Source organism: Dromiciops gliroides, chromosome 1, assembly GCF_019393635.1.
Source record: "Dromiciops gliroides isolate mDroGli1 chromosome 1, mDroGli1.pri, whole genome shotgun sequence".
In the NCBI taxonomy this organism is placed as follows: Eukaryota; Metazoa; Chordata; class Mammalia; order Microbiotheria; family Microbiotheriidae; genus Dromiciops; species Dromiciops gliroides.
The window spans coordinates 672,356,209-672,500,387 of record NC_057861.1 but is presented as its reverse complement, the minus strand read 5'-3'; the positions used below and the strand labels follow the sequence as shown (position 1 = coordinate 672,500,387).

General features: G+C 43.2%; 1 protein-coding gene across 2 annotated transcripts; it reads left to right on the top strand.

Annotated features, from left to right (window-relative positions):
• The first annotated feature begins 41,482 nt into the window (after positions 1-41,482).
• On the top strand, positions 41,483-130,814 carry VIPR1 (vasoactive intestinal peptide receptor 1). Of its 2 annotated transcripts, none has more exons than XM_043999446.1 (13): positions 41,483-41,750; positions 72,923-73,022; positions 97,743-97,850; positions 108,783-108,889; positions 110,360-110,457; positions 112,024-112,156; positions 114,326-114,479; positions 116,011-116,071; positions 117,262-117,328; positions 118,081-118,172; positions 120,306-120,435; positions 121,866-121,907; positions 123,124-130,814. In XM_043999446.1, the coding sequence occupies exons 1-13, from the start codon at positions 41,700-41,702 to the stop codon at positions 123,313-123,315; spliced, it is 1,335 nt and encodes a 444-aa protein (XP_043855381.1). In that variant the 5' UTR covers positions 41,483-41,699; the 3' UTR covers positions 123,316-130,814. The 2 variants fall into 2 exon arrangements, with proteins under 2 accessions (XP_043855381.1, XP_043855374.1); XM_043999439.1 differs by having other exon boundaries at positions 110,357-110,457.
• Positions 130,815-144,179: the final 13,365 nt, after the last annotated feature.

The window sequence follows — 144,179 nt, the reverse complement described above, 5'->3', positions numbered from 1 at the left end:
ACCCAGGACCTCAGACTTAAAATTCAGTATTTTCCGCCTTACGTCATGCTGTCTCTTCTGAATCCAGAGGTGCCATTTATCTCCCTCATGCGTTCATCCTCCATGGGTACTACACCTGGCGCTCACCATAGCAGTTTAGGGTTGAAGCTGGTGATCAGTGATTGGGGAGGAGTGAGTAGAGTGGGGGTTAAGAATTGGGTTTTGCAGGGCAGGTAGGTGGCGCAGTGGATAGAGCACCGGCCCTGGAGTCAGGAGTACCTGAGTTCAAATCTGACCTCATACACTTAACACTTACTAGCTGTGTGACCCTGGGCAAGTCACTTAACCCCAATTGCCTCACTAAAAAAAAAAAAAAAGAATTGGGTTTTGAGAAGAAATTTCAGAAAAGGATTCTTTACCCTCCACCTCCCTTCTACTCTTCCCTTAAATCTCTCTCTCTCTCTCTCTCTCTCTCTCTCTCTCTCTCTCTCTCACACACACACACACACACGCACACGCACACACACGCATGCGCGCACACACACGCACACACACCCCACTGCTTGCTAGGGGTTAGTAATTGGGGAGCCATTTTGGTAAAGTGAGCTCTACCACTGATTCTCTATGTGAACTTGGGCAAAACATTTCCCCACTATGAGCCTTAGTTTTAAACTCACCTTGTCCCCAGCTGAGCTCATTATCTTTCCCTTAAATCTGTTCTTCCTTCTGTCTTCAGAATTCTTCTCAGGGCACTACTATTCACCCAATGCCCTATATTCATAATATTGGGTTGACCTTTCCATGTAGTGGATAGATGGTGAATTTAGGGTCAAGAAGTTTTGGGTTGGAACCCCATCTCAGGTATGTGCTAGTTGTATGACCCTTTATGTTTTTAAACCTTTCTCTACCTCAGTTTCCCTGTCTATAAAATGAGGATAATAATGGCGCCTCTCTCACAGCATTATTGTGAGGATCGAATGAGAAAATGAATGTAGAGTGCATTGTAAAAATCAAAGTGACATATCAATATGAGTTATTATTATGATTATCTTTGATTTCCCTTGCCATCTTCCCCTACTCCAAATTCACTCAGTTGTCACGTCCTGTTGATTCTTCCTTTGCAACATCTCTTGAAACTATTTCCTCTTCTGCATTCCAACTCTTACCATCCTGGCATAGGCCCTCATTAGCACCTGCCTGAATTAGCACCATAACCTTCTAACAGATCTCTCCACTTCCTCCCTCTTCTAAGCAATCCTTAATACCATTGTCATGTGCATATTTCTTATGTGAGAATCCGGCCATGTTACTCCTCTGCTCAAAAATCTTGAATGGTTCCTTATTGTTTCCTGAGTAAAGTTGAAATTCCTTGTGTAATATTTAAGGCTTACCCTTATCTGGTGCCTCCCTCCTTTCCCAGCCCCATTTTACCCTACTGCCCTCCCTGCACTGACTTATCCAGCCAAATAAACTACTCCGTGCATCTCAAACTCACTGTGTTCCCATTTTCCCATAAGTGTGCTTACAATATGTTTCTGGGTTTTTTTCTTTTTTCCCCTTTTTTAAATCATAAAAGTATTTTTATTATTTTCTAGTTACATGTAGAGATAGTTTTCAATATTTGCTTTCATAAAATCTTCAGTTCCAAATTTTTCTCCTTCCTTTCCTTCCCTCCTGCCTCCCCAAGACAGCAAGCATTCTGATATAGGTTATATATGTACAATCAAATTAAACATGTTTCTACATTAGTCATGTGTAAGAAGAATCAGAACAAAAGGAAAAAACCTCAAAAAAGAAAAAAAAAGTAGAAACAGTATGGTTCAGTCTGCATTCAGAATCCAGTTTGCTTTTTTTCTAGATGTGGAAAATATTTTCCATCATGAGTCCTTTGGAATTGTCTTGGATCATTGTACTGCTGAGAAGAGCCAAGTCTATCACAGTTGATCATCACAGGCTGTTGCTGTTACTGTATACAATGTTCTGGTTCTGCTCACTTCACTCAGCATCAATACACTTAAGTCTTTCCAGGTTTTTCTGAAATCTGCCTGCTCATCATTTCTTACAGCACAATAGTATTCCATTACATTCATATACCACAACTTGTTCAGCCATTCTCTGGGGTTTTTTCCCCCCTGCCTCATCTTTTTTGTTTTTTGTTTTGTTTTGTTTTTCGTGGGGCAATGAGGGTTAAGTGACTTGCCCAGGGTCACACAGCTAGTGTCAAGTGTCTGAGGCTGGATTTGAACTCAGGTCCTCCTGAATCCAGGGCCAGTGCTCTAGCCACTGTGCCACCTAGCTGCCCCTGGGAAGGACTTTAGTGGCTATCTAGTCCCCTCCTTTCATTTTACAGATAAGGAAATGGAAGTTCAGAAAGGGAGGAGGGATTACTCAAGGCCACGTATCTCAGAGACACGTCTCAGAAGAAGGATTCAAATCTACATCCTTGGAGTCCAGCTCCAGGACTCTTTCTTCTGCATCTTGTTGCTTTCCCTGGAAAAGGAAGGGAAAGGAACAAGCATTTATTAAAAGCCTATTGCATGCTGGGCACTGTACTAAGCTCTTTAGAAATAATATTTCATTGGATACAAATAACAGAAACTCCGGCTGACTCTGCTGGTGTTATCAGGCCTCTCTGAGGTTGAGCAAAGGTATTGAAGGTTCTAGGAGAGTGCCAGGAGCTGACCTGGACTTTCACTTTGGCTCCCTTGAGTCACTCACGTGCTTTCATTAATGTTGCTTTCCATCTTCCTAAATGGTTAACAATGGGACAGGTGGGAACCTCACCAGCAATTCCCAGGATAACAGGATTTAGGGTGGAAAAGGTCATCTTCATTTTCATAGGATGCGTGCTGCCCATGTAAAATGTCTATATTCACACTGATGTCTAAATATATAAACCAGAGACTCAGAGGAAGGCATTGATCAATGTATCTGGAACTTTGCCCACCCTTCTCCAAAAAAGACCAATTCCTGTCTTGAGGGGCAGGCCACTGCCCACTCTGTTCTCCTTTACAAAAGGGATACTGGACTAGAAATGTATCTGTCTGTGTCCTTATATATTACCGGTTGAAGGACAAACTTTTGGTTCAAAACAAAATTCTGTTTTCCTGGCCTCTATCTCTTCAGGAGAGAAAGTATCCCAAGATTACACTCACCGGGGGGCGGCTAGGTGGTGAAGTGGATAAAGCACCAGTCCTGGATTCAGGAGTTCCTGAGTTCAAATCTGGCCTCAGACACTTAACACTTACTAGCTGTGTGACCCTGGGCAAGTCATTTAACCCCATTGCCCCGTAAAAAAAAAAAAAAAAAGATTACACTCACCAGCTTGGCCCCTTCCTGCCAAAAAAACTGGTCACACAAAAGACCATCACACAGAGTGAATCATTAGATTAAACCCATTTATCCACGCAGAAAGCAGACAGAAATGGGAGAAGTCCTACTGATTAAAGTATAGTAGAAAACACACAGAATGAATGAAATCTACCTCTGTGCTTGCATTTTCTCAGTTCAAGGAAAAGAGAGGCCCCAATCTCACCCAAGGAGAAATTCCCTGAAATGTGTAGGTAGGTAAGCTGGAAATCAGGGACATGCTGGAGAGCTATATTTTTCTACATCTCTGCAAAAGAGTGTTTCTTTTTTTTCTTCCCTGGAGTGAATCCTGAAGAGATTCTGAAATCTTGAGAAATGAAGAATATCTCACTTCTTCAAAACTCTCACACTCATATTAGCATGCAGAATCATTAGCATTTTTTTTCTCCATCAGTTAGGAGAGCCTCATGCAAAATGCTCCAAACTTGACTGGAAACCTAGGCTATGTTTTTATTTTACTAATTTAGGGTTTTTCTTCTTATATTTTTGTTTTAGTTTTTAGAGTTTGGTTTTTGAAATCACCTTTGTCACCTCAACATGTCCCTTCTCCTTTTCCCATCCACTGAACCATTCTTTGTAATAAAAGAGAAAAAAGGAGCACAGTACTCATAGAACTTTATTATTCATCTATTGTTAGAGCAGAAAAATACCTTAGAGGACATCCAGCCCATTTCCCTCATTTTACAGTTGAGGAAACTAAGGTACTTGTCTGTGGTCACAAGGTGAATTAGTGTCAGGAGGGTCCAGTTCCAAGCTTCTTGACTCCCATTCCAGTCCTTACATATTGACATTCTGCCATCATGTCTCCTGTTTTTAAAGACCTCCTACCATCTCCTGCCAAGCCTGTTCTTTAAATCTTTTGTATACACCTATAAAAATATTTTCACCCCCAATAGAATGTCAAGAACAGGGACTATTTCACTTTTGTTATTATATCCTAAACAATCAGCATGGTGCCTGGCATGTAGAAGGCACTTAATAAGTGCTTGTTGATTAGCTGATTTACTCACCCCACTCCTGCACACCCTCACTCTTTTTTTTTTTTTGCAGGGCAATGAGGGTTAAGTGACTTGCCCAGGGTCACACAGCTAGTAAGTGTCAAGTGTCTGAGGCCGGATTTGAACTCAGGTCTTCCTGAATCCAGGGTCAGTGCTTTATGCACTGTGCCACCTAGCTGCCTCCCCCCACTTTTGGTGACCAACTCTGTATTCCTTCCCAAAGGATCTTGCTGACCATAAGCTATCTAATCCTTGAAAAGGTTAAAAAGCTTAGAAGACCCAAAGGATTGGATGGTATTATTTCAAACATCATAACAAACAGTAGGAGAGATTTGTTCAGCTGTAGTGAGAGAATCTCTTTTTGATTCTTACATAATTCTCTAGAGGAGGCAATATACTTTCCACCAAGAGTTCTTAACCTTTTGCACCCTTTGGCACCCGAGTGCCCCTTTGGCACTCGGACGTGAAACCTATGGACCATATTTTAGAAAAAGGGTTTTTAAAATTTAAAATTTCTATTTTCAGTTCCAAGTTCTCTCCCTCCCTCCTCCCTTCCCCTTTCCACTGAGAAGGCAAGAAATAGGATACCCATTATACATATGAAGTCATGAAAAGACATATGTCCACATTAGCTACATTGAGAAAAAGCAAGAGAAATAAATAAAGAGTAAAAAATACATTTTAATCTCCACTCATTGTCCATCAGTTCTCTCTGGAGGTGGATAACATTTTTTCATCATGAGACTTTTTATCTACCTATTTATTTATTCATTCATTCGTTCATTCATCTATCTATCTATCTTTATTTTTTTGCAGGGCAATGAGGGTTAAGTGACTTGCCCAGGGTCACACAGCTAGTAAGTGTCAAGTGTCTGAGGCCGGATTTGAACTCAGGTCCTCCTGAATCCAGGGCTGGTGCTTTATCCACTATGCTACCTAGCTGCCCCCATTTTTATTTTAATTTTTAAAAATTTTCATCATGAGTCTTTGGGTGTTGTCACGAAACATTGTATTGTTCAGGATAGCTAAGTCTTTCACAGTTTCTCATTACAATGTTGCTGTTTATGTGTACAATATTGTCCTAGTTCTATTAACTTCACTTTGTATTATTAGTTCATGGAAGTCTTTTCAGGTTCTTCCGAAAATACCCCCTTCATCATTTCTTACAGTACAATTATATTTCACAACTTGTTCAACAATTTCCAAGTGATGGGCATCCTCTCAATTTTCAATTCATTGCCTCCACAAAAAAAAAGCTGTACATGTTGTACATGTAGGTCCTTTCGTTTTCTTTTTGATCTCTTGGAGGGGTACGGACCTAGTAGTGGTATTGCTGGGCTAAAGGGTATGCACAGTTTTATAGCCCTTTGGGCATAGTTCCAAATTGTTCTCCGGAATGGTTGGACCAGTTCACAACTCCACCAGCAGTGCATTAGTATCCCAATTTTTCCACATCCTATTTATCATTTATCATTTTATTTTTCTGTCATGTTAGCCAGTCTGATGGGTATGTGGTAGTATCCTGCTTCCCTCCAGTTTCCTGCCTTCTTTCTAATTTTTGGCTGTTTTAGTTTTGTTTGTGCAAAACCTTTTGAATTTAATGTAATCAAAATGTTTGGCCCTTCTCTCTTTCCTTATCTATAGATCAGACAGAGTATTTCTTCTGCGTTCCCTTAATTTGCTTATGATATCCCTCTTTATGTCTAAATTATGTACTCATTTTGAGCTTATTTTTGTATGTGATGTGAGATACTGGTCTATGCCTAATATCTACCAGACTGCTTTCCAGTTTGCCCAGCAGTTTTTGTCAAATAGTGAGGCAAAAATTATTTTGCCCCAATAGCTGAACTCTGTGTTTATCAAATACTAAGTTATTGTGGTCATTTACTTCTATATATTGTATACTTAAGCTATTCCATTGATCAACCATTCTTTTTCTTATTCATTACCAGGTTGTTTTGATGAATACTATTTTGTAGTATAGCTTGAGACTTGGTACTGCTGGACTGACTTCCTTTACATTTTTTAAAATGTCCTTGATATTCCTGACCTTTTATTCCCCCAAATTAATTTTCTTATCTTTTTTCTAGCTCTATAAAAATTCTTTGCTAGTTTGATTGGCATGACACTAAATAAATAAATTAATTTAGATAGTATGGTCATTTTTATTATATTGGCTTAGCTTAACCATGAACAATTAATATTTCCTTAATTGTTTACATCTGTCCTTATTTGTGTGGAGTGGTTTGTAATCATGTTCATATAGTTCCTGTGTGTGTCTTACCCAATAGACTCCAAAGTAGTTTACACTGTTTGCAGTTATTTTAAGTGGATTTTCTCCTTTTATCCCTTCCTTCTGGGGTTTTTTTTTTTTGGTACAATGTAGAAATGTTGATGATTTATGTAGGTTTATTTTATATCTTGCAACTTTGCTAAAGCTGTGCATTGTTTCAACTAGTTTTTTTAGTTGATTCTCTTGGGTTCTCTAAGTATTATATCACAACATTTTTAAAAAGCAGATTTTGTTTCCACACTGCGTAGTCCTATTCCTTCAGTTTATTTTTTTCTAAAATGTAAAAGATGTTCAAGAGCTTTGACTTCATGCCACATGAGTTAGTGAACAAGTATTTATCAAGCACCTGCTATAAGTCAGGCCCTGTGCTAAGCACTGGAGATACAAAGAAAGAAAGAAAGAAAGAAAGAAAGAAAGAAAGAAAGAAAGAAAGAAAGAAAGAAAGAAAGAAAGAAAGAAAAGCCCATACCCTGCTCTCAAGGAACTCAATCTAATGAGGGAGACACCATGCAAAGAACTATGTACAAACTGTATCCCTGACTATTCCAGCTTCATGAAGCTGACCTCTGAAATTCCTCTCTAATCCCATCCTCCCATCTGCCCCTCTGTTTCACTCCTCTTAAACCTATTCTTCATTCTCCCCTTGACCTCTAGTTACTGAACCTATCCTTGTTCTTCCTAGTCTATCATTACTGTTCTGACCTCGCTTTCTCCCCTTTACAGTCTTTAACCTAAAGTCAATCAATTTGATTATTCCTGTCCCTTGTTCTCTTGCTACGCATGATTTACTAGACTCCATCTCCGGGTTACCCTCACCATTCATCTTCTCCACTCTAAAACTCTTTAGAGTGATGTCTCTCTACCACCTGTCAGTAGGGAGACTTCATCCTACTTTACTGAGGAAAACAAGGTCATCAAAACAGCTTTTCTGCCTTTCCTTCCTTCCTTCTTTCTTTTTTTTTTTTTGGGCAGGGCAATGGGGGTTAAGTGACTTGCCCAGGGTCACACAGCTAGTAAGTGTCAAGTGTCTGAGGCTGGATTTGAACTCAGGTACTCCTGAATCCAGGGCCAGTGCTTTATCCACTTCGCCACCTAGTTGCCCCTTTGCCTTTCCTTCTTAAACTGTAGAGGATAGCAGAGTGCAGTAGACATTCCAGAGAGGTTTCACTTCTCAAATTCCAGGTGGTGCAAAAGGACAATAGCTGACCTGAAAGTTTTAATCCAATGAGCTCCAGTCACTCTTCAACCAATAGGAATCTAGTCACGGAAGTCTTCTGTCTGCTAGCTTTTCTACCTCCAGATGAGTTTTCTTGTCCATTGCTGACCACTTCAGTTAGGCTTTCAATGGCTCAAATCTGCCCCCTGGTACTCAGTGATTCACTTTTCACTTCAGAGGTAAAACTCACAAAAATCGGCAACCCCCCCCCCCAAGTCAATAATCCTTATATAAACAAACATTCCATAGTCTCCAAACAGTTAAATGATTTAAAATCACAAGTTGTACTCTTGTAAATCTTAAAATAGTTACATGCAATTGAATCAAGAAACCACTGTGTTCTATAGCTACAGACATTCATCAGCTCCTAAAGCAGCCTATGTCTTTGAAAACTATTTCTTCATATTTACATTTTATAAGTTTTAAATAAGTAAAAAAAAATTTAGGTCCTTTAAACCAGGGGTATTAAAATCCCTGGGACTGCATGTTCATTTAGAAATGACAAGTTTACATTATCTTTTTTAATGTATTTTTATTTATTTTGTTCAACATTTCCCAATTACATATTAATCTAGTTCCAATAGAGTTTTGCAGGCTGTTTACAGCCTATGGCTTTGAGTTTGACACGTCTGCTTTAAACATTCAAACCATTTACATTCTTCTTTTAGGCACCAAATTATTCACTTATAAACTTTACATCCTGTATTTTATATCCTTTACCATTTGATTTAATTATTTTTCTTTACGCAAAATTGTTCTGCTCTCCTCAGCACCAGAATGCTCCAAATGAAAGTCAGTACCTTTAAGACTAGAGTATGCTCCACCCTATTCAGAAATTAGTAAATGCTGCAATCACAGTTTGTTTTATTGCTTTGCTGATTGCCTAGATTTAAGAAAGTGAGGGATAAAATGTTAATAATGCAGATTAAACTTAAAAGCATTTCATACATTTTAAAAGCACTAGTTGTTAAACATTTACCAGTAAATCCCGGCTTAAAGGGAGTGTATTTGAATGCATGAATGGGATTCTACATTGACCAAATTAAAATTTTGAACATTTCAGTCACTGTAGTGATAGAAGACAAATGAAAAACACTGATTATTTTACAAACTCAGTTTTACCTCCTCAGTGCACACAATGATCTCCTGAGGCAGACTTTCTAAGTATTATTATATCCATTTTATAGATAAGGAAACTGAGGTTCAAAGTGGATTTGTCTTTACACAGTAAAGATAAAATATCTGAGGCTACAAATTATCCAGAGAATCCCTTCCTCCCTTTGTTATGCTCCCTCTCTGCCCCTAGGCGTATTATTGTTATTGTTGTTGTTAATATTATTATTATCATTGCCATGACTCACAGAACTAACCTGGGTGGGGCACAGACAAAAATACTGGAGAGACTCAGGGTTTGATCCTCCACCTCTGTTCTCTCTACCACTCAATTTTTTTCTTATCAGGTCTCTCTGCCTTATTTCTAGTTAGTTCTATTCTAGGTACCAACTCTTCTACTAGCTCCTATAGTGCTTCCTTTACTACTCCTACTGATGTAGGAGACAAAAAGTGGTTAATAAAGCAGACCAAGCTCTAATTCAGATATGAGACCTAAGAGGGATTCAGACCCCAGTTAATGGATAATTTACAAGTCAATATGCTAAGTTCTCTTATCCACAGTAATCAGTACCCATAACAGGAACAGAGGGAGCTAGGCCATGAAGATCTTAAATAAAATGACAGGCTATAGAAACTCAAACTAGGAATAAATGATAAATGAAGATGTTTTGAAACTAGCCATGGGAATCAGAAAGAGACATGTGCAGAAAAGGTCAAATTTGTCCCCAGATTCACCTTATGACGTGTAAACCCCCAAAACACACCTTCACAGGAAAAGGTACCCGCCTCGGGGGTTGGCTTAGGACCCCAGGAATTCCAATTTAGGATAAGCCCTCCCTGTACCTCCCAAAGGTGGAAATTATTATAATGAGAAGGACAGGCCCTCCCCTGTACCTCCCTAAGGTGGAGATTATTATAATAAGACTGATAATCAATTTATCCACACTATAAATATAACTGTCTTTTCTTTCCCTATTCAAGAGATACCTTTCCACTATTCTGGTTCTCTCCCTGTGGTCACCCACGGTATTGCAATAAAACTTGGGAAACTGAGTCACTAAGTCTTGTAATTCTTTTGGGACGACTCACTATCAATTTGACTCTAATTCCATCCCATATCACTACTGGGCTCTTTTCCCTCTCTATGTTGAATGATATCCATCTCTGTATAGGTTACACCCTCTTTCTCACCATCCTCACCCCCTAAAAAATTTCTTGAGGTCTAGCACCTTGCTCAATACCTTGATCAATCACAGTAGGTGCTCAGTAAATGGCTGTTTACTTTGAAAGGCCGGGATACACTCCTCTGTCCCCCCAAACTGTGGGCTCCCTGACATCAGAATCTGAGCCCTCTTTCTGCATCTCCCAGATTGTGAACTTCCAAAGGGCAGGGCCTTCTCCTCTGCCTTGCCAGTCTGCGAACTCCCTGAAGTTTGTGTTGTAGTCTTTTCCTTCTAGGGAATCCCAGCACTGAGTTCAGGCACCAAGGGACACAGAAAGAAGTAGCTCACTGTGAATAGCCTGCACACATGTGAGAAGGTGAGGCTTCATTGACCTCTGAACCTTGCCCTCCTCAGCTGAGAGTAGGGGACAGTCACAAACAGTATCCAAGGCCAAGGCCAAGTTCTAAGACTGGAAGAATCACCACTCATGGTGAACCTTGGCTCACTTCGCTGGTTTGGTTGGGACTGGGGTGTTTATCTGTATCTTTCTCTTTAGGCACAGGGCAGATAAAAAGATGTTTATCTCTCTCACTAGATATCACTTATTCTTTCAAGAGTCTCCTGTCACTGGGGAAGCTAGGTGGTGCAGTGGATAGAGCACCGGCCCTGGATTCAGGAGGACCTGAGTTCAAATCCAGCCTCAGACACTTGACACTTACTAGCTCTGTCACCCTGGGCAAGTCACTTAACCCCAATTGCTCTGCAAAAGAAAATAAAAAAGAAAAGAAAGTCACCTGTCACACAGAGATGCACACACACATTCTTTTTTTTTTTTTTCCCCAGCAATCAAGCCACTAAATTTATTAAAGAATCAGGGTGGCCAACCATGGTGCTGCTCCCTCGGTAACCCAGGATATTTTGCTTGCTCAGCACTTCCCCATTTTTTGTATCTGGACATGAGTTCCTTTTACTTCATTTTCAAAGCACAGCAGACATTCATTGCTATAGGTCTTTCCATCAGTGCCACAGACAGGAACCAAATTTTGGGGGCATTTAACTGGATTCTCATCACAGTCAGCCTGGATAACACCACCACTCAGGAATCAGTTGAGAATCGTACACACACATTCTACAAAGACAGAAATTGGAATCTGAGATGCCTTGGGCCATAGATCAGACTCCAGAGTCCTTAGATCAATGCCTTCTGGGTCTATACTTGTACCCTTGCCTTCTTGGGCGAGCTGGACCTACCAGGACATTATACATACCTTTGTACACGATGTGTATCAAGGGATGGAACTGATCTTGGTGGGGGGAAGGGGAAGGCCTTCTCATAGAGTTCTTGCTTATCAACAGGACACATGTTCTGAGATACATCCTTAGCAACATGAAGAGGTTGCACAGAGCCACCCAATGTTGACCTGGGTTTGGGGTCCCTGGGTCACTGACTAGGGGACCAGGTGTCCTCTAAGTGTGCCTGGAATTATGGGGATCAGCCTATGAGTGGAATTAGGCCTCAGTCTTTGATGAGAGTTTGAGCTCAGACAAGGACTGTAGCTCCATCACCCAGATGGGGATTGAGTCTGAGAGATCATGGAGTCCAATACATACAATTCAATAGAGTCCATTTCCTAGGTGAGGAAATGCAGAAGAAGAAAGGTAACTTGCCAAAGGTAATAACCAGTGGATGGCAGAGAAGAAGTTGAACCCAGCTCTCCACTCAACCCAAGGCCCTTTCAACTCATTAAGGATTGGAGAAATACTGGGTGAAGGATGGATCAGTATAGAGTGGAGGTGTGACCCTGGGCAAGTCACAAACCCAATTGCCCTGCAAAAAAAAAAATGTAATAGAGTGGAGGCATTTTAGAAGGGCTTCTTCGAGGGAATTGTGTTTGTGTTTTACTCCCTTATTCCCAGAACTACTTGCTGCACTTTGATGGGACAACTCTGATAGAGTGACAGGTCCCCAGTGCATCACTCAGACAAATATTTGAAAACCATCAGGTTCAAAGCAGAGCCATTGAATTTAGAGCTGCTCAGAGATGGAGTAGTTATAGTTCCTTGTTTTAAGGTTGAGGGCTCTGAGAAGAGAAGGGACTTGTGCAAGGTCACAAAGATGGCCAACACAACAACGCACAAGTTGGTAATATGCTGATGACCAAGGATACTCCTCAGAAATAATTCTTCATCTTCAATGTTAATTTAGGATCACTGAGTCCAACCTTTTCATTTTTTTTTTAGTGAGGCAATTGGGGTTAAGTGACTTGCCCAGGGTCACACAGCTAGTAAGTGTTAAGTGTCTGAGGCCAGATTTGAACTCAGGACCTCCTGAATCCAGGGCCAGTGCTCTAACTACTGTGCCACCTAGCTGCCCCCAACCTTTTCATTTTTACAACTGAGGAAACAGGCCCCAAGAGAGGAAGGGACTTCTCTAAGATCACACAGCTAGGAAGGGGGAAGAGTTGAGATTCGAACCCAGGTCCTTTGAGTCTGTATCCAGCATTCTTTCCATTGTACTGCAGTTTCATAGGCCATAGAGCACCAGGGCTGGGAGGTATCTTAAAGATCATTTAATCAAAGGACCTTTGAATTTAAATTCTGCCTCAGATGCTTAATGGCTGTGTGACAATGGGCAAATCACTTAACCTCTCTGGGTCTCACTTTCCTTACCTGTAAAATGAGGGGGGCTGGACTGGTCGACCGCTTAAAAGTCCCTTCTGGATTGAAAGCTATGATCTACAATCCTAGTCTGCTTCCCTTACTTTAGAGATGGAGAAACTGAGAGTGTGAGGGACTTGACCAAAGTCACACAGGAAATTAAGGCTAAAAATCTGGGTCTCCTGCTTCTCAGGCATTTTCAGTTCCACTGTAGGAGGAAAAACTGAGATCACCAGATCTGTCAAGAGCCAGGATGGTAGAGTGGAAAGAAAGGGGGATTTAGAGTCAGGGAACCTTGGTCTGAATCCCAGCCTAGGCAAAAACTTGGACAAATCTCCCCCTCTCAGCCTCATTTTGTTCTTCTGTAAAATAAAAGGATCGGGCTAAACCACTGATTCTCAAAGTTCAGTGCAGGGACCTCTGAGGGTCCCTGAGAATCATCCCAGGGGGTCTTTGAGGTCAAAATCATTTTCATAATAACACTAAGATATTTCCATTTCCAGTATGGTAAACGTTGCTAGCTTTAACCTGGGTGTGTTAGAACCAGCCTACTCCTAAGAGGAGATTGTTTAATTTTCAGTGTAAGCATTTACAGCTTTGAAACGGGTAAATGCCACAAATCTGGGCTTGTTTTCTTTTTGTTGTTGATTTCTAAACTTAAGAAAGTGATGGAAATGGGGCAGCTAGGTGGTGCACTGGATAGAGCACTGGCCTTGGAGTCAGGAGTACCTGAGTTCAAATCCGGCCTCAGACACTTAACACTTACTAGCTGTGTGACCCTGGGCAAGTCACTTAACCCCAATAGCCTCACTAAAAAAAAAAAGTGATGGAAAAAATGCAGATTAAACTTAAATGTATGGCATGGATACATTTTATTTTTCTCTCAGAGAGCTGGATGTTAAACATTTACCAGCTTACTACTAGATATAACTCACATAAACACAAGCTCTTGGGGGGGGTGTCTTTAATAATTTTAAGAGTACAAAGGGGTCCTGAGACCAAAAATATTTGAGAACTGGTAGATCACATGATACCCTTTAAACTCCCTACCAGGGCTAAGTCCTGTAAATTTTACAATTGCTAATATGTCAGGCTGTTCGGTCGGCCTCACCCAGGGTCCTGGAAGATGCTTCTGAATACTTCCTCCTGCCTGCAGACGAACAGATTCTCTCTCAGTTTAGCTCCCCTGACCTGGCTCCAGCTTTAACAAGCACCACTACTTGTTGGCAATTTGCCTGAACATATGGATGCTGACCCAAGTGTGTGCCGGGCTCCAGAGCCCCTCTGTCCCCCTCCCCCCCCATGTTGGCCTGATGGTAGGTGACATCTGTGCACTGAGAAACCAGGCCACGCGAGGACCACTGAAGGTTATTGGGAGGCTTAGCCAGGATAAGGAAAGACTTGGGCCAGAGTGATCACTGCCTTCAAGCATCTGCAGGGCTGTCATGTGGAAAAGAGATTCTGTGTGCTGGTTTGGCCCTGGAGGGTCAAACTAGGAGGAATTGGGGCAGAGTTAAGACCTTGAGGGCTCTGAAAAGAGGAAGGTCATCCCTTATATGAGCTACCTCAGGGGAACCAGGCCACTATCTCCATGGACCAGGAATAGGTTCTCTGCCTCCTTCTTCTACCTTCAACCTACTCACCTGGAGTCTGCTGCTATTTCTCCAGTGCTCTGGGAGGAGCTCAATAATTGCTTATTGACTTGTCCTTCCCCTATACACCAACGCAACAGACATTGAACTGAGACTAGACAAGTCTGCCTTTGCCGTCCTAGACAAAGCCCTGGGACCAGGGCCTCAGAAAGCGGGCCTCTCACCTCCAGGACTAGGGCCTCAGACACCAAAACCCTTGCCTTGGCCTCTGACAGCAGCCCCGATTTCTCCTCTTCATTGGTGCTTGAGTGAGAACGGTCCTTGATCCAACCATTCTGGAGAGCAATCTAGAACTATGTCCATAGGGCTATCAAACTGTGCATACCCTTTGATCCAACAATACCACTGCTAGACCTGTATCCCAAAGAGCTCAAAGAAAAGGGAACAGGACCTATTCGTACAAAAGTATTTATAGCTCCTCTTTTTGTGGTGACAAAAAATTGGAAATTGAGGGATGCCCATCAATCAGGGAATGGCCAAACAAGATATGGTATATTATTGTAATGAAATAATATTGTGCTATAAGAAATGATGAGCAGCAGCCATACAATGATCCAAGACAATGCCAAAAGACTCATGATAGAAAATGTTACCCACATCTGGAAAAAGAACTATGGAATCTGAAAGCAGTATATACTGAAGTATATACCATTTTCACTTTTGTTGTAGTTGTTGTTTGTTTGTTTGTTGTGGTTTTCCCCTTTTGTTCTGATTATTCTTTCACAACACGACTAATGTAGAAATTTGTTGAACATGATTATACTGTATAACCTATATCAGATTGCTTGCTGTCTTGGGGCGGGGAAGGGAAGGGAGGGAGGAAGAAAAATTTGGAACTCAAAATCTTACAAAAATGACTGTTGAAAACTATCTTTACATGTAATTGAAAAAAATACTATTGAGGAAAATAAATAATGTCTGGAAGCTAAAAAAATAAATAAAAGGTGTCTTGGAAAAAAAAGAAATGATGAGCAGCATGATTTCAGAAAAACATGGAAAGACTTACATGAACTAATGCAAAGTGAAATGAACAGAACCAGGAAAACATTGTACACTAATAACAGCATATTATTTTTCATTTTCTTCTTTTGAGTTTTTTTTGTCTGTGTCTTCTTTCACTACATGACTAATATGGAAATATGTTGTACATGATTTCAATGTATAACCTATATCAAATTGCTTACCTTCTCAGGGAGGGGCTAAGGGAGAGCAATTGGAACTCAAAGTTTTAAAAATGGAATGTTAAGGGGCAGGTAGGTGGTGCAGTGGATAAAGCACTGGCCCCAGAGTCAGGAGGACCTGAGTTCAAATTCAGTCTCAGTCACTTCCTAGCTCTGTGACTCAGGGCAAGTAACTTAACCCCAACTGTTTCAAAGAATGTTAAAAATTGTCTTTATATGTAATTGGGGAAAATATTATTAAATGACATAAGGCCTTGAGCAAGTTACTTAATCATTCGTTACCTCCAAGCAGCTCTCTTAAAACTGAAAATTGAAGAGTGGTTGCCAATCATCATGGGTAGAAGGGATTTCCTTACTGGGAGGTCCCTACACCAATAAAATCACAGGTCTAGTCCCCCAAAAAGTCAAGAAAGAAAGAAAGAAAGAAAGAATTGACACCACTCTCTACCATCATGGCATCTTTAAAGAGTGGAGGAGGGGCAGCTAGGTGGCGCAGTGGATAAAGAAACTGCACTGGATGCAGGAGGACCTGAGTTCAGATTTGGCCTCAGACACTTGAGACTTACTGTGTGACCCTGGGCAAGTCACTTAACCCCAATTGCCTCACAAAAAAAAAAAAAGAGTGGAGGAGAGAGTCCCAGTTAAAACATACTTTCTCCCTTGTCTTATGACCAGCAGACTTCAACTTCAACTCCTAAGCTCAGTGATATAGGAGGGAAAAACCCTCCCTTCTCTCTCCTCCCCATCCACCTCAGCCCTCCCCTCCTAATTCCCTATCCCGATCTGTCCCTCCCCTTCCATTGTTCCTTCTAAAAATCCCATTTTATTATCAACAAACTTCTTTTTATCTTAGTACTTTCCCCCTAGAACTCCTCCTTAAGCTTACAGATACTTGGCATGGTCCAGAAGACAATACAGCTCTGGCTACTCTCTCCAGTACTACATGTACCCTTGCTTCTACCTCCCCTGACACACTGAGTCAGGGGAAAGATTAAGCAGGCTGTTTTTCTTCTCTCACTCTCAGACCCTCCCTCTACCAACCGTCACTCAGCAAACTCTTCTCTTTTGAGATTTATGCCATCCAGATATATCAGCCTATCCAGTCCCTGATGGCAGCTATCCACCAGACTCTAGTCCCTTTCTCTATCCTTTCTAGAGGTGTTCAGTACTTTATTTGAAGTCTTCCTCTCCCCTCCAATCTCTTGCCTAATATGGGTGACTTTTGTCTATACATTGATGTCAGCTCAAACACACTGCCCTCCTCCTTCATTAACCTCCTTAACTGCCATGAACCACCCCCTGACTCTTTCAGGGATAACTGTTCTTAGATCTCACCATCACCTATTACTGTACTGCCTCCAAGATCTGGACTGGAAGCCCTTTCCACACTCTTACAAACTGTCCCCCTGGAAGATGACTTTGCCTTATCTTTTACTAAGATGATAGAGGCCATCCATGATGAGATTCACCTCCTTCTATGCTTCTAAATCCCTTGTAGCATCCCCAGTGTTCTCCCTTTTCACGCATCTCTGACAACGAAGTGGTCCTTCTCTTAATCTAGACCAATTCCTTTATTTGCATCTTTGATCTCATCCCCACCTATCTCCTCCAGCAGCTTATCCCTTCAGTCATTCCTACCTCTTTTCTCTGGTCTTCAGTCTTTTTCCTGGCTTCTTTCCTACACAGGTCACTCAACATTGCCAACCCCTTATGCTATCATCCTATATCTTCCCTCCCTTTCACAGCCAAACTTCCAGAAGGTGTCTATACTAACTCCAATTCCAGAGGACTGATATGGAAGCATGCTATCCACCTCCTGCCAAAGAGGTGGTGAACTGAAGGGGCAGAAAGTGACAGTTTTTGGACAAAGCAGATGTGGGAATTCATTTTACTTGACTATGCATGCTTGTTCCAAGGGCTTTTTCTTTTCTTTTCTTTTATTGATGGGTGGAGAGGTGGGAGGAAGAGAAAATAGATTTTTATTAATTAAAAAAAGGAAGTGCCTATAATTGTTGGCACCACTACATCACCTCCCATTCAATTATCAACCTATTCTCAGAACCCACTGACTTCTGACCTCACCACTCAACGGAAGCTGCTCTCCAAGGTTACCAATGATTTCTTAATTGTTCAATCTGATTACCTTTTCTCTCTCCTCATCTTTTTTAGCTTCTTTTCAGCATTTGACTCTGTATTTCTCCTTCTCTGGGTTTTCATCGAACTGTTTTCTTCTGGTTCTCTTACCTATTTGGCTACTCCTCAATATCCTTCAATGAATCATTATCATGACATTCCCTCCCCCAAATAACCCATAAGTATCCTTCAAAGCTTTGTCTTGGACCCTCTTCTTTTTTTCTGTCTATATTCCTCATACTTTATGCCACAGCAATAATAATAATAATAATAACAGCTCATTTCTCTAGAATATAAAAAATCCAAAGCACTTTTCTCATAACAGCCTTGGGAGGTAGAGAGGGAAAATAGATGAAGAAACTGAGGCTAAGAAAAAGGAAGTGATTTTCCTGTAGTGAGAGTCAGCCAGCAGGTGTCTGAGCTAGGACATGAGCCCAGGCCTTCTGCCCCCAAGCCATGGGATTTTCCTTTGTTTTTATAAGGAGAGTGGAGTGAGGCACCTGGAAGAAAAGGCAGAAAGTAAGGAGGGGGAGTACAGGCTAGATGATAATACAGTGTAAGAGTTTGATTAATGGGTTGATGTTTCAATGTCTAATCTCTCTGTGGCATATAAAAAGTTCAAGAGACATAGTTTCTGGGTAATTTAATCATTTTATTAATAATGCCAGCATGTTTATTAATAAAATCATGGCCATTTGACTGACTCTCTTAGATTAAAGACCCCTAATGGCGGTGGGCTTACAATTTATATACCCTTGGCAGAGCAGGTGTTCCTGAGGGTGGCAATCAACTCTGATTGGTTAACAATTTAATGAGAAAATGAATATTACAATGAGGGTTTTGGGGTATGTGACTTAGATCACCCAAATAATGGTCTAAGAGACATCAATTTTCCTATCATCTGTCTGACAAAAGGGAGGATCCACATTTTCACTGACCTGTCTGAGCAAATGGGCAGGAATGCACCCATTAGCCCAAATTTAGAATTTCTTTTACTGTCTTTGATTAGATCTCAGCCATCCTGGCTGGGTAAATCTTTGAGAAAGATTTCCCACACTGGTTGATTTCTGGATGAGGAAGTAGAAAAGAGGAAAAACCTTGGTCATAATACAATTAGTTATTAATAAAAGAGAGAAATAATCATTCCTCTCATCTCACTACAGCCACTGTTCTCTGACCTTTGTCTAGTTTTACCAAGACAATCTGCCTAGCCTTTTAAATGGCTTCCCTGCTTCTACTATCTCTCCCCTGTCATCTACCCATCACATAATGCCTGAGTAACCTTCCTAATGGACCTTTCTGATCATACCACTCTACTCAAAAAACCTTCCATGGCTCTCCACTGCCTACCAAATAAGGTATGACCTCAACCTAATATTCAATGTCCTCCATAGCCTATCTCTCCAGACTTCTATTACCTGTCCCCCCACCCCAGGTACTCTACATTCCAGAGAAACTGGAAAATAGCAAACACAAAACAGAAAACTCTCTGAGGAGCTTTCTCTCCCCCCCCCAACACCCCCCCCCCCCGCATTGTTTTCTTTGGCCTAGTTCAGAGGAGGTGTTTAATAAATGTTTGTTGCTTTTCTGTCCTCATTATCTCCTGCTATTTCCCAGTCCCATACCTTTGCACATTTCCCCATGTCTGGACTCAATCTCTCTCTAGCCTTCTCCTCCTCTACCCCCCTCTCTTCCTTCAAAGTCCAGTCAAAATGCCCATGAAGTTTTCCCTCACACTGACCACTCCTAGGTAGGTAAGTTCTCTTCCCATTTCCCCTAGCATTTGTCTGGACCCTCAATTTTTAAATTTTCCTTTCTGCCTTGTGCACTTGTCTTTACCCCCATTTATGCTCCCCCCCATGCACCCACATTAGCTTGTGGGTCCATTGAGGGTAGGATTTGTGAGTATATCTGTCTTGTATTCCCAGCACCATGCACAGGGACTTGTACATAGTAAGCACTTAATAAATATTTGTGAATCAAATTCTTTGAAGTCAATTGAGGTCTCCAATGGCATGTACCAAAGCTGTATCCATGATCTTGTTCCACTTAGCATTTCTATCTACACAATCAATCAATAAACTTATTAAATGCCCACTATATGCCAGGTACTGTGCTAAGGGCTGGGGATACAAAAAGAGGCAAAAGATAGGCCCTGCCCTCAAGTAGCGTTCAATTTAATGGGTGATGGCATAGATGCCAGACTCATCTTATGCATAGATGATATACAGCTGGGAGGTACTGATAACACATTGGTTGATAAGAGCAGGATCCAAAGAGTTCTCAGCACCTGCGTTAATGGCTTGAAGCTAATAAGATGGTCTTTTCTTCTTCAAAAATCTAGAAGTGCCTTGTATTTTGATTCAGTATTCACCATTTTTATCTTATGTTAGTTATCCATATGTTATCTTTTTAGTTGGATCTGAGCCAAAAATGGTATTTTGTTCATCTCCTTCAGTGCCCTTGCAGATAGTAAGTGATATGATGGGTCTGGTTGAAGTAGACTGAAAAAAATGAAGTTTGATAGAGATACATATCATGAGAAAGGTGATATGGTATAGTGAATGGACAAACAGGCTTGGAGTCAGGAAAGCCCAAGGTCAAATCCTATCTCTGATACATATTGGGTGTGTGACCCTCTCCCTCCCCCTTCACCCCCCCCCACCCAGTCACTTAACTTGAAGTGGCTCTGGCAGCTCCCTAGGACTTTTAAGTTGCAAAGCAGGTGCATATTTGTGGTGGTTGGGGTAGTTTCCGGACTGGACATCCCCTATAGCAATGAAAGAACTTGTTCTGAATTCCTCGCCCCCACCCCCCACAAAAGTCAACCATGGAGATCTACTTCAGGGTTACAAGAGAAGCGAATAAGGAAACCAATGGAAAGTATTTATAGCATCACTTTTTGTGGTAGCAAAAAACCCAAAGTAGATGCCTATTGATTCGGGAAGAGCTAAATGGAATGGAATATTGTGCCATGAGACATGATAAACATAATGAATTCAGAGAGGCATGAAAAGACTTACATGAACTGATGCAAAGCAAAGTAAGCAGAACCAGGAAAAAGATATGCACAATGATTGGGGAATTTTTAAAAAAGGCAAAATATAGTCCCTGTCCTCAAGGAACTCATAATCCAATGGGGGAGTCAACATGTAAACAAATGCATGCAAGCTATATACAGGATAAACAGGAAGTCATTGAAAAGGAAGGCACCAGAATTAAGAGGAGTTGGGAAAGGCTTCCTGTAAAAGATGCTATTTAGTTGAGACAGCAATATAAATGGAAATTACAAAAGCAAAACCATAGAACAATCAAAATGGAATGTTGTAAAATGAAAAAGGACCCTCATGGCCACAGAGATGAATTATGATGTTTGCCTTTTTTTTTAATGGGGCAATGAGGGTTAAGTGACTTGCCCAGGGTCACATAGCTAGTAAATGCCAAGTGTCTGAAGCCAGATTTGAACTCAGGTCCTCCTGAATCCAGGGCTGGTGCTTTATTCACTGTGCCACCTAGCTGCCCCCAGAGATGAGATATGAAAAGACACATCTCTCCATTCTTTTGTAGCACTTGGGATCTACAGGGGTGAATACTGCATAAAACATCAGTTTTTTAATGTGTTGGTCAGTTTTACTGAATTATTTTTCTCTTCTTTCTCTTTTTCTTTAAAAAAATTCTTTATAATAAGGCATGACTCGCTGGGAGGAGGGAAGAAGTATGTGGGAAATTTTAGGTGATGTAAAAATAAAACATGAATAGACATCTATTTATTTTTTTTGTGGGGCAATGAAGGTTAAGTGACTTGCCCAGGGTCACACAGCTAGTAAGTGTCAAGTATCTGAGACCGGATTTGAACTCAGGTCCTCCTGAATCCAGGGCCAGTGCTCTCAGTGCCAATGCCACTGTGCCACCTGGCTGCCCTAGAGGTCTATTTTTTTTAAAAGGGGACACTGTCTTTGGATCTCTGTTTTTGTTCTGAACAACTAGATGCAAAGGTAAGGGAAGAATTCAGGTCCAGTCTGGGGTCAAACTGGGGACTATTGTCCCCTGGCCAGTCCACATATGGAATATTGTGCCCAATTCTAGTCTGATCTTGCTGAAATATGTTAGGGGCCACCTTTTAGGAAAGCCATTGAACAGCTAGAGTGAGTCCAGAAGACAACTAAGGTGGTAAAGAGATTGGAAACCATGTCCTACATTGTTGTTGTTGTTGTTAGTATAGCAGATGGTGGCTGGTCTTAGAGTTCAGATGCTCTGAACTTAAGATCTGCTCCACACAGATACTAGCTGTGTGACCATAGGCAAGTCATTTAAATTCTCAATGTCTCATGCAACTCTCTAAAATTACAAATTACAAAAGAGTTGCCAACATGTATAGATGACTGAGCTTTCACACGGGGAGCTCCCTATGGGATGTACACAGAGAGACATAGACAGAGACAGAGACAAAGAAACGGTCACATACATACATACACAGAGACAGCCCCAAATGGACTTCATCTCATGTTTCTTTTATTTGTCTGGTTTTGTTTTTTTAATCATAAAAGTATTTTATTATTTTCCAGTTTCATGTAAAGATAGTTTTCAACATTTATTTTCATAAGATTTTTAGTTCCAAATTTTTCTCCCTCCCTCCCTTCTCTCCCCCCTCCCCAAGACAGAAAGCAATCTGATATAGGTTATATATGTACAATCACATTAAACATATTTCTGCATTAGTCATGCTGTAAAAGAAGAATCAGAACAAAAAGGAAAAAAACCTCAAAAAAAGAAAAAAACAACAACCAAAAAGTAGAAACAATATGGTTCAATCTGCATTCAGAATCCACAGTTCTTTTTTCTGGATGTGGAGAGCATTTTCCATCATGAGTTCTTTGGAATTGTCTGCATCCCATGTTTCAAAAAAGATACCCTTAGAGAATGAGGAAGAAGGTTAGGGACATGTGCTTACCAAAGGCCTTTTCCTGAAAGCCACCCATGGCTACTGACTCTTGACTCTTCCTCAGCTCTGAATCCCTGCCCAGCCCTGGAAAGTGGGAAGTAGAAGAATATATGTGGGACTTTGGGAATGAAATCACTTTTCTTCCCTCTAGCACCGGGTCCTATAGCCTATACACCTGAGTGACAACACACTTATATAACTGTCTTCCCCCTTTCCTTGTACCCTGGTGCATAGCCCAGTTGACTTGGTACATAATAGGAGCTGAATAAGAGTTTATTGACTGACTGATTGAAGTACCTTCCAACTCTGAGATTGTATGAGAAAAGGAGAGGTAGGATACTCCCTTCCCTACAAGCTCAGACTTAAGGCTACTTGAGGGCAGAGGCTCTGTCTTCCCCTTTTGACCCAGGACTCCCTTAGGGCAGAGAGAGGACAAGACTTTGCTGGCAGGGAGAACAACACTAAGTTCCCTGGGCAGGCATATAACTACATTAAAATTTTTTTTAATGGGGCGATGAGAGTTAAGTGACTTGCCTAAGGTCACACAGCTAGTGTCAAGTGTCTGATGCCAGATTTGAACTCAGGTCCTCCTGAATCCAGGGCTTGTGCTCTATCCACTGTGCCACCTAGCTGCCCCTATATAACTACATTTTTAACTCCCCACCTCCCACCTCTGAAATCCCAGAGGCTGTGAGAGAAGAAGGGAGGGAACAAAGAAGGGAGAGAGTCTGGAAACACCAGAAGGCATGAGCGGAAGCCTAAATTGTAAATGAGCTAGTTCTAGCTTCTCCATGTGTGTTCAATGCTAACCAGGCAGACAAATGGCATTTGGGCTGTGCTCCTGCAAACACAGTCTGAACAAAGAGGCCCAATGGCAAACAATTACGCAATTTTCAATCCATTTGGAGGTGATTTGTTAAACAGAGATGAGTCAGAGTTAGCCTGGGGAGCCATGCATTTGAGGGGGCCCCCTCCTACACTTCCTCTCTTTCTCTCCCCTGGAAGGAGAGAGGCCAGGGAGCCTAGTACCCCAGGAGGGTAAACCAGATTATCCAATTCAATAGGCCTTTCTCAGCCCTTCAGTTGTGCAGCCCTTCCTGTGCGCTCAGCCTTGTCTACCCTGGGTGAGGGGAACAGGAGATAGAAAACATAGAGTGAAAAATTAGGAAAAATTGAGAAGGAGGAGAGAAGCTATAGAGAGGGAGATTTCTACTTTGTTTATGGGAAAACTTCCTTAAAATGAGATCTGTCCAAAATTAGAATAATTAGCAAGTCTGCCTTGTTTTAGGCATTTTTTTCATTCATGTCCAACTCTTCGTGACCCCATTTGGGGGTTTTCTTGGCAAAGATATTGGAAAGGTTTGCCATTTCCTTCTCCAGCTTGTTTGACAGATGAGGAAACTGAGGCAAATGGAGTTAAGTGATCTGTCCAGGGTCACACAGCTAGTATCTGAGGCTAGATTTGAACTCAGGAAGATGAGTCTTCCTGATTTCAAGTTTCCAATGACTAAAAGTATTCAAGTGGAGCATGGATGACCACTTATCAGGGACACTATGGGGGACACTATCTAGTTTCAGCTAGATGACCTTTCAGGTCTAAGATTTCATGATTTGATAGGAGAGAATAGCCTAGAAGACAAGAATCGAAGAATCCCGGAATCCTTGAACCTGACAACAGAAACTTTTTTAAACAAATTATTATTATTATTATTATTATTTTGGTAAGGCAATTGGAGTTAAGTGACTTGCCCAGGGAAGTGTTAAGTAGTGTTAAGTGTTTGAGGCGGGATTTGAACTCAGGTACTCCTGAATCCAGGGCCAGTGCTTTATCCACTGTGCCACCTAGCAGCCCCAACTTTTTTTTTTTTTTTAACATAACAGAGAATGTTAGTGGTAGAAGAGACTTGAAATGGAGCAATTCTGTGAATATGGACTAGCAGAGCTTTAGACTAGAACACAGGATACAGAATGGATGAGGAAGTATTTATTAAGCATTTGCTATATGTCGGGCACCAAGCTAAGCTAGGGGTACAAATGCAAGCAAGATCATCCCTGCCCTCAAGGAGTTTATATCTGATGGGACAAACAATGTATAAAAGGAAGCTAGGAGTGGGGCAGAGCGGGGAAGGGAGGTTAGATGATGTGCTTTGGAAATGGTCCAGAGGCCTGGTTGCAGGCAAGATAATATGAAAGCTCACCCATAAGGGCCCAGGGTCCCAGGGTACCAGGGTCCAGAGTCCAAATTCTGGAGGGAGGGGGACAAGTAGAATGACCAGAGTCCAGGTGGTGGAAAGCTCCATAGAGGCCCTTCAAACATAAATCAAAAAGTCAGAGGTGGAAGTTCCCTCAAATGTAGAATGGTGGAGCTGGAAGGGACCTTGGACCTCCTGAGTCACCTTACCCTCTTTCCACTTCTCCATGACTGAGGCAGGGCTCTCTACTGACAGAGCAATAGGATGAAGTCCAAGCTGCTACAAGAAGCTGCTCTCAACACCCCTTGTTGAATGAATGGGCTCTTTAGGGACTGTTATTCCTGCACTCCTCTCCTTGGACGGTTGGTATTTGGCTTGCCTAGCCTCCCAGTACCTTCTTGGGGTGGCGGGCGGGGGATAGGTAGTTCAGGACTATGCATGGAAGTAAGAAAGAGAAAGAATGGAGCCGGTTGGGTGGCAAAGTGTATTAGAGGCCTGGAGTCACGAAGATCTGAGTTCAAGCCTATCCTCAGATACTTCCTAGCTGTGTGAACCTGGGCAGGTCATTCCACCTCTGGTTTCCTCAGCTATAAAATGTAGATAATAATAGCACCTACCTCCCAGGATTGCAGTGGGGATCAAATGAGATAATATTTGTAAAGTGCTTATCAATATTTATACTTCCTCTACTGATACACCATGCCTGGTGTACAATAAGCACTGTGTTGTTGTTGTTGTTGAGTTGTCTCAGTTGAGTCTAACTCTTTGTGACCCCATTTGGGGTATTCTCGGCAAAAATACTGGAGCGGTTTGCCATTTCCTTCTCCAACTCATTTTACAGATGAGGAAACTGAGGCAAGCAGGGGTCAGTGACTTGCCCAAAGTTACACAGTTCGTGTCTGATGCCAGATTTGAAATTAGGAATATGAGTCTTTCTGACTCCAGACCCCATGCCTTATCCATTTTTCCACCTAGCTTCCCCCCAAACAATGCAAATGCTAGTTATTATTATTGTGGTTGTTGTTATGTTAGAGGTGGAATTAGAAATTAAATTTAGCCAACCTTTATAAAGTGCCTACTATTTGTTTTTGTTTTTTTGTTTTGTTTTTTTTTTTTTTGCGGGGCAATGAAGGTTAAGTGACTTGCCCAGAGTCACATAGCTAGTAAGTGTTAAGTGTCTGAGGCCGGATTTGAACTCAGGTCCTCCTGAATCCAGGGCCAGTGCTTTATCCACTGCACCACCTAGCTGCCCCAAGTGCCTACTATTTGAAGCTCTCTATTCTAGATGCTTAAGGAGTTGCCACCTGTGTGACTTTGGACAAGTCATTCCTGGGCCTCAGTTCTTTATTTCTAAAAATGAGTGGAGGCAGCTAGGTGGCACAGTGGATAGAGCACCGGCCCTGGATTCAGGAGGACCTGAGTTCAAATCCGACCTCAGACACTTAAGCCTGGGCAAGTCAGTTAACCCCAATTGCCTCACCAAAAAAAAATTCAACCAAAATAAAGAGCAAGTTCTTAAAAAAAAATGAGTGGGTTGACTAGAATCCTTCTAAGGTCCTCTCCAGATCTACAATCTATGATCCTATGTACACTTCAGGGTCTCTGCTCTCATGAAGCTCAGAATCTGGGAGGGAGACAGAACAGAAGTACAGGTAACGATAATCCACGACATTGCACAAGAAGTGCATCAGAGCGAGACAATGTGCCATGTGAAGGCTGAGGGGAAAGGTTATTGCCAATGTCTGGGTGCAAGGGAAGATGGCCATGACAAGGTGGTACTTCGATCAAACTGTTGTTTCTTATCCACCTCATCCAAAAAAGCTTCATGAAGGAGATTGGAATTCATGAGCTGTTGAATAATGGGGATGAGGGAAGGGGTTTGTTGGGAAGGGTCTGACCCTTGACTCTTACCCTGTCTCCAAAAGGCTTCCCAATGGCCATCCTAGAGCTGTAACAAGATGACCTTTCTAGGGTGGTCTGGTGGTGGGCAATGGATGTAATTGTTGTGTATGGATTGTACATGCCCTCTTGCAAAACTACCTATGCAACCCTAGGTAATACTTTATCCAACTTCCTTAGGTCTCTGTTTCATCTATAAAATGAAAGAGCTGGATTTGATGTCTCCTAAGGTTCCCACCTGCGATCTTAGGATCTGTGTTTCTGTGATTCTCAAAGAGCTTACATGCTAATGGAGGAGACTACATGTACACTAAGAAGTACATACTGAATACAAAGGAAATGAATACAAGGTAGTTTTGAAAGAGGGAAGCTTGGGGGTGGGGATGAAGACAGGTTTCATGTAGGAGGTGCAACCTGAGCTGAATCTTGAAGGATGTCAGGGATACCAAGGGGCAGAGATGAAGAGAATGGTACATTCCAGGCAAGGGGGACAGTTGGTGCAAGAGTACAGAGTGCCTTGTAGCCAAGTGGTGCAGTGAGTAGAGCAGTGACCTGAAGTCAGAGTTCACATCCTGCCTCACACACTTACTAGCTATGTAATCCAAGGCAAGTCATTTAACTGCTGTCTGCCTCAGTTTCCTCATCTGTAAAATGAACTGGAGAAGGAAGTGGCAAACCACTCCAGTACCTTTGTCAAGAAAAACCCAAATGGGGTCATGGAGAGTTGGACACAACTGAAACAACTGAATGACATCAAATCACATTATTGACGTATGGAAGTTGCAGGCCACTAAAATGACCAGATCTCTTTCAGAACTGCTGTCTAACCACCTTGATCTTGGCTGTGTGAAGATGGTTTTTTAAACCAGTGTAGGACTTTACATTTGGCCCTATTAAACTTCATTATATTAGATTTGGTCCAACACTCTAACCTGTTGGCAACTGGATGATACAGTGGGTAAAGCACTGGGCTTGGTGTCGGGATAATTAACGAGAGTTCAAAACCAGTTTTAGACACTTACTAGTTGTGTGATCCTGGGTAAGTCCCTTCATTTCCACCTTCCTCAGTTTCCTCAGCTGAAAAATGGAGATTATAGCACTTATCTCAAAGGGTCGCTGTGAGGATCAAAGGATATTTGAAAAGCATTTAGCACAGTGCCTGTATATAGTAGGTAAATAAATGTTTATTCCCTTTCTCCCCAGCCTTGAGATTTTTTGAATCTTGATTCTACTGTTCAACATCATAGCTACTCATCCTTTTTTCAAATTCTTTGTAAATGTTATAAGCATGCCATCTATGCCTTTTTCCAACTCACTAATAAAATTGTTGAATAGAACAGGGTTAAACACAGATCGCTGCAGCATTGCACTGAAGATCTTTTTCTAAGTCGCTGTCAAGCCATTCATGAGTATTCTTTGGGTCTAGCCATTCAATCATTCTTTTTTAAAATTTCATTTCATTTCATTTTTTTGTGGGGCAATGAGGGTTAAGTGACTTGCCCAGGGTCACACAGCTAGTAAGTATCAAGTATCTGAGGCCAGATTTGAACTTAGGTCCTCCTGAATCCAGGGCCAGTACTTTATCCACTTCGCCACCTAGCTGCACCCCCCATTCAATCATTCTTAAATCCTCCTGATTATGCCAGCACCTGTCCTATCTCTCTCCAACTTATTCACAAGAATAATAGTGAAGATTTTGTCAACTGTTTTCCCAAAATCTAGGTAAATAATCTCTATAATATTCCCTTAAACTGTCTAGCAACCCTATCAAAATAGAAAATGAGATTAATTTAGCATAATCAACCAACAAACATTTATTAAGTACCTACTATGTGTTGGCACCTACTGTGCTACTCACTGAAGATAGAAAGATAATAAATGAAGCAATCCCTTCTTGAAAGAAGCTTTTGTTGTTGTTCTTGATGGATGAATTTTTATTGGTCATTTATGGCTAGTTTCCTTTTCATTAGCCTTTAATAATAGTAGTTCTATAATTTTATGTAATAAAGTCTTTAATAAGAATTTCTTTATTAATAATGAGTTCTATAATTTTATCGAGAGTCAGTCAATTTCACTGGAAGAACAAATATAACAAGATAATTTAATTCAAACTAGACAATTAGGATTCAAAAGAAAGTGAGAAAAGGGAAGAAGAGGGATCGCAGAGAAATGCTATGAGAAATTTGTGGAGGGAGGGACTATTTTGACCTTGAAGGATCAGAGAAGACTTCCTATAGGAGGAGGCATCTGACCTAGGTCTTAAAGGAAGGATGGGACTTCAACAGATGAAGATGGGATAGAAGGGAATCCATTCCACCTAGTACACAATAAAAGCAAAGGCTCTGAGGTTGGAGAAAGCAGGATGAAGGACAGGGTGAATTCAATTTGAGTGGAACATAGAGTATATATAAAGAAGACTGGCACGAGGTAAGGTTGGGGACCTAAATTGGGGCTAGATTGCCAGATTTAAAAGTTTTTACTTTATTTGGTAGACAATGGGGAGCCACTGAAGGCTTTTGAGTAGAGGGGGTATAAAATCATAGTGGTGCCTTATAAAGATGACTGAGACCAAGTAGAAGACCATCATGATAGAGGAGAGGGAGGACAACTGGGGGCCTAAGAGGAGAAAGTTTGAAGCTGCTCTTGTCGGGATTGTGACAGTCAGTGAAAGATGAAGAGAGTTGTTGTACGTAGTAGGAAGGGACCAGATGTGGGGAGATGGCATGATTTTGTAGTGGGCTGAATAAGAATGATTTAAACAGTGGGAGATGAGGAGGTTATTGGTCAGCATTAGCCAGGGAAGAAAATTAGTTGGGTGGGAATTGCAGAGAATTCAGAAGACAAGGGAGCTATAGATGGGTTCAGATCCCAGTGTTGACAATAGACATAGGACTCTTCAAACTGCTGTTTTCTCATCTGTAGAACAGGGATAATAATTATTGTACTAGCTATCTTACAATCTTGTTAAGGGGAAACTGCTTTATGAACCTTAAAGGGCTGTAGAAATGGGGGCTGTTATTGTTTCAATCACTTCATTATTATTATTTCAATTCCTCTTCAAATTAGTCCCCCGCCCCTTGCTAAATACCCCAACTGGTTTAAGGAATAGAGCATCCTCACAGCCTGGGTATGGGGTGTGATATTAAAGGAGGGTGCTAAAGTACCTTCAGGTGTTACTGATAAAATAATTGAGTTTGTAATGACTTAGAGAGTTTACAGAATCCTTCTGAAACAGAGCTGATGGCCTGGAGGGTTTAACCCTTTCAGCCCCAGCCTCCTCCCTCTGCTCTGCTCCCCAAGCCCCAGCCATGATGAGTGCTTCACATGGCTATGAGATCTAGGCATCTCCAGCCATTCTCCCCATCCATCTTCTATCTTCTCACCAGCCATATTGCCCTAACTCATCTATCCCTGCTTCCCTCAACTCTCCCCACTCTTCAAGTTCTAGAACCAAAATCCAATCAATACTACCACTGCCACTGGAGAAGATGTGTCAGTCGACTACCACTTGTATGCCTCCACTTGCCATTTCTGTCATTTTCTAACCCAAGCCCTCTCTCCCTGGTCACTGCTCTTATATGTGTATTGTCTCTATTAGATCATAAGCTCTTTTAGCCCGGCAGTTGTCTCTGCTTCTACATTTGTATACTCAGCACTTGGCGCACAGAAAATAGGGAATAAATGTTTGGGGTTTTCTTCATTTACAGCCATAAGGGTCCCAAAAGATCATCTGGCCCAGCAGCTCTCAAGGTGTGGTTCGGGGATGCTAAACTAACTGAACTAAGATGTTTTCATTTCATTTCAAATATGGTAATATTATTAGCTATAACTCATATAAACAAAACTCTTGGGGAGAGGGAGGGAGCCTCAATAATTTTTTTTTTTGGTGAGGCAATTGAGGTTAAGTGACCTGCCCAGGGTCACACAGCTAGTAAGTGTCAAGGGTCTGAGTCCGGATTTGAACTCAGGTCCTCCTGAATCCAGGGCCGGTGCTCTATCCACTGTGCCACCTAGCTGCCCCTCAATAATTTTTAAGAGTGTAAAAGTGGGGGCAGCTAGGTGGCACAGTGGATAGAGCACCGGCCCTGGATTCAGGAGGACCTGAGTTCAAATCCGGACTCAGACCCTTGACACTTACTAGCTGTGTGACCCTGGGCAGGTCACTTAACCTCAATTGCCTCACAAACAAACAAACAAAAGAATGTAAAAGGGTCCTGAAACCAAGAAGTGTGAAAACTACTCATCTAGCCAAAACTCCTAATTTTATAGATGAGAAAGTTGAGACCAGAGTGGGAAACAGACTTGCCCAAGGACATACAAGTGCTAAGTGGCAGAGGGAGATAGGCTCCTCAGAGCAAGGCTTGAAGTTTTGGCTTCTTCCCAAGATCTCCAGACAGGTTCTTTTGATATCTTAGCCATGGAACTCTCCTCCCCTCCTCCATGACGCATTATCCAAATTGTTGAGAATGACCCCTGCTGGTATCTGGGCTGGGCCCACCTGCAATAATCCATTAGCAAGCTCCTTGAGATGCTCACGATAACACATCTCTGCCAACAAGCAGCTGGCAAGATCACCCTGGCTGCCCAGCTCTTCTGCACTAAATCCAACCTCCTCTTCAAAATGTCTCAGATCCTCCAGAAAGCTTTTCTCAGCTGCACCGAGTCCAAAAGAATCTTTTTCCTCTAAGCAAATTGTGTACACCATAAAATCGACCACCTGAGTACCTGGAGCACAGAATGTCACAGCTGGGAGCAGCCTTAGAACAGAGAACATGGAATGTCAGGACTGGTGGGGTGGGGCTTTGGTGGAAAACCTTAGAAAAGAGAACATAGGGGGCAGAGCCAAGGTGGTGGAGAAAAGGCAGGGACTTACCTGAGTTCTCCCTCAAGCCCCTCCAAACAACCTTATTTTTTATTTTATTAGTGAGGCAATTGGGGTTAAGTGACTTGCCCAGAGTCACACAGCTAGTAAGTGTTAAGTGTCTGAGGTCAGATTTGAACTCAGGTCCTCCTGACTCCAGGGCCCATGCTCTATCCACTGTGCCACCTAGCTGCCCCTCAAACAACTTTAAATAATGCCTCAAAACAAATTCTGGAGCAGAACCCACAAAAGGAGGGGGCGAAATAATTTTCCAGCCCAAGACAACTTAGAAGGTCAGCAGGAAAGGTCAGTGACACCAGGGTGAGAGGAGCACGCAAGCCACATATTAGAAAACCAGCAGCAGGCCTGGGGGGCAACTGAATCAGTGATGGCAGTGGCAGTTTCCAGAGCTCTCAGCCCACAGATATTAAGGGGGTCAGAAAACTGGTCATAGGGAGATTACAGAGCTCCTTTTGCTGACACCCGGGATAGGACTCTATTCCATTGTCCATACTTGAATTTGAATTGTAGTCCCGGGTCTCAGTCCCAGGGTGAGGAAGAACTTGTGGCCACTTGGGAGCTGGGACTGTGGTCACAGTTCCAGGAAGGAAAAGAATGCTTGTGGTCACTCATAGACCAGAGCACAGGCCAGGAGAGTAGTAAATACTCACTAGATCATAGCACCTTAGAAGAACCAAAAAACTTACAGGTCCCCAGAATTATTTCTTAAAACAGCTACACAAAAAACCTGAAGTTTGAAACAGTGCCCACTCCACTCCGGAAGAAGAGCCTTACTTTAGCAGAAAGTTAAAAGTCAAGAAATAGGAAATGGAAAAATGAACAAACAGCAGGGAAAAAAATCCTGAATATAGAAAGTTACTGTGGTGACAGGAAAAATCAAAACACAAACTCAGAAGAAGATAACAAAGTTAAGACCTCATACATCCAAAGACTCAAAGAGAATTATGAATTGGTCTCAGGCAATGGAAGAACTGAAAAAAGAATTTTAAAAATCAAATGAGGGCAGATAGGTGGCATAGTGGATAGAGCATCGGCCCTGGATTCAGGAGAACCTGAGTTCGAATCCAGCCTCAGACACTTGACACACTTACTAGCTGTGTGACCCTGGGCAAGTCACTTAACCCCAATTGCCTCATCGAAAAAATCAAATGAGAGAGGTAGAGAAAAAATTGGGAAGAGAAATGAAAGTGATACAAGAAAATCATGAAAAAAGAGTCAACAATTTGGTAAAGGACACATAAGAATACTGAAGAAAACAAGACCTTTAAAAAGAAAATAGGCCAAATGGTAAAAGAGGAATAAAAATCCAATGAAGAGAAGAATGCCTTGAAAAGTAGAATTGGCTAAATGGAAAAAAAGATGATGAAAATTCACTGAAGAGAACTCCTTAAAAAGCAGAATTGGCCTAATGGAAAAAAAAGATACAAAATCTCACTGAAGAAAATATTTCCTTAAAAATTAAAATTGACCAACTAGAAGCTTGGACTCCATGATACACCAAAAAACAATAAAACAAAATAAAAAGAATGAAAAATTAGAAGAAAAAGTGAAATATCTTTTTTGGAAAAACAATTGACCTGGAAAATAGATCCAGGAGAGATATATAAGAATTATTGGGCTATCTGAAAGCCATGATCAAAAAAGAGCCCAGACATCATCTTTCAAGAAGTTAACAAAGAAAACTGCCCTGATATTCTAGAAACAAAGGGTAAAATAGAAATGGAAAGAATCCACTGATTACCTCCTTGAAAGAGATTCCAAAATCAAAACTCCCAGGAATATTACAGCCAAATTCTAGAGCTCCTGGGTCAAGGAGAAAATATTGTAAGCAGTTGAAAAGGAAAAATTCAAATATTGTGGAACCACAGTCAGGATAACACAAGATTTAGCCATTTCTACATTAAAAGATTGGAGGGCTTGGAATATGAGACTCTGGAGGGCAAAAGAGCTAGGATTACTACCAAGAATCACATACCCCCAAAAAACTGAGCATAACCTTTCTGGAGAAAAATGGATATTCAATGAAATAAAGGACTTACAAGTATTCCTAATGAAAATACCAAAGCTGAATAGAAAATTTGATTTTTCAAATACAAGACTTAAGAGAAGCATAAAAAGGTAAACAGGAAAGAAACATCATAAGGGATTCAATAAGGTTGGACTATTTACATTCTTATATTGTTAGTGAAGTTGTATACTAATTCAACCATTCTGTAGGGCAATTTGGAACTATGCCCAAAGGGCTATAAAATCATGTATTTGACCAAGGAACTATATGTACAAAAAATTTTATAGTAGCTCTTTTAGTGGTGGCAAAGAATTAGAAACTGAGGGGATGCCCATCAATTGGGGAGTGGCTGAACAAGTTGTGCCATATGATCATGGTGGAATACTATTGTTCTATAAAAAATGATGAGCTGGATGCTCTCAGAAAAACCTGGAAATACATAAACTGATGCCAAGTGAAATGAATAGAACTAGGAGCACACTGTATACAGTAACAGCAATATTGTAGGATGATCAACTGTGAATGACTTCCTATTCTCAGCAATACAATTCCATCTCCAGAGAACTGATGGAGTCTGAATGCAGATCAAAGAATATTTTTTCTTTACTTTATTTTTCTTGGGTTTTTTGTGCTTTCTTTCACACTATGACTAACATGGAAATATGCTTTGTATGACTGCAAATTTACAAACAAGGTGGGCCAAAAGTTATGAAGAGGTTTCAGTATTTAATAACTCCTTTATTTTTTCTTTTTAATTGACAATACCATATCATCACATATGGTATATATAGGGAATGAATTTACATTATGTGTGAAAAATAAAATCTCATAAATGGCAAACAATAAAGAAAAAATAATTTCAAAAAGTTACTAAAACATCATGACTTTTGGTCCACCCTGTATAACATATCAAATTGCTTGCCTTCTCAATTAAGGGGATAGAAGAGGGGGTGGGGGAGGCAGAGAATTTGAAATTCAAACATTTAAAAAAAACATGTTAAAATGGTTTTTACACATAATTGGGGGAAATAAGATTCATAAAATTTTTAAAAGAAAGAAAATAGAACATAGACTATGAGAGCTGAAAGCCACATTAGAACATAGAACATAGGCGATCAGAGCTGGGAAAGACAGAACAGAGATCATTGCCCATCAGGGCTAAAAAGAGCCTTAGACCATAGAACACAGCACATCAAAGCTGGAGGAGTTTCGGGACAGAGGGCCCTTCATTCATTCATTTAATCATTTAATAAGGCCCACTGTTTAAGGTCTCAAGGAACTCTAGGGAGACTGATTTGCCTTCAATTTCCCTACCTTCCTAAATAAGGCCATTGATTTAGAGCTGGGAAGAATGTCCAAAGTCATCTGTCCTAACTTCTTTATCCTTACAGATAAAGCAAAGTGAACCCCCCTCCCCCACAGGAAACACAGAACCTAGACTATGAAACCCTTAGAACATAGACCACAGAATACCAGAGCCTCGAGTGATCTTAGAATAGAGAGCCTAAAACCTCAGAGCTGGGGGGTCCTTTAGGCCACAGAATGTCAAATATTAAGAGGAAGAAAAACCCTTTAGAATATAGATCAGAGATTGTTTGAGGTAAAAGGAACTTTAGTGAACAGTTGGTTTAAATCTCATTTTATAGATGAGGAAATTGAGGCCCAGAAAGTGGAAGCAAACTTTCCAAGGTTACACATTGTGGCAGAGTCAGAACTCAAATAAAGCTCTTCCCACCACAGCAGGGTTGCTTCTTGCCATTGATCAGATGAAGGAGAGACCTGGGGGCTCTTAAGCAAGGAATTGAGATGATCCAAGTTGTGTTTTAGGAACATCACTCTTAGACCAGGTCACAGGGCTTGGTGCAGGGGTGACTCAGGAAAAACACGAGGGATTGAACTTAAATCTAGTGGTGGTGGTGGGGGGGTTCCCTTTCCTGAGAATTTCCTTTGTATGTTCACAGTGGCAGGAGTATTGTTTTTAGAGTCAGGGGACCTGAGTTCAAATCTGTATTCTGCCATCATCAAGACCTTTCGTCAACTGTGCCTCGATTTGTTCATCTGTAAATTGGAATATGACCTTTGACATTCCTATGACCTTCTGTAGGAAGTCACAGTAAAGGCTGGTAGGGAAATTAAAAGCAAATCACCCCAGATTTCCCTCAGGTCTTAAATGTTTGAATGAATGAACAAATGTGTAAAACCCGTGTCAATTCAAAGGCATTCTTCTGGTTTAGGACACTGTCTTATTAAGGCCTTGTCCATACATGTACATATACACACATGCACATACATATATAGTGATATACACATGTGCATGCACATATACATATGCATAGACGTGGGCAGCTAGGTGGTGTAGTGGATAGAGTGTGGGGCCTGGAATCCCCCTTAATTCTAATTGCTTCACATTGCCTCCTTCATTAGCCTTGAGCTCCTCAAGTAAAGATTGTCTTTTGCCCCTTTTTATATTCCCAGTGCCCTGAGCATAGCAGGGAATTAAAAAATGTTTGACTGACTAATCTCTCCTAGAGGGGTTAAGGGACTCACCCAGAGTCACAGAGTCAGTGGCAGAGTTGGGAGTAGGGAATATAGGATTGTGGGAAAGGACAAACTGGAGTCCAGTTTAAGAAAGCCCTTGACCTAGCTGAGTTGGAGTTCTGACTCTGCTACTCATTTGCCGTGTGATCTTGGGTAAGTCACTTCCCTTCTTAGCTTCACCTTCCCTACCTATAAAACAGAGATAATGATACACCGTTAAAGTAGTCCCATCTCTGAGCCTTAGTTTCCTCATCCGTCAAATGGGAATAATAATCCCTGTATTATCTACCTCCCAGGGCTCTTGGGATGGTCCAATGAGATCATGTTTATAAAGCATTTTACTGCTTTATAAATGGAAACTCATTATTGAGGACATGAATGCCAAGGTGAAGGCTGAGGCCTCCATCCCCTGAAATAAATGGAAGTCTCCTTCCGGCAAGAGGGAGCCCACAGCTCGGGGGAGAGGCAACTCCCCACCACCACCTTGGAGGCAAAACGAGGTGCAGAATGTTGAAGAGAGCTAGCTGCTTGTTCTCACACCCACTATCTCTCCCCAGCCAGCCAGCTCACTCAAAGCAGAAGTGAGAGGCTGGGAACTGGGGGATGCTAAACTTGGGTTACCATAATAATAGCAGCAGCTGACATTTATATGGTGCTTTACTGCTTGCTTTACATTTATTAACTCAATAGATCTTCATCATATCCCTGTGAAGGAGGCAATGCAAGTATTATTACATATCCACCCCCATTTTACAGAGAAGGAAACTGAGGCTCAGATATTACGTGATTTACCCAAGGCCAAATGGCTGGTGAATATTAAAAGCAGGACTTAAACCCAGGCTGCCTTAATCCTACTATAATTAATACTCCTTTTCCTACACCACACAGATGGAAACAATGAGGTTTTGTTGTTTGCCCACAGCTGGTCACAGGCAAATTTAGGATTTGAATGCAGATCCTTGACCCTGAGGAAGACAATGGAGAAATAGTTCCATCTATTTTAGGGCCAGCCCTAGGCGGAGAAAACAACAGCTACCACTTGCAAGGTGAGATTTCAGGAGATTGGGGAAGACCTCAATTTCTATCTCCCAAACACCTCCTCCACCTGTTGCCTAATGCTGAAATCCCAGGATTATAGAGTCAGTCCTTTGATGAAAGAGTTTGCAACTATAAAGAGGTAGCTAGGTGGGTCAGTGAATAGAGCACCAGCATCAGAAACTCACTTAGCTGTGTGACCCTGGGCAAGTCACTTGACCTCTGTTTGCCTCAATCCACTGGAGAAGGCTACAGGAGTAGGGAGGAACTTATGGGTCATTAATACCTTCAAGTGAATTGTCCTGTGGAGGTAGGCCTAGTGACTGTGAGTCAGGAAAATCCACCTCTTAACTATACCACTGATGTCTGTCCCTGGACAGATCATTTCTTTCTTTCTTTTTTTCTTTCTTTCTTTTTTTTTTTTTTGATGAGGCAATTGGGGTTAAGTGACTTGCCCAGGGTCACACAGCTAGTAAGTGTCAAGTGTCTGGGGCCAGATTTGAACTCGGGTCCTCCTGAATTCAGGGCCGGTGCTTTATCCACTGTGCCACCTAGCCGCCCCTAGATCATTTATTTCTTAGGTAACAAACACCCTAGGACTTATCTCCTAAGTCATAGCGGGGCAGGAGTTCCCACACTTACCAGGGAGCTCACAGATCCATCCAAGGACAGAGAAGAGAAGCGACCTTACAGTAAGCATTCAATTTAGGATTTGACCCCAGTCAGAGCTGAAGCCACCCTGTGCTACAGTGATAGAACTAGAGACTGCCCATCAGGAAGACCTGGGTTTGAATTCTACCACAGATACTGGGTGATGCCGGACAAGTCACTTCGCCTCTGGTCCTCCTCAGTTCCTTCGTCTGTAAAATAAGGGGAACGTAAATGAAAACACTTTGAAAACCTAAAAGTGACATACAAGTTTAAGTTGTGAGGAGGAGACAAGAGCCAGGGCCTGCTTGGCAGATCTGGGGTTAAGTCCTAGCTGTGCTACTGACTTGCTGGGTGACTTTGGGGTCAGCTCTGTCCCCTCTCTGGGCCTCAATGTCCTCCTCTGTAAAACACGGGGGTTTGAACCTGATGTTCTCCACAGTCCCTGGCAGCTACTGACAGTCTGTTCTCTGTTTGGGTCCAGCTTGCTGTCCTCCCCAGCCAGTCCTTCCTGGCTTCGGGCCCTGCCCAATCTATCTCTTAATGTGGCCAATAATATTACAGGGGGCTCCCGAGGGCTGCAGCCAGTGAAAGGCATTGCATTCTATCCGATCAGAGGCAGCAGTAGCCAAAGCTTAATCACAACACGATTTTCTCATCAAGTCTCCTTTTTCCTCATGTTTGTAAAGATTCAAGACCCTTGGTTAAAGAAGTTTTGTCTTCTCTCATCTCTCCACTCACTGTGTTGTTGACTCTCGGGAAAAATGAGGTAGGGCCTATGTTGCCTGGTGGGGGTCCCACCAAGGTGAGGGGATGGCAGTGGCCAGGGCTGACTGGGCAGAATCTGTGACCAAATTTCAGTAGGCATTAAGGAGGAAGAGGAACAAAGGGGTCTGGATTCCCCAGTGGGTCAGTCAACTAACACTTATTAAGCATTAAACAATGTGCCAGGCACTGTTCTAAGCACTGGGAATACAAATACTAGTAGAAAGACAGTCCCTACCCTCAGAGAGTTTACATTCTAATGGAGGAAGTTAAAACCAAAAGGAAGTGGAGAGGGGAGTGGTTGTTGTTGTTTTTCAGTTGTGTCTGACTCTTTCTGACCCCATTTAGGGTTTTCTTTGTAAAGATACTGCAGTGGAAAAAATTAAATTAAAAAAAAGATACTGGAGTGGTTTGCCATTTCCTTCTCTAACTCATCTTTTTTTCTTCCTCCATATAAATATTTTATTATTTTCCAGTTACATTTAGAGATAGTTTTCAACATTTGTTTTTATAAGATTTCTAGTTTAAAATTTTTCTCCCTCCCTCTCCCCCCTCCCCAAGACAGCAAGTAATCTGATATAGGTTATGTATGTATAATCACATTAAACATATTTCTGCATTAGTCATGCTATGGCAGAAGAATCAGAGCAAAAAGGAAAAACCTCAAAAAAGAAAAACAACAACAAAAAACAATAGAAATAGTATGGTTCGATCTGCATCTAGATTCCACAGTTCTTTTTTTTTTCTTTTCTGGATTTGGAGAACATTTTCCATGATGAGTCTTTTGGAACTATCTTGGACCATTGTATTTCTGAGAAGAATCAGGTCTATCACAGTTGATCAATACACAATGTTGTTGATACTGTGTACAATATTCTCCTGGTTCTGCTCATCTCACTCATCATCAGTTCATGCAAGTCCTTCCAGGTTTCTCTGAAATCTGCCTGCTCATCGTTTCTTACAGCACAGTAGTATTCCATTATATTCATATACCACAACTTGTTCAGCCATTCCCCAATTGATGGGCAACCCCTCATTTTCTGATTCCTTGCCACCACAAAAAGAGAAGCTATAAATATTTTTGTACATGTGGGTCCTTTTCCCTTTTCCATTATCTCCATGGGAAAAAGAACTAATAGTGGTATTGCTGGGTCAGAGGGTATGTACAGATTTATAACCCTTTGGGCATAGTTCCAAACTGCTCTTCAGAATGGTTGGATCAGTTCACAGCTCCACCAACAATGCATTAGTGTTCCAATTTTCCCACAACTTCTCCAACATTTATTATTTTCCTTTTTTTTGTCATATTAGCCAATCTGATAGGTGTCAGGTGGTACCTCATAGTTGTTTTAATTTGCATTTCTCTAATCAATAGTGATTTAGAGCATTTTTTCATATGGCAATATATAACTTTGATTTCTTCATCAGAAAACTGCCTGTTCATATCCTTTGACCATTTCTCAATTGGGGAATGACTTGGATTCTTATAAAATTGATTTAGTTCCCTGTATATTTTAGAAATGAGGTCTTTATCAGAAGTACTGGCTATAAACATTGTTTCCCAGCTTTCTGTCTCCATTCTAATTTTGGGAAACAATTTTTATAGCCAGTACTTTTTCCAACTCATCTTACAGATGAGGAAACAGAGGCAAACAGGGTTAAGTGACTTGCCCAGGGTCACACAGCTAGTAAGTGTCTGAGGTCAGATTTGAACCAGGAAGATTAATCTTCCTAACCCCAGGCCCAGTGATCTATCTACTTGCTGGGGGAAAGTAATAGGCATTTATTAAGTAACTACAATGTGCCAAGCACTGTGCTAAGTGCTTTACAAATGTTATCTCATAGGAAGTAGAGGAGGAGACAACCTGGAGAGGAATTGGACAAGGCAAGCCTGGGAGCCCTCCTTAAATGAAAGTTCTGGAAGAAGACATTCAACGAGAGAGAGACAGAGACAGTGACAGAGACAGAGAGAGAAAACAAAGAGGCTAGGTCCCCATGTGAGGTATCACAAAATCACACTCTCCACAGAATAAAGAGATGTCCGAGGTAATCTATTCCAACCCTTACTTAAGTAAGAATCTCTTCTACAGTGACTCTCATCAACTGGTCATTCAGCATCCCCTTGAAAACCTTTAGTGATGGGGAGCTCACTACCTTTCTCATTCTGTTTTTGGACATATTTTTCCTATTCCATCCTGAAATTTGCTTCTCTGCCATTCCCATCTAACTCAGGTTAGCTTCCCGGTGACATTTGTGCCGGGTCTTAAAGGACAGGTTTTCTATTTTCCCATCACCCCCGTCCCACGGTTCCTGCAGCAGGTTCCTACTGAAGGAAGAATCCCTTGAAGTCAGCAGACTGGGGTTCAACAAGAAGGACCAGGGTCGGGGTCCAGTCTGGGGTTATCTGGGAACCTCAGCTTGGAGGAGGGTTCTCAATTCTGACAATCTACCGCATGTTCGGAGTTCTGAGGTCCTTTCCAGTGGCCAAGGTGGGTTGGGGAGCAGGAGCGACCCTGCCCTGGGGCAGCTCTTGGGAAGGCAATTGTTCTGGCCCGGGGGGCTGAAGGATGCCTCACTTGGGTGAGAAGCACCCACTGAAGCCTTAGCTCTCCGTCCTCCTTCTCTTGGCCTCTTCGTCTCCCCTTCTCCATCCCGGAGACTCAGTCCCTTCCTTGGCTTAGCAGGAGCCCTGCCCACGCAGCACCTGCCAGAAGGAGACCCCACCCGCTCCCTGGCCATTGGCTGAAGTCCCGCAATTCCGACACTCTATTGGCCGTTCGTCCTGTTCGTCAGGCGAGCCCCCGTTTGGGTCCTCCCACTCTGGAGCGGGGGTGGGGGGGAGCGAGAGTGGAGAAGTCTTAAAGCGCTCGGCGTCCCAGTCCAGCTCACTTCTGCCTCCCCTGGCCAGAGGCGGAGCCCCGGGAGAAGGCGGGGACGCCCGGAGGAACCTCTCGGCTTCATCCGTCCCCGGCGAGCCCAGGTCAGCCTCGCTCCGAAGCCAAGTTGGGTAGAGACGGGCAGGGGCTCCCGGCCCCATGGAGGCGACCCTCAAGTGCCTGTGGGTCTGCGCCCTCCTCAGTCTCGGGGTAAGTGACCCGCGCCGGCGATCCTCATTGCTCCTCCCCGCCTTGGGGCTTCCCCAGCACCCCTCCTCCTGTCACCCGCCAAATTCCCGTCCGCGGCTTATCCCTTATCACTTCCCTGTGTCCGCCGCCCCACTCCACCCCCGTGGGGCTTCCTCTTTGTCCTCCGCATCTGCCGCCGAACCCCACTTTCCTTTCCCGTGTCTACCACCGCTCCTCCCCTTGGGGCTTCCCTTGTATCACCCTCCCCCTTCCGAAGCTCTGCCACTCCACCCCCGTGGGGCTTCCTTCTTGTCCTTCTCCTTATGCCACCGCCCCCCTTCCTTGGACCTTCTATCTGCTTCCCGCTTTGTTTTCCAGTCTCTGCTCCCTGTACCCGAAGGCTTTCGGATGCCCCCGCACCCATCTGTCATTACCCTTGCCCCCCCCCCCCAACCTGTATCTATCTCAGCCTCCTTCTGCCCTTCTCATTCCTTCTTCCCCCACTAGTTCCCTCAACTACGTCCCCCGCCCCCCCCCCCAATCCCTACCTATGCCTCCTACATAACACAAACCCTCTTATCACCCTCAGGCACCTGTATCCTCCCCAGTATTCTCCCCTGTATCTTTGCACAAGTATCTTCAGCCTCCTCTCCAATTTACAAAGATTTAGATCCTTTCTTCCCTCTCCTCCGGTGTCCGGGGGTCTCCCACCCCTTCCTCACACAGAGACCCAACCCCACATTTTCCTATTATTCTTCCCAAATTCAGAGAATACCTTGGAAAGGGTGGTTGGTTAGTGCTTCCCCTCCCTCCCTCCCTAAGGATCTGATAAGGACTTGACCGAGAGACCCTTTAGCCAAATTTAAATGGGTGCTATATCTGTGTTGGAAATCTAACTGGGCTAGGCTGTCTGAGAGGGACAGAAGACAACAGAGTTGGACTGTACTGGGCAGGGCAGGGTTCTGCAGTCTGGGGGAGTTCTGGATTGAATGTTAGGCTGGAAGGGGCTTTGGAATGTCGGACTGTGCCCTGCGTTGTATGTTACTGAGAAAGAACTACTCCCAGACTACTGTCCCGAAACCGGGGGGACATGGCAAGGAGATCCAGAAGCCAGTGATCCCAATCGGGCTCAAGATGTATTCTTTCTATTCCCTCTCACCCCCAAGTGCCAAAAGTTGTTCTCACTTTCTCGGGGCTGGGTTCCCCCTGCCCCTAGGCTTCGGTGACTCCCACTATCGTAGGTCCTCTCTTCATGCCTAACTCGGCAAAGAGTCCATCTCTTTACCGATCTTAAATGCTCTGTTCCCATTCGTCATAGCACAGATTTAGAGTTGAAAGAGACCTTTAGAGATGAGAAACTGAGTCTCATAGGATCACTTGTCCGAAGTCACAGAGAAAATGATCCAGTATTTAAATCCTACTCCCAACTCAAATCCAATGTTCTTCCTGTAGTTTCTTAGTTCAGTGTGTTTGTGTCTGTGTTGGGGGGTGGAGGGGCGGGAGAGGAGGGGGCGGGAAGAATGTAAAGATATGAAGCACCAGCTGAGTTATTTTTTACTGGCTTTTCCCTTCCTCCACTGTCTCCCTTCTAGCTCAGCATCTAATGGGAGTGTGTTGGGGACCAGGCAGGGGGAGCCTCTAGTCCTTATGGAAGAATAAACCATGTTTGAAAATGCTGTCTGTTATTCCTCCCATCAACCCTCTTCCCCTCCAAAAGAGCCCCCTTATTCCCTGCAGATGGTGGGGTAAAGTGAAAAGGGATAGTTGGCAGAGCAGAAGAGAAATGTTGCACTCTCTTTCTGTGTTTCCTTTCCCCCAGACACACAGCTAGGTGCAGTGAAAAGAACACTAGTAGATTAAATCAGGAGATGTGGGTGTGATCCTAGCTCTGCTACTGATGACCATAAGTCACTTCACCATACCATGCCTTCGTTTCCCCAACTGTAAAATAAGAGGGCTAGGCTAGCCCATCTATTCTAACTCTAAATTTTGTAGGTTTGTTTGTTGTGTAGGTGGGGGCCAGGAGGGGCAGAAGGGACTGTGGGGCTTAATTTACACCCTCCTGTTAGGGTAAAGATGGGGCAAGTTTAAGGAGGTCTTGTCATATATACGTCAAGGAAAAAGTCACTGAGTACTTAGTTCCCTTGGAAAGAGGAGGAAATAAAGACAACCTGGCCTTGCTGCCTCTTTCCATGCCTATTCCCTTCCCCAGTCATCAGAAGAGGGATCTTTGAATTTAGAGCTGGAAACCAATGTAGTCCAACACTTTCATCTTTGAGAAGGGGAAACTGACTGGTCAGAAAAGGGAAGTGACTTGCCCAAGTTCACTCCAGTAGTAAGTAGCAGAGTCCCTTATTCAAACGTGGGTCCCCGACTCTAATTGCAGGGCACTTTCCACTATACTAATAACCAGAGGGTAGGCAGCCACTATCTACCTACAGGTCTCCTCTTCCTTATTTCTCTCTCTTCAGTATAGATCTCTGTTCTCAGAAGTATTTGGGGTATGGTAAAAGGAACACACTGAACTTGGAGTTGGAAGAGTGGGTCCAAGTCCTAGATTCAATCAATGAATTGCCCTGATTGCCCTGGTGTGCCCCACCTCCCTTCTGAAGTCCCATTTTCTGATCTATAGAAACCTTGTACTGTGTCCTTGTTGTGAGGAAAATGTGTTTGTCGTTGATAAAGATGATGATAACATCACTAAGACTCAGAGTAGGGAATCTGATGAGTCCCTAAGCTCAAGGGTAGACATTTGGGAAGGGGAGGGTGACTGGTGGCATTGGAAAGGAAGGCAGGCAGAAAGAAGCCCTGGAGCCTCTGGAGAGATCTGGACCCTCCTGGAAGGTACAAGGAATGGAGTCTGTTGGCCTCCTACCAAGAAGGCACGTAGAGCATGTGTCATAGAGTAAGGGAAGGAGGCAAACACAAAGGGAATGTGCATTCATATATCACCTACCAGGCACTGTGCTGAGTGCTTTACGAATATCTCATTTGACCCTTACAATAACCCTGCAAGGTCAGTGCTGTCATAGGAATCGGAGACCATCTAAACCAGGGTCTCAACATCATTTTATATCATGGATCCTTTGATTACTCTGGTAATATGCCTATGAACCTCTTCTCATAATAATTTTTAAAATTCATTAAATAAAGTACAGAAGATAACAAAGGAAAACAATTATGTGAAATATAGATTCCAAGGAGCAGCTAGGTGGCGCTGCAGTGGAGTCAGCAGGATCTGAGTTCAAATCCAGCCTCAGACACTTGCACCTTACTAGCTGTGTGACCTTGGGCAAGTCACTTAACCCTCATTGCCCCACCCCCAAAAGAAATATAGATTTCAGAATATTAAAAAACAAATTCACAGACCCCAAGTTAAGAACCCCTAATTATTCTAGTCTCATAATTTTTTAGAGTTGGAGAAACTGAGGCCCAGAGAAGGGCATAAGTGACTTGCCCGATGTTACATGGGTAGTAAATGTCAGAGGTGGAATTTGAACCCAGGTCCTTCTCATTCTACATCCAAGGTGGAATGTGTAGCTTTAGGAAAGCCTGGCCAGCAGTTCAGAAAGCAAACATCCCTGTTCTGAAAGGCCCGTGGTTTTTTCCTCTTTAACTGGGTTGGCCACTTGCCAGGTGGAGCCAGTGCCTCTGAGAGAGTGATTTCAATTGGCCCTGATCCTGTAGGGTTGGCAATGCATAGGAGGCGGGGTCATGGCGTGTTTATGTGTGTGTTCCCGATGACTGAGGGTGGACAGTTTTGTAAAGGACTGTGGTTCAATGGACAGGAACCCTCTGGGCAGCTCTTGATTTTATTGTGGTGAAGGTTGACAATCCAGTTTGTACCTTGTTTATAGAATGTATGCCTAGAAAAGACTTGTGAGTTCACTGAGTCTGACTGCTCATGTTGAAACTAAAGATCAGAACAAAATAATAACTTGCTCTGGTCTATGTAGGTGGTAAGACATAGACCTAGAATCTGGGTCCTCCGACTTCAAATCCAGTACCCTTTACTCTACTGCAAAAACTCCTAAACCCAAGACCCTTCCTCCCCCATCCCACATTTTGTGGAAAAATTGATGTTGAGGGCAGCTAGGTGGCACAGTGGATAAAGCACCTGCTGTGGATTTGAGAGGATATGAGTTCAAATTTGGCCTCAGACACTTGACACTTATTAGCTGTGTGACCCTGGGCAAGTCACTTAACCCTCATTGCCTCGCTCAAAAAAAAGAAAAGAAAAATTGACAGAAGGTTAAAACCTGTAGCAGTGTAGCAGCATTGAGGATTTGGAACAATCTGTGTTCAATCTGTTTTCAATGTATCTCCGGAGCTTACTGGGTGATTCCCTTTGTCTCCGCCAATTTTCTCCCCAACAATTATCCCTTTCAACAGCTCCAAAAAAGTCAAAAGGTGGCTATAGCCAATGGCAAAATCACACCAGCAAGTGACTGGGGGAGGTGGGGTGAGACCTGATCTCCCCAGGGGTCTGGTGAATCTCCAAATTGCTCTTCCTTGCTTCAGATCCCACATCTTTGGGCTCCAGGCCAGCCCTCCCCAAGACACATTGAGTGAAGACCTAGTGGCCTGTACTGAGGGAGTTTGGAGGTGGGGCAGGCTTTCTTTAGTTTGACCTAATTACCCTCCAAGGAGGAGATAAGACCCCTTTCAAAGTCTCCAAGTCAGAGGGAACAGTTTGGCTCCTAAAAGGGGTTTTACTCTCTACTTTTTTTTTAAGTGAGGCAATTGGGGTTAAGTGACTGGCCCAGGGTCACACAGCTAGTTAAGTATTAAGTGTCTGAGGCCGGATTTGAACTCAGGTACTCCTGACTCCAGGGCCGGTGCTCTATCCACTGCGCCATCTAGCTGCCCCTACTCTCTACTTTCAAACATACTTTGCACTAGGGAAGCCACCTACCACATTGGAAGGCAAGGTAGCTTTGGAGACCAAGAGCCTAGGTTGAAATCCCTGGGTGACCTTGGATTTTGTTGTTCTGTCATTTTTCAGCTGTGTCTGACTCTTCTATCTTGGCAAAGATACTGGCATGGTTTGCCATTTTCTTCTCTAGTTCATTTTTACATACAGATGAGGGAACTGAGGCAAATAGGGATAAGTGACTTGCTCAGGATCACACAGCTAGTAAGGGTCTGAGGTCAGACTTGAACTTATGAAGATGAGTCTTCCTGACTCCAGGACTGGCACTCTATCCACTGCAACACTTAGGATGAGTTTGTGAATGTTACTAAGTGTCTATGGACCTCAGTTTCTTCATCTGTAAAAGGTGAGAGCTGGGCGAAATGGCCTCTGAAATACCTTTCAGGTCTAAAGTCTATCATCTTGTGTTCCAGTTGAGTCAGGATCCTTCCCATCTAGGCTTCTGTTTCCCTCTCTAGGGGCTGGGGGTGGGGGGTGGGGAGACAGGACAGTGGAGAGAGGTGTTAATGACCTTGATGACAAGCTCTATTCCATCCTCTCACTTCGAAGCTCTATGTTTTTCTCCTTTCCCGGAATGCCTTTCCCCCTACTTTCTACCTCTCCTATTCTTCCCCACCCCTCAAACCCCAGCTTTTCCAGCAAAATTTTCCCAATGGTCATCCCATCTTTTCTCTATTTGGCCCAGATTTATTGCCTAACAGAGCTAGGAGGGACCTAGGAAATCATTTAGTCCAACCTCGTCCTTTTATAGATGAGGCATGAGATTGTCTCAGGAAAGACTTGAAGTGGCTCATTTGAAAATGGAGGGGGGCACAGGAGTTGACCTGGGGACTGGATGACCCCAAGGGTTTCTTTCAGGTCCAGGAAGGTCAGAAGGTGGTAGAAATGGCCATTTCTTTCTCTTTCTCCCTCTTTTCCATCCCCCCTCAGCCCAACCCTTACAAGGCAAAACCTGTCCTCTCCTAGAGTCTCTCAGGTGCCAATCAGCAAAGTCATAAAGTGTTAGATGCAAAGTTCGGTTTGGGGGCAGGGGCTGGCCTTGCCTGACTCTGTTTACAGCCCCATGACCTTAGTAAGGAAGGGGAAAGTCTCAGAACAGGGAAGGAGGAGGGGGGAAAAGAGGAACAGAATAGCCAGCCTATAGGGAGAGGAAGTCTTGCTAAAATGCATGAGGTTAGACAGCGTCTGTTTTTTCCATTAACTCTCTCCACCCTCTGTTCCCAAGTCTGTCTGCACACCTGTCCCGTTTTTACCTAGCAAAGCACTGAGAGCCCTCGATCAGGCCAGCCAACATTCACTGACAGTTCTACCACATCCATGTGTTTAGGCTAGGAGGCAGATAGAAGAATTTAATTCAACAAATATTTACTAAACCTCCTTATCATAGAAGGCTCTGTGCTCAATCCCGAGGACACCACAGAATCTAGTCTCAAGCAACTTATGCTTTAATATGGGGGTCAGAGTGCAGAGAAGTCATGTACACAAATAACTGATACAAGGGAGAATAAGTGCAGAGGAAAGGTCTAGGTAAGCAGTTCTGAGAAATATAAGAGAGAGAGAACTAGCTTTCGAGTAGACTCAAGGAAGGTTTCTTGGGGGAGGTGGCAACTGAGTTCTGCCTTCAAGGAAGGGAAAGACTTGAACACCTGGAGGAGGGAGAACAGGAGAAGGATTAGGATCAACCTTACCCCTAATTCTGAGTTCAGTTGGGCAATGGAGGGAAAGAATTCATTCCAATCGTAGGGAAGAGTGAACAAAAGCATGGAGATGGGGGAGCACAGGATGGGAACAAGAAATGGAAAGCAGCCTGTTGATTTAGCTGAAACAGAATACAGAAAGGATAGTAGTGTGAGATAAAAATGACTGATAGGGCAGCTAGGTGGTGCAGTGGATAGGTCACCAGCCTTGGAGTCAGGAGGACCTGAGTTCAAATCCAGCCTCAGACACTTGACACTTACTAGCTGTGTGACCCTGGGCAAGTCACTTGACCCCAATTGCCTTACCCCCCTTCTCCCCCAAAATGACCGATAGATTGAAGCCAGAATGTTGAGGACCTCGAATGCCAGGATCAGGAGTTTTATACTTTATTCAACAGGCTATTGGAAGGCACAGAAAACCTCTGAGCCAAGGAGTGAGATGATCATAGAAGGGTATTAAGGAGAATGGACCTGGAGGCAGGAGGATCAGTAAGGAGGTCATTAGGTAGCAATAGTTTAGACAAGAAAAGCTGGTGGCCTGAAGTGGGGAACCGCCACAGGGTCCATAGTTACTTGGGGACACAAGATGACTGATTATATAGTCAGCTAATTGGTTTCCTCCATAATCTTGTGTATTTTATTTTATCCATGTAAAACCATTCTTCTAAGAGGAGATCCATAGACCTCACCAGCCTTTGCCAAGTGGGGTCCAAGACACAGAAAAGGTTAAGAACTCCTGAATTAGAGGCAGGAAGATCAGTTAGGAAGTGATTACACTAGTTCAGGCAGGGGGCATTGACAGTCCCCATCAGGATGGTGGAAGAAGGGAAAAGACTTAAGAGAAATTGCAGAGGGGACAAGACTTGGTGACCACCAACATATGGGATACCAGGGAGAGGGCAAAGATGACCCCCAAGTTTTACCTCTGTGACTGGCAAGATAATAGTGCCATTAACAAGTGACAAGGAAGGAAAAGAGGTGGGCAGAGGTACGGAATGTAAGCTTGGTCCAGGCAGGAGTGGCTTGGAGCCAGCTCCAAGGGATCACTAGCCATTTGTACCTCAGAAGCCAGCAAATGCTAGGAATTGGGGCTTGTTTGAATATCCACACTCAAGAAAGCAATAAAAATAAAATAAATAATAAAATTTTTAAATCATTCAGATTTAACTTAAAAGTGTTCGGTGGGTACAGGTTGTTTTTTTTTCCTTTCTGGAAATCCGGTTGTTAAACATTTAGTAGCATGCCATTGAGTCTAGAGCATGTTGAATTTGAGGTATGAGTTCTTCAAGGGCAGGAACTGCATCTCTTTCCTGAGCCCTAAAGTGTCGTCTAACAAAGCGGTGATCCTAAAAACATGCTCAGTAAAAAACCTGTTGCAGTTAAACAATGTGCCCTGTTTAAGATGGAGGTCGAGATGAGTGGGAATGAGGTCTGAGAAGGGATGTACCTGACTCAGAGTAATGTAGCAAGTCATGGGCAGACCTACCTTGAACTCGCAACTCCAGACTGGTTTGGAGAAAGTGTGGTGCTAATGGGTGCCTGTCTCTGAGGGACGGGAGTGATGTGATTCATACCCAAGGAGCCTGCCCTTTGTAAAAAGGAATTCACTTCTGGGTGGTGCTCCAAACCCTGCTCCCAGCAGTGCTTCCTAAACATTGGCAAGCTGCCAGCCTGTGCTGGGGCCACACCTGTTGGTGGAAGTGAGCCTGGAAGAGGTGTTTCTCTTAGCTTGGGAGGCTCTGGCCCTTGCCTCCTCCCCGCCCCCTGCCCCCATTCTCCTTGACTGCCCAGTGCCATGATTAGTTTGTAAACCTACAAGTTTCATTTATATGCAAAGTCAGTAGTATTAGGTATTCTCTGGATTTTACAATTGAGGAAGCCAAAGCTCAGAGGAATAATAGTAAAAATATCCAATATTGGCCTTTTATGTGCCAGGCACTGTGTTAAGCACTTTACAAATATCATCTCATCTGACCACCCACAACAGCAAGTGCTATTATTATCCTCATTTTACAGATGTGGAAACTGAGGCAAACAGAAGTTAAATCAGTTGTCCAGAGTCATACAGCTAATAAGTGTCTGAAACAGAATTTGAACTCAGGTCTTCCTGACTCCAGACCCAGACTTTTACCCACTGTGCCACCTAGCTAGGAGATAGAACCAGTAAGTGGTAGAAATGGGAGTTTCTACATGATTCTACCTTTCCCTAAATAAGTAAGAGGATTGGGGCTTTAACTGAGGTAGGAAGGATGGAGGTTGGAGCTATGAACAGAGATCAGTGAGTTTCCAGGTTCAGCCATTCTTGTTGTTGTTTGTCCTTCCGTTCTTGAAGAGAATCATAATATCGGGAGGTGATGTCTTGACTTTCAGCGAATTGGATGTAAGTGAGGGAGGGCTATGCAAGGTCACCAACCTCATTCTCCTCCAGAGCCATCTGGGTCCAGTGGCAAGCTATACATCAAGATGACTGGATCTAGCCCCGGATGTTTAAGGCAATTGGGGTTAAGTGACTTGTCCAGGGTCACACAGCTAGTAGTGTCTGAGGTGAGAGTTGAACTCAGGTCCTCTTAACTCTAGGGCTAGTGTTCTATCCACTGCTCTACCTAGCTGCCCACATCACTTCCATTAGTTACTTTCAGAAGGAAGCCTTCCCCCAGACAACTAGCAGCCTGGGGCCCCAAGAGCTACTACTTCAAGACAATGAAGCCCAATTACCTGGGTGGCCCCTTGGGGGAGTGCATATGAGAGTCAGTGATGGCTGCAGGAAGAAATGTGGGCTGTCCTACCAGCAAGTGACCTTAAGAGTCTAGGCTGTGGCACTGAGACTATTACTGTATCCTTCTCCTCCTCTCTTCCTTTAAGAAAGTCCCTTCTGTCCCAATACTTAAACATACCCTTCAGACTAGCTACTGAATCTAGATATATTTTTTCACTCAGGCAATTTGAGGTGTGGAGAACAGGTTTCACTGTAATACCTGTCCTCCTGAACCATACCTGATTCCATACCAGGTACAGTTCAGAAGGAAGCCTGACCACAGAAGGCTATTAGATACTCATTCTCCTTCCCTCTGTATCCCTAAACCTGCCAAACCGGTACATCAAAGAGGAGGCTGGACTACAGCATTCTGCATCAAACCCTCGAATCCTCACTCAAATCTCACAGTCCAAGAATAGAAACTTTAAAATAGAATGCAAGCTGGAATATAAAAAAATTATAGAAAAGAAGCTGAGCTAGAATTGGGGAGCCCTGATGGAGACCGTGTGGCATGATGGGAAGGACGCAGACCTAGGAGTGAGAAAATCTGGGTGCTCTCCCTACTTGGATCCCTGAGTAAGTCACTGAATCACGTTGGGCCTCAGTTTCCTCTTCTGTAAAAATGATGATGGGGCAAGCCTAGGTGATCTCTGAGATCTTTAAGGCTATAAAACTCTCTGGGGCTATGAGAGAAAAGGGTGCTAAGTGGGATAAGACCTAGAACCATCAGAGAACTATATAGTCCACTCTGTATTGTTATGGGAATCAGACTCTAAGTGTTATGGGATGATCCAGGAAAACTTCCTGGAAGAGTTTCTTATTATTGTTTTCCCCTGGAAGGGGTGCTTCCTGTTCCTAAGATCCCACTAAATGGTTTCCTTGCCTCTGTTCTCTTCCCTTTCTTCTTCACTATAATGATGCCCACGACATACAGAGCTGACCATGGTACTCCTGAATCAAAAAGCCTCAGTGACCCCCATTACCTCTATTGCCTCTTAGCCGGGTATTTGAAGCCCTTCATTATTGAGCTCCAACCTATCTTTTCAACCGTATTTCCCTGCCCTCACCTGCTTCTAGGCATTCTCACTGGTCATCTCTCCCATGCCCTCTATTGCAACAAAAACTGCTTTTTCTTGCTATGGCGTCCCATTTGTTCCTCCCCATCCTTCCCAGGCTTCCCTTCCATTGTGTTCTCTGTAATGCCTGCCACTGGCATTAATATCCTCTGATTTTATATCACCTTTCTTCTAAATACATCCCTTCCTTTTCCCCTACCCAAAGATCAACCCCTTGTAACAACAAACAAAAAGGGTAGAAAACAGAAGAGCAGTTTAGCAAAAACAACACATTCACAGAACCCCATATTTGATACTCCACACCCAGAATCCCTCTAGTTCTGTATAAGAGGGAGGGAGGTATTGCTGAGTCAAAGGATATGCATAAGTTAGTGACTTTGAGAGCAGAGTTCCAAATTGCTTTGGCTAATTGCTAGACTAATTAATTCTTGGATCCACTAATAAGGCATTAATGTGCCTGCCTCCCTGCAGTCCTCTAGCATTTCTGATTTTCCTTTTTTGTCATCTGCTCCCTCCTCCCATCCATTCTATACCCCCAAACCTCTCTGCTTCATTCTCCTATCCTGTCTGCCTTTGCTCCAGTCTCTTGAGGAAGAGGAGGTCTTTCCCTTTGTTCAGGACAAAACCTCTACTTGTGCACTTGATCCTATGCCCTCCTGTCTCTTTTAGGAATTTGTCCTGTGCATCATTTCTTTCCTATTTCTCTACAGGCTCCTTCCCTCCTGCCCCTAAATGTGCTTAGGTTTTTCACCTATTTGTTTAAAAGCCTCCATTTAACCTTTCTGTGTCCTCATGCCATTATTCCTGATCTCTTTTTCTTTTCATAGTCAAACTCCTAGAAAAAGACATCTATACTCACTGCCTCCATTTCCTCATACTTACAGGTTTACAATGTTGAAGTCATCCTGGACTCTTTCCTGGCCCCAGATCCAATCAGTTGCCCAAATCTTATAGTCTGCCTCCTTGATAGCCCTAGAATCTGTCACTTTCCACTTATCTTACCTCTCCCCTAGCTCAGGTCCTCATCACCTTCTGATGCCTACTGGCTGTGTGACCCTGGGCAAGTCACTTAACCTCTCAGGACCTCAAACAACTCTCTAAGACTGTTAAGTCACAGAGAAGGGGCCTACCTACACTGGTGGAGGGAATTCCTCTCAGGAAGTTTCCTATATCAATTAAATGGTTTAGTAAAAATAAATAAATAAATAGCCCCCAAATGATCTTTTCCCTCTCAGTCTATCCTCCACACATCTGCCAAAGTAATCTTCTTAAGGTAGAGGTCACTTACTCCTGTGCCTATCACTTCCATTGTCACTCACTTGCTGAAAAATTCTTAGCATCTCCCTATTGCCCTTTAGGACAAAATACAAACTCAGCATGGCATCTAAAGCCCTCTGCAATCTGGGTCCTATAAATCTTTTGGAGATGCACTTATCTTTTCTTACTCAATTTACTCTGGACCTTCTTGGAATATGTTTTTATCTCACTCTGCCTTTGGATTCACAGCTTCCTTCAGCGATCAGCTCAGGTGCTATCCCTTCCATGAAACCTGCCCTGATTTCTCTTCCTTGTATTCCTGGGGTGGGGGTTGTATATGGGGTATTCAGGGAGGACTAGCCCCTCTAATTTAAGGGCTACCAATCCCTTTTCAGGGCTGCTCATCCAGTTTTGGTGTCCACCTGTCCCCCAACTTTCACCTGTGGCTCCAAGAAGCTGTAGCATGTGGAGTGACCATGCCCTGGTAAAACTGTCTCTCAGCAGATGAGCTAAACCAGGTTGAGGGGAATTGACAGACCTAAAATCTGTCAGTGAAGCATGTGAAGACTTCCTTTGGTGGAATGGATGGATGAGAACAATTCATTCCAATGTCCATGAAGGCAGCTAAAGCTGGTGCTGTGGAATGCTTAGAGCTTGGTCAGACATTAGAGATGCTAAGGTCCTCCACTGCATCCTGGGCCATTGCCCGTTGGTCATCTTGACTTTTATGTTGCCACTCAACAACTGTGTTCAATTCCATCTCACTTAAATCCAATTCACATGCAAGTCAAGATATCACCCCGTGATGTCACTGATCCTCTTGGAAAACAGACGATGAACAGCATCCTTACAGGGTTCTGTCATGTAGGAGCAACTTACAAATGTTAATTGGATTAAATTGTTGGTGACTTGCCAAAGATGACATGTTTTAAAGATGGGCTGCAGGGAGAGAGTCCTGACACCTTCCATATGTTCACACTACCCGAATTTAGCACCCAATCCAAATCCTGGTTGTTATTATCTACTAGCCCCCAAGACATTCTCCTTTTCTTAACAAATTCACCGTTTGCTACACAGTCTCTCTTTCTCCACACCAATTTCCGCTCTCATACTAGCGGATTTGGACATGGATGTGAATGCTCCCTCAAATACCCTAACCTCCTAGTTCCTCAGTTTGCTCAAGACCCATGACCTACACTTCCACTTCAGCTCAGTTACACTTAAGGATGGTCATACCCTTGATCTTGCCATCACCTACAAGTGTTCCATAAACAAAAACTCTGAAATTCCTTTCTCTGATCATAATCTTCTATCATTTCATCTCTCCCTATGCCTTACCCCTTCTAAACCAACTGTTCCCCCTTTTCATGACCTCCAGTCCCTCAGTGCTTCCCCAGACCATTAAGCCAACTCTGGCCACACTCTTCTTCTTCCCAATCTTTGCCTCTTAGGGTACCAGTTCACCGGCATTGTTTCTTCTATCCATGAGTACTTTGATCCCTTGTTTAATCATCCTTCACTACCTGCTGATCCCCTACCCTGGAGAATTCTCCTCATCTGCTTCCTTCATTCCCTTTTATGTGCTGCTGTTTAGCTGGAGGAAGTGTAGGATGACTCCCTTACAAATTTATATTATCTAATCTCAATTGGGCACTCACTGCAGAAGGCAATCTAGAATGGATTCTTTATCTTACTCAACAGAGCAGTTGTTCCAACTTTACTCTTCCAAGTATCCCACAGCATCCCCTGCTCTCCACCCTCATGGCTGAGAACTTGTTCTCATAATTTACCAAGAAGATTGGGACCACTTACCATGACTTTCTTTTTCTTCCCTTCTCCTCATCTCACAACCCCTTGACTTCATCACCCATAATCTCCTTGTCTGTTCCTGTATTTGATGAAGATTGCCCTTCTCTTTGTGTACTCTTGATTCCATCCCCTCCCATCTTGTCCAGCAGACTGCTCCCACTATCATCTCCCCTCTCACTAATCCTCAGTCCATCCTTCTATCTGTCCGTCTGTCTGTCTTTCTCTGCTGCCTCTTTCTTCCTTCCCTGATACCTATAAACATGCCCACCATGGCACTGTTAGGGCTCTCCAGACTTCTCATTCCTGGGGCAAAGCTCTGACAGATCTATCCTAGTTAAGGCTCCATCTCCTCCACCCTCAGTCAAGCAGCCTGTGGGCTTTAACTCTCTCTTTGACATCCCCAGATGGATTATTCCCAGATGGGAGAGAGAGGACAAATTCCCCAGGCCTGGGGAGAGAACAAGTTCCCTAGGCCAGGTTCCTGGCCTGGGGTTCTGATGGAACAGAAGGTGCCCAATGGGTTCAGCTGAGTATTTTCCTTTCAGTTTGTTGACTAATGCAATTAATACCCCATGGCCACTCCAGATGTGGGTTTTGTCCCTGGAAATGCTGAGATTTTCCTTTCTGAGGAGTCTATGCCTTCCTTTCTCCAAGGCTCCGTATGGGACTGTATCTCTTTCTGATGTTTCTAGACTTCCAGCAGTAGGAAGAACCCCTGGACTTGTAGCTGAGGGTCAGGTTCCTGTCCCAGTTCTGCCACTGCCTTGCCATGTGACCTTTGGTGAACCCCTTCATTTCTTAGTGTCCTCATCCATAAAATGAGGGCATCAAGGCATTCCCTGACTGATGTGCTGTTTGAAAAGTTTAGCATTGGCATGTAAGCACTTGAGAACTTCTAAAGATCCACGATTTCATCACTGTGGGCCCTCTCTCTTCTGGACCTGGACTGCATTTGTTCTATACTTTATCTTCCATGAACCCTGATGAAGACCTTAATTCTCTTCAACCTGATGCTTGGTTCCCTGGGTTCAGAGAATGGCCTGTGTTCCAATTCCTAATCACTTTTCCTTCCTTCTTCTGCCATGGCTGTCATAACTAGATGCCCAAGTCAGTCAGTCAGTCAGTCAGTCAGCCAGCCAGCCAGCCAGCCAGTCAAAAAGCCTTTATTAAGCACCAATTTTGTTCCAGGAACTGGGGATACAGAGAGAGGTATGTTTCTTGGACTGAAGGAGATGACCTGCTAATGGGAAAGATACTATGCAAATAGCTATGTACATACAAGATCTATATAGGGTTAATGGAAGATAAGTACTCTCAGAGGGAAGGCACTGGAAGCTGGGGGGTAGGGAAAGGCCACATGCAAAAAGTGGAATTTGAAGGAAGCTGGGGAAACTGAAAGATGGAGGTAAGGAGGAAGAACATTCTGGACATGGGAAGAGCCAGTGTAAAAGCATGGAGATGGAGATGGAGAGAGGACGGACATGTGGGGAGAACAGAAAGTAGTTGGATCATAGAGCATGTGGAGGGCAAAGTGTAAGAAGCTGAAAGACGTTGCAAAAGGGGGAAGCTAGGTGGCACAGTGGAGAGAGCACCAGTCCTGGATTCAGGAGGACCTGAGTTCAAATCCAGCCTCAGACACTTTACACTTACTAGCTGTGTGACCCTGGGCAAATCACTTAACCCCAATTGCCTCACAAAAACAAAAACAAAACAAAACAAAACAAAAAAAGCTAGAGAGGGCTTTCTATTTGATCCTGAGGTCATAGAAAGCCATAGTGGTACACAATTAGACTGACTTTTGAGGAAAGCCACTCTGGCCATTGAGTAGAGGATGGTTTGGAATTGGGAGAGCCTTGAGTCATGAGATGACTGATTGGTGTGAGGAGAGAGTCTGCAACAAAGTGTGGGTGGAGAGAAGGGGACACACACAAGAGATACGGTGATGGTGGACAAGACAAGGCATCGACAACAGATTGGATATGGGAGGTGAGTGGGGACGAGAAGTCCAGGATGACCTGGCTGAGAGCCAAGGTAAATGAAAAGATAATGGTGTCCCCGGCACCAATAGGGAAGTTGGGAAGAAGAGATGGTTTTGGAGGATGGGGAAGATAATGAATTCTGTCTGGAACATGTTGACTTTATGGTCCCTAGGGTGAGAAGTCCAATAGTCAGTTAGGAATATGAGACTGGAAGTAAGAGGAGAGGTTAGGGGTAGAATCTGCATAGGGATTATAAGTGAATCCATGATGAAATCATCCAGTGAGACAGTATGGAGGGAGGAGATGGCTCAGACAAAGCCCTGGGTGATACCCAAAACCTGTTGTTAGTGCACATGACCTTGATGAAGATCCAGCAAAGGAAACTGAGAAAGAAGGACAAGAAGAGGGGGCAGCTAGGTGGCACAGTGGATAGAGCACCAGCCCTGGATTCAGGAGGATCTGAGTTCAAATCTGGCCTCAGATACTTGACACTTACTAGCTGTGTGACCCTGGGCAAGTCACTTAACCCTCATTGCCCCCCCCAAAAAAAAGGACAAGAAGAGAAGCAGGAGTGAGCAATGTCATTAGAATGTAAAGAGGACAGAGTATCCAGAAGTCCAAGATGGCGGAGAAGTCCAAAAATATGGGGAACAAAAAATGCTATTGGATTTGGCCTAGATTCACAAGCCTGACACCTGATTCCTCTCACTTTTCAAGCCTTTCACTACATGCTCTATACCACTGAGTCTCGAAGGAAGCTAAGAATTCTAAGAAGCAAAAGTGAGGAGAGAAAGCATTTCAGGGATGGAAGAAAGCCTACATACAAAGGCCTGGAGGTGGGAAATGGAAGAGATCAGGGAACAAGAAGACCAGTTTGCCAAGCTGGGTTACTTGAGCTTGAAGAGACCTTTGAGACCATCTAGTCTAATTTTTAAAACTGCTGCCCACAGAAATTAAAGGACTTGTCCAAGCTCACCAAGGCAGTAAAATCAGAGAAAGAATTTCAACCTAGTTCTTTGGTTTCACAGCCAGTAAGTACTCTTCCAGCTGTACCCGGCTGGCAGTTTTATATACATTGAGCATTTGTAATCAAATCCTTTCCTCCCTATAGCCATCATAGAAGTGGACAGAGGATTTCAACTACTAATTTTAATGGAAATCTCTGCTTTTACTACCCGCACCCCCAGCCTGTTGTCAAGTAGTGATTTGTCCTCCACTTCCATCCTCCCAGAGAATGTTGCCTAGAAAATGCCCGCACTAGCCCTATCCAAAACTCATTCTTGGACTAAAGATGCAGAACAAGACACTCAGTTTTGGACAGGGCCAGTTTGGGAATGTGTTTCTCTGGACTATGCTTATTTGTTATAGAAGTTTTGTTTTGGTGTTTTGTTGTTCCAGTGGGAAAGGGGTGAGAAAATATTCCTCTCTCCCTCCTTCCTCCCCCTCTGTCTCTCTCCCTTTCTTTCCCTTTCTCCTTTGTTAACTGAAAGAAAAATGTATTTGGAACAGTCTTGGGTAAATTCAATGATCATTTATTTGGTGCCTATATGTGCAGACCCCTATGTCTGTTTTTTAGGTAAGATGGAATCCCTGACCTTATAAAATTTGCAGTCTAATAGATTTACATATTAATTAAAGTCCTAAACCAGGTGCATTTGATAAATTGGCACATTCTTCTATAAGATAAAGTGAAACGCCTTTCTGTAAAATGAATATCCCTTCCTTCTCTCCTCCTCATGTGTAAGCAACTGGGTGGTACCATGAATAGAATGTAGGCCTTGGAGTCAGGAAGACCTGGGTTCAAACTTGCCTCAGACACTTAGTAAGAGGTATGACCCTGGACAGGTCATTTAACTTCTACCTCATTTTTCCTATTTGTAAAGTGAAGGTAATAGCTTCTACTTCCCAGGGTTATTGTGGGGAGCAAAAGAGATAACACTTTAGATATTTTTGCAAACCTTAAAGTACTATATAAATGCTAACTTATATGACAATAACAGCTAGCATTTGGTTAAGTGACTTGCCCACAGTCACACTACTAGCTAAGTGTCTGAGGCAGGATTTGAATTTAGGTCTTCTTAATTCCAAGTCCAATCTTCTAGCCTATGTAGGACCTAACTGCCTCCTTATCATATCATTGGAAAGTCTGAATCCCTCTGAATCTGGTAAGGCGTATACCCCAGGACTCTACGAATTTTGAGTTGGAAGGAACCTTAGAGATTGTTCAGTGCAGGGGTTCCTAGTCCTTTGTTATCTCCTGGACCCCTTCTTCTGTCCGATGAAGCCAATGGACCGTTCGCAGGATAATGTTTTGAAGTACCTAAAAAAGAATACTTAGAATTACAAAGGAAGCCAAAAGTAGTGAAAATAAACACGTAATTTTTTCCCATCCACGTTCACAGAACTGCTGAAATCTATCCACTGACCTCTTGGTAGGGGACTGTGGACTTCCAAGTTAAGAACCTCCAGTCTAGTGGAACCTTCTCATTTTATAGATGAGGAAACTGAGGCTCACAGGCATCCGAAGTCATGCAAACAGAAAATGTCAGAGCTGGGACTGGAACCCAGGCTCCCTGCCTCCAAGTACACTGGGGAGTTGGTGGAGGAGGATGGCAGGGAGAACATACAGTTCTCTGTGACCTGAGGGCATCCTGACTTTTGTTCCCGTGGGGTGGAAGAGAAAGCAAACAGAGACAGCTAAAGGCAGAGCCCAGGGCATCACAGCTGCCACAGCTCTCAGGGTGGGGTTGGTTGCTTTAGGGAGGGAAGGTATGGGAAGGAAAAATAACACAGTAATCAAGTCATCCACACTCTGCTCTTCTCATCCCTGGTTAGGGCTGGGAACTTGTCCCATGTCAGACAGGTGGGGAAACCAAGGCCCAGGGAAGGGATGTGACCAGTTTCGATGCTGTATAGACCAGTCCAGGGACCAGACACAGTGTCAGAGGATGCCCAGTGGAATTGATACAGGGCATAGCTTTAGAGTTGGAAGAGATCTTGGAGACCTAGTTCGATTCTGTCATTTGACAGATGAGGAGAGTTAGAGGGAATGTCCCACAGCTTATAAATTGTGGAGCTGGGATCTGAACACAGGTACTCTGAATCAAAATTCAGTGTTCTTTCTATTAACCAATACCGCCTTACCTTTCTCTCTCCCTCCTTCCTCCCCCTCTGTCTCTCCCTCCCCCTTTTCCTTCCTCCTCCCCTCCCCCTTGCCCTCTCTCCCCCTTACCCTCTCCTTCTCCTCTCTCCCTCTCTGCCTTCTCCCTTTCTCTCTCCCTCTCCTACCTTCTTTCCCTCCTCTTCTCCCTCCCCATCTCCCTCTTCATTCTCCCTTCCTCCTTTCTCTCCCTCTATTCCTTCCCCTTCCCCATCTCCCTTCTTCCCCTCCTTTCTCTTCTCTCTCTTTTCCCTCACTCTCTCCCCATCTCTCAAATTCCCCACCCCCTTCCTAAAGACCCTGTAATTCCAGCTCTGCTATGAGAAGCAAAGAAAGCAGTTGGGACTGGCTGCCTATCTCATCTATAATCTTCATCATAACAACTCTCATTTCTATATGATTCATAGAGCCCTTCCCTCACAACAACCCTGTGAGATAGTTAATGCAAGGAAACTGAGGCCCAAGAGAGGAAATAATTTGTCTGAGGTCATAAATCAGGTTGTAAGGACAGGGTATAAAGCCGGGTCTTCTGTTACCAAACCCTATGCTCTCTCCACTGCACCACACTGCCTCCAAGGTTACACAGTGACCCTCATCTCCTTGAATCTCAGTCCTTCCTCCCTACACCCCTTATGGTTTGTTTTTCTTAATTCTATTCCATTGCTTCCCCCCTACACCCCTGCATCCGATGGCTTGAATTGACCCTTCTCTTGGGTTGGAGAACCTCAGAGGTTCTATTGCTGGACCCCCTGTGAAACCATCTCTAACATTAGCAGGTAACCTTCCTTTGAAGAATTCCCAGAGAACCCCCTGCTTTCCAATGTTGCCCAGCCCTTAGAAACAGGAATCTCCTTTAGTTTCCTATAAATTCAGCCTGCTGCACTTTCAGCTCTTTGGCTGTTCAAAGGTTGTTACCAAATCAAGGTAGACCCAGACAGAGCTATTTGGATCAGGTTGTGGTACAGTGGAAAGAGTACTGGATTTGCAATTGGAAGGCCCAGGTTCAAACCCCAGCTCTGATACTTATTTGCTAAATGGACAAGTTGTTCAGCCTCAGTTTTCCACTGTCTCCCTCACTGGACTGTTGTGAAGAAAGTGATTTATAAACTTTAAAGGTCCTACAAGATTGCAGTAATTACTACCATTCCTGGAAGATGAGGGCCCATCTCTTCTTTCCTCTATCTGCATCACTTCCAGAGAACTCCCTTCCCTGGCCCAGGCCACTCCTGAAAATAAGGAAGGAAGAGAGGAGGCAGAAGGGGCATGGGGTCGTGAAGAGGTTTGATTGATGATTAATTCTCCCTCAAGTCAGCAACTACTTCCCCTTTTAGTGCTGTTAACTCTTCAGCCCCTGAAGGCCAGGGTGGGAGGCTTTTTACTGAGCCCACTAGAAATTCAGAGGAGGGGTCAATAGGTGTCCCCCAACTGCTGGAAGGGAAGGGAAAGAGAAGGGAACTGGCATTTATTAAGTGCCTAGTGTGTGCCGTACACATATATTACCTTTACAATATTACCCACATTTGCAAATTTACAAATATGACCTCATTTGACCTATCTCATTTTGTGTCCATGACACAAAGAAAGTTAAGAATCACTGGTTTCTAAAGTCTCTTCTAGCTTTAAATTCTATGACTTTATTCATATTACAGTCACGTTAGTCTAGGCAGGGCCTGGACTTTTGAACTGCAATAGCCAGGTTGTTTTTTTGTTTTTTTGTTTTTTTGTTTTTTCTGTTGCCACTCTCCTCCTAAGTTTCCCATCTATGCTTCTTCACATACTGTTAGAATAAACTTCCTTTTAAACAGACATGCTTGTGGCAAGCACAGCTTAGCTGCAGATAGCCAGCCTCAAAGCAGGAAAGAGCTGGGTTCAAGTGCTGCCTATGGTACACATTGGCTATGTAACTCTAGGCGAGTCATTTAACTGCTTAGAGGTCCAGGCAACTCTCAGAGATTATAAATTGTTTAGAATGGGTTGACCTGCTTTAGAAAAGAGAGGGTTTCCTTCCCCAGGAGTTCATTATGCTAATGAAGGCACAAGTCTACTCAGTATCCTTATCCTAAGCGTGGTGCTTCTCTCTTTGATCTTAGTGGCTCCCTATTGTTTACTGAATAAAGTTTCAACTCTTCTACCAGGAACTCAAGAGCCTGCATTGTGTTGCATCACTTGCTTTTTCTGTCACCTTCTCTTTCTTTCCTTGATTCCTTCTCTGCTTCAGTCAAACTGGACAGCTCATTTCCAGAATACACAGCACTTCCCTGACTCCATGACTTGGCGTTTGCTAATCTGCCCAGCTGAAATTTTTTCTCTTTCCACTGGCTATTTAAAGCTCAACTTAAAGGTTACCTTCTCTGGGAAGCTTTTCCTGCTCCTGCTGTCCCCTTAGCCTTTGCCTTGGGATCTTGAACGGCATTTTGCCCCCTTTCTGATGCATCTATCATAAACTATTGTACATCTTGGTCTTATCTATTTGTATATTCCTTAAAAGCAGTCCCACTCATCACTACCAGCCACGTCTAATCTAAACTTTGTGCTTTTCCTGCAGTATAATCTCAGCACACAGAAGACTCTCTTGTTTGTTTGTTTGCAGGGCAATGAGGGTTAAGTGACTTACCCAAGGTCACACAGCTAGTAAATGTCAAGTATCTGAGGCCGGATTTGAACTCAGGTTCTCCTGAATCCAGGGCTGGTGCTTTATCCACTGCGTCACCTAGCTGCCCCCCCCCGAAGACTCTTAATAAATATTTGTGGTTTTGAATTTTAAGAGGGACCCCCTTCCTCCTGGGACTACCCCAAAAAGGGACACTGTCTTTTCCTTCTTGCATATTCCAGTGCCCAGAATCTGTTTCTTGCAGTTATCATAATCACCTTTGTCTCCTCCTCTCCCTGATAGTCCCGTCTTTAAAGTGGATAGAACACAGGGCTTGGAATCAGGTAGACTCATCTTTATGAATTCAAATCCAACCTCAGACACTTATTAGCTGTGTGACCCTGGGCAAGTCATTTAACCCTGTTTGCCTCAGCTTCCTTATCCATAAAAGGAACTGGAGAAGGAAGTGGCAAACCACTCCAGTATCTCTGCCAAGAAAACCCCAAACAGGGTCACAAACAGTCAGACCTGACTGAAATGACTAAATATCAATGTACCAAGAAGTGCTGTTGCTGAGAGTTGGGGAGAGGAGGGAGAGGGTAGAAAGAAGAGACCCTTCTTGCCTGTTTTCCAAACATTCATGAAGGTAAGGGGTCACAGGAAAAGGCCGACCTGGAGTGAGAAATCATTTCTCTAAAATCAGTGGTGTCAAACTCCAATAGAAATGGGAATCACCCATTATTATGGGCTACATATGGATTTAATTTTACAATGGGATATTATCTATGTTTGATTGTATTTTTATTTTGTGAAATAGCTCCCAATTACATTTTTTTTTTTTTGGTGAGGCAATTGGGGTTAAGTGACTTGCCCAGGGTCACACAGCTAGTAAGTGTCAAGTGTCTGAGACCGGATTTGAACTCAGGTTCTTCTGAATCCAGGGCCGATGCTTTATCCACTGCGCCACCTAGCTGCCCCTCTCAATTACATTTAATCACAGATGTGGGGGCTGTGTGTGGGCTGCCTGTGATTCAGAGAGTGTTTGACATCTCTGCTCTAAAATCCTGGTTCTGATGCTTTGAGATGTGCCTGACCTTAGCCAAGTCATTTCCCTTCTCTGGGACACTTGTAAAAAGAGGAAGATGGATATCCTTTGAGGTCCTTTCCAGATCTCAGTTCTTGAACTGCTTGGAAACCCTGAAGCTCTTTAGAAATGTGATTTTTGTGGTTGTTGCTATGTACTGTTCTTAGAGAGTCTGGTTGATGCAACAAAAAGTGCTGAATGTAAAAATCAAGAAACCCAGGTCCCAATTCTGGCTCCTTTGGGGTCCTTCTGTGTCATGCATACTGGGCAAGCCTCTTGCCCTTTCTTGTCCTCAGTGTCTCCACCTGTCAAATGAGGAGAAGAATCTTCCATCACAGGGTTGTTGGTATCCTGTGAGATAGACTTGTGTGATGTCACAGCCACCTTTCTCGCCTAGTGTGTAAGCCCAGAGGCATGGGGATAATGAGGATGTTTAGAATGAGGAAATGCTTAAGAGGAAGTCCAAAGTCTGAGCCTAAATTCTTTCTAATAAAAGACAGAAAAAGCTGCCTCTGCTCCTCTTGTAAATGACCCCTTGACTTGTTAGCCAGGCCAATGGCTGAGGGGACCAGGAAGGGGGGTGGAGAGTGGGGGGAGGCGTGCCTCAGACTGCCTGTCAGGAGAAGACAATGGGTGGGACTGGGGGCAAGTTACTTCACCACCATTTCTTCAAGTGACAGACGGGGTCCTGGCCTCAACAAATCTGTAAAGTGGACTTACCCCAGTCTGCCCTTGCTTGTCTTCCATCCTCACAGCACAGCTCCCCTTTCTCTCCAAGGGAGCCAGTATCTCTCTCAGGAAAGGATCTGCTAAACACCTTTATTCATGCAGAGGGGGCGATGACTGAGAATGGGCCTCCTTGGGGAGCTGAGCCTGGGTAGGCAAAGATGGAAGTTTGTCACGACGGGGTAGGGATTTCTGTCTGGCTTTCCTGGCTAGCCGAGGGCAGGTCAATGTTTTAGCCCTCAGACCAGGGGTTCTATGAGGCCTGGAGATGGTGGCCTGGCCTGTTTCTCTGGGAGCACCAGATTTCTTTTTTTGTGGGGAGAACAAAGAGCCAGTGATTTCAGCCTGAAGGGCACAAGTAGGGGTGTCCAGCCTGAGGCTTGGGGTCATGCCCGTGGCTTCATGGGGGCAAGAAGTGCCACACCCTGACCTGTCTGTCACCTGGAAAGAGGGCCTGTGTAGAATGGGAATACAAGGAAGCTCCCTGGAGGCTGCTGGGAACTGGAGAGGAAGGTCAGTCCCAAATGCCCTTCTCTGATGTCCTTTCCTCAGAAGCAGAAGAAATAGCAGCTTCTCTGATTCCAGGGGGATCCCTGAGAGATCATTTCATTCAGCACCTCCCCCTCCCCTTTCAGGCAGACCTAACCTAAAGCTGCTTCCAGACTATTGCCAAGGGAGTTCTCAAGACAGATCTGAGCTAGGCCCTGCGGCTTAACCGTGGGCTGAGCAGTGACCAGCCACCCCACTATCTGGTGCTACCCAACCCAAACCTGCCCACAGGAGGTGGAGGTGATGAATGCCAGGGCTGGGATGCATCTTACAACACAAAATAGCAAAGTCCCTAGTTTAGAGACTATGTAGTTGGGGCAGCTAGGTGGCGCAGTGGATAGAGCACCGGCCCTGGAGTCAGGAGGACCTGAGTTCAAATCCAGCCTCAGACACTTAACACTTACTAGCTATGTGACCCTGGGCAAGTCACTTAACCCCAATTGCCTCACTTAAAAAAGAAAAGATTAGAGACTGTGTAGTCTAAAGTCATTGTTTTACAGCTAAGGAAACTGAGGCCCAAAGAGGGTAGAAGACTTGTCCTAAGTCTTGGACAAGAGAGGGAAAGATTTGTTCAGTACTTGTGACTCTTCCTACCATACAACACTTTCCTTAACAATTGTTTCTAGTTCTATTTGGGGGGTGACCTATTAATTACATTATTAATCAATAACAAATACATCGATTTCTATTTCTACAGCTTTTCAGGACCCCCCAGTACCTACCCCCTTGCCCAGTCCACAGCCCCACACCTTCTTTCCAGGTTAAATAACCCTAGTTCCTTCCACTCTCATATAACATAGTTTCAAGTCCCCGCCCCAACACTGGAAAGACTTCCTTTATCAACATCCTTCCTAAAATGAGGTGCCCCAAATCCAAGTATCCTGCAATTTGAATGAGGGAAAAGGACTGCAGGATAATTACCTCCCTGCTGTGGACATTTTATTTATTCAAAGATGTCACTGATGCCTTTTCCATTTTTATACCACAGTGGTTTCCTGATAGTATCCCACCCCTAACAGAACCCTCCCCTATAACAAAGAAAAGCAGCTAAAGAAAACAGACTAGCTGGGACTTCATAGGACAGTGCATGCAACATTCCACACCCATAAACCCCCCTCCCCTTTCTGCTGAATAGGGAAGTAAAGTCAGTTCTATTTTTGTAGCCTATATTCAAGTTAGTTTTGTTGTTTGTTTTGTTTTTTGTTTTTTTGTCTTTTTTTGTTTTGTGGGGCAATGAGGGTTAAGTGACTTGCCCAGGGTCGCACAGCTAGTAAGTGTCAAGTGTCTGAGGCTGGATTTGAACTCAGGTCCTCCTGAATCCAAGGCCCATGCTTTATCCACTATGCCACCTAGCTGCCCCTGTTGTTTGTTTTAACAGGTACATCACACTAAAATAATAGGATATCAGAGTTGGAAGAAAGATTACATTTATTCCACTTGGCCTCAGAGAGGAATGCTTGAAATAATCATTGGGAGTTGCAGGGAAGCAGGTTTAGCCTCAGCATAAAGAAGAATTTTCTGAGGCAACTAGGTGGTGCAGTGAATAAAACACTAGCCCTGGAGGCAGGAGGACCTGAGTTCAAATCTCACCTCACTAGCTATGTGACCCTGGGCAAGTCACTTAATCCTGATTGTCTCTAAAAAAAAAGATCAAATGAAATAATCTATGTAAATCAGTTATAATTTCTACACTGGGCAGGAGATTGGGCTACATTACCCTAACATTTCCTTCTAACTCTCAGATGCTCTGAATCTCTGATCTCATTGAATCTTCAGAGTAGGTGTCTTGGGTTGAGGGTACCTGCTAAGTTTCCAGGGTTGGAGGTGAAATCTAGGAGGAGGAAGCCAAGGAATTATACTAACTGTCTGACAGATGAGGAAATTGAGGCCCCAAGAGGGTGGGTCATACAAAAGATTTGTCCCCAAGTAGCTGTCCATGTCATAATGGACCCCGTTTTGTCTGTTCTTCAGTTTTGTCATTGACTCTCAATGTCTCTATATCTCTTTCTCCTGTAAAATCTGTCTCCAGTGTTGACTTCCCAATGTGTCTCTGTCTGGGTCTCAAGGTCAAGTCTGGAGTGGGAGGGGAATGAGTAAGATCCTATTCAGAATGGGGCTGTGTGGGATGATGGAGAGAAGACCCCTTGATGGAAGGAGACAGGGGCCCTGTCCCATTACGATGAAGAAGACAGGACACATCCAGAAGACAGAATGGAGAGAAAGGAGAAATCTTTGGGAAGTTTGGGAATTACAGGTTCATAGATTATTGAGTCCAACCCCCTCATTTTACATCTGAGGAGACTGAGGCCTGGAGAGTTTAAGGGGCATGCCCGAGGTCATGTGCTCTTCTACTATGTCATTCTTCCCCATTTTATAAAGGAGGAAACTGAAGCTTCTAATGGAGAAATAACTTATTCAAGGGCAGACCCCCTGGTAAATGTCAGAGTCTGGGCTTCAGTCTAGTTGTCTGGATCTCAAGCCCACTGTTCTGATGGGAGAGGATTCAGAGACATCCATTAGGAAGCTGGTGCATTGGTGAGGAAGGCTAGTGGTGGGGAAATGCCTCAGCCCCAGACTATTGCAGCTAATCATGTGGAAAGGCCCAAAGAAATTAGGCAGGGATTAAGTCTGGAGAACTGTGTTCTCATTCTGAGCCTCAGTTTCTTCCTCTGTAAGCGGAGGAGGTTGGACCAGCTAGCCTTTATATAGTTCTTTAAGGTTTGCAAAAAATGCTTCCTCTGTTATCTCAAAACTCTAAATATATAGTGTGATAGGAGGAGCATCAGAGATGATATGTGCTGAATATCCAGAGGGCAGAGGAAGGAGGCCTAACCCATTCAGAATAGAGGTGTGCCTGGATGAGAGAGAAAAGATCCAGTGAGGGAAGAAGACATGAGCATTGTTCTATTATAGTGAAGAAGGCAGGATACAGCCAGGAGACAAACTGAGAGAGAGGTGAAATCTGAGAACATAGAGGTATGAGGCCAAGTAGTCCAACCCCCCACCCCCATTTTACAGGTAAGGAAACTGAGGCCCAGAGTGACTTGTCCAAAGTTACTCAAGTAGTAAGTATCAGAGGTGAGACTGGAACCCAAGTCTTCTGATGCTAGAGCAAGTGGTCTTTCCCCTGAGATAAGTATTTCTCCATCATTAACAGGCACAGAACCATGTCTGGGGGGCAAAGCATGAACTAGGAACGTTTACACCTTAGGCAAGTGAGGGGAAAGCCAAGGAAGGGGGACAGGGTGGGGTGAGAGAAGCTCACCTGGGGTACAGTGGCTGAGGAGAATTTCTGCCCTAGAACACCTCAAAATTTCTATACTTCTGAAGAACTGGCTGCTTCTGGGGAAGTGGGAATGAGCGGATTCAGGGGAAGGGGCTTAGCTGGGATGAGGCTTTAGTCATCAGGGGAGGGCAAGGAAAGACCCACAAGGTGTGGTGGGATTGAATGCACCCCAGCATAATGCTGAATTTCTGTGCCTTGAGGCAAAGTGTCAGCTGCTTCACCTTAGTGATGGCCAGTCCATAACCTTGACCCGTCTAGGTCTGAGAAGAAAATCTCAGGCCATAGACTGGAGGAATCAGAGCTGGAAGGAAACTACCAACCTCTCATTTTACAAAGGAGGAAACTGAGGCTTGGAGAACACCCATAATCATGAAGTTCCCATGAACTGGGACTCTACGCTGGTGGTCTACACGTGATTCCAGAGTCAGCTCTTTCTTCCATTCTGGCTTAGTCATCACTGGCTGGCTAATTAACTACCTACATCATCACAGCCAAGGGAAAGAAAACTATCACAATCCCCATTGCCTCAAAACCCCAAATAGGATAATATCCCTTTTCTTTACTGGTTCATCTGTGATATGGTATGGTATAGCATGGTATGGCATGGCATGGCATGGCATGGAATGATATAGTATGAGATGAGATGAGATTGTATGGCATGATATGTATGGTATAGTATAATAGGGCACAGTATATATGTGTGATGTGATATGATGAGCCAATGTGAGGATGTGCTGGGGTGCTGTATATCTGAGGGGCTAGAGAAGGAGTCTTTCAGCCTATTCAGAGCTGGGTCATGGAGGGGTGGGGGCAGGTAACCCCTGATGGAAGGAGGCAGAGCCTCAGGGAGTCCCATTTAATGAAGAAGACAGGACATGTCCAGGAGACAGACAGAACACTGGGAAAGGAGAGAGTGGATCAGAGGCAGAATACACACCCCACACCCTGCCATCCCACCCCCCCACCCCTTGAATTTCTTCTCTGATTAGCTCAATTCACAGCAGCTCTTGATTGAGGAATCTTTGCATTTAGTGTCTCTTCTCACCAGTCCATCTTCCACATAGCTGCCCATTTGCTGGAACTTTATTTAAGATTTAGCAATTTTTTGAAGTATTCAGAAGTCAATGCCTTGCCTCACGCTCTACTGAGAAAACCAAGACCATCTGTCGTGAGCTGGCTCACCCTCCCCCTAGTTCCACGCCTTAATTCCCTGTCATCTTTTCCTCTCTCCTCCTTTCATCTGATCTCAGAGGAAGGGCTGATCTTTCTCCTTACCAAGGCTGATCCCTGCATACGCCTTAATCCCATCACTTCCAAGATCATTCCTTGTCTCTTACTAATCTTCAATCTGTCCATCCATCCACTGGCTCCTTCTTCCTGCTCTTAAACATCTCCAGTCATCCTGATGTATATCTTGCCACTGGTTGGAGATGTCTCTGGAGGAGTGAGGTCAGTGACCTTGCACAGCCCTGCCTCACTTAAATCCAATTCAGTGCAAGTCATGACATCACCTTGATGTCATGTTCCTCTTCAGGAATGAAGGACAAACAACAACAACCTTCTTCCTGCCCAGACCCAGCCATGACCTCAGGCTGTCATCCTTTACTTCTCTTTCCTTTCCTAGCCAAACTTCTAGAAAAAAAAACTGTTTATAATCATTGCTTCCACTTCCACACACATATCTGCGCACTTCTCTACCCCTCAAACTCTGACTTCTAATCCGTCTACTCAACTAAAACTGGTCTCTTCTAGGTTTCAAAAGCTCTGTTCACTGCTAAATCCAATGGACGTTCCTCAGTCCTCATGCTTCTTGCCCTCTCTACATATGATACTAACTCTCCTAGCCACTCTCTCCTCCCTGAGTTTTAATGACACCATTCCCATCTGGTTCTCTTCCTACTTACATGAATGGTCCCTCTTGGCCTCCTTTGTTCCATTTCTCAACCACAACCTGCCCCCTCTCTGGGTATGCTCCTTGGCTAGGCTCAGGGGCTGTCCTCATCTCTCTTCTCTCTACACAATCTCTCATCAAGAATGATCATTTCCATGAAGAAAATTTCTAGAGCTATATATTCAGTCCTCATCCCTCTCCTGAGTATCAGTCCTGCATCACCAATTGACTATTGGACATTTCCTCCTCCTCAGATGTCCCAGAAGCATCTTGAACTGAATGTGTCCAAAACAGAATTCATTATCTGTTTTCCTAAGCCCTTCCTTTCTCCTTCCATTGCTGCCAACAGCACCACAGTCTTTCCAGGCACTCAGGTTCACGGAACTCCTCAATCTTCCTTATTTGCCATGACTAATCAATTGTCAAGTCTTACTCATTCTACCTCAATTACATACCTCATATCCTTCCTCTTCTCTCCACTCACACCATCACTACCCTGGTTCAGACACTTATCACCTCTTGCCTAGGCTATTAATATAACCTCATAATTGGTGTCTCTGAATCTAGCCTTTCCCCTCTCTATCATCTCCTATAACCGCCCAGCTGATGTTTCTAAAGCACAGGTCTGACCATGTTAACTCCTGCTCAAGAAGTTTCTATGGCTGTCTATTACCTGTAGAATAAAGTTCCAAACTTAAAACTCTTCAAATCCTGGCTCCAACATCTCTTTCTGGGGTGATTACACATTATTCCTCCTTCATGAACTCTCCATTCCAGTCCTACTGGCTTACTTGTTTATCGCCCCCATGCCTGAAATATTTTCCCTACTCACCTCCCCTTTTTGGAATTCTTCCCTACTTTCAAGGCTTAGCTCAGCACCACCTCACACATGAGGTCTTTTGGATTAGAATGTCCACCCAAGGTACTGGTATTTTCCTTGCCCTTGAAATTACTTCGTACGAATTTCACAATTATTTATCCAAGTACAAGTATTTACTCCTCAGTAGGTTGGCAAGCACCATTCCTGCATCTTTAGGGCCTAGCCCAGTACTTGGCCCATAGTAGGATAAATGCTTGTCAAAGGAAAAAAAAATGAAAGAAAGGATTTCCTAGGAGCAGTGTTGGGAGAGAGAAAGGAGCTATTTCCTGGGTTAGGTGATTTACTGAAGGATGTAGGTCTGAGCTCAAACTTTGCCAGCTATAGAGAAAAGCAGCCCATACCATAAGGATTCCTTGTACCTCTAGCAGGGATTGCCACCTACCCATTATAGAACAGGAGCCCTGAAAACAGCAAGCTATTCCTATAGATTTGCCAAAGCAATACCAGCTGTGCCAGACACCGAGGAAACCGAAGGCGTCAGACCGAAGGATTTCAAAGTCCTCCTGACCTCAGTGAAAAGCGCTTGTGTGTGGGGGCGGCTAGGTGGTGCAGTGGATAAGGCACTAGCCTGGGATTCAGGAGTACCTGAATTCAAATCCGGCTTCAGACACTTGACACTTACTAGCTGCGTGACCCTGGGAAAGTCACTTAACCCCCATTGCCCCACAAAAAAGTAAGAAAAAGAAAAAGAAAAGTGCTTGTGTACTTTAATGCAGGCTAGGAAGAAGACAGGGAAGGGCAAGTATTATTATTAGCTCCATTTCATAACTTAATCATAGGTGGTGTGGTGGATAAAGCACCAGACCTGGAATCAGGAAGACTCCTCTTCCTGAGTTCAAATCTGGCCTCAGACACTTACTAGCTGTGTGAAAGTTACTTCACCCTGCTTGCCTCAGTTTCCTAATCTGTAAAATGAGCTGAAGGAGGAAATGCCAAACCACTCCAGGATCTTTGCCAAGAAAACCCCAAATGGGGCCGTGAAGAGTCAGACACAACTGAAGAGCAATAACAATAAAGGATGATCTCAGGGTGAGATGTGCCATGGGCCACTGTCAGAAGCATCTCCTTACAAATCCTAGATAATGCAAAACAATATATAGTTCAAAATCCACTCCTGCATTATAGTCAACTAGTCAAAAAAGCATTCACTAAACATCTATTATGTGCCATGAATTTTATTTTTTCTGTCAGCCTGTTAACCTCTCTAATTATAGAATCATAGAATGTCAGAATGGGATCATCCAGTCTGACCCCCTTCATTTTACAGATGGGAAAACTAAGGCCCCAAGAGGCCAAGCTACTTGCCAAAGGTCATGTAGTAAGTTGCTGGCAGGGCTGGGACTACAAGCCGGGTCTCAGTCATGTCCACTATCCCTGCTGGGCCTTGGGTTGAGGGAGGAGAGGGAGCTGGGTTTGTCCCCTGACACTGGGGGCCTGGGAGTTATTGCTGGGCAGTGGCCCTTTCTTCACAGAGGCTGGGATTTCCTGGTCCACTAACCTGGATTACTTTTTGTCTCACAGGTATCCAGCCTTAAACACAATGAATGTTTAATCGTACACAGCATAAATGTGGAGCGGCAAAAGTGCTTGGAATATGAAAAAATGGAGAATGAGCCAGAAGGTGAGAGGCTGTCTCCTTCACCACCCAGTCCTTTATTGCTAGGGGAGGGTAGAGCAGGGTACAGATAGGGTGAAGGTGGGTACCGGTGAGAGCCCTGAAGGAAGTCAATGATAAGGAAGCCAGGCCCTTACCCTCAGGCATTCCCAGTGTGAGGGGCAGACAGTCAAGGGCTGCCCTGTGTTTCTGGGGAGGTGAGCAGACCATAGCCAGTCTTGCTCGTACCCACAGTGTACGAACAAACATCTCTGTCTCCCATGGCTGCCATGACCTGCAAATTTTAACCATTAGAGAGAGCCATTGTCTTCTTGGGAAATCTTCCTGTTAAAATGCACCTGTCTTACCTGCTTTAGGGGTAACATATCAATGCTCATATTAGCATGCTCTGGTTATCAGAAGGACTGTTCCCTGAGGAAACAGCAACACAATGGGAACTTTGTTGAGGGAATTAGAAAAAGGAAACATCTGGCCAGGATACTGACTCCCCTTAACCCTTTCTGGGGGCCATGACCAGCACAGAGACAGTCTGGGAATGAAGGGATCTCAGAGCCAGCTGGGTGCCAGTCATTCCTTGGTGCTGGTGTTTGGTAGAGGGAGAGTACTGAGAGAGACTGGGTGGTCTTGTGTATTGCTACTGGAAACCTGGGTGCCCCAGGGAGAGTGTAAACTATGGGTACAGTTGTCTGCATGGTACAGATAGGGAAACTGAAGTAGACTCTGGCTCTGGATCTCGTAATTCTAGCCCAGTACTCTTCTGGCCACCTCACAAAGCATCTGAGAGCATCATCATTCAGACTTGCACCTTGGGGCTGTCATACAACATCCTTGTTGTCCTTCTCCTCCCCCACCTCACCCCAGGAGCGGACTGATTAGCTGGAACAGCCAGTTCATTATCTTCACTAATTAACTGAGCAGTATTAAAAATCACATCTCCGCATGGGGCTGAATAGATGCTGCCAGATGTTAGTAGATGACTTAGTTAGGTTAGGAATGGGGGAGGGATAGAGTGAGATTTGGAGAGTTGGAGGTGGGGGGCTGGGGAGGAATAGTCAGCTCTGCCTGGCAGGTACTGGGGGAGGAGGGAAATCTCTGAGTACCCTTATGTGCAGGGGCTGGGGTGGCTCAGAGGAAGAGTGTTAGGAACTGAAGAGGCATCCAATTGATATCTTAAATGCTTGGTATGATCAGCGTGTGGTGTAAGGGAAGGAACCTTGACCACTGAGGGGGGAGGGCATAGGCGTGTACTTTAGGGATACAGCTGCTTTCCAAACCCTAGGTACTTAGGGCTAGGTCGCAATCAGTGAAAATAACGAATCCCCTGAAGTGGTTACATGGATTCACATTCGCACTCTTTGAAGTTATGATTATGAAAAATGTGGTCTTTTATTTCAGCCCAAGGGGAATAAGTGGTGTGAATTCAAATAATTCAACCACTTTGGGACTTATCCTGCCCTCACCACCCCGGGCTACATTGTGGAGGAAACAAGGAGAGAGAAAATGGTCCCTACGCTAAGGGAGTTTATAGTCTGGGTTAGTCCAAAAATAGATCCGAGCCTTGCATTCAGGGAACTCATGATCTGTTGGGGTGGGGAGGGGGGCAGCAGGGAAGATGTACACTCATGGAATGGTTAAACTAAGGCATGGGGGGCAGCTAGGTGGCACAGTGGATAGAGCACCAGCCCTGGAGTCAGGAGTACCTGAGTTCAAATCCGGCCTCAGACACTTAACACTTACTAGCTGTGTGACCCTGGGCAAGTCACTTAACCCCAATTGCCTCACCAAAAAAACAACAAAAAAAAAACCCTAAGGCATGACAGTATATAAGCAAGGGCTGTAGTGATGGGTCAGACTTCAAGGACCCTAGGTCTGAAGATGGAGGGAGAGAATGGTGTGGAGTGGGGGTGAAGAACTACTAGCACTTTATAACTATCTCATTTTATCCTCAGAACAGATTTGGAGGTAAATGTTATTAATATTTTACAGATGAGGAAAGTAAGGTATAATAGGGGTTAAGTGACTTGTCCAGGGTCACACAACTAGTGTCTGAGGCTGGATTTGAACTCAGCTTCTCCTGACTCCAGGTCCAGCGCTCTATCCACTGTACTACTTTGTCACATCTAAAAGGCAGAGAGGTAAATAATCCCTAGAATGAAGGTAGTTGGAGTGGGTAGGTGGGGGGGGGGGATAGCTAGTAATACGACTATTTATAGACATAGAATCACCTGGGAACAGACAGCTCCATGTCTTACTCTCCCCCTTAAACCTCTCCCCCCACTAGGATCAATGGTTCCCTCTTCTCTCCTTGATGATGTTCAAGGTCAGATATTGCACAGCCTCTTAGGGTTGCCTATCCTTGGATTCTGATCAACGTCTTGACTTGGAGGGGGAAAGTGAAGGGGCAGGTATTGTGGGACAGTGAAAAGAACCCTGGGGATCTGGGTTCAACAACTAACCCTCTCACTTACTAGTTGATTGACCTTGGTCAGTGCACGACCCCCAACTTCCTCATGTGTAAATTCCGGATGGGACTTTTGGCACTTCATATCCCAAAGGAGTGTCGTGAGCAAAGTGCTTTTGGAAATAGGAAAGTGTGAAGTGTCCAAAGGGTCTTTCTGGAAGTGGGCCTCAGCCCAGATTGCTTTGGTTTCCTCTCACTTTCCCTGTTTAGGATGGAAAAGCATTGCTCAGCTTGCCTCTTGTTTTTGTATATGAGAAGTGACACATTTTTTTCTTCGGATGCTTGAGTGACAATTCATTTTTATCTGTCTCTGTGTGGATTCTCTAGTTGTCTTTTGGCTTTTATTTTCTCCTTTCTCAGTCAATCTCTTTCCTATGTACCCAACAGCCTCAGTGTTTCTTCATCTGTCGACTGGAAGTTACCTCCCTGAGGCTGATACAATTGTTATATAACCATTTCTTTCTGAGAGTGGCTTCCACCCTCTCCAAGTCATTTTTTTTTTCCTTTGAGCCCAGCTGGGGGATTATGTAACTAACTTTTTTACATACATGCGCGCGCGCACACACACACACACACACACAGCCTTTCTCCCTTATTCTTCCTCTTCTCTCCAATTCTTCATTCCCTCTTTTTCTTCCTTTTCCTCTTCTCTCCAATTCTTCCCTTCACCCCTCTCTCATTTTTCTCCCTCTCTTTCTTCTCTCTCCCTCCTCGTTTCATTTTCTCCCTCTCTTTCTTCTCTCTCCCTCCTTGTTTCATTTTCTCCCTCTTTTCCTTCTTTCTTTCTCTCCCCCCTACTTTTTCCTCCCTCCCTCCTTTTTTCCCCATATCCTCCTCTTTTCTCTTTCCCTCCCCTTCCTCCCCACTAGATTTGGAGTCAGGAGAGACCATGATAGAATCCCACTCCTACACTTAGTAGCTGATCATTGATCCCCTATGAGCCTCAGTTTCGAACTGCAGTCACTGGGAAGACAGTGGTACCAATAACAGAAAGAGGGAAACTACAGGGAAGAGCAGATGATGAGTTTGTTTTGGGATACGTTAAGTTCAAAGGCAAAGAATCCAGATGGAGGGATGTAGTAGGCCGGGGGTGGAAACAGGAAACCAGAGTGCTGGGGCGAGATCAAGGCTGGAGATATAACTCTCAGTCGTGAAAACTCAAGAGTGAATAAGGTTGCTGACTCCTCGATACCAATATCCAATCACTTGTAAAGTCCGCTGACCCTGCCTTTCCATTATAGTTTACATTCTTCCCCTCTTAATTGCCACATGAGGTCAGGCCCTCATCCCCATGGCACTATCATAATGACCTCTTAACTGTCTCCCTCACTCCAGCCTGTCTCTTCCTCCACACCACTCATTACCTAAGAAACCTTTCTAGGTCTCTACTATGAAGATAGCCTTCCTTTACTGAAAAGGCCTCAATGGCTAACCATTGTCTACTATGTAACACATTGAATACACAGAATACATTTCTTCTTCTTTTTTTTTGAATAGAAATATTTACATATGTAAAAACAAAATTTTAACATCAATTTTTTAAAAACTTTGTGTTCCAACTTCTCTTCCCCCCTCCATTCCCACCCCCTACCCACAAGAACTCAAGCAATTCAAAATAAGTTTTACATGAGTAGTCATGGCATTCAAGGTCCTATATAATATGGTTCCAACCTGTCTGTCTAGTCTTTTCCCATAGTATCCCCCATCATAAATTTTACCTTTCAGCCAGACTAGAACTGTCCATCCCCTCATCACCAGGCCTTTGCTCTCACAATCTCCTGTGCTGGAGCCAGCCTCTTCCTCTCCTCTCATTAACATCTTTTAGAGTCTTCTTTCCAGGCCCAGTTCAAGGGCCACCTCTCCCATGAAGCCCTCTTTAATTTCCCCTCTTTACATTTCTCTTAGAGATTTGTCTAAAATCTCTCTTTTGTACTCCCTCCATTCTATAATAGTTTATTTCTATACAAGTCTTTCCCCCTATTTGGTTGTAGGCTCGTTGAAAACAGTACCTGTGTCATTCCCTATCTTTATGGATCTGTCTTGGTATTTCTTTGGATCAGGGCATCACATGTGCATATATGCATGGATGCATATTATATATATATATGGCAGCCATATACATGCATGAATATATATACATATATATGATATATGTATATACACAAAACCCAAGGACCTCATATATATTATAGGCATGTCATGAAAATTTGTAATTGAATAGAATGACCAAAGCCAGAGTAAACCTCATCTTCCCTATTGCTGAAAATCCTTTCTAAGGATTCTGACCTGTTCTTTGCCTGAGGAATCAGATCCCTACAGCCACTAAAGCCTCCCCTCCACCATTATGGAATGGGTTTGGGCAGAGTCATAAGGAGGGACCAGAAAGGACACAAAGGTTGCTCACCATGAATCACAAGATCTGGGTTCAAGTGCTGACTCTCACAATTCCTAGATGTGTGAGCCTGGACAACTCTCAGAGGTCCCTTTCCAGCCCTGCCATTGCGTATACTCTGAGACCCCTTCCAGCTCTGATATCCTGTAATTCTTGGTCTGGGCTAATCTCACCCCTTCATCATGGTCAATCTGTGTGTCAGGATAGGCCCAATATGATTTGGGTAATCAGAAAGGACAAGCCAGGTGCTTTGTCAGCCAATACTTCAGGCTGGGGGCACAGGAGCCTGGAAGACTTCTCGTTTGTTGTTCATCCTTCATTTTCAAAGAGGACCCATGACATCAGGAGGATGATGTTTTGACTTGCAAGAGAATTGGATTTAAACAAGGCAGGGCTGTGTAAAGTCACCAGCCTCACTCTCTCATCTGGAGCCATCTGGGTCCAGTGACAAGACATAGATCAAGATGACTGGAGACGGCCCGGTTGCAGTGGGAGACTTTAGGTCTTTCTCAGGTCTTAGTTTGTCTGAGGCAACACCCATTCAAGTGATTGAGGCTAGGTATGAAATGAGGCAAAAGACTCTTTTGCTTCCTCAAAAGGAAAAAAAAAATCATTCTGAGAGAGGCAGACCCTCAGGGTTTCTGGCCAGAACAGAAAGAACATAAATCCCCTCAGGGGGATAACAGAAGGCCGGGATCAGTATGGGTGACATCTGGGGGCTTCCTGAAGCTTGTCCTTAGCTGTCTGCAACCTTATCTTTCCATTGTCTCCATCCCCATATAAGCCAGACCTGGAGATCAGGTACCTGCCCCCAGGTCACAGAGCAGGGGCATAAGAGGGCATGGAAGGCAGGCCTGCCTCGTGACTCCCTACCCTGATGATGTAATCCTTGGCATTTCTCCGTATTTTCATGCTTCCACGCCCTGACACAAACCCCTGCTTAGTAACTGTAGGTATATGAATGTGAGTCGGTGCCAGTCTTTGTGCTTGTATATGAATGTGCCTCAATGTGTGTTGTAAATGTGTGTACCTGTGTATGTAAGCATGGCAACCTGTTGTGAGCAGTTAACCATGAGAGCTTCTGAATGTGTTCAAATGCATGTGTAATAAAAACCACCCCCCACACAACAGGAAAGAAACATGTCAATTCACTGTAACCCATTTCTGGTTGGAGCCCAGCAAACAAAGCCATTCCTAGCCCTGCCCAGGCTGGCCCAGAGGTACCCCAAATCACCCTGCTTAGCCTCAGGGGGCCTTTAACTGACACTTGCAGACGCTGGATCCGGCTTCCCTCTAATGACGGCTGTTAATGGAAATCCCCCTCAGGCAGGTGGCCTTGTTCCAGGGAATCCAATTACCTGGACTGGAGAATTTCAGCTTGCCTGGCTCCTACCAGTCACTCCCTCTTCCCAGGGACTCTCTGCGGGCCCCATAAGGCAACCAAGGCTATACTCCTCATACAACGTCCCAGACCTACCTGCATGCCACTGGACCCTCCCTGCTTGCAATCCCAGTCAGAGAGACTCTGAGAGATGGTGTTTCCCACCCCACCCCCAAACCTTCTTCTGTTACAAACATGGAAACTAAGATCCAGAGAAGGGAAATGACTCGTTTTGGGTTACTTAGCTAGTGAGTTACAGAGCCGGGGACCAGAAGAGATAGCTTATAATTATTGATCGAGGACTCTGTCCCATGATGTCAGGAGTGGAAAGGCAGTTGGGTACAATGGAAAAAGCATTAAAGTTGGGGTTAAGAAATCAAGGTCTAGGGCAGCTAGGTGGCACAGTGGATAGAGTACTGGCCCTGGATTCAGGAGGACTTGAGTTCAAATCCGACCTCAGACACTTGACACTTACTAGCTGTGTGACCCTGGGCAAGTCACTTAACCCCAATTGCCTCACTAAAAGAAAAGAAAAGAAAAGAAATCAAGGTCCGAATTCCCACTCTGATACGATGATGATATTGGTGGTGATAATGATATAGCACTTCAAGGTTTGCAAAGCACTTTACAAATATTATCTCATTTAATCCTCACAACAACCCTGGGAGGTAGATGCTCTTATTATCCCCAATTTATAAATGAGGAAACTGAGGCAACAGAGGTTAAGTGATTTGCCCAGGGCAACACAGCTAGTAAGAGTCTGAGGTTGCATTTGAACTCAGGTCCTCCTGACTTCAGGAATGCCATCCACTACACCCACCCAGCTGCCTACTTACCAGGTTGTGTGTGTGTGTGTGTGTGTGTGTGTGTGTGTGTGTGACTTTGGGTAAGTCCACTTAACACCTCTGAGCCTAGCTTCCTCCTTTGTAAAATGGGGGTAATAATCCATTAAAGGGGGAACTAATAATATTACCTATCTCACAGGCTTGTGAGAAAATGACTTTTCAAAACTTAACATCCCAGTTCTATCAACAGGAGCTGCTGTTTATTATTATTATTATTATTATTATTATTATTATTATTATTATTATTATTATTATTCTGGTCTGGATGTCTATCCTGACATTCAGAATCCTTCAAGGCCAGTCTCAAGTTTGACATCCTCTACTGAGTGTCCCCTGACCATTGAAGGCCATCTTGAGCCCTCCTGCCTCTCTGCCTTCCTCCTACATCCCTCACAAACCTAAACACACTGCCCTAATCTTATTTCATGAGTATCCTCAAAAGGTGAGTCCTTGCTTCTCCAGCCAGCCTTTGAGCTCTTGCTTTCTGCCCAGATATAGATTGGATTTGAAGATTCCTTCTTCTTCTCCTCCTCTTCCTCCTCCTTCTCCTTTTTTTTTTTTTTTTGGAAGCAATTGGGGTTAAGTGATGTGCCCAGGATGCTACAGCTAGTAAGTGTCTGAGGTTAGATTTGAATTCAGGTCCTCCTGACTTCAGGGCTGGTGCTCTATCCACTGCATCATCTAGCTGCCCCTGATTTGAAGACTTCTGAACTCTAAGATTCTACATATGAACAATGGAACACACACACATGCACATGTATATATTTTTAAAATGCAGATTTATTACATCCATCCCAGTTCTAACACTTCTTAGCAGTCCAACCCTTAGCAAGTCCTTTCTTCCTCCCTGGAAAACAAGAGTGATAATATTTGTATTATTTTCACTTTAAAATGCCACAGAGATGAGAGCTCCTATGCTTTTTGTCTTTCACCTGTTTGCGTATACTTCACTAAGCAGCCAAGCTCTGGAAGAATGTCAGCCAGGAATTCCCAAGGGTAAGAGCATGTCAAAAATTTAATCGCATCTTCCTGAAGCCATGCTCTCTGCATCTCTCTCCCTTTCTGAGGTTCTACATTTGCCTACAGGATCAAGTCAATTGTCCTCAAGCCTGACATCCAAAGAAAGCCTCATTTATCCTCTCTCCCCACCAAATCTGACTGTAAGATTGGTTTGCAATTTCCTCTCCTGCGTGACTTCTCTGGAGCAACTGTTTCCTCTAGTCTTCACTGGCCCTTGCATATGACTTACCGGCTAATGTTTCTGTATCTGTTAATATGCTCTCTGCTCATAATGGCCTCTCCTTCCCTTTTCTCTCCAAACCCTGGCCATCCTTCAAGGCTCAGCTAAGAATGAGCTAAAGCTTTAAGGAAAAGCTAAACAAAAGGTGTTTTAAAGTTATCTTGAGATGCATGTATGCATGCATGTATGTACGTGCTACATTCATGCATGTACATGTGCGTGGGTACACACAACAAAGCATCAATTGTGTGCACATGTGTGTTATGTGTTATATATTGTGCATGCACACATATGACATATGGTATTATTATATGCATATGTTTATTATATATTTATATCTGTATTGAGGTGTAAAGGGGTTAGGAAGGATGACCCATCTGTCACAGGATTGCATGAGCCCCCAATCTCACTTGACAATAATTTCTCAGTCCATATTGAAATACTCCTCATTTCCATATTTAATCTTATCATCCCAAGCTTTGGAGAAATGTGTATTTCCTCATTAATTAAGAAAATCTCAACATATCTCTAAACTAATCAACTAAGCTCAGATCTCCCACTCAAGTTCATCAGAAATTATTTATTTAATAAACTGAGGAACTCCCTTTTCCAATAATAGTTACTCATATCTCTATATTAAATCCCTTAATTTAGGCTTAAATAAATATTAAAAGTAGTTAATCAATAATGCATTAACAGTAAACTCAACAATAAAACAAAGCCATAATTTAAAAAAATATTTTATTTGTGATAAAGATGAAAAGTTGTCACCTCAAAGCTTCACTGTAACTGGAGATGACATCTCTTCACGTTTGAGAATAGTTCCAGGGGCAGCTAGGTGGCACAGTGGGTAGAGCACCAGCCCTGGAGTCAGGAGTACCTGAGTTCAAATCCGGCCTCAGATACTTAACACTTACTATCTGTGTGACCCTGGGAAAGTCACTTAACCCCAATTGCCTCACTAAAAAGAGAGAGAGAGAGAGAGAGAGAGAGAGAGAGAGAGAGAGAGAGAGAGAGAGAGAGAATAGTTCCATATCATTTAGTTCTTTCAGGATAAAAAACTCTCTTCCTAAGAATCTTCTTCAACCCCTTTGAAATATAAAAGGCACAACAGTTTCATAAAGAAAGACAGTATCTCTCTCTGTCTTCTCCAGTTTATCTCAACCCATGACAGGAAAACAATCATTTAAACTTCCCTCAAGCTCTTTTAAAAAATCTCTCTAGACTCATGCTTCTTAAAGTTCTCTTTATGTTTCTTCACAAAATAACAGTTAAGATAGTTCTAATGAGAAAAAAGTTTCTCCTCACCTTCTTTCTGTCTTCCTCATACTTTATCTCTTAGATCCTCATAGATCAGTTAAACTCACACACACACACTTTCCCTCCATGAGGAGAAACACCTCGTAGAATCACAATTTCAATTGTCCCTCTTAACATCTCTCCTTCCTAAGGAGACAGCCATAGCCTCAGTATTGAGGGTTCTTAACTTTTTTTTGTTTATTGGTGATAGTCAGCTGTGTCAATGGGTGAATTCTATGGACCTCTTTTCAGAATCATAGTTTTTAAATAATTAAAGAAAATGCTAAATTTAAGTTAGTGAAAGTAAGGATGCATCCCCACACCTACTGCATCCAACTGAAATCTATCCTCACCCCACTGGAGATTTATGGACTCCAGGTTAAGAATATGTGTTTTATAACTCTGGGTAGGAGAGGCTTTTCAAACAGAGCTTTCAGAGGGGTTATCATTGTTTGTCCTTCATTCTTGAAGAGGACCATGACTTTGGGATGATGTCATGACCTGCAGTGAATTGGATTTAAGCGAGAGAGGGCTGTGCAAGGTCACTAATCTCACTCTTTCCTCCAGAGCCATCTGGGTCCAGTGGCAAGATATACATCAGGATGATTGGAGGTGGCTCCAGAGGTTTAAGGCAATTGGGGTTAAGTGACATGCCCAGAGTCACACAGCTAGTAGGTGTCTAAAGTGAGATTTGAACTCAGGTCCTCTTGACTCCAGGGCCAGTTCTTTATTCACTTTATTTAGCTGCCCCTTTTCCAGGGAAAGAGAAAGATCAAAGCAGGGATAGTACTCCTCTTTAGAAGACAAAGAAAAGGCAGAATTGCTACTCGATTCTCATTTTGCTTCTATTTTCTCTAACAAGCCCAAGGCTAAAAAGAGCAAAGATGATAGGAAGTTAAAAAGCCAAGGTAATTAGGGAGATGGTGAGAGAGCCCTGACTGTCCTTTATGAATTCAAGTGAGCTCATCCAAACAAGGTATATCCCAGGACACTGAAAGAATTGGCTGATAGAATTGCTGAGCTGTTGTCAGTGAGTAACCTTTGAAAAATAGTAAAGAATGGAGAGATACTTTAGGACCGAAGAAGGACAAATGTCCTGCTTTTTTTTTCCCCCTTAAGGGAAGATAGTCGAAGCTGCAAACTAAGCCACATGAATTTGCTTTCTGGTTCCTGACAAAATTCCAGGAATCATTAATGGGGTAAATGACATCTACAAAAGAAAGCTATGGTCACTGAGAGCAAACATGACTCCAAGAATAGGCCACAACAGACCAAACTCATTTCCCTTTTTGACATGGTTTTAGGTAGACTGGGAGAATTTCATAGATACAGTTTATGTAAAATTTCAACAAAGCATTTGACAAAGTCTCTTATGTTTTTTTTTTGTTTTGTTTTTTAGTGAGGCAATTAGGGTTAAGTGACTTGCCCAGGGTCACACAGCTAGTAAATGTTAAGTGTCTGAGGCCGGATTTGAACTCAGGTACTCCTGACTCCAGGGCCGGTGCTCTATCCACTGCGCCATCTAGCTGCCCCGCATCTCTTATGTTTTTCTTGTGGACAAGATGGAGAGATGATTGAACTAGTTGAATGACCAGACTGAAAGGGCAGTTATTAATGGTTTGATTTTTAAAATTTATTATTATTATTATTATTTTAATGGTTTGCTTCTTCACCATAGTCCTGTCTCCAACCACCAAATAGCCTGATCCAAGCCCTTATTTGCCAATAAGATCCTTAACCTCATCTATAGATATTATCAAATTAGATAATATTTATAAAATCACAGCACAATTCCTGGCACATAATAGGTGCTTAATAAATGCTCGTCCCCTCCTGCCCTCTCACAAAGAGATCAATAGAAAAATAAATTCTTTTTCTCTCCTATGAATAGAATCAAGTTCAGTGAACTGGCCAGGATGGCAAGGTCAAGGCTGGGATAAGTAGGGGGTGGAGCAGTGGTAATCTTGGATCAAAAGCCAGAGTTCTTTTATAACCATTCCTCGCATCTGACTCCAGGGCCAATCAGTGAAGTTAGTGTAAGTCTGAATCTTGTTTGGAAACCCGTAGCTATGGTTCTAAATTGAGCATGTGTGCACCTGTGTGTGTGTGTGTGTGTGTGTGTGTGTGTGTGTGTGTTACCTAGGAGGAATATTTATTGAAGTGGAAAGAACATTGGAGTGGGTTCATAGATTTATAATGAATTCACTTGGATCACACAATCCAAAGGTTGGAAGGTGTATCTAAGCCAGAAGTAGGTAAACTATGGCCATAGGACCCTGTTTTTGTATGGCTTGCAAGCTAGGGTTGGATTTTACACTTTAAATTAAAGTTTTATTGTATTTAAAAAACATAAAAGGGGCAGCTAGGTGGCACCATGGATAAAGCAATGGCCCTGGATTCAGGAAGACCTGAGTTCAAATCCAGCCTCAGACACTTGACACATACTAGCTGTGTGACCCTGAGCAAGTCACTTAATCCCCATTGCCCCACAAAAAACAAAACAAAACAAACAAAAAAAAACCCATAAAAACCATTTGGGAGGAGCATACAGAAACAGTTGGTTAACATGTTGCAAGACAAAGTCAGGATTGAAAAAGTCCTCAGCAAGCTAGAATGTTAGGTTAACTCTAATAGGATGAAATGTAATAGGAATAAATGTAAACTCTTATATTTTAGTTTTTAAAAAGTTAACTGTACAAGTATAGGATGGTAGAGATGTGGCTAAACATCAGTTCATGTCGTGGTGAGTAAAACTATATTTGGGGGGGCAGTTAGGTGGCGCAGTGGATAAAGCACCAGCCCTGGATTGAGGAGGACGGAAGTTCAAATCCAGCCTTAGACACTTGACACTAGCTGTGTGACCCTGGGCAAGTCGCTTAACCCTCATTGCCCTGCAAAAAAAATAAAAAAATAAAAAAAACAACTATATTTGGTCCGCAAAAAAACCACAAACACACACACACACACACACACACACACACACACACACCTATATGTGGTTGCCTTATTTCTGTCCCAAGTTTGGGAAAAATTAGCTGGGTTTCCTAATATAGTTGTTACTTATAAATTAGAAGCTTTAGCACTAGTTTGGGGGCATTAAGCATTTATTAAAGTATATTATATATTAGTAAAGAGAGCCCACATGTCTCTGAAAGTTAAGAAACGGCCTATCTAGCCTAGAGAAAAAATAGAGCTTAGCCTAGCCTGCTTCTTCCTCAAAGTCCTCTGCCACCAAGAGCCCTTCCCAGAGAGTCTAACCAACTGAGAGTAACTGCCTGTGGAAGCTTTTTCTGGGTCCAGAGGAGAGGTGGTCCTTACACACTGCTTCAAGCTAATTGGCTAGGAATCAACCAAATTCATTGGTTCATTGGACTTGAAGGTGGTCCCGTGTTGAGGTCAGAGTTCACACCCTCTGAGAACACACCCTCTTGAGGGCCAGGCAGGTGTGGTTTTAATTTAATTAACTTTAAGTGAGTTAATCATCAAAGTCAGCCAATCCAAACAATATTAATCCAATCAATTTCCTGGGGGGGGGAACTTTGGGTGTTCCCCAAACCCTATTATTTTCTTACAATGTGAAAAAAATATAGAAGGACTTTAGTAGACTACACCAAAACTGAATAAGAGTCTATGATGTGTAGAGGTGGAGCCAAGATGGCAGAGTAGAGAAGTACTCGGCCAAGCTCTCCCATATTCCCCTCCAAACAACTCTAAAATAGCACCTCAAATAGAATTCTGGAGCAGCGGAACCAGCCATGGCTTGGTGAAACAATTTTCCAGCCTAAAACAACTTAGGAGATCATCAGAAAAGATCCGTCTCACCCAGGTGGTGGTGGGCCCAGGAGTGCAATGCAGGTTGAGCAGGCCATACCTTGGGTCTGGCTGCATTGGTAGCAGCAATAGCTTCTGGAACTCTCAGCCCCCTGATAGTGTGTGTATGGTGGGAAGGAGTGTCAAACAACTGGTCAGAAGGATATCGCAGATGACCCTTTGCTGGAACTGGGTTCAGGACCCTGTTGCATTGTCCACACACAGTTCTGGATTACAGATCCAGAGCCAAAAGGAACAATAGCACTTGAGGCCACAGAGGAGCCAGGCCCAGGTTCAGGTTCCAGGGTGGAGAGGAGTGTTTGCAGTTGCTCATGGGGAATTAGGGACCATGGCCTAAATTCTAAGATAAAGGAGAACACTAGCAATTTCAGTTGCAATAGAATGATGGCCATAGTCCCAGGGCCAAGAGGAGTGCTATCACTATTGGCCACCAAAGAGCAAGGTCCCTTCCTGGGTAAAGACCAGAGCATAGGTCAGGAGAGGAGTGACCATACTTCCCTTTTCATCATACCACCTTGGAAGCACCAAAAATCTGCAGACCTTGAGAGCTAGATCTGAACACAAAGCTTAGGACAGTGCCTCTTCCACAATCTAGAGCAGAACCCAACTTTAACACAAAATTAAAAGTCAATAAACAGGCTGGAAAAATGAGCAAACAACAACAAAAAAAAAACCTGACCATAACAAGTTACTATAGTGATAGGGAAGATCAAGACACAAACTCAGAAAAATACAATGATAGCAAAGCAGCTCTATGCAAAACCTCAAAGAAAAATGTGAATTGGTCACAGTCCCAACAAGAATTCCTAGGAGAGCTAAAAAAGGATTTTAAAGCTCAAATAAGAGAGGTAGAGAGGGAAAATAAGTGAGAGTGATCCAAGAAAATTATGAAAAGAGAGTCAATAGCTTGGTAAAAGACAAAAAAATTCTGAAGATAATAACACCTTAAAAAACAGAATTGTCAACTGGAAATCAAAGGAATGCCCATCAATTGAGGAATGGCTAAACAAACTATGGCATATGATGGTGATGGAATATTATTGTTCTATAAGAAATAACAAGCAGGATTGCTTCAGAAAGCCTGGAAAGACATCTATGAAATGATGTATAATGAAGCAAGCAGAACCAAGAGAACATTGTGCACAGAGACAGCAATATTGTTTAATGAAGAACTGTGAATGACTTGACTGTTCTCAACAATACAGTGATCCAAAGACAATCCCAAAGGACTATTGATGAAACATACTATCCACCTCCAAAGAAAGAACTGATATGGATGGAACAGACTGAAGATCGATATTTTTCACTTTCTTTTTTTCCTTTTAATCAAGTCTTCTTGTACAAAATGACAAATATGGTAATATTTTACATAATCATATATGTATAACCCATATCTGATTGCTTGCTGCCTCAGGGAGGGGGGAGGAGAGGGAGGGAAAGAGGGATAAAAATTGGAACCCAAAACTATAAATAAAAATGTTTATTACAAAAAACCAACCCCCCCCAAAAAAACCCCACAGAATTGTCCAAATGGTAATGGAGGTACAAAAATCTACTAAAGAGAAGAATGTTTTAAAATGTAGAATTAACCAAATGGAAAAAGAGGTACAAAAGCTCACTGAAGAAAATAATTCCTTAAAAATTAGAATTGGGCAAATAGAAGCTAATGACTCCATGATACACCAGGAAACATTAAAATGAAATCAAAAGAATGAAAAAAATAGAAGAAAATGTGAAATATCTCATTGGAAAAAGCAACTGACCTGGAAAATAGATCCCAGAGAGATAATTTAAGAATTGTTGGACATCTTTCTTTCTTTCTTTTTTTGCAGGGCCATGAGGGTTAAGTGACTTGCCCAGGGTTCACATAGCTAGTAAGTGTCTGATGCTGGATTTGAACTCAGGTACTTCTGAATCCAAGGCCAGTGCTTTATCCACTACACCACCTAGTTGCCCCCCAGACATTATCTTTCAAGAAATTATCAAGGAAAATTGCCTTGATCCCCAGAACCAGAGAGTAAAATAGAAATTGAAAGAATTCACTGATCACCTCCTGAAAGAAGAATTTTATAGCCAAATTCTAGAGTCCCCAGGTCAAGGAGAAAATATTGCAAGTAACTAGAAAGAAACAATTAAAATATCATGGAGCCACACAGATTTAGCAGCTTCTATATTAAAGGATCAGAGGGCTTGGAATATGATACTCCAGAAGGTAAAGGAGCAGGGGAAACAATTATAATCTCAGACAAAGCAAAAATAAAAATAGACCTAGTTAAAAGAGATAAAAAGGGAAACTACATTTTGTGAAAAGGTACCATACACAATGAAGTAATAACAATACTAAATATTTATGTACCAAGTGGCATAGCATCCAAATTCTTAAAGGAAAAGTTAAAAGAGTTACAGAAGGAAATAGTAAGACTATACTGGGAGGAATTTCCTCTCAGAACTAGATAAATTTAAACAAAATAAACAAGAAAGAATGAATTGAATTTTAGAAAAGTTAGATATCATAGACCTCTGGATAAAACTGAATAAGATTAGAAAGGAGTATGCCTTTTTTTAGCTGTCTATGACATCTTTACACGAGCTGACCATGTATTAGGGCATAAAGACCTCACAACCAAATGCATGCTTGTCAGACCATAATGCAATACAAATTATATTCAATAAAGAGCTAGGGAAACATAGATTAAGAATAATTGGAAACAAAATAATCTAATCCTAAAGAATGAGTGAATCAAAGAACAAATTGTAGAAACAATAATGTCATTAAAGAGAATGACAACAATGAAACAAACACACCAAAATTTATAGGATGCAGCCAAAGTAGTATGTAAGGGAAAATTTATATCTCTAAATGCTTACATCAATAAAGTAGAGAAAGAGCAGATCAATGAATTGCAACAACAAAAAAATAGAAGAGCAAATTAAAACCCTCCAATTAAACACCAAATTTAAAATCCTGAAAATCAAAAATTAATAAAATTCAAAGTTAGAAAACCACTGGACTAATAAATAAAACTATAAACTAGTTTTATGAGGAAAAATGCAATTAAATAGATAAGCCATTAGTTAATTTGATTAAAAAAAGAAAAAAAATACCAGTAGAAAAAATGAAAAGGGAGAATTCACTGCCAAAGATGAAACTAAAACAATTATTAGGAGTTATTTTGCTTAAGTATATGCCAATAAGTCTGACAACCTAAATGAAATGGATGAATATTGACAAAAATATAAATTGTCCAGATTAACAGAAGAGGAAATAGAATAAATAAGTCTGTCTTAGAAAAAGAAATTCAGCAAGTCATCAATGATGTCCCTAAGAAAAAAACTCCAGGACCAGAGGGATTCACAACTACCACACATTTAAAGAACAGTTAATTCCAATACTATGTAAACTGTTTGGGGAAATAGGCAAAGAAGTCCTATCAAATTTCTTTTATGACACAAATATGTTGCTGATACCTAAACCAGGAAGAACAAAAACAGAGAAAAAAGTTATAGGCCAATTTTTCTAATGCATACTGATGCAAAAATTTTAAATAAAATACCAGCAAGGAAATTACACCAATATATCCCAAAGATCAAACACTGACCAAGTGGATTTATACCAGAAATGCGGGACTATTTCAATATTAGGAAAGCTATCAGCATATTTGACCATATCTGTGACAAACACAACAAAAGTCATATGATTATCTCGATATGTGCAGAAAAAGTTTTTGAAAAAATACAACACTCATTCCTATTAAAAACCCTAGAAGGTATAGAAATAAATTGAGCTTTCCTTAAAATGATAAGTAGTATCTATTTAAAACCATCAGCAAGCATTATCTGTAATGGGGATAAGCTAGAAACCTTTCCCATAAGATCAGGGGTGAATCAAGGATGTCCATTTTCATCACTCTTATACAATATTGTTTTAGAAATGCTAGCTATAGCAATTAGACAAGAAAAATAAATTGAAGGTATTTGATTAGACAATGAGGAAACAAAACTCTCACTCTTTGCAGATGATTCATTGGTTTACTTAGAGAATCCTAGAGAAGCAACTAAAAAATTAGTTGAAATAATTAACAACTTCAGCAAAACTACAGGATATAAAATAAATTCACATAAATAATCAGCAGTTCTATATATTACCAGCAAAATACATAAAGAAGAGGTAGAAATGGAAATTCCATTTAATATAACTGTATACAATATAAAATGTTTGGGAGTCTATCTGCCAAGACAAATCAAGGGATTATATGAATGCAATTACAAAACACTTTTCACAGAAATAAAGTCATATCTAACAATTGGAGAAATAGTAATTGCTCATGGGTAGGCTGAGTCAATATAATAAAAATGATAATTTTACCTAAATTAATTTACTTATTCAGTGTCACACCACTCAAATTACACAAAAAATATTTTATAGAGTTAGCAAAAATGATAACAAAATTCATCTGGAAAAAGAAAAGGTCAAAAATATCCATGATAAAATGTGAGGGAGCTGAACCAGATCTCAAATTGTTTTGCAAAGTGCTCATCATCAAAATAATCTGGTACTGTCTAAGAAATAGAGTGGTAGATCAGTGGAATAGGTTAGGTACACAATATACTGTAGCAAATGACCATAGTAAACTAGTGTTTAACAAACCCAAAGAGTCAAGATTTGGGGAAAAGAAATCACATATTAACAAAAATTGATGGGGAAACTGGAAAATGGTATGGCAGAAAATAGGTATAAACCAACATTTTATATCATTTATCAAGATATGGTCAAAATGGGTACATGATTTAGACATAAAGAGTGATGTCAAAGGCAAATTAGGAGAACATGGAATATTTTACCTGTCAGATTTATGGATAAGGAAAGAATTTATGACCAAACAAGAGATTAAGAGCATTATGGAATATAAAATGGATAATTTTGATTGTATCAAACTAAAAAGGTTTTGTACAACCAATACAGCCAAAATTAGCATGGAAGCAGGAGATTGGGAGAGATTTTTTTACAGCAAGTTTTTCTGATCAAGGCCTCATTTTTCAAATTTCTAAGAATATGAAACATTCCCCAATTGATAAATGGGCAAAGGATATAAATAGGCAGTTTTCAGAAGAAGAAATAAAAGCTATTTTTAGTCATATGAAAAATACTCTGAATCACTATTGATTAGAGCAATGCAAAATAAAACAACTCTGAGGTATCATATCACACCTATCAGATTGGTTAATATGACAAAAGGAAAATACCTAATGTTGGAGGGGATGTGGAAAAATAGGGGCAGTAATGCATTGTTGGTGTTGTGAACTGATCCAACCATTATGGAAAACAATTTGGAACTATGCCCAAAGGCCTATAAAACCATGTATGTACCCTTTGTCCCACCAATACTACTACTAGGTTTGTATCCCAAAGAGATTCTTAAAAAGAAAAAGGACCTATATGTGCAACAAATATTTATAGCAGCTGTCTTTGGGGTGGCAAAGAATTAGAAATTAAGTGGATGTCCTTCAATTGGTGAATGGCTGAATAAGTTGTAGTATATGATTGTGATGGAATTCTATGTTCTATAAGAAATGACAAACAACAATAACAACACCAATACATTTTATTCAATAGAAGGGAGATAAACTGGGAAGAGGGAATTAGGAGGGTAAATCAAGGAGAAAGTAGCACTAAGCAAAAAAACTCTCTTTTTGTGGTGGCAAAGAAGGGAATCTGAGGGCAGGCCATAAACTAGGAAAGAGTTAAACAAGTTATGGGATGCGACAGAATACTATTGGTTTTTTTAAATCATAAAAGCATTTTATTATTTTCCAGTTACATGTAAAAATAGTTTTCAACATTTATTTTCATAGAATTTTTGGTTCCAGACTTTTCTCCCACCCTCCCTTCCCTACCCCCTCCCCCAAGATGGAAAGCAATCTGATAGAGGTTATATATGTATAATCACATAAAACATATTTCTGAATTAGTCATATTGTGAAAGAAGAAGCAGAACACAAGGGGAAAACCTCATAAAAGAGAAGAAACAACAACAACAACAACAACAACACAGCCAAGAAGTAGAAACAGTATGGTTCAATCTGCATTCAGAATCCACAGTTCTTTTTGACTATCGTGCTGAACGTTTGTCAACACAATGACCAACCAGGATTCCAAAGAACCAATAAGGAAACACGATTCCACTGCCTGGTAGAGGGGAAGGACTCAGAGTGAGACAAATATTTTTTAGGACACAGCTACTATGGAGGCCAATGCAGACATTTGGATTGATGATACACACTTGCAGTAGGTTTGGGTTTTCTTGTGTTCTCAGTCTGATGGGAGAGTGAGAAGAAGGATCTTTGTTGATTAAAACAAATTTAAAAAATTTTAAATAAAAAAAAAGACAAGATGCTTTCCAAAAAAACCTGGGAAGACTTACATTAACTGATGCAAAGTTAAATGAACAGAATTAGGAGAACATTGTACATAGTAACAGCAGTATTGTAGGATGATCAACTATGAAAGACGTAGCTATTCTCAGCCATATAATGATCCAAGGCAATTCTGAAGGACTTATGATGAAAAATGCTCTCCACCTCCAGAGAAAAAACTGATGAAATCTGATTGCAGATTAAAGTATACTTTTAAAATTGTTTACTTGTTATTCTTGGGGGGGGTGTTTGTTAGCTTTTTCTTTTGTAACATGGATAATATGGAAATGTTTTACATGCTTGCACATGCATAATCTATATCAAATTGCCTGCCTTCTTACTGAGGGAGGAGGGGAGGCAGAAAGGGATAGAATTTGGAACTATTTTTTTTTAAATTTGTTAAAATTTTTTGTTTACATGTCATTGAGAAAAAATAAAATAAAAATTAAATATAAAAAAGGAGAGAGAGACTCTATGATGTGATATGGAAGCCAAAAATGCTAGTTTGCTCTTAAGCTATATTGAGAGATAGAGGCATATTATCTCTGCAGAACAAGGAAAGTGGAAGTCTCTTTATACTTTGGACTTATGTGGACATGGATGGAATGTTTTGTTCAGTGTTGGGTGCCATATTTTAGAAATGGTGTTGATAAATTGCAGGGTTCTCACGTCCTTCTGAATCCAGGGCTGGTGCTTTATCCACTGCACCACCTAGCTGTCCCCATTTCAATTTTTAAATGAGGGAATTTTAATTTTTTTTAATTAGGAAATTTAGTCACAGAAAATGGGTTTGCCAAGGTCACACAGCCTGTTAGGACCAGGACTAGAATCCTGAATTTCTGGCTCCCGGTGCAGATATCTTTCCACCTTGCCTCTATTATAACCACTATCCCACCCCAGAGAAACCTCTATCCTATGACCCCACTTTCCTGATTGTTGATTCCTAGGTCTGGACTTACATTTCAGAAAGGGCCCCAGCTGTGCTCACTTTAGCTCTCCCTAACCCCAACTCACTCTCTGGGCTCCTCAACCTCTCCAGTCATCTTGCCTCTGCTCCAGTACTTTTCTCTATCCTCACTTTCTAGCTCCCCCATTAAAAATGTATGCTCCTTGGGGGTAGGAACTCTCTTGTTTGTTTCTATTTTTGTCCCCAGAACTGAGCACAGTGCCTGGCATATAGTAAGTGCTTAATCAATTATCTAACCATCCATCCATCCATCCATCCATCCATCCATCCATCCATCCATCCATCCATCCATTCATCCATCCATCCATCCGTCTATCCAAAAACTGCTTCTCTTGCAAGGCTTGAGGAAGGTCTTCTTTCTGGAGGAAGCCTTCCCTGCTCATCAGAGGCAACACTGACCTTTCCCACTTCTCTGACCTATTCCAGTCCTTATGGCTCAAACCCAGCACCAGCCCTGGATTAGACATTGTCTTTTTTTTTTCTAGTGAGGCAATTGGGGTTAAGTGACTTGCCCAGGGTCACACAGCTAGTAAGTGTCAAGTGTCTGAGGCCAGATTTGAACTCAGGTCCTCCTGAATCCAGGGCCGGTGCTCTAACCACTGTGCCACCTAGCTGCCCCTAGACGTTGTCTTTATCCTATTCTCTTATTGTTTCATAGAAGGAGAGTCTTAACCTTCTAATCTAGGGGTTCTTAGTTTATTTTGTGTGTGTCAGGCACTTCTTTGGAAGTCTGGTGAATTCAGTCCATGGATCCCTTCTCAGAATAATGGAATTTCTTTAGTGGATAAAGCAAAAGTTATGGGATTACAAAAGGAACCAATTATATTGAAATAAAGATGCGATTTCACAGAACCCCCTGAGATCTATACACAAATGCCTTGGGGAGGCTTAAGAACCACTGTTCTCATCAAACTTTGTGCTTCTAGGATTAAGTATTTACCTGGCACATAGTAAGTATTTAATTAATACGTATTCCCTTTTCTTCTTTTTCCTTCTCTTCTGTCTTTCTCAGTCTGAGCTCACCAACTTCCAGGGCTCATCCTGTCCCTGAGAGAGAGAAACTAGGGGTTAACTGAGAAAAAGCAACTTCCTCAGAGCTAGGCTGACACTCAGATAGCTTCCTACCAGCCCCCAGAGGTGGACACTTAAAAAAATTTCTAATGTCTTTCCTAAAACCACAGCTTCCAGCAACTAGGTTCCAGTGGGGTTCCAGCAAGATTCTGAGACTCGGGAGCTTGGAAAAGACCTAATTAACTAATTTATTGAAAGGGGAAAGATGAAAACAGAGACCCATTCTTGCTCAGGGGAATGGTCCAACCTTGATCCAAACACAGTTCCCTTGTATCCCTGAAAATAAGCACATGCATTTCATATTGAGTAGAAAAGCATGCTTGGTGAGAGATTGACTTTCAAGTCATCAAGTCCCCTTTGTGCCAACCCATTGCTGAGGGCACAGGGGAACAGAGGAAGAACAGACCTGGACCCTACCCCAAAGGGAACTCTACTATTGACTTTCACAGGCAACTCTTTTCCCTTCTCCTGCTCTCAGTTTCCTCTTCCGTAAAATCTGAGGGGTTAAAGAAGACGATTCTCCTTCTAGCTGTAAGTCTTCTGATCATCTCTTCTCACCCATATCTGAGCAGGAACCCACTCCGTCCCTACAACCTTCCCAAGGAACTATCCAGCCTTCCCTGGAAGGCTTCTGACTTTCTCACAAATCTCAGTTGCACCGAGTTTGGTTCTAATTAAGGATATTTTCCTTAAATGGCTTTTCCAGCTCCCAGGAGTTATTAGTGCACTGTGTCCCAGGTGGACACCGCGACCCTCCCTCCTACTCCACAGGAAAGGCGATGTGTCCTTTTCCTTTGGCTCTCAACCTGCAAGTGTTACTATCAGGATGCGTTTATAACTAGTGTTTATATTCAGGATGGAATTCAGGAGGGCACCTGTGAGGGAGGGGAGAGAGCACTGAATTTAGAGTCCAAAGACCTGGCTTTGTGTTCTGCTTTGGCTATTTACCCGTTGGACTGCTCCCTTTCCAACTGTGAGCCTCAGTTTCTCCATCCATAAATGGTTGAGTTGGACATGGACTCCTTGATGGCTAGATGGTGCAGTGGAGAGAGTACTGGGCCTAGAGTCAGGGAGACCTGAGCTCCAGCATCAGACACTTCCTGGCTGTGCTACCCAGGGCAAGTCACTTAACCCTCATTGCCCTGCAAAAAGACAAAAAACAACAACAAATAAAATGAGATGCAGGCCCTCATCATCACCTCACACCTGGATTGTTGTTAACAGTCAGTCAGTGAATCTGCCTGCCCTAAGTCTCTCTCTTTTTTTTGGGGGGGGGGGCAGGGCAATGAGGGTTAAGTGACTTGCCCAGGGTCACACAGCTAGTAAGTGTCAAGTGTTCAAGGCCAGATTTGAACTCAGGTCCTCCTGAATTCAGGGCCGGTGCTTTATCCACTGTGCCACCTAGCTGGCTCCCCCCACCCCCCTGCTCCAGTCTCTCCTCATTCCAATCCATCCTGCATTTAGCCACTGAAGGGATTTCCTTAAGAGCAGGTCTAAGCAGGTCACCTTACTACTCAATCAATTCCATTGACTTCTATTGCTTCCAGGATCAAATACGAAATCTTGTATTTGGTGTTCAAAGCCCTTCATAGCCAAGCCCCCTCCTACCTTTCCAGTCTTCTTACATCTTATTCACAACACATACTTTTTTTGGGGAGAGGGGCAAGGCAATGAGGGTTAAGTGACTTGCCCAGGGTCACACAACTAGTGTGAATTTTCTTTGGCCATCCCCCATGCCTACAATGCTCTCTCTCATCTCTGCCTATTGCCTTTCCTGGCTTCCTTAAAGTCCTAACTAAAACTTTTCCTAATCCCTCTTCTTTCTAGTGCCTTCTCTCTTTTAACTATTTCCTATATATGTTTTATATACATATATATATACATATATATACACACACATACATACATAGTATATACATGAGCGTGAATGTATACACACAGATTTGTTTGCTTGTTGTCACCCCCATTAAATTTAAGTTCCTTTCCTCTTTTTGTATCCCTGGAGCACTTAGCCAGTGCTTGGCACACAGGATATGCTTAACAAATATTTGATTGATTATTTGTCAATAATATTGATTATTCGGATCCCAGCTCTGATGCTAACTATGACCCTGAGCCTCAGTTCCTTCATCTATAAAATGAGGATAATAACCCACGAACCATATACATGGCAAGGTTGTTGTGGAGAAAACATAATGTCAACTTTAAAGGTCTATATAAGTTCTTGTTAGCAGAGCTTGGGGTAATAGGATGAGAGCAGAGAAAGAAGGCAGAGAGGTTGGAAGAGGGAGAGGAGTGAATGAGAGGAGGGTGGGGAGGAATTATACGCTCATTCATTTAAAGGGAAAGAATTTTAGACATCACCCGATATTTGTCAAACTTTCTGTCCTCAGGACCCCATTCCACTCTTAGGAATTACTGAGGACTACTTAAAGAGGTTTTGTTTATATAAGTTATATCTATTGATATGTGCCATATTAGAATTGTAAATGTCTTATTATTATTTTGAAAATAGCTTTGACCTTACAGATGCCCTGAAAGGGTCTTGGGGAACCCAAGGAATCACTGGACCACACTGAGAACTACTGATCAAAACTGGTCCTTGCCCCACATCCTCTTGTTTTACAGATAAGAAAAACAAGGCCCCAAGAGAGGAAGTGACTGGCCCAGTCACTTAACAAATAACAAATAAATAATAAATGAACAAATAATAAATACATAACAAAACTGGTAACCCCACCATCAGGCCCTGCATGGTCAAAACTGGCCATGTTTCATCTCGTTTAATGTTTCATCTCCTTTCTCTCTTTCCTTTTCGCTTCTAGGTTGCCAGCCGATGTGGGACAACATTACATGCTGGCCACCAGCGGCCTGGGGTCAGCTGGTAGTCATGCCCTGCCCCAAGATCTTTGAGATAATCTTCCAAAGCCATGGTAAGTAGCATCAGATTTAGAGTCTGGTCCAAGGGTGGGAAGGGGAGGGGAACGGGTAAGTGGTGGGGTTAACGGTCAGTATGAACAACTCTCTTTCCTGTCTCAAGTGAGAGATTATGTGTTTTAACTTGACCTCTCAAGCTGTCATCAAGACTTTTCTGAGATCCCTGTATATTCAGCCTTGTGGTGTGACCAGCTACAGTGTGGAAGAGGTAGTTGGAGGAAACTATTTTTTGAGGGCCCTGCCTTCAAGGAGTTAACAGTCTGGTGGGGTACAAAGGAAGAAAGGAAAAAGACATTTGGTGAGCATACAGTCTGAGAGAGACAGAGAAAGAACAGACTGAGGCCCTGCTATCAAGGAGTTTGCATTGGAGAGTGGGGGACCAAGGAGAAAGGGAGGAGGTGGGTATGAAGAGAGATAGAATTGGGTCCCACTTTAGAGAGCTTATCATCTGAGGAGAGAGAGAGGAGGATCAAGTAGAAAGAGAGAAGAGGTTGAGCCGGGCCCTGTCCTTGGGGATCTTACAGACTAACAAAGATAGAAAGAGGGACAGCAGCTTGAGACTCTACCCTCAGGAGAAAACAGAGGCAGAATAGACGCGGGTTCTAAAGGAATAAGTTAGGAAAGAGTGTGACCCAGGGCTGAAATGGGCATTCAGACAGTAAGCGTTATAGAAATTCCAGAAAAGGCAAAATGATTGATTAAGATTTGAAAACAGAACCAGAAAAGATTATTCTGTCATTGTATTATGATGGAGGCTTAGTAATAGTGGTACCATGTTGTACCTAAGCGTTTTTCTTTAAATCTAACTAGGAATTTTCTATTTATAGCTGGTGATTATTTAATTGTTATAATTTATCAATTATGCATACTTATATGTATATGTATACTTATTACACACCCCTAAAACCCACTGATAGAAGGGACTATGTCATTTTCATCTTTATATCCCCTACACCCAACATAGAGCCTTGTTAATAGAAGATGTTTAAGAAAAGTTTATAGAACAGAATAGAATTTAATTTAATTTAGTGTAATTTATTTTTGTTTAAAAAAAGCAAAATCAATTGCAGTCATATGACTTAATCTGATCTCCAGATGTTCTTTGAAAGGCCCATCTATATAGGCCACAAAGCCATAATGTAGGTTTCACCATTGTCCACTTCATAGCAGCTATCTGAAGTATAGGTGGAATGCTTGAAATCCTGGACTTGGGGCTTTGCTCAGGCATTGACTTTCTGCATGACTTTGGGGGAAGTTCTTTCCCCTCTTTGGGCCTTGATTTCCTCATCTGCAAAATAATGGCACCCCCAAGGGGTGGGAGTCCTTAACTCAAGGGCTCCGAACTTGCTTTTGAAGGATTTTGATAACTGTCTTTCTTTCTTTCTTTTTTTTTTTTTACATATAAGGTATTTTATTTTTTCTGTTACATGTAAAGATAGTTCTCAACTTTTGTTTATACAAGCTTTACAATTTCAGATTTTTCTCCCTCCCTTCCCTCCCTCCCCCTGCCCCTAGACAGCAGGTAATCTGATATAGGTTATATCTATATATCTATATATATCTATATCTATATATATATATATATAGATATACAGATGTATCTATACACACATATATATACACATAATAACATTAATCTTATTTCTGCATTAGTCCTGTTATAAGAGAAAAAATCAGAGCAATGATGCAAAACCTCAAAATAGAAAAAAAAACAACAGCACCAAAACCAAAAGAAATAGTAAGGTTCATTCAGCATTTATACTCCACATTGATAACTGTCTTTCAATATAATTAGTTTCCTTGGTAATCCTGTGTATCTTATTTTATGCATTTAAACTTTTTAAAAAAACTTTTTTTGCTTATTTTATGCATTTAAACACATTCTGAGAAGTCTATAGGTTCCTCTTTCACTCTATTTCTGTCTGTCTCTCCCTCTTTCTTTCTTTCTCTATTTCTTTCTGTTTCTTTCTCCCTCTGTCTTTCTCTGTAGCTTTCTCTGTGTCTCCCTATCTTTCTCTGTCTCTCTGCCTCCTTCCTAGGGGCAAGAGACTGGGCTGGCCTGAACTTTCCCAGCTGGGACTGAATAGTGAATATGCCTCTCTACTGGGTTAGTTTGTTAGTGGCATCCCCATATTGACAGCCATGCCCAGATTCTCAAGAGTGTTTCCCATTTTGGTTGGTCAGACAATCCCAGAACTCAGATTGAATGAGCTGACATTGTGTTTGACACCCAAAAGGGTACTCTGACTTCAGCTACCTTCTACAGATCCCACCCACCAAATACCTTCTCCCACTACCACTGTACTTGACGTCTCCTGAGTCCTGAGTGGTCAAGGTATACTTTATAACCTGTCCATGTGGGCAGTTTTTTTGTTTTGTTTTGTTTTTTATCTCTGTTTTACATATGAGAAACCTGAGGCTCAGAGGTGAAGTGACTTATTTTGGGTCACACAGATCATCAGAATTAGAGGTAAGATCTGAATTTAAGTCTTCCAAATTCAGACATGAAGCCAGAAACACTTCAGAGTGCACCGAACCAGAGTAAAATGAAATTGGGAAATATTTAACAAAACAAATAAAAATGCAATAAAACACAGATAACAGTACATTTTAAAACTGCCACCATGCAGTCAAGAAGGAATCACCATTTAGTAGCTGTTTTTATTTGTTTGACAACCCTGCATTATACCACACTGCTCTTTTTACAGCTAAACCGGAAGAGATTGGTTCCAAGTGAATGATACATCTGTGAGAGCAGGACCAGACGTGGGGTGGAGCAGAAGGCAGGAGAGAGTGATAAGGACCCTGGTTTCTAATGCTGGTTCTGCTGGTTGCTAGGTGTTTGACTTTACATAAGTTATTCCCTCTACCTGGGTCCCAGTTTCTGCTTAGTTTGGCTTAGATGACCTCTAGTACCCTTCCCACCAGCAGTGCTGGAGCCAGCTCATACCTGCTCTAGAGCTAATTCTTAAGTTTTCAATGTCACATTTACACCTTGGAAATCAGCAAATGCTACAAATCAGGACTTGATTTATCGTTTTGTTGATTTCTACCCTTAAGTAAGTGATAGAGAAAGTGTTAATGCAGATTAAACAAAGTTTATCATAAGGGTTATGAGTACATTTCCCTTCTCCCTCTTCCCTGTTAAAATATTTACTAGCAGAGATGTGCTTCCAGCTATAACTCCTGTAGCTTGGGGGACCCCTGTGGAGTCCAGGGGGAGATAAAGGGGAATTTCCCCTAGGCCAGGAGCAGAAGCTGGGTGGAGCTGGCTAGAAGGAAGCGGATGAGTGCCTGCCTCTTCCAGGACAGGGCACACTTGTGAAGGACATTCATGAACAGGTCAGCTTAAAGGGTGCTGGAAATTCAAAAGAGGGAGAGATCAGTGTGTCCTGGGAGGACATCATGGAGGCTTTCTGGAAGAGACTACTTTTGAGCTGAACCTCGAAGGATAAATAGGACTGGATTCAGCAGAAATGGGGGTGGGGAAGCATTCCAGGCAGACTTAAATTGTAGAGCATAGGTTTTTGTCCTTTGTGTTACTCAGCAGTTATCTCATTTTATAATCAATCCCAATTCTATAGTTTTGTTGTGTGTTTGGGTTTTTTGGGGTTTTTTGTGGGGGGGGAACCATGATTCCATCCATCTAGGCATCTCCCATTGTGGAGACTCCCCCCTCCAATGCAGATTGACAGTACCCAAGTGATTTATACTCTTAGAGGGAGTTGCCCAGGACATTACAAGGTTAAGTGACTTTCCCATAGTCATACAATGAGTACTTGTTAAGGGTAAGACTCCAACCCAGGTTTATTTTAGCTTCCAAGGCCAGTCTTTCATCCAAGTGGCCTATAGCTGCCTCTCCTGATGCTCCAGGTTTGACAAAGTCCTTTCAGCCCAAGAGGTATGTGGCACATTTACAGAAAGGAAGTGCTTGGCTAGGTGCCGCACAATGAAGAACACAATGTCCCGTAATTAAGACGTAAACCAGGAATCTTCCACCTCCAAATCCAGAGCTCTGTCCACTTTGCCACAGAGAACAGCCTTGCGTGGATCATGGTGGCCAAGGAAGGCCCAGCCACTAATAGGCCCTTGTGTAGCCCCTAGAAGTGTTTAAGGACCCCCATCTTGGCCAGGACTCTTTTGTTTATCTGCACAACTGGCCTTTCCTTTGCATATGATTTCTACATTCTCTTTTTCCTCTCAAGTAAACCCTAAGAAACACACTTGTGATACAGACAAAAGGTATCTATGCTATGGACCCCTTTGACAGTCTAGTGGAACCTGTAGACCCCCTTCTCAGGATCATGATTTTAAATTCACATCATAAAATACATATTACAAAGGAAACCAATGCTATGGAAGTAGAGTCATCAGAATATGTTTTAAAAGAAAAAAAAAGTCCATAGGCCCCAGGTTAAGGGGTCTTACCCTGGTCTGGATCCCCTGGAGACAGGGGTTAGAAGGCAAAGAGAGAGCAGGTACCAGATTTGGGCACCAAATTGTGCTGGCAGCTTCAGGAGGAGGAAAGCTAAGTATGGACCAGGTGTGATGACCTTCAGAGCCAGAGGTACGGATGTGCTGGAGGCAGCTCAAGCCTGACTGTTCAGTTTTGAGTGTGAACATCAGAAATCAACAGATGCCACCAATTAGGGCTTGATTTATTGTTCTGTTAATTCTCTCAACTTAAGAAAGTGATGGAGAACATGTTAATAATGCAGATGAAATATAAAAAGTGTCATTTTTTCAGAGACTGGCATACCCTTGCTCCAAGCCCAGGAGCCAGGGAGGATGGGGCTGAGGATCGGGGATACCTGGAGGATACCTGGAGATTAGAGAAGAATGAGAGCTCCAGGATCCAGCCCAAAAATACCTTAGGCAATAACCAAAATAACTATTTCCAAAGCCTATGAAAGTTTACTGAAAGTTTTCCTCACAACAACCCTGTGGGGGCAGCTAGGTGACCCAGTGGATAAAGCACCGGCTCTGGATTCAGGAAGACCTGAGTTCAAATTTGGTCTCAGACGCTTGACGCATACTAGCTATGTGACCCCTACCCCCAAAACAAAAAACAAAACAACCCTGTGAGGTCAGCATCAACATTCCCTTTTTGCAGATGGAAAAACTGAGGAGCTCATGCCCTAGGGAAGTTGGACTAAATGAGAGAAGGGGAGCTTAGGTAGAATGGTTTGGCCTTGAATTCAAAGCCTAGCTCAGGGAGGACATTGTGCATAGTGACAGCAGTATTGTTCGATGAGCAATTGTGAATGACTTAACTACTCTCAGCAATGCAATGACCCAAGACAATCCCAAGGAACTAATGAGGAAGCTTACTATGCATCCCCATAGAAAGAACTGATAAAAAGAACACTTGTGGGGGCAGCTAGGTGGCACAGTGGATAAAGCACCGGCCCTGGATTCAGGAGGACCTGAGTTCAAATCCGACCTCAAACACTTGACACTTACTAGCTGTGTGACCCTGGGCAAGTCACTTAACTCCCATTGCCCTGCAAAAAAAAAAAAAAAAGAACACTTGTGGATTGTACATATATAACCTGGTTGCAATCTTGTGGAGGGGGGAGGAAAGGGAGGGAGGGAGGGAGAAAAATTTGGAACTCTAAATCTTATGAAAATGAATGTTGAAAACTACCCTTACTTGTAACTGGAAAAAATTAAATAAATGTTTGTTGCTAAAAAAAAAAAAAGAAACCAAAAACCAAAAACAACAAAGCCTAGCTCTATTACTTACTCCCTGTGTGGCCTTGGGCAACCTCTCTCCAGACCTCAGCTTTCTCTTCTATAAAGAGAGAAGCTTGGTATACTCCAGATGACCACTGTCCGTCAACAAGAAATTATGAAGTACCTACTGCATGTTGGGCACTGTGTTAAAGACTGAAATGTCTTTCGATTCTAGAGCTATGCTCAGAGTGATCTCAGGGGCCTGCAAGGTTTAAATAAGCCCAGGGATGGATCTTACACAAAGCTGGTAATAGATGTAAATTAACTGTAAAAAAAAAAAAGAAAGAAAGAAAGAAAAAGAAATCACACAATGGGTGTTGAGACCACAAAATAGTATCAGAAAGACCTTCATTAACCATGGGTTCTCAACCTTTCAGATCTCTAAGGCAGTCTGGTGAGATTTGGTACTCCACTACTGTTGCTATTCAGTGGTTTTCAGTGGTGTTCGACTCTTTGTGACCCCATTTGGGGTTTTCTTGGCAAAGATGCTGGACTGGTTTGCCATTTCCTTCTCCAGCTCATTTTACAGATGAAGATTTGAGGCAAATAGGGTTAAATGACTTGCCCAGGGTCACACAGCCAAGTGTCTGAGGCTAGATTTGAACTCATGAAGATGAGTCATTATGACTTCAGATCCAGTACTCTATCTACTGCGCCACCTGGGTGTTCACACTGCTACTTAAATTCATAATTGAAGGAAATGCTACGTTTAAGTGGCAGGTTATTGAAAATTAAGATGGAATTTTTTTTCCCATCCAGATTCACAGACCCTCTGAAATCTATTCATGGCCCTCCTCAGGGGCCCCTAAGAATCCTTGATCTAGTCTAACGCCCTCATTGTACAATGGAAGAAATTGAGACCCGAGTAAGAAAAGGATTTTCTTAGGGTCACATAACCTTCAAGTGGTAGAATTCAGGATCTGAACCTGGGATCTGTGACTCAAAAACCAGTGTTCTTTCCATTATACGATACTGTCTTGGAGGCTAAAAGCTGGGGGAGGGGTTAGAATGTCCAGGGTCAGAAATGGGGATTCGGCGGGGCGGGGGGGGGGGGGGCCGCAAGGCAGCTAGGTGGTGCAGTGGATAAAGCACCAGCCCTGGATTCAGAAAGACCTGAGTTCAAATCTAGCCTCAGACACTAGCTGTGACCCTGGGCAAGTCACTTAACCCTCATTGCCCAGCAAATAATTAAATAAATAAACAAACAAACAAATAAATACATACATACATACATAGAAATGGGGGCTTGGGGCAGGTTTCCCAGATGAGGTTATAGGGAATGAAGGTTAGGAGTCCCATAGTCAGTGCTGGCCAAACCTGTCCAGAGAGGAGCTGTGGTTCCTTTGATTCAGATCGGCAGCCAGGGCTCTGGAGAGACCTCCCTTCCCCGGCCTCAGTTTGCATCTGTCTGTTTTCCCTTTGCTTGCTTCTAAAAGAATACTTGGACAAACTCTCACCTCAGGTTTAGAGAAGAGGAAGGAAAAGGGTGTTTGCCCATGCCAGGCTTCTGCTGCCGAATGGAAAGAAGGGTAGTTTAGATTTAGGATGAGCCCTGGGGGGGGGGGGGGAACCTGTTATCTGCTCTAGAGGTCCCAGAGAGCCCAGGGCCAGGAGTGCTCAGGGCAGTTAGGGGTCCTCAGCGTCATCATTCCAAATAAACAAACCAAGCAGCCCTGGCTGCTCAACAGTAATAATAATAACATGGTTCACACTACAACTTTCATTTGTCTACTGTGCTTTGTGGTTTACAAATTACTTGCCTTAGAACAGCCCTGAGAGGCCGAGCAGAGCAGGGCTTAATGGGTTTTCTCCCTCTACAAGACTCCACAAATCCATGAAAACTGGTCCCAGATCATGTCTTATTTCAATTTAAAACCTCCCCACTGTGGTGCTTCTTGAATGATGACTTTAGAATAAAATAGAAAACTCCTAATCCCGGCCTTAACCCCAAGCCCTCCACCATCTGCCTCCAAACTACCCTGGTTCTATTTCACTCCCCTGGGTGCCCTCTTAATTCCAGTCAGATGGGATGACTTTCTGTGACGTGGAATCTGTCCTGCCCCCTCCTGATGCCAGTCATTCTCACAGACTATCTGTCTCCCAGACCCAGAACCTCATGCCCATCTCCACCTATTAAAAACCTTCAAAGACCAGCTTTGGTGATACAGTGGGGGGGGGGGGAAAGCAGTGATTAGGGGCAGCTAGGTGGCACAGTGGATAGAGCACTGGTCCTGGATTCAGGAGGATCTGAGTTCAAATCCGACCTCAGATACTTGACACTTACTAGCTATGTGACCCTGGGCGAATCACTTAACCCCAATTGCCTCACTTAAAAAAAAACAAAAACAAAAACAAAAAACAGTGATTCAGGAGTCAGAGGACCTGGGTTCAAATTCGGCCTCTGATGTTTACTACCTATATAATCTTAGTTTGTGTGTCTGGGCCTCAGTTTCCCCATCTGCAAAATGAGAGGTTTGGCTTCTGAGGGCCCGTCTTCCTCCAAATCTAGGATTCTATGATCTCCTCCCAAAGCTCCCTTCTGAGCTTGTGTTTCCCACCCCCACTCCCCACCCCAATCTCAGACTGTCAAGAGTCAGACTTCCCCAGGGGCCTGTTGAATAGACTGTAAACTCCTCGAGGGCAGGGACTTTCATTGTTTACCTTGGCCTCCCACACTGCAAGTGTTTAATCAGTGTTTGCTCAGCTGAAGTGAACTGAAGGACTCTAGCCTTCTCCAGGGTGTGAGCGCTTGTACTCTCCCCTTAGAGTAGACAGGCCCCTAGAGCTTCTAAGTAAAAAAAAAAAGTTTATCATGGCTAGGTGGCCTGCTCTCCGCTCAGGGGTCTCCCCAAGCTTGGCCAGCCTGGATCTCCTGGGACAGCCACTGAACCTGCAGCTAGGCTTCTTGTGAAGCCCTTTCAGCTTGGGGTGGGACCTCTCAGAGCAGGCAGAGCCTGGACTCACCCCACCCTCCCCGACAAGGTATCAGTGGAGGCCGTTTCTGTGGTCATATGCTGGGACCTTGTACCACCTCACCCTGGAACCCGCCCTAGGCTGAGTGAGACTGAGCAGACTGAGGCTCTTTCCTCATTTGTAAAATGAGATTCATGATAATTGTGTTCCTTGTCTCACAGAGTTGGAGTGAGGGTAGTCCTTTGCAAATCTTAAAGTATTATAAACACGGAACCTCTTGTTATATTTTGTGATTTATGATACGAACAGGAAGGGAAGGAGGTAAGCATTTATATAGCACCTGCTATGTGCCAAGCACTGTGATAAGGGCTTTATAAATATTATTTCATTTGATCCCCACAACAACCCTGAGATAGGTGCTGTTATCACCCCCATTTTACAGTTGAGGAAACTGAGGCAAACAGGTTAAATGACTTGCCCAGGATCACACAGCTAGTAAGTGTCTCGGGTTGTATTTGAACTCAGGTCTTCCTGACTCCAGGCCCAGAACTCTATCTACCAAGCTACTATATGATGTAACATGATATGATGTGTGATATATCATATTGGATTATACTACATCACATTGCATATTGTTATTTTGTATCATATCATATATCTTATCAAATAATATTATGATGCGAATTGTTGGACTGTGTACCCCAAGCAACAAGACCAAAATTGTCTTATTATATATATAATGAGTCATTGTGGCATAGTGGAATAGAGAGCTGGCCCTGGAGGCAGAGAGACCTGGATTCAGGTCCTGGTTCTGATCCATACGGACCATGGCCATCACTACTTAACCTTTCAATGCCACAGACACCTCTCTAAGACTATAAGGTACAGCTGAGTTGCCTATCTCAAGTATTTACCTGCCTCCTTCCACTGAAGGGAGTTCCCACACAGTAGGTGCAATTACAATTGCAGGAGAGAGAGAGAGAGAGAGAAAGAAAGAGAGAGAGAGATGGTTGAATGGAAGGATGGATGAGAGGAAAGAAAAAAGGAAGGAAGATATAGGAAGGGAGGAAAGAAAGAAGGATGGATGGATGAAGAGATAGAGGGATGGAGGGATGAAGGGATGGAGGGATGGAGGGAGGGAGCTCAAAGTTCTGAGATACCCAACCCCCTATATACACACAGAGGCTTTCCTTTCCTCTCACCAAAGAGTAGCCAGGAGGCCATCTGGGGACCCTGGAAGGACAGATTGTCGCCGGAAGGAAGCTGGCTGGGCTATCAGAGATCATGACTATACTTTTCCCAGGGTCCTTGACTTAAAGGTCTCATAAGAGAGAGCTGGCCCTAAGTCACTGGCAGTGACAGCGGGTTGGGCTGTGGGAGCTGCTCTCTCTGATCTGGCAGAAGCCTGTTAACTGAGTCCCTCCACTTCTTCCTTTTTTTCTCTTTGTGAAAGGGAAGTTGTGAAAAGGAGTTGGGTCAGGGACATCCCCACTTCGTGACTGGGAACGGAAACCAGAGTTGTCAAACACACCCGCTGTACCCCTTTATCTGTGGTGTTTCTGCCTCTCAAGATGCCTTTAAGAACCACAGTGATTGAGGGCAGGGTGATTGAGGAGTGGGCTACAGGAGAGATGATGTCCAGGGCTAGGGATACCTCTGTACTATGGGGGTGACCTGAATGCTCACGGGAGAGTCAGAGACCTGTTGATTCACTTTTAAAGAAACCTTTGTGTCTAGATTTGAATACATTTAGATATTTTCCAAGAGAATTCAAAATGGGCAGGAAGAGCCAGACAGAAAATAACCCTCTTGAATAAGGTCCTCAGGACCTGAGCAGGTGCCTGTGAATCCAGAGTACTTAGGTAAGGAGCAGTGAGGTGGGGAACCTGAGCCACAGGGTAGAGCTTCTTCTGGGGCCTGGGATGGGTCTTCCATTGCCTAAGAGAGTATAACTCATGCGTTGGGCTAACAATGAGGCCGTTATCCCAGAAAAGAAGGGATGTATTCCAAGCTGCTCTCTGGCAATCCTTGGAAGGCCTCTGTTTGCACTTAGAGCCCCTGCAGAGAGGGCTGCTCCCTCCTGAATCCAACAGCTTTCCCAGGGTCAGCAGGGAATGTGCCAAGCAGACAGGTCTTTCCAGGTAGGGAGGGCTGGTGTTTATGGTCACAGACCAATCCTCTGGACACTTTACATTCTGGCCTGAACTCCAGGTAGCGGCTGAGCCAGCTCTGGGGCCCTGGTCCTGCATGATGACCCTTGTCTCCCTCTATCTCCCCAGGTGGTAATGTGACCAGGAACTGTACCATGGACGGATGGACAGCCATGGCCCCAGCTCCCTACGCTATTGCCTGTGGCCCTAACAACAGCTCAATACCCGATGATGAGGTGGGTTATGCTGAGCCCTCCTATTAAAAAATTCTCCCCATCCTCAAGGAGACTTTGGAGTCACATCTACTTCCTCGTCTTAGCCCCAGGGAATGAGAAAACATAGTTATAGAGACCCTAAGGACCAGGAGAGCTAGGTTCTAAATCCCTCCCAACTCTGCCTGCCCTATGAGCTCTGGGTGGGTTTAGTTAGTTCACTTAACTCCTCTGAGCCTCAGTTTATAAAACTAGAATGATAATACCCCTACTGCCAACCTCATGGGGTTATTGAGAGGAGCAAAAAGGGCTAATGTATGCACAGGTTTTTGTAAACCTTAACATGCTTTGCAAACGTCAGCTGTTGGCTAGAGGGAACGGAGTCTCAAGTTAAGTAAATGCCTTACCTGGGATCACACAAGGCATGTCAAAAGTAGGGTTCCAGCACAAGTCCCTCCTGACTTTAGGTCCCAGAGAAAGAATGCCCCAAATCACTGGTATTTAGGATGGCCTACCCTGGAATAGGCTGAACTACCGGGCAGATGCCACCCAAATGCCATCAATCTGGGTGTATCTGACCTGCCCCAAAGTTATAGGGCATAATCAGGTTCTGCGCCAAGCCCTTGTCCCTCCTCCTCCCAGTTTAGCCATCTAACCCTCAGGCGGTTCCCACATGCTGACAACCAGGAAACTGGCAAAGAGAAGGTTCCTAGTATTTGGAGCTACAAGGGACCTCGGAGATTATTTAAGCCACTCCCTTCATTTTGGGGGAGTCACTTTCCTTAGGTCATACAGCAGCTTAAGTGTCATTGATTGGAATTTGAATGCCGGTGCTCAGACTATAAATCCAGTGATCTTTGCCATGCCATGGGTTCCCAGGGATTAGCTCTACCCAGAGAAAGGGCCAAAAACCACAGAGCAAGCAAGGATCCTAGCCAGAGCGACAGCCCTGGCCAACCACCATCTTTTGTCAATGGGAAGGTTGCCCTAGAGAGTGGCTTCGGGAGGCTCATAATCAATTCGTGGTGGGCATTTCGCTCTGAGTCCTGGACGATAAAAGGGACACTTCAAGAGTAGTTTCAGGCCTGGATTCAGCTGATACTCAGAGACGCATTCTGACAGGGTGGATGTGGAACTGTGCCTTATCTCAAACAGCCAATAATTCCCGTCCCCCCCCCAAAAAAAAATTATAGATGCATAGAACTTCAAAGCTGGAAATCAACCCTTAGAAATCATCTGGCTCGACTTCCTTGTTTTACAGATGAGGAAACAGAGGGTAGGGAAAGATCATCCAAGATCATACAACTAGTGAGTAGCAGGACCAAGGTTAGGGCCCAGGTCTCTCATGATGACTATTGGTGGAGTGAGGCAACTTAGATGTATGGGGTGGGGCAGCTTGGGAGGAATAAAGCAGAGCCTAACTCTCCCCTGCTCCCAAAGGCTACCTTTTTTTTGTTAATGCATCTTTCCTCCTGCTCCCCTTTTCACTAGAAGAAGTTTTTCTACGACACCGTGAAGACGGCGTACACCGTTGGCCACAGCCTCTCTGTCATCGCACTCGCCATAGCCATAGTCATCCTGTGTGTCTTCAGGTGAGGCTGGGTCTGGAGGTGCTGGGGGAGAAGAGGGATTGAGATCTCTAGGACCAGCTCCAATTCTTCCTCCCAACAGGAGCTGGGGCCCTCACACCTTTCCCCATTTACCTCCAGGGATGGTGGGTGATGAATCAAGCCTCTTCTGCCCTCTTTGCAGCCTGACTCTTGGGTGCAGCCCTTAATTCTGGGTAGCCAGGATTTGGCTAACGGAGACACCCTGTTTAAGGGCTAACTACTCCCTGAGCTCCGTATGGAGACCCAAGGCAGGGCTGCACTAGGCTCTGCAGACAATGACACTCTGTAGACCTCGGTGGGCTCTGCAAATGATTATGGGTGATGGGAGCAGCTTTGGGCTTTGTAAGGAGTGACAGCTTGCAAATGGGGCTAGTCTAGCAAACAGTGAACTGACCCTTCAGAAAGTGAAAGGCTTTAAAATACTCTCAGACTTTGCAAATAAGGAGAACAACCATTGTATGGGGGGGTGGGGTGGGGCAAAGGTTGCAAAGATCTTGGAAGAACCAAGAAGAGAGATCCCTGGTGCTATAGCCAGAGGGTGAGAGAATCTAGAGCAGGAAGAGACCTTAGAGATGGTATCTCATGGAGACCTTTCATTTTCTGGGTACCCAGATAGCACAATGCAGAGAGCACTGGACCTGGAGTCAGATACTTACTGACTGTGTGACCCTGGGCAAGTTACTTAGTCTCCCTTACTCTCAGTTTCCCTTTCTGTAAAATGGGGATGATAATAGCATCTAACTCACAGGTTAGAGCTAAGAAGATAAAGGTTAAAGGAGATCATCTTTGTAAAGCATTTTGCAGACCGTAAAGTACTATATAAATGCTAGCTATCATTATTATCACCACCATCACCATCATCATTATTTTGTTATTAGTAATAGTAGTAGTTAAGGACACTGAGACAAAAAATGTGGGAAAGACTTGTCCAAGGTCACAAAGTTAAGTGTCAGAAGCTGGATTTGAACTCAGATCCTGTGACTCCACTAAATTGAATGTTCTTTCCACAATACCAGGTTGGCTCTTACCCAGAGCCAGCCTTGCTGACAGCCTCATAGGTGTGAACTTATTCTCCTTGGCTTCAGAAAGAACTAGGACCAAGAGAGAAAGCTGTGGGGAGAGGAAGATTTGGGCTCAGTGTGTGGGGAAGCTTCATAGCAATTGGAGCTTTCCTATAATGGATGGGGCCATCTGGGTAAGCCCAAGCTCCCTGTCTCTGGAGGTCATCAGCACTGGCTGTTTTGGTCATGTCAGTGAGGTGTTTGTGGAGGGGATGGCTGCCCATGATTCCAGAGCTGGGAGTTAAGACTAGCTTTTTCAGGTCCTTTACATCTCCCTATCCCTTTCTATCCAGCTTCAACCATAACTCATTTAGAAAACCAAAAGCCCAGAATGCTTCTGTCATGGGGGAGGTCAGTAGAGGGTCTTGGTTGATGCTGTGGTCTGCAGGTGATGAAGAGCCAACCGGCATGACCGGGATAGTAGGGAGGGAGCCGTGACAGGAAGGATGGGTGAACTGAACTATCCGCACCTTTCTGCTGCCCACAGAAAATTGCACTGCACCCGGAACTACATCCACATGCACCTGTTTACATCCTTCATCCTTCGGGCAGTTGCTGTCTTCATCAAAGACGTTGTCCTCTTCCCAGGCAGCGAGTATGACCACTGCATGGAAGGCTCGGTAAGAGGCAGCCAACCCCCCCAGGAGATTGGACCTGTTATGAAGAGTCTCTGAAGCCAAAGCTGAGGGGCTCTGGGTACTCTTCATCTCCAAAACCCTTTCCCCCCTCTCTCCCTCTCAGTCTCTGCTCTCCCCTTCTGTCTCCACACTTTTGTCTTTCTCTGTCTCTGTCACTCTATTATCTCTCTGATTGTCTCTCAGTTATCCCTCTCCTTAACACTAGCTCTTCTTCCTTCCCATCTCTGCCTTTCCCATTCTCTCACTTTCTGTCTCAGATCTATCTTATGCCCCCCTTCCCCTTCTGTCTTTCACTCTCTTCTGTCTTCTTAGCTCCATCTTCACTGTTCCCCTCTCCCTTTCCTTTTCTCTTCATCTATCTCCCCATATGTCCTATCTCTCTCCATCTGTTTTCTGCCTCCTTTTTCTCTTTTCCTCCTTCACTCCTTCCCTCCTCCCTGTTCTCTTTCTGTGTCTCTATCTCTTTCTCTCTGAGTTTCTCTCTGTTCTCTTTCTCTCTGTTTTGTCTTTTTCTCTCTCTTTGTTCTCTGTGCACATATGTTCTCTTTCTGTCTCTGTCTGTCTCTCTGTGTCTCTATCTCTGTCTCTTTCTCTCTCTGTCTCTATTTTTCTCTGTGTCTCTGTTCTGTTTTTTCTTTGTCTTGTCTCTATTCTCTGTGCACAAATATATCTCTCTGTTCTCTTTCTCTGTCTGTTTATCTGTTTCTCTCTGTGTGTTTTTTCTCTGTGTCTCTCTGTTCTGTCTCTTTCCCTCTCTCTATTCCTTCTGTTTCTTCTCTCTTCTGTCTCTGTTTTCGCCCTTCTCTCTGTCTCTGTCCTCTCTGTCCTGTCTTTCTCTGCTCTCTCTCCTGTCTCTCTGTTCTCTCTCTTTCTGTGTCTCCCTGTTCTCTGTCTCTCTGTTTTCTGATTCTCTCTCCTTTTCCCTCTCCCTCCCTCCATCTCTCTCTCCCATCTCTTCCCCCTCTCTCTTCCACCTCTCCCCCCTCTCTCCTCCCTCTCTCTCCCTTCCCTGCCTCTCCCTCTGTCCTCTCTCCTCAGTCCCTCTGTTTCTGTTTTCTCTCCTGTCTCTATGATCTCTCTTGGTCTCCTTCTCTCTCTTTTTCTCCTTCTGTCTCTGTCTCTCCCCTCATTCAGTTTAATTCAATGAGCATTTATTAAGCAACTACTGTGTTCCAGGCATGAAGAATAAAAAAATAAAAACTCAAACAGTATTTGCCCTTGAGGAATTTATTCTCTTCCAGGGAAGGGGGCCCAGCATGTACGCAGATGACTAAGCACAAAATTTATAGAAAGCCATTTTGGTGGCTGGGGTAAGGGGTGGGGGTGGGTAGTGAATGGGAAACGCTTCTTGTTAGAGGGGACACTTGAGCTGAGCTTTGGAGGGAGCCAGGAATTACAAGAGACTGAGGTGAAGAGAGAGGGCATCCTAGGCATGGGGCTGGGGTGGAGGGGGAACAACCAGGGCCACTGCACAATGTAACATCCAGGGATTGGCAATGAGACCAGTTTGGATAGAAAACAGTGAGCAAGGAAGGTGTTATGTAAAACAAATCGGAAAAGTTACATTGGAACCAGATTGTGAAGAACTTCGACTTCCAAAGAGAGGAGTTTGTCTTTCTGTCTGTCTCTCTCTCTCTCTAATAGCCTTCTCACATACATTCTGTTTGTACCCCATACCATGCAAACATCCCTACCCTCAATACATAGGCTGTACAAGCCTGATGCACACACACATCCACATGGTATACCATACTGGTCTAACTATAGGCCATCATCCAATATAGGCCACACCTCTAAAGTGAGATATATTTAAAAGGAAAACAATATCTAAGTGAGGCCTGAAAAAGAATACTGATAATAGAAGTGAAATCAGTTTTATGGGCTACAGAGGTGAGGGAAAATGAAACCCATAGTAGGACCAAAACACTATAGACAGCTCAGATACACACCTCATCCACTTTGTTTGGCCTCTCTCATAACCTAAAACACATTCCTTTCCTCTCCCTATTGCCCCCTTTCCTTTTCCTCTCTCCTCCTCCCTTACCTTTGTCTTCTCCCTCCCTCCCTTCCCCACTTCTCTCTTTGCCCTGCCCCCCAGCTTCCGGGCACTCATCCCTGTCTCCTTTAAGAACTTTGTTCCATGTCTTGCAGGTAGGCTGCAAAGCCACCATAGTGTTCTTCCAGTACTGCATTATGGCCAACTTCTTCTGGCTGCTGGTGGAGGGCCTCTACCTTCACACCCTGCTGGCCATCTCCTTCTTCTCTGAACGGAAATACTTCTGGGGATACATCCTCATTGGCTGGGGTATGTAAGGACCTAGAGTGGGATGGGATGGGATGGAGTGCTCACCAATAAAATCCAGGACCCTGGGGGATATGAGGTCCTGGGTTTGGGGGGAGAAGGAGGCGAGCAACCTTCCACGCTTCCAGAGACTAGGAAGGCTCAACAGGTAAGAACTGGCATACAAGGGATTCTATTCCCCTGCTACCTACACCAAAGGTAGCAAAGAACTCTGTCTTTGAGATCCCTGGACTTGAAAAATTGTATTTCCCCTCAAGAGATAATCCTTTAATAAATTGAGTTAGTACTTGTAAAGTGCTTAGCACAGTGCCTAGCACATAGTAGGATCTTTATTAATGTTTATTCCCTTCCCTTCTCCCCCCTTCAAATCTGTTTTATAGTCAAAAAAGTTGCCACATTCATGTCACTGTTTGCAGAACCTGTCATTGTTTGCTGAGATTGTGGATGTTGGGGTGGGGGTGGGGTGGGGCGGTGATCATGTCACACTTTGCAGAACCTCATACCTTATGGTTAGCTTGATTTGCTGCCCTAGATTTTAGATCCTGACTTTTCTGGGGTGTGGGGGTATGGTTGTAAGATGAGGAAGGAGTGCCTTTAGTCATCCCTGTCTCTGTCCCCCCATTTTACAAACCCTTGGAACGGGCTCACTAGAAGTGTAGTCACCTGATCCTGAGTCTGCTGGCTGCTGACTTTGAGTGACCAGGAGAGCCCATCTCCTAGGATATCTACAAGGATGGGAGCCTCATGCTTCCTTCTATCTCCACTTTGCTCTGGGACCCACTTTCTTGCTCTGTCACTGTTTTTCCTCCTTCTCTCACTGCTTTTATCTTTCTGTTGTCTGTCTGTCTGTCTGTCTGACCTCTTCTCTCTGCCTCTCTCTTTATATCTGTCTCTTCCTCTCTTCTCTCTCTCTCTCTCTCTCTCTCTCTCTCTCTCTCTCTCTCTCTCTCTCTCTCTCTCTCTCTCTCAGCTCTGTCTCTACCTCCTCCCCACTTTTCTCCCCGGGCTTGGCCTCAGGGCCCTCTTCCATATTGAGGCCAAAGGCCCTAACAGAACTAAGGAGAAGCCTAGGGAACTGATAAAAGAGTATTCATGAGGGATAGTCAGTCACCAGAATATTCACCTACAGAGCACTGATGACTGTCAGTACCTGCCTGGCCCAAGTTGGGCCTTAGGGATGGCTTCCTATTCCTTCCTAAATCAGGCTACTTGCTAGTGAGGAGGGTAAAAAGGAGCTGGTCTGGGACTCGGGGAATAAATTAACTCCTAGTGTCTGTCTTTCTTTGCCTATTCTTTCTCTTCTTTCCTCTCTCTCTTCCTTCTTTTCCATCTCTCTTTCTCTCTTGTCCTCCTCCTCCTCCTCCTCCTCCTCCTCCTCCTCCTCCTCCTCCTCCTCCTCCTTCTTCTTCTTCTTCTTCTTCTTCTTCTTCTTCTTCTTCTTCTTCTTCTTCTTCTTCTTCTTCTTCTCTCTCTCTCTCTCTCTCTCTCTCTCTCTCTCTCTCTCTCTCTCTCTCTCTCTCTCTCTCATTAACAGGGGTCCCTGGATTGTTTGTCACTGCATGGACACTCACCAGACTCTATTTTGATGACATAGGGTAAGCACACACTTATTTCATTCGTCAGTTCCCTTCTTCCTTCCCCTAAAGGGATCACTCTTTTCCTCCCAGCCCAGCACAGAAAATGAATTTCCTTTGTTTTCCTTGGTCTGGGTCTTTTGCTTAGTGTGGAATATCCCTTGAGCAACGAAATCACTCGGCCCACCCCTACCTTAGTCTCTAGAACCCCTAGTTCCCTGTTTTAAAAGACCTGTGTCCCTGAATTAGTCTGGAAATAATTCTGTCACCCTGGAGGCAGTGTGATAAAGTGGGGGAAGTCCCAGAACTGGGGAGCCCAAAGCTATCACTGATTCCCTCTGTGACCCTGGGCATATTCCCCTCTCTGTGCCTCTCAGTCTGCTCTCCTTTAAAATGAGACTGGACTTTAAAACTCTAAAGGGCTATGATTCTATGGGGTTCCTCCTGTCTAACTATAAGAAATAATATGATTTAATGGAAAGAACCCTTTGCTTGAAGTCAGGAGTCTTGGATTCAAATCCCAGATCTGATAACATTCACCATATAACCATAGGAAAGTTGATTCTTCATTCTGCTCCTCAGTTTCCCCATTTGCAAAAAAAGGATGCTAATATTACTTCTGCTTCCTAAGTCAGGTAATTGTAAGTCAAGCACTTGGTAAATATAAAAATACTATAGAAGTCAGAGCTATGGATATCTAAATGTTATGCCTACATGGCCTCTAAATTTTTTTCTAACCATGATGTTCTGTGGTTCTAAGAAGTAAATAGACCTGAGGAAGGTCTGCTATCAGTACACCAATACTTCATTGTAAATAAGTATGGTAGAGATTTCGAGATCAGGGCCCTGGGGAGAGAAGAATTTTGAGGAGGGGTAGGTAACAATTTTCCTCCCCTAGGCCAACGAGATAGGTAGTACAAATTTTAGCCCAATTTTACAGATGGAGAAGCTGAGGTCCCGAAACCAAAAATAATTTACCCATGATCATATGATCACATAGGGCCTAGATATTCAGCCTAAGACTCCTAACTCCAAATGCTGGGCTTTCCTTTTTATACCACATTGGCTCCCATCACTAGAAGAAGGGAGAAGATAAGCCCTGGGTACCATGTGAGGCTAAGAAAAGCCACTTTTTTGAAGGGAAGGTCACAGGATGCTTTAATTTCCTTCAAGTGTCCAGCCTTTTCTGAATCTCCTTTCCTGATTTGCAGGTGCTGGGATAACATTAACTCCCCATACTGGTGGATCATCAAAGCACCCATTTTGATCTCTATATTGGTAAGGCCCCAACCCTTCCTAGAAGCTAAGAGCTCCCACGATCCCTAAGGGGACAGAACTAGGCAGATTCTGTGGACCTGGAATCCCTGGGGATTAATAACCAAAAATAATGTCACTTAAAACTACATACCCCAGGGGCAGCTAGGTGGTGCAGTGGATAGAGCACTGGCCCTGGAGTCAGGAGGACCTGAGTTCAAATCCAGCCTCAGACACTTAACACTTACTAGCTGTGTGACCCTGGACAAGTCACTTAACCCCAATTGCCTCAACAAAACAAAAACAAAAACAACAACAACAACAACAACAACAACAACAAAAACTACATACCCCATTTCCATAGCTTTTGAAGGTTTGCAGAATGATTTCTGTACAACTACCTTGTGATATAAGCAGTGCATGGGGAAGTGTGCCCATTCCACAGATGAGGACATTACCTTGCCCTGGGTCACACGGCTAGTAAGTGACCTAGCCTGTTCTTTGCATGAACCTGAGCCTTCAGATGACAAAGTCCAGGAGTCTTTTCTACTCTACCAGCGACATCTCTGCTCCATCAGTACTCAATGGGGATCAAAGCTTTGTTACTTCCCCACTGAGGAATGGAGAGAAAGGGCTCTCTCTTAGGTCAAGGCATCCCTTTGGACTCAGCTAGGTTAACTGTAAGAGTATCCAGTCCTATGGAGGCCCCCCAGGCAAAGAGGGCTACCTAACCTCTCCAATCTCCTTTATCTCCTTGGCAAACCCCGGCCCTACAGTTGAACTTCATTTTCTTCATCCTCATCATCCGAATTCTGGTCCAGAAGCTTCACCCTCCAGACAAGGGGAAAAATGAGAGCAGCCAATATTCGTGAGTATGGAGATATCTCTCCCCTCCCACTGACACAGCTGGAGCTGTCCATAGTCCTGATGTCCAAGTTCTTCAACTTGGGATGTCTTCCACATCCCCTCCCAAGCCTGGAGAGGAGAGGGAGGAATATGTAGTTAGTTTCCTTCCCAGGGCATCTCCCCAGAAGAAAATAGATGAAGATCTAAGTAGAGGGAGGTTATTAGTCACTTCTGTAAGGGTGAGAGTTTGAACCAAATGGTCTCTTGAAGTCTTTGTAGGAATCTGGGGTTCGGAATTCAATTTTGATTCAAGGGTTTTGATTCATGATTCCAAGATTATACTTTAATATTATCTTCTATTATTTTAGGATTCTAGGGTTCTATCCTATGATTTTTTTCAGATTTTGAGTCTATGATTCACTTTTGTGAGTCTAGGTTCCTATTCTTATTCTGGTATTCCATTCTCCAATTCTAAGAAATGTTTGCAGACAAGTCTCAGATTTTTACTCCAAATATGTCTAATTAAAACAAAGTTGGGGCAGCTAGGTAGTATAGTGGATAAAACACTGGCCCTGGATTCAGGAGGACCTGAGTTCAAATCTGGGCTCAGACACTTGACACTTGCTAGCTGTGTGACCCTGGGCAAGTCACTTAATCCTCATTGCCCCACCCCCAAAAAATCAAACAACAACAACAAAAAAAAACAAGGTCAACCTGATTTGGGACAAGAGGAACGGTCATCTCCCATTTGGAACTGTGACCCTGGTGAAACTGGGTAGCATGATGGGCCATGCCATATATCCTGCTTACTCATAATTTCATTATTCCATGGGACCTGTCAGTCACCTCTAGAAATAGCTGATAAATTAATATAGTCATTGCCCTGCAAAAAAAATAGATATTCCAGGTTGGGAAGGGTAAAGCCAAGGCCAATTGGAGATGATAGAGCCCCTATGTGAGTGCATAGGCCCTCGTCACATTAGCACTGTGCTTGATGAGGTGCCCTGTGGGGGCAGTTCTAGAGAGCAATACTGAAAAACAAGGGGAGAAATGTGGGCTAGCAGGGGCAGACAGAACCTGGGATCATAGAATTTTGAAGTGGAGGAGACCACAAAGATCTTCTAGTCCAACCCATTCATTTTCTAGGGCAAGAAACAGCCCCAGAAAGTAGAGATTTCTCTAAGGTTATGTATACAATAAGGCAGAACAGTAATGATGCATCAAGCTGGGAGATATCAGCAGCTGAAATGTCTGCAGCTGGAAAGAATTTCTGAAAGTGTCTGACCCAACCTCTTTCTGAGTAGGAATCTCCAACAGCTTCAACAAGGGATCATCCAGCCTCTGCTTAGAGATCTCCAGTTAATGGGGAACTCACTACCAAGGCACCAACTTTTGGATATTTTTAGTTGTTAGGAAGTTTTTCTTTACATGGAACCAAAATCTGTTCCTCTGCAAATGTCTCCCTTCCTCCCCCTGATCCCCTCCCCAATTGTTTCTGGTTTTTCCCATTAGCAGCAAGGAGAATAAATCTAATCCTTCTTTCCAGTGATAGCTCATCTAATTTTTGGAGACCACTCAGTCTTTGACCAAGGTTGGGGCTTAGTCTACAAGGGAAGCAACTTGTCTTCAGTAACCCAGCTAACCTTCCTACCTGTGCCTTTACCCTTAGCCTTGGGAGAAGTAGCGTGACAAAGCTGATGGACTACAAAGGCCTGGGTTCAAATTGCAGTTCTGACACTTACTAGCTATGTGACCTTAGACAAGTCCCTTCCCTTCTGTGGGCCTCAGTTTCCTCCTCTATAAAATGAGGGAGTTGGAGTGGATAATCCTTATGAGTCCTCCCAGCTTTACATCCTAAAAGCCTACGACTTTATTCTGAAAACAATAGGGGGGGCAGCTAGGTGGCGCAGTGGATAGAACACCGGTCCTGGATTCAGGAGGACCTGAGTTCAAATCCAGCCTCAGACACTTGACACTTACTAGCTTGTGTGACCCTGGGCAAGTCATTTAACCCCAATTGCCTCACAAAAAACAAAACAAAACAAAACAAAACAATAGGGGATCATGGAAAGTTCTAGAACAGTAAAGATACATAATCAGACAGGCTAGACTCTTTCAAACACAGAATAACCTTTCGTTATCCCTCTGTCCCTAGGAGACTGGCCAAATCAACGTTGCTGCTGATCCCACTCTTTGGGGTGCACTATATCATGTTTGCCTTCTTCCCAGACAACTTTAATGAAGAAGTGAAACTGGTCTTTGAGCTTATTTTGGGCTCTTTCCAGGTACAAAGCTGGGTCCAAGGTTGGGGGCTCAGTCTGGATCAGGGCTTGGTCAAGGACTGAGGAGGGGATGGGTGGGAAAGGACACAGCTGATGACTTCCGTGGGTGTGGGTTCAAGGCCAGAGTTTAATTCAGTGTAACTGTTATAGCCTGAATAATTCATTCAAGCTCACAATTTGGAAAGGGTTATAACTGGTGCTCTGCTCCAGCCTTTTCCCAGAGCTGCAGAATAAGGAAATAAGGATTGGGAGAGAGGGAGGAGATAGAAAAGAGTGAAGATGACTTTTCTACCTTATTTCTACCTGGAGAAGGTAACTTTGATGGAGAAATTGACCCTAAAACAAAGGAGGGAGTCAGGTATAGCTGTGCCTGGATAGCCAGGCCCTACACTGATGGATCAGGGGGCTAGAATCTGAACTCACCAAGACACAGATAGAGGACTAAAGAGGATGGAAGGAAATGGAGACATAGGAACTGAAAGGAGGTGAAGGGAGCTCAGGGCTGGTGAAAAGCAGAGGATTTAGGAATTTGTAGTCAATAGAAGGAGATGAGAAGTTGAAGGGAAAGGCAAAATGGAAGGGCATAAAAAAGAGAAGGATGGAGGAAGATGGAGCAAAGGAAGGCAGCAGAAAATGGAGGGAAATAGAACTGAATGAGTAATGAGGTAAAACCTATATCAGATTGCTTTCTGTCTTGGGGAAGGGGAAGAAGGGAGAGAGGGAGAAAAATTTGGAGCTAAAAATCTTATGAAAACAAATGTTGAAAACTATCTTTACATGTAACTGAAAAATAATAAAATACTTTTTGGTTTAAAAAAGAAGGAATTGCTTCAAGGATGGAGAAAATGAAAGCTGGAGGGAAGTAAGGAGACTGAGAGGGATAGGGAAAGTGAGAATAGAAGATGGGAGTGGTAAAAAGGAATGGGAGGAGCACCAGCCCTGGATTCAGGAGGACCTGAGTTCAAATCTGGTCTCAGACACTTGACAGTTACTAGCTGTGTGACTCTGGGTAAGTCACTTAACCCTCATTGCCCGGCCAAAAAAATATTAAAAAATGGGAGGTAGGGCAAATAAACAATACCTGGTATATAATAAGTACTTAATAAATGTTTGTTCCTCTCCCTTCCCCTTCCCTTTCATTTCTGATGAGGAGTCCAATGAACTGGGTAGTTTTCAGAAAAAGACAGTTCATCTCAACTCCCTCTTTCTTTCCTCTAGTCTCTAAATCCCAACCTTCCTCATCTTCTATCCCTTTGATTCCCAATGTCCCAGCCCCTTAACTGGTTGCTATAGTTCCCCCATACTCCTTACCATCTCAGGTCCCAGATTGGCCCCTGCACGCCCCCTTGCTCACCAACCCTTGAGCTAAGAATAAGATCTGCGACCTCCTAGACCCAATGTAGTTCTCAAGGCCTTTCTTCTTTTCCCACCAGGGCTTTGTGGTAGCTGTCCTCTACTGCTTCCTCAATGGGGAGGTAAGATGATGGGCTGATTCTGTGGCATGGGACTAAGTATGGAAAGCCTCCACTGTAGCCTGTGCAGGGTCCAGAAAGGCCAGCTTGGAGGGAAATGTGGGTAAAATTGAATAAGGGCATGTAAAGTGAAGCTGCGCAAAAACAAGTATAAGGTGAACATATATCAATTGAGTATATGCAGAATGGGTTTCCCACTTTAAAAAGTCCATGACTTTTTCTGAGACACATCATTGTTTTGAATGGGTTCTCAGTAAGTTGAAACTCCAAACGATTCACCTTTCAGTATTTCTGCCTTTCTTCTCCTCCCATTCATTTAATTCATTCAAACACCCCAGCCTCCTTGCCTAGTAATTAGTGGTCTATTTTTTAAAATGGTTTGGCGGCAGTGAGGTGGCACAGTGGATAAAGCACTAGCCCTGGATTCAGGAGAACCTGAGTTCAAATCCAGCCTCAGGCACTTGACACTTACTAGCTGTGTGACCCTGGGCAAGTCACTTAACCCTCATTGCCCCACTTTAAAAAAAAAAGGTTCAGCAAGCATTTATTAGGTACCTAGTGTGGGTAGAGTCCCATAGTAAGCACTTGGGGAAAGGAGCAGCCCCCAGATATTCAAGTCCCTGACCTCAAGGAGCTTATGGTTCAATAGAACAATTAAATGGCATTAAGGGGTCCCCATATATAAAGTGGACTCTTCCTTGAAAGAGAAACCTCCTATGATAAGAATTCATTCTTCCCCTGAAGACTGGAACCCATCTCAGCTAAACTTTGTATCTCCCCAGTATTGAGCAGGATATAAACACAGTAAATTATTTTGGAATGAAGGAGCAAACAAAACCAAAAGTCTAGATAATCTGCAAACCAAGTAACTAGTTCAAGATAATTGAATGGGCTGATGTGAGGTTATGGAAACAAGATTGGTCAAAGGCTAGGAAAGGCCACATATTTTTAAGGATAGCAGGCTTTGAATGAAATCCTGTGCCTCATTTTGCCTGCTGGTGGCTCCTTTACTCCCCTTAAGCCAAAATTCTATTTGATTTAAAGCTCTAGTAAGCCCTTTCCCCACAACCAGTCCTAGTCTCTGTAGAGAGGGGTACACCCTGGAGCACTTCACTGGCTCTTGGATACCTCTATGAGTATCTGACCATTTTCCAGCATGGTATCTGTGCCTGAAATACTCTTTGTCTCTCTCCCCCTGCCAACTTCTTCATCTCACTAGGTCCAATCAGAGTTCAAACGGAAGTGGCGGCGGTGGCACCTGGAACAATTCTTGGGCCCAGATGTCAAGTACCACCACCCATCAGTGGCCAGCAATGGCTCCAACTTCAGCACACAGATCTCCATGATGACACGTAACAGCCCCAACGACCGACGCTCCTCCAGTTTCCAGGCTGACTTTTCACTAGTCTGACCGGAGCACCTCTCACCCCAGGGTCCCCAACCCTCCCCTATATATCAGAGTATTAGTCACAGCAAGGGGCAGGCAAAAGGCACCCAAGATGAGATGACTATTGGCTGGAAGAAAGCCTGCCTTAGACAGGATGCCTCTTGGATTCTCCCTGCTCTGTTAGAATCTTTTGATTGGCTTCCAGAGGCATAGCTAGCCAATGGTCTGAAAGCTCAAATGTTCTTGGAGTTCCCCAAGCTTAACTGGGTCCCATCCCATGAGCTGTCCCCACTCCTGGTCCTCAGAACCAGGAAGCTGCCACAGTTCAGCTGACATGGGGCCAGGAGAGAGGGATAAGTGGGAAAGGCTAAGATCTCTGGGAAACTCACAAACTCCTCTCCATGTGGCCCCTGCTGGAAACTGCTGGACAGGCAGAGAGAAAGCCTCCATCTTTTTCTGCAAGGAGCCATGTCCTTCCTTTTGCCTGTCATGGATGGTGAGAGTAAACTGCCCTTTGGCAAAAAGAGCCTGGGCAAAGGCAGGAGCTTACACAGTGGTATATATGTCTGTACACCAATGTGTGAGGAGATATCTAATATACATGGTGGAGCAAGGAGAAGAGGTCAGCCCGTCTCCACCACATGACTGAGGAAGTCGGAAGAGGGCAGAAGACTGAGACCCAGGGGGTCTGGATATCCCCCTCCCCCCCCCCCATGGATTTGAGAAGAAGAATCTCTACACTCTCTGCTGGGCTCCTTGGGCTTCCTACTGCTCAGACGAGAGGGAGGGGCTGTGAAGGATGGTGAATGGTCGAACATGTTTGGAATTGTCACATTCAGCATGGGGTAGAGGAAAGAGTCCTGAATTCAAAGTTGGGAGACCAGGGTTTGTAACCCAGCTCTGTTATTTACTAGCTGTGTAGCTTTAAACCAGTCACCTCCCTTTTCTGGGCCTCAGTTTCTTTATCTGTAAATGAATTTATAAAACTTGTCACCTACCTCACAGGGCTATTGTAAGAATCAAGTGAAATGATGTATGTGCAACCCTTTGTAGCCAAAAAGTGATATGGAAATATAAGCTATGGTTATTATTATCCACGCTTCCTATTAGCCCCTTTCTTTCAGACCCCCTTATAGGGACAGGATAGATGGAAGGTTTATAGGACCTTCCTGCAGGATTTGATAGGTTATAAACTCCAGGAAGTTACCTGTGTGGGAAGAAATACCTTCCGTTCCTGGTCTGTCACAATGCCTAAGGTTTTATCATTAGAGCTTTGCAGCATGTAACACCTTCTCCCCAACCCCACTCTGTCCATGAGGCCTTGGCCATCTTGCCCTCAGCGCCTGTGATGAGGATGATCACAATCTTTCCTTCTTGGATTGGAGAGCCTAGTACTCCGAGTCCCTGCAGGGTGCAGAGAAGTCATGGCCCATCAAGGACAAACTGAAACATCTCTTCTCCTCCTCCATGGGATATGTCAGATATACCAAATCCACCCCCAGCCTCACCCCTTGGCATCCCTCAGAATAACATGGAAGGGCTCCTACTCCAGAATTGGACCATAGACCCAATGATCTAGGAATCAGGACTAGGAAACTAGACTTGAATTCTAAGCCAACTCTGCCACCTACTCCCTGTGCAACCTTGGGCAAATCCCTTCCATTCACAGGACTCTGGTGAGGTCAAATTAAATAATGTATAAAAAGTACTTTGCAAACCATAGCTTGTATACAAATGCAAGGGATTATGATCTGGTTATCTTTGTCATTCCCCAAACCCTCTGCATGGCAGGAGAAGCCAAAAACAGGTATGTGGAGGAGTCAGTAACTCAGTAGATAAATATTTATTAAGTTCCCACTCTGTGCCAGGCACTCTGCTAAGTTCTGTAATTCAAAAAAAAAAAAAAAAGACTTCAGGGAGTTCACAATCTAATGGGGGGGATATGTAAACGACTACGTACAAACAAGATATTAATGATAAATAGAAAAGCATCAACAGAGGAGTCACCTCATGGTTCCAAACAGTCTAAAATAGGCTAGACATGGAACAGGGTAGAAGGCAAAGTGATCAGGAAAATTAGTCCTTACTATATATCACCATGATCTACTGCTTGCTCTAGCATTCAGGGCTTGGGCCTCCAGCCCCTTCTCCAACCCCTTCAAGGAACGCCCCCACTCCTGCCTGTGTCTTGGCCAGTGAGAGGGACAAATCAGGGCTTGTGCCTTCCTAGGGAGAAGAGAAGAAAAGCAGAGAGAATCAGGGAAGGAGACATCCACTGGGACTTGACACTGTGGCTCAGGTAAGTGTCAGGACCATGTCATCAAGTGAACAAGGAGAGTAAAGATACTCTAAACCACCAAAAATAAATAAATAAATCTATAATCCAGAAGTCATCAAAATAACTTGGGCATGCGTTTGCTTATGCAACCAATGTTGGCAACCATTTTCTCAAGACATGTAATGACAAGACCCCTGAATTTTTAGAAGATCAGAGTTCAAGTCTCAGGTTGATTACATACAACCTGTGACTGGACAAGTTTCTTCCCATAGCTCAGCCTCAGTTTTCTCTACAAAATAAGGGTGCTTGACTAATGATATTTAAGAAGTCTCTTGGCTTTAAATCCCAGACCCTTTCCTAAAGACACACCCTCCAGGATGGAAAAGGACAAATATCCTTTTGGATTAAGGCAAAGTAGCAGGCTCCACAGAGTTGAGCTCTCACAGACCCTCCCAGTGGCTTCACTGAAGAATTAGTGTTAGCATTTCAAGGAGCTCCTCTCTTCTTTAGAGAAAGTGTGAACCATCACATCAAAGAGAGGAGTAATTAAGAAAGCATTTTAGGTGCTAACTTTAAATAAAGCCAAAATTTGCCACAGAGATTGACTACTTATAAATGACAGGCTGACAATGGCAATCTGGGCTAAACCTGAGGATTTGGAACAAGGGACCAATCAACAAGCATTTATTAAGCATCTGCTGTGTGCTAGTTTCCTGTGCTATGTGTCCGAGACACAAAGACAACAAAACAGTCCCTGCCCTCCAGGAGCCAGATTACTTCTACTGGGAGAAAGAAATGTGGACATATTTAGGAAGCTCAAAAAAGAAGATGATGGTAGGGAGAGGAATCATTAACAGCTGGGGGAAGGGACAGAAAGGTTTCACATAGAATACAGACTAGAGGCTGCACACTTGAGAGACAGGAATGCAGAAAAAAGGGGGAATAAGATGGGATGTAAGGGACCTTATCTGAAAGTACAAATTGATCCCAGGCTCCAAACAGAAGGGACCAGAGATCAATAGGAGTCCAGAATGTGAGTGATCAGACAGGGTCTAACAGCAAGTACTGGGGTGCCAACCATCTGGAGACTAGGGATCAGGCATAGAAAATCCAGGCCTGAAACTCTGCTCTTATAGAGCTCACAGTCTGAAAGTGGGTACAACACAAGCACAGATATTTAAAACAAAATATTACATGTTAGAGAAGTACAGACAAGGCTTTCCAATGCAAAACACCATTACCAATTGAGGGGATTGGCAAGGGCTTTCTGGAGATAGGGGTGGTGTTTGAATTGGGCTGTAAAGGGTAAGAAAAGAAAACTCAAAAAGGGTGAAAAGGGGCAGGGAGGATACTCCAGGTGTGAAGAAGAATGTGCAAAGCCCTGTAAGTAGGAAAATGCAGAATGTGTATCAGAGACTGTCATCCAAGTCTGGCTAGAGCATTTTGTGCTGTTGCAGGGATGGGGAGGGGTGAAGTAATAGGAGATAAAGCTAGTAGGGCAGGCTGGCCCTAGGCAAGAGAGTCTAAACTCTTTTTGTTAGGCAATAGGAAATCAATGGAGATTTTTGAGGAAAGGAGGAACATATCTATAAGGAAGAGTAGTTTATGAAAAACCAAGTTACCTACCAATTCAGCACCATGGCTAGAGCAGGACTCATTTGATGTAACATCAGAGGGAGATCTGGATTCAATGGGGTTGGGGCGGGGGGCAGGCGAAGGGGAGTGGGAATGTACAGATTTCAGCTCAGCATAAGAAATAACTTCATAATAGAGCTATCCAACCAAGGAAAGAATTAACTCTGGGGACTGTGTTCTTCCTGACACGAGATATTTCGAGCCCTAGCAGAATGACCATGCGACAACACATGGCAAATGCTATAGAGGAAATCTCAGAACACACAAAGAATAAGAACGAAAGCTCATGATGCAGAGGGACAGTGGTAAGTTCTGGCAGTGGGCAGGGTCTGAGCCAGGTCCCTTCCAGCTGTGAGCTTCTGAGGCAGTGAGATATCACAGTACTGCTGTTGGAGTCAGGAAACCTTGAGTTCAGATTCAAAATAAAATGAGTTATTATTTGTAAAGTGCTTTGCAAAACCTAAAGCTACTATTTAAATGCTAGCAATTATTTTTATTCCTTCCTGGACCCTAGTGTTCATCTTTCCCACCTGGATCACTAGACTGAAAAGAACAATGGGAGAACTTGATGCGTTCCCAAAGAATACTGGAAGGATAGTTCAGGAGGACTTGTCCAAGGCCCAAACCACATAAACCAACTGTTCCCTGGAGTATAAAACAGAAGGAGCCAGGAAATTTCAACCAATCAATATATTATTGAGTATTGCTCTGTGCTGGGGTGAGGGGAGGGAGAAGGAGGAGGAGGAGTAAACCAGAGTCTTGCCCACGGGGAAATCAGTCAGTCAACAAGTATTAATTAAGCACTTACTATGTGCCAACACTCTGCTAACCCCTGGTGAAGATACAAAGACAAGCCCCCTAGGGAGCTGACATTCTAAAGGAGGAAACAACGTGTAAATAACCAGATAGATACAAGATCTTTGTGGGGTAGGCGACTAGTCACCTGAAAGGGGAGACATTAACAGCTTAGGGAACTGATAAAGGTCAAGGTGAAAAAAAAGGAAGCAGAGCAGTGTAGCTAAGTAACCAGTACAAAGGCACAAAGATGGTGGGGGGAGGGTCATGTTGTAGGAAATGCAAGTAGACTGGGGAGTTAGTCACAAGGGAAATGAAGTTTAAGGAGACTGGGAAGGTGGGAAGGGACCATGCTCTACTAGACAGAAGATTTAGAGCTAGAATGAAAGAAGAGAGAACAGGGAATGTGAGAACTGAGAAAGACCTTAGAACACAGAACCTAGGAAATGTCAGAGCAGGGAAGGACCTTAGAACAGAGAACAGGGAATGTCGGCACTGAAACAACTTTAGAAGTCATCAAATCCAACTCCCTTATTTTATAGATCCCGAAGCCCAGAAAAGGAAAGAGATTGGTTCAAGATCACATAGGTATTAAGTAGCAAAGCAAGGGATTAGAACCTAGGTCCTTAAACTGTATCTTAGGCTCCTTCCACTATATGGAACTGCAAGCAGAAAAGTGGCTCCCCTGCCTGCCCAGTATTGGCCTACACCCTCCGCTGCCTTCTATCTCTGAGGAATAAGATGGACTATACAGATAACTAGGTCAAGGAGATAAGGGATGAATTCTCCTTCCATAGAAAAGAATGACTCTACAGGGGAGTGCAGAGAGGGAAGGGAGATGCATTGTGCTTGAGAATAGCATGCATCTGCAGAAAGAACAACAAAATGATTATAAAATGCCCTAATTTCTCCAAAGGACTAAGCCCTGAGGCAGGGTTGGCTGGCTAAAGGCTGCATAGTATGATGTAGGACCCAAATTCCTAGCTTACCCAAAATGTCTTCTCTCTAAACACCAACTGCAATTTCTCCATCAGCACTTGGAATCATAGGATTTAGAGCAAGAAGACCTCAGAGGTCATCGAGTCCAATAGCCTCATTTTGTAGATGAGGAAACTGAAGACAAAGAGATTAAGGGACTTGCTGAAGGACACATGCTAGAAAGTAGCAAAGCTGAGATTCCAGGAGGCTGCATTGTGAGTTATCACAAATGTTAGAGGTGAAAGGGACCTTAAACCATAAAACAGAATATCAGAGCTGGAAAGAACCTCAGAACACAGAAAATCAGAGCTGGGGGAGGGGGTACTCTAGAGACATCTGGTCAAAACTCCTCATTTTAGGAATGGGAAAATGAAAGCATGGGAGTTGAGTTGACTTGGCTGAGATCCCAAGCTAATAAATGTCAAAGCAAATCTCCTGATTCCAAATCCAGGGCTCTCACCACTGCTCAGTGTCTTTCCTGAGAACAGACTTGGAGAAGAGGGAGGTGGAAGAGGGGAAGCATGAACCTGGACTATTGATGTCAAGGGATGAGGTGCCATCAAGAGGGAACAATATTCCTGAAGATCTACCTTCAGATGGTATAGCATCGATGCCCACACTCAATCTATAATGCTATTATTTGTTGTTGTTGTTGTTGTTGTTGTTGTTTTTAGTGAGGAAATTGGGGTTAAGTGACTTGCCCAGGGTCACACAGCTAGTAAGTATTAAGTGTCTGAGGCCAGATTTGAACTCAGGTACTCCTGAATCCAGGGCCAGTGCTCTATCCACTGCGCCATCTAGCTGCCCCATTATAATGCTATTATTAAAGTTTACTTGTCTCAGTGCTGCAAGATCCATGATTTCATCATTAACACAAATCCCAGCCCCTCCATGTCTTTGTATACTCTTGGCTGAATCCCAATGCTGGGATACTTAGCCCTCCCTGTACCATTCCTCTTTGAGCAATTGGTGAATAGAATCTCACAGTGGTTAGGTATCTCAGAGGGCATCTAGTTCATCCCTTATCTAATCAGGAATCTCCTCTACAAGTGGTCATGCAGCATCCAAATAAACACTTCCACCACTCTTTCCTAAAGCTGCCCATTCCATTCTATTTTTTTTCCTTACATCAAATTGGAATATGCTTCCCTGGAACTTCTCACTGCTTCTAGGTCTGCCCACTAGGACCAAGCTAAGCAAACCTAATATCTGTTCACAAGATAGTTTTTCCTATCTTCCCTACCCCAGTATATTTTTTAGATTAAAGAACCCTTCAACCAATCCTTAATAATGTGGCCTCTTGCCTACTCACTGTCCTAGCTACTGTGGACTCACTCTATTTGTCAGCATTTTTCTTAAAATACCTTGAAGGAATTAAATCAGTCCAAAAGTGGAATGGGTTGCCTCAGGAAGTTGTTGGCTCTTCATCATTAGAAATCTTCAAACAAAGTCTGGTTGAGTACTGATTGAGGATATTTTAAAAGGTATTCTTGGGGCAGCTAGGTAGCATAGTGGATAGAGCACTGGACCTGGATTCAGGAGGACCTGAGTTCAAATCCGACCTCAGACACTTAACACTTACTAGCTGTGCGACCCTGGGCAAGTCACTTAACCCCAATTGCCTCACCCCCCAAAAAAAAAAAGTGTTCTCAGTCAGGTATGGTTTTTGGCCTTAGAAGTTCCTTCCATTTCTGAGGTTCTGTCACTTATCACAACTCTCCTTGCGGTCCCAAGCCACTGATTCAACCATTCTGGAGAGCAATTTGGAGATATGTCCAAAGGGCTATAAAACTATGCATACTTTTTGATCCAGCAATACTACTACTAGGTTTGTATCCCAAAGAGATTTAAAAAGGGGAAAAGGACCTAAATGCACAAAAAATATTTGTAGGAACTCTTTTTGTGGTGGCAAAGAATTGGAAATTGAAGGGATGCCCATTAATTGGGGAATGGCTGAACAAGTTGTGGTATATTATTGTAATGGAATACTATTGATGCAAAATGAAGTGAGCAGAACCAGACGAATATTGTACAAAGAAACAGCAACATTGTGTGATGATCAACTATAATTGACTTAGCACTCTTTTCAGAAACACAATGATTCAAGACAATTCCAAAAGACTCATGATGGAAAATGCTGTCCACATCCAGAGAAAGAATTGATGGAGTCTGAATGCAGATCGAAGTATACTATTTTCACTTTCTTTATTTTTTTCAAGTTTTTTTTCTTTGTGTAAACTATTTTTTCTTTCACAACATAACTAATATGGAAATGTTTTACATGATGGAACATATATAACCTATATCAAATGCTTACCATTTTAGGGAGGGGGGAGGGAAGGAGGGAGAAAATTTGAAACTCAAAATTTTGTAAAAAATGAATATTAAAATGTGTTCCTACATATAATAGGAAAAAATAAAATACTATAAAAATGTTCATAAGCCATTTTTTAATAATAACTTAGAGAATAAAAAAGGAAGTCCCATTCAAAATAAGTACAAAATACATAAAATATCTGGAAGTCCACCTACCAAATGCAAAATCAAGATTTGTATATAGAATCACAAAATACTCTTAAAAGAAACAAAAATTACTTAAATAATTGGAAACATGTCTGTTTCACCTCAATAGAATAAAAATGGTGATACAGTATTAATTTACAGATTTAGTGTTATATCAATCAGCTATCAAAGGGATTTATTATAAAGTTAGGCAAAATAGTGACAACATATATAAAGGGAGAAAAGGTCTAGAATCTCAAGGAAAATAATGAGGAGGTAGGAGAAAAGAGGAATAAAGAAAGAATAGCCCTTCCAGGTTTCAAATTGTACCATAAATCATTATTCTTCAAAACTGTCTAATATAGGTTAAACAATAGAAAAGCAGATCAATGGGACAGGCTAGACAAATAAGAATCAGAAATAGTGGAACTCAATAACTCAGGGTCCAATAAACCATAAAATGGAAATTATCTCTCCCATTTAACAAAAACTGATGAGAAAAACTGGAACACCATCCAGCAGAAATTAGGTTTAGAGCAATGTTTTAGACCATATATCACAAAAATGTCAAAATGGGTAAATAACTTGAATATTAAAAATCATCCACAAAAAATGGAAGGGAAAAGGACCTTTTGGCATTATTCATGAATATGAATTCTTAACATAAAATTGAATACATGAAATTGAAAAGTGTTTACATGAACAGAGTTAATGAAACTAGAATAATAAGGGAAAACTATTTGTGTCAAACATCTCTGATAATAGTCTGATGTCCTATATACAAGATGAACCAAATTTGCTCTCTATAGAGCATGCATCCTGAGTACCTTACTGTATGGCATCGAAACATGGACTACATACACTAGACAAGAGAAGAAGCTTAACAGCTTCCACATACGCTGCCTTCGGCTCATCCTTGGCATATCTTGGTCAGATAGGATCACTAACACAGAAGTGCTCCAACTCACACAACTTCCGAGCATCTACACGCCACTGAAACAAAGACGGCTGTGCTGGCTCAGTCATGTGCACCGCAGGCAAGACGGGCGCATTCCTAAAGACCTACTCTATGGCAAGTTAGCCTCAGGCCAAAGACCTGCTGGACGCCCCCAGCTTCGCTACAGAGATGTATGCAAGCGAGACTTGCATATATATATATATATCTATATATCTATATATCTATATATATCTATATATATCTATATCTATATATATATATATATATATATATATCCCATGGTTTAGTGTTGCCCATACCCATTAGTGGAATAACAACTGGGGTGGGGGGAGGGGGAAGGAAGATAACAACAACATAACAATAAAAAGAATAATAATATCCAACATTTATATAGCACTTTAAGGTTTGCAAAATGCTTCAGGTAAATTTATTCATTTGATCCTCACAACAACCCTGGCAAGTAAATGCTATTACCCCAGTCTACAGATGAGGAAACTGAGGCTGCGAATGAATGAATACATGAAAAAGCATTTATGAATTCTTACCATGTACCAAGCACTGACAATACAAAGGACAAAAAAGTAGACAGTCTCTCTGCCCTCAAAGAGCTTATACTCTAATTAAGAGAGACAACACATATCAAGAGTTCAGCTGCTGGAGAGATGGAAAGTTCTGAAGTCCAAGAGGACAACAGTAGGTAGATGACAAGTCCCAGGGGTTCTTAGGGTAAACCAGCAGGCCAGATGACAGTACTTAGGGGTGTGAAAGAAGCAGTTGTTAAAGCTCCATCTCACTAGAAAGCTTATAGTTGGTGACTCTTGGCTCATCTAAATGGTGCTGCTTGCAGTCATGTTGCTCTTCCCCTGCTTGTAGTCTGAAAGACCCCGAGTGTCTTCAGGGGAGGAGGAAAGAGAAGTCAAGGAGGAAGGGCACCCCAGTTGTCAGAGTTATCAGTAGCAAGGCAGCACAGGGTCCTTGCAGGTGAAGGGCATGCCTGCCCCAGATACATGTATTGATAGGACATCTCAACAGACTTTATACCATAGCCTGGACAGAAGGCATTGCTCATCTATTTGGCTCTGTCTGTGTGTATAGGTAGGCCAAATTCTTAAATAGTTGTGAATCCCATTTAGGAGGCTCTGTCCTGTTTCAGGGATTGACACTACAGTCTGTGGACTGTATAATTCTGAATGTATCTAGAGTCTTTCACCATTCTATTTGGACTCTACGTTGGACATGACTTAGCCAGGGTCACACACCTCCTAAGTCTCTGAGATAGGACCCAGAGTCAGGTTCTCCTGTCCACAGGTCCATCTCTCTGTCCATAGTGATGATTTTAGTGAACTCCCTTGTGCCACTTTTGGCTAATGTGGCCTTGTCAAGGTGAGTCAGTGGATATCAGTGCCTTCTTTTATAAGGTTATTTATGGGGAGAGAGGAGCAGGAAGGTGGAGTAAACACCAGCAAATTCATTCCCACCCTTGTTACTATAAACAGAGCTCCGGGGCCCTATTTAAAAAGAGATTAACCAGGACCTGGGAAAATGAACATGCTCTTATCTCCTGGGGGAGCTGAAGGCAGCTGGTGGTCATTAACTGTTCCCTAGTCTGTCCAGTTATTAATAGAGAGGAGTCAATGGCCCTGGAGACACCGAGTCACACAGGAAGATGAGGCTAAAGGAGGCTAATCTCAGAGATTGTGAAGGGCGTGTGTGTGTGTGTGTGTGTGTGTGTGTGTGTGTGTGTGTGTGTATCCCAATGTACCATGCCTGGGAAGGGGACCTCAGGAGGTCATATTATCCATCTTCTTGCCTCCAAGAGTTTGACTGTGACTTGACACATAGAATAGGGTGTAAAGAAATGTGAAAAAAAGTGAAATCTAATCACTTACTCATTTTGCAGATAAGGTAACTGAGACCCAGGAGATGCACCCTAGATCAGACAGGTAGGGAGGTAGAACCAGTCATTAGAGGCGGGATTTGAACCCAAGTCTTCTAACTCCAAAGTCAATGCTATTTCCATAACAGGAAACTGGGGACAATCCCTCCTCTTTGACTTTTCTATGCTGGTGACTGAGCAATATAGAAGAACAATTAGCAGACTCATGCATTCTGGCCAGGTGATACTTCTGGAGTTGATGATAACCATTTGTTTATTTTCGGCAAGATGTTTGGGATCATAGGATTTAGTCCTAAAAGGGTGAACCAAATCCAACTGTCTTGTTTTACAAATAAAGAGATTTCATGTATAACTTATATTGAATTGCTTGAGTTCTTGGTGGGGGGGGGGGTTGGGAGGAAGGGAGGAAGAGAATTTGGAACACAAAGTTTTTTTAAAAATTGATGTCAGGGGGCAGCTAGGTGGCGCAGTGGATAAGACACCAGCCCTGGATTCAGGAGGACCTGAGTTCAAATCTGACCTCAGACCCTTGACACTTACTAGCTGTGTGACCCTGGGCAAGTCACTTAACCCCAATTGCCTCACCAAAAAAAAAAAAAAGAAAGAAAGAAAAAGAAAAAAAAATTATGTCAGAATTTGTTTTTACATGTAACTTGGGAAAATAAAAATTCTAAACAGAAAAAAAAATTTTTAAAAACAAACCAAAAAACCCCCCAAAAAACAAATAAAGGGATTTAGGTACAGAGAGCAAAGGACTTCTCCAAGAATCCATCAACAAATCTTTACTGAGCCCCCAGCAAAGTCCCGGGCTAGGCTAAGAGGAAGCATCGGGGAGGGAAGAGTCCCCTTCCCTGCATTCCCTGATGAGCTCCTGGCCCAGTCAGGAGACAATACGAACACAGGAAACAATTAGAAAATAAAAAAGGACGGTATTGACCTTGGGGCTAGAGGCGTGATTCCAACGCCTTCATCTTACAGAAGAGGAAACCGAGTCCCAGGGAAGGCAATTATAGGTTGGTTAGATGCCTCTGAGGTTCCATCCAGCCCTAAGATCGTGCAGTGTTACATGGGTAGCTAAGAGAGGAGAGACGCTGCTGGCAGGTCAGGGTAGTAAGAGGAGGCTTCCTAGACGATGTAGGGTGAAAGCAGTGACTGGAAGGTTGGGAAGAGTTTAGATGGAGGGAGGGAGGGGAAAAAGGCATTTAGGGAAAAGTGATGTTAATGAAGAACATTTATAAAGTACTTTTTAAATAAAGAAAGAAGCATCAAACTGATACAAAGGTAGAGGAGACGACGTCTCCCTTTCTAACAGAGTTGGTAAATCCCAGTTAAGGTCACAAAGCCCTTCAAGATCAGAGTTGTGAGGCTCATGACCCTGAAGTATATGTTATGTGGCAGAAGGTATATGATACATGGTATGTAGTATGTGGCATGTGGTAGATGCTATGTGAAAAGTCATGCAGTTGAAGCCAGAGGAAAGAACTGTGTGTTTAACATTAAAAGAGCTGAGTTCAAATCCCGCTTGTGTGACCTTGGGGAAGTCACTTAATTCTTCTTTCTTCATCTGTAAATTGAAACCTCAATTTTCTCATTTGTAAAATGCGGGGGGGGGGGGGGCAGCGGCAGGGTAGGTGGGTCGGGGACGGTTCAATTGAATGACCTCTAAAGATCCTCCCAGTTCTAAATAAATGTTCCAATGACCTAAGTTCACAACTTTGTCCTGTTACTCGATACCCATATGATCTCGGGCAAATGGCTCCCCCTCTCTTATCAAGGAAATGGGGGGGGGCCACAATAATAAAATCCCTCCCATTTCCCACTCCAAGGCTCACAGAAGGCTTTCCTCATGAGTATGAGGTAGGGAATGCAAATATCATTATTCCCATTTTACAGTTAAGGAGACTGAGGCTCAGAAAGTTTCTGTGACTTCTGTGGGCTTGAAATTCAGACTGGATGATCTCTAAGATCCCTTCCCCCTCTAAACAGGCAGTGAAGTGGCTGGGCCTCTAGTCAGAAAAATCTGTCAGGCACTCACTAGTTATGTGACCTTGAGCAAGTCACTTAACCTCTTTCAGCCTTGGTATCTGTAAAATGGAGATAATCATAGCACCTTATCTTCTAGAGTAACTGAGGATCAAATGAGTTAATGTAGGTGAAGTGCTTTGCAAACCTTAAGGAGCTATATAAACACTAGCTATTATTATTATCTTCTGATAGCCTGATTTCCCAGTCCAGAGTTCTCTGCTCCTTTGACTCCACTTCTTCTGTCAGTCATCTCACCCTCCGAGGTTCCCAGTGCTCCCCACCTCCATGGACGGCTTTGATTCTTCTCAGACCAGATGACCAACAAGTTCCAGGGCACTTCTTGTACCTTTTCTGTGTCCCAGCCCCTAAACTCAGCCACCACCTTCCAGGCAAAGGCCGGACTTTGCCCCTAGACAAAGATAAAAATAACTGTGTGTTTGAAGAAAGAGGATCTCTGCCTGGAGCTTGGGCGTCACTGACTTAAGGCCAGCTTCCTGGGGTACCAGCTCCTCCCTTGGAACTGAGCCAGGAGAACTTTGCTTTCTTTTTTTTCTTCTTAACGAAACTTATCCAATGCCAGAAACGTTCAAACACACCAAGGCCCCGGATGTACCATGTTCCCTAGACTCAGACATCTGCCAACCCTAAGCCTTCTTCTCCTTCTCACTGTTCCCTCATCCTGGGGCCCACTCCCCTCCCTGAGGTCTTCCCCCTCAATCCCTATGCTGCACGGGACCATGATGGGCAAGGAGCACATTTTCTAGGGCTTGTTTGCAAAGGGAAAGAAAATGGGCAAATTCAGAAATCATCCACCAGGGCTAGATCTTTAGATTAGTGAAGAGAGGGTTGGACTTGGCATCAGGGACACTTGGGTTCAAATTCCAGCTCAGCCTCTTCCTCAGCCCATGACCTTGGCAAGTGACTTCTGCTCATCCATAAAACGAGGGGGGTTGGACTCTTCTCTCTAAGATCCCTTTCCTGTCCCCAGCTGCCAACACGTGGCCTGAGAGCAGCTTTCGTATTGTCTTCTATTGTTCTTACATTGTTGTTGTTTGTCCTTTGTTCTCGAAGAGAACCATGATATTGGGGTGATGTTATGACTTGCACTGAATTGGATTTAAGTGAAGGAGGGCTGTGCAAGTTCATTAATCTCACTCTCTCCTCCAGAGCCATCTGGGTCCAGTGGCAAGATATACATCAGGATGATTGGAGATGGCCCCAGATGTTTAAGGCAATTGGGGTTAAGTGACTTGCCCAAGGTCACATAGCCAGTAAATATCTGGGGTGAGATTTGAATTCAGTTCTTCTTGACTCCAGGTCCAATACTCTATCCACTGTGCCACCTAGCTGCCCCTGTTCCAACATAGCTGTATTATTAAATGTGTTTGTAGCATTTCTCTGCATCTAGACAGGAGGATCTCTGAGGCTTGAGCTGTGTCTTCTCCTAGTCTTCTAGACCCCTCAGGTAACATCACAACTGTCGTCGTCATCATCATCATCAACAACAACCATTTCTATAGCACTTTAGGATTTGCAAAGCACTTTACCAATATTGTCTCATTTAATCCATTGAAACAGCCATCGAAAGGAGGCGCTATTATTGTCCTTCCCGTTTTATAGGCAGGGAAACCGAGGCAGGCAGAAGTGACATGACTTGCCTAGGGTCACACAGCCACTAAGTGTTTGTGGCAGGATTTGAACTCAGGTTTCCCTGACTCCAGGGCCAGAGTTCTGCACTATGCTACATAGGCAGTACTACCTGGCTGCCTCTGTAACAAAGATTCCATAAATACCTATTGGTTGCTGGATTATAGGATCGTGGGTTGTGAATTTAAGGTTGGAAATGCATTTTAGAGGCCCCAAATCCTCATTCAGGAAGCTGAAGCCCAGGAATGTGACATGACTTGTAGAGCCTCAGAAGGTATCCAATCCCATCTGTCCCTGGAGGAAAATCCCCTCCAGTTTCTGCTTGAAGACCTCCAGGGTCGGGAAGCTCACCCCCCATTAAGGCAGTCCATGTCACTTTTGTACAACTGATCATTAGGACTGTGGTCAATGTCACAGGGCCAGAGGCCTTAAAGCCAAGGTTGGGCTTCTTTTTTTGTACCATACCAGCTGCTTCCTAACACATGAATTAGTGTGAAGAAGGACTAGTGAGGAGGTGAGGCTGGGAAGGTTTTCTGAAAGAAACAGACCAGTTCAGAGAAGGAGAGATCTGAGCAGATAATGTACAAGGTATTCTAGGGAGGGGGCAGGATGTGTAGGATTGCTCCCCAGAGAGAGGAACCCTAGTACTGGCCTGGGCGTGATGCCTATAGGTAATGAGTTAATTGGGGGAAAGAGGATAATAGATTTAGATCCATTCATTCTTTTTTATTTTGGGGGTGGGGGCAATGAGGGTTAAGTGATTTGCCCAGGCTCACACAGCTAGTGTCAAGTGTCTGAGGCTGGATTTGAACTCAGGTCCTCCTGAATCCAGGGCCAGTGCTTTATCCACTGTGCCACCTAGCTGCCCCCAGGATCATAGATTTAGAGTGAAAAAGGACCTTAGTGATCATCTAGCCCATTTTACAGAGGAGGAAGGGGAAATCTAATCGAGGTTAGGTTCTTACTTCCAAGACAACTTGCTCAGGGTCACATGGATTGTTAAACAGCAAAGCCAGGATTTAAACCCAGATCTTCTCCAAATCTAGGGTTCTTCTTACCCTACCAAGATTCTTTCCAAGCCAGCTCTGTGCCCTGAGGATATAAAGATTAATGATAAAGCCATCCCCCTACTCAAGAATTTTATAGATTAGGCAGATGGGAGGGAAACCCTGCCATACCCATATAGTAATGGCAAGGAATACGAGGTGGAATGTGCCAAGGGATAAACAAAGGGCACCGACAGCCAGGGCAGCAGGAGCTCAGAGGGCAGAGAGATTATTGTGAGCTAGAGCAGTCAGGGAAAGCTTATAGGAAGAGGCTGGACTTAAGCTGGACTTTGAAGGATGATGTGAATGTTATGAAGGAAAGAAGAAGGGAAGAGAGAAGGGAGGAGATCAAGCATTTATTAAGCACTCACTATGTGCCAGGTATTGTGCTAAGCATTTTACAATTATTATTTCATTTGATCCTCACAACAATCCTGGGAGGTAGATGCAATGATTATCTCTATTTTACAGTTGAGGAAAATGAGGCAGATGGTGGTGTATTGACTTGCTCAGGGTTACACAGCTAGTAAATGTATGAGGCCAGATTTAAACTCAGATCTTCCTGACTCCATCTGTAGTTCCCAAGTCCCAATCGGTGTGCTTCCCAATCAACAAATCAGTCATCAGACTACCTTAACTCTTAGCCAAAACATTAACTAAACAGAAAGCAAATCAGGAATAATTATAATGTAGCATTTCACCCAGCTAGCTGGTGCAGTAGATAAGAGTGCCAGGCCTGGAATCAGGAAGATCAGAATTCAAATCCAGCCTTAGACACTTATCCATGTGCCAAGAGTTCTAGAACTGCATACCTTGAAGCCTTTCCTTTTCCTTCAGAACAATCCACACAAAAGTTCACTTATGGGTAGGCTATCAATTCCAGAGAAGCGCTGCACTTTTTTCAGAAAGGGAAGAGACGCTTAGCTTGGAATTTACAATATTTTTCTAGTGCTGATCTTTTGACTGAACTCTGAGGGGTTTTCTCCTTTTAGGCTGCAGGTAGTAGTGCAGAGAGAGGTAAAGCCAGGCTTTGAGGTTTATTCTTAAATCGACTTTATTGGCCCAAAGCTGGATCCCTTCCCTAGCTCATACTGATTAACCAAATCTTATTACTGCCAGCGAAGGACAACCAGGCAATACACATTTGTTCAACAATCACAAAACAGTTGTTGGCTTCAGGATTTCCCAGCTATCAACTATAAAGTTCTCCTATCAGTCATAAGCAAATTAGATGCTGGGAAAAGGACACTGCTGCCGTCTTTATCTGGAGCAAGTACCTTATCTCTGTGGGCTGCTTTCTCAGTGTTTCTCAGAAATACAAGTTACATTTGTTTTGGTCCATCCCCCTTTTAATCAGTAAAATTTTCAAAACTAAAAAATTCACCCCTTATTTTATATGTAGGTACATACAAAATGGAAACCAGATAATTCAAGGTGATGGTAGAGGGGGGCAGGTTTTAGTAAAGTACCCAGTCACTGGGAGTTACCAAGTGGAGGTTAGTTGATTGCTGATTGGAATGGGGTTCAACTTCAGTCAGGGTTTGAATGTGTTTGACTCGTAGGCCCCTTCCAACCATATAATTCTGTGATTCCATAAAAAGTGTTTAGTAAATATTTGCTTAATTGAATTTAACATTCCAACTGAGACAAATATACAAGATGACATTTATTGTGATATATGGATAGCAATCCTATTTATAGCCCATGGCTAGGTAGCAAGCAGTTTGTGGGGGTGGGGTGGGGGACAGGGTTTTAGTGGACTAAAGAACCAATATGAATCATCAGGATGATATGGAGGTTAAAAAAACCCTAAGGTGGGGCAGCTAGGTGGCCCAGTGGATAGAGCACCGGCCCTGGAGTCAGGAGTACCTGAGTTCAAATCCGGCCTCAGACACTCTACACTTATTAGCTGTGTGACCCTGGGCAAGTCACTTAACCCCAATTGCCTCACTAAAAAAAAAAAAATTAAAAAAAACCCTAAAGCTATTGCAAATGACATCAATATGCAGTTCACAAAACGGGAAGCTGGATGTCCAAGATGAAGGCTGTCAAAGTACTGTAGATTTAGAGCTAGAAGGGACCTTAGAAACCTTAGATGAGATAGATGAGAAAACTGAGGCCCAGAAAGGTTGGATCCCTTTACCAATGCTCATGGGACTAATTTTCTCTGCTGTAAAATGAAAAGGCCAGATTAATTGAGATAGACTAGACAATCTTTGTGACCCCTTCCAGTTCTGAATCCTGTGATCTTGCTGTCTTCAAATATTTGAAGGGCTCTTAAAGGGAAGAAGAATTTGAATTTGAAGGGCTCTTATAGGTAAGAAGAACTTTTTCTACCTAGCAGCAATGGGTAGAAAGTACAGGGAGGTAGATTTCAGCTTAATATAAGGAAAACACAAAATTGTAACACTAATGCATTGTTGTTGGTGGAATTGTGAACTGATCCAGCCATTCTGGAGAGCAATTTGGAACTGTGCCCAAAGGGCTATGGGACTATGCATACTTTTTGACCCAGTAATATCACTACTAGATCTGTATCCCAAATAGATCATAGAAAAGGGAAAAGGACCATTAAAAAGGGAAAAGGACCCACATGTACAAAAATGTTTATAGCAGCTCTCTTTGTGGTAGTAAAGCATTGGAAATCAAGGGAATGCCCATCAATTGGGGAATGGCTGAACAAGCTGTGGTATATGAATGTAATGGAGTATTACTGTGCTGTAAGAAATGATGAGCAGGCCAATTTCAGAAGAACCTGGAAAGACTTAAGTGGACTGATGCTGAGTGAAGTGAGCAGAACCAGGAAAATATTGTAAACAGTAACAGCAACATTGTGTGATGATCAACTGTGATAGCTTTTCTCAGCTATACAATGATCCAAGACATTTCCAAAGGACTCATGATGGAAAATGTTCTCCACATCCAGAAAAAAAGAAAGAACTGTGGATTCTAAATGCAGATTGAACCATACTGTTTCTACCTTTTTTTTGGAGGTTTTTTCCCTTTTGTTCTGATTCTTCTTTCACAACATGACTAATGCAGAAATATGTTTAATGTGAATCTACATATATAACCTATATCAGATTGCTTTCTATCTTGGGGAGAGAGGAGGGAAGAGAGAGAGGGCAAAAAATTTGGAACTAAAAATCTTATGAAAACAAACATGGAAAACTATCTTTGCATGTAACTGGAAAATAATAAAATACTTTTATGATTAATTTTTTTTCTTTTTAGTGAGGCAATTGGGGTTAAGTGACTTGCCCAGGATCACACAGCTAGTAAGTGTTAAGTGTCTGAGGCCGGATTTGAACTCAGGTACTCCTGACTCCAGGGCCGGTGCTCTATCCACTGCACCACCTAGCTGCCCCAATTAATTTTTTTTTTTAATATAAGGAAAAGACTTCCTAACAAGTAGAGCTATCCCAAAGTGGAATGAACTGTCTAGAGAAGTACTGTGTTTCCCATCATGGGAAGTCTTCTTCAAGGGGAGACAGGATAGCCACTAGTCAGTAATTTTGGAGAGGAGACTCCTGCTCAGATAAATATTGGACTAGATATTGGACTCTGAGGTTCTTTGCCAGTCTAAAACTCTGTGAGCATATGAGATGAGTAATGAGAGGTAAGGTTGGATTGGGCCAGTTTGGGGAAGGTGTTGAATGGCAGACTAAGGAGTTTAGATTTTATCCCAAGAGTTTAGATATGTACAAAAATATTTATAGCAGCTCCTTTTCTTGGTAGCTAACAACTCGAAACCAAGGGGATGTACTCCAGTTGGGGAATGGCTAAGCAAATTGTGGCATATGAATAATGGAATATGATTGTGCCAAAAGAAATGATAAAATAAACAGTTCCAAAGGAAACTGGGAAGGCCTTTATGAACTTATACAGAGTGAAATAAACAGAACTAGGAGAACAATTCCACATTTTAGGGGAAAACATCCTTAAAAGACCTTAGAACTCTCATCAACCCAATGATAAACGATGACTCCAAAAGAATGAGAAGATGAAACAGTACTGACAGAAGGCAATGAACTTAAAATGCAGAAATAGGCATTTGGGACATGGCTAATATGGGAATTTGTCCTATCAACTATGTAGTGTTGTATTGAGGAATTTGGGTTTTTTGGTTTGTTTGTTTTTCAGTTTGCTCAAGAGGGGATAGTGGGAGGGGACAGGTTAATTAGAAAGGTTTGTTAATTTAAAAAATCGTTATTTTAAAATAGTTCATCCTCAGCAGGGCTGTGCTGGTAAATGTTAAATAACCAGCTCTTGGGCGGGGGGCGGGGGAGGGGGATGTATACAATACATTATTAACGTTTTATCCATCACCTTAGCATGTAGGTGATCTTATGTTCTTAAAGGCTATGTCAGAGGGAAGGTTCTTGTAGGTCCTACTGAGCCGCAAAGGCTTTGAGTATGGGCCTGGCAACATTTTATGCTCACTTTCTGAGCACTGGACTATTTAAATGTGGACAGAGTCCTCTCCAGTGGGCTATTTGGCAATGACTTATTTGACATGGGAAAAAAGAAAAGAAAAACACGGTCCCATGTGGACCCCTTCCCCTTCTGCAGTGACAGTGGCAGAGTGGTGGAAGAGAGAGCACAGGTAGGGTGCTAAGAACCACATCATCTGTAAGTATTAATATACTCATTGGTACTTTTAATGTGAGATCCTTGTCCAATGACACTGGAGGAACTGAAGAGGATAATCTTGACCTTCTTGTTATAAATGAAATCAGAATGGGAAGAAGCCCAAAAGAAAAGACGGAGGACCAGTCTGTTAAGGGCTAAAATTCTAGCTAGTCTGTCTAAAATATCTAATGAGTGGTCGCCAATAAATTATAAGCTTTAGCAAGAGTTAGACTTTTAAGCATTTATTAAGGAGAATAAGAATTTGGTAAAGAGAGAGAGAAAGGCCTAGATTCCTATCTATTAAAGGGAGAGCACATTTCTAGCTCCCTTCTCCGCCAGCGTCCCCAGGAAAAGAGCCTGAGACTGAGCGCCAGTCTCTTCCTTCCTCCTCCCACTAGCCCGCGTCACTTCCTGACTCCTGGTCTTGCCCTCAAAGACCTTCGCTTCATGGGCAGAACTCTTCTACAGTAAGTATCCAGCAGGTGGCGTCATTCC

Coding starts and splice junctions, on each gene's coding strand:
- VIPR1 (XM_043999439.1), top strand. CDS start 41,700: ATGGAGGCGACCCTCAAGTGCCTGTGGGTCTGCGCCCTCCTCAGTCTC. Junction 73,023..97,742: donor AATGGAGAATGAGCCAGAAG/GTGAGAGGCTGT, acceptor TTTCGCTTCTAG/GTTGCCAGCCGATGTGGGAC. Junction 112,157..114,325: donor ACCACTGCATGGAAGGCTCG/GTAAGAGGCAGC, acceptor CATGTCTTGCAG/GTAGGCTGCAAAGCCACCAT.